Source organism: Myotis nattereri (assembly GCF_964212035.1).
Source record: "Myotis nattereri genome assembly, chromosome: 18".
In the NCBI taxonomy this organism is placed as follows: domain Eukaryota; kingdom Metazoa; phylum Chordata; class Mammalia; order Chiroptera; family Vespertilionidae; genus Myotis; species Myotis nattereri.
Genome location: NC_138093.1, coordinates 36,451,502 through 36,556,782, shown reverse-complemented (window position 1 = coordinate 36,556,782; position 105,281 = coordinate 36,451,502). Strand labels below are relative to the sequence as shown.

At 46.6% G+C, this 105,281-nt stretch overlaps 4 protein-coding genes across 5 annotated transcripts; 2 read left to right on the top strand and 2 right to left on the bottom strand.

Annotated features, from left to right (window-relative positions):
- Positions 1–15,357: 15,357 nt before the first annotated feature.
- On the bottom strand, positions 15,358–22,005 carry PEX19 (peroxisomal biogenesis factor 19). The gene is made up of 8 exons (XM_081111880.1): positions 21,894–22,005; positions 20,568–20,677; positions 19,997–20,162; positions 19,476–19,561; positions 19,110–19,271; positions 16,877–17,053; positions 16,599–16,643; positions 15,358–16,437 (listed from the first exon to the last, which is right to left on the bottom strand). The coding sequence occupies exons 1-8, from the start codon at positions 21,961–21,963 to the stop codon at positions 16,354–16,356; spliced, it is 900 nt and encodes a 299-aa protein (XP_080968006.1). The 5' UTR covers positions 21,964–22,005; the 3' UTR covers positions 15,358–16,353.
- A 4,647-nt stretch (positions 22,006–26,652) lies between these two features.
- On the bottom strand, positions 26,653–67,566 carry COPA (COPI coat complex subunit alpha). 2 transcript variants are annotated; one of them, XM_081112416.1, is made up of 33 exons: positions 67,413–67,566; positions 63,647–63,760; positions 63,378–63,451; positions 58,663–58,743; positions 58,251–58,327; positions 57,410–57,519; positions 51,661–51,770; positions 49,581–49,680; positions 48,220–48,355; positions 47,135–47,217; positions 45,392–45,542; positions 44,421–44,487; positions 43,173–43,248; positions 41,244–41,326; positions 40,441–40,580; positions 39,785–39,870; positions 39,536–39,701; positions 35,496–35,658; positions 35,249–35,395; positions 34,293–34,482; positions 34,079–34,174; positions 32,847–32,935; positions 32,095–32,218; positions 31,163–31,252; positions 30,881–30,990; positions 30,404–30,478; positions 30,187–30,255; positions 29,499–29,635; positions 29,072–29,258; positions 28,873–28,983; positions 28,404–28,565; positions 27,564–27,758; positions 26,653–27,296 (listed from the first exon to the last, which is right to left on the bottom strand). In XM_081112416.1, exons 1-33 carry the CDS (start codon positions 67,450–67,452, stop codon positions 27,237–27,239), a joined length of 3,699 nt encoding a protein of 1,232 aa, XP_080968542.1. In that variant the 5' UTR covers positions 67,453–67,566; the 3' UTR covers positions 26,653–27,236. The 2 variants fall into 2 exon arrangements, with proteins under 2 accessions (XP_080968542.1, XP_080968543.1); XM_081112417.1 differs by having other exon boundaries at positions 39,536–39,674.
- Positions 67,567–67,680: 114 nt separating this feature from the next.
- On the top strand, positions 67,681–80,630 carry NCSTN (nicastrin). The gene is made up of 17 exons (XM_081113029.1): positions 67,681–67,769; positions 68,931–69,035; positions 71,590–71,713; positions 72,138–72,259; positions 72,684–72,829; positions 73,539–73,689; positions 73,882–73,991; positions 74,232–74,384; positions 75,077–75,181; positions 75,355–75,432; positions 76,284–76,456; positions 77,775–77,877; positions 77,990–78,085; positions 78,360–78,447; positions 78,697–78,854; positions 79,088–79,300; positions 79,855–80,630. The coding sequence occupies exons 1-17, from the start codon at positions 67,685–67,687 to the stop codon at positions 79,975–79,977; spliced, it is 2,133 nt and encodes a 710-aa protein (XP_080969155.1). The 5' UTR covers positions 67,681–67,684; the 3' UTR covers positions 79,978–80,630.
- An 11,213-nt stretch (positions 80,631–91,843) lies between these two features.
- NHLH1 (nescient helix-loop-helix 1) lies at positions 91,844–92,245 on the top strand (the record flags this gene model as incomplete). The annotated part of the gene is made up of 1 exon (XM_081112965.1): positions 91,844–92,245. The coding sequence occupies one exon, from the start codon at positions 91,844–91,846 to the stop codon at positions 92,243–92,245; it is 402 nt and encodes a 133-aa protein (XP_080969091.1).
- Between the last annotated feature and the right edge of the window lie 13,036 nt (positions 92,246–105,281).

Below are 105,281 nucleotides of genomic sequence, written 5' to 3'. Positions count from 1 at the left end.
AACATTTAACGTATAATTACATATTTTTTTAATCTAAATATATATTAGAATAAAATTCTGTGAGGGCAGGGTCTTTGTCATCTTTGTAACCCAAACACCTAGCAGCGTGCTAGAACACAAAGTCACTATCAGATGCCCTACCATTCCATTCGTTTATTCTATCCAACAACCATTGAATTCCCACACGTAAGGTCCTATTCTAGGTGCTGCGTATTCAAAGAACAGTCAGGAAAGCAAAAGAGCATGTAGGAAATTCGTTTAGAGAAACAAGACGGGGGTCAGATGAATTATGGACTTACAGAACCAAGGCAAGGACTTTGGATTTTACCCTAACTGTGCTAGGAAACCATGGAGGGTTTTGCATAAAAAAGGGACATGATATGATTTATCAATGAAGAAATTTACTTTGGTTGATTCTTTAAGAACTGCCTGCAGGGAGGCAAAATAGAAGCTGAAAGGCTAGTTAGGAAGGTATTGCAGGCCTACCAGGCTAGTGTTGCAGTTTAAGTGGTAGGAAGCGGTTGGATTCTGGGTATACTTTGAAGGTGGCTGAAGTGATTTGCTAATAGATTGAATTTGGGGTCCAAGATTAAAAAAAATACGTCAGACTGGAGCTACAGGATAGATAGCAATGCCATTTTCTGAGATAGAACTCCTGGGGGTGAGGGCACAGGAGCAGGTTTTTGGGGGAAATACCCAGTTACTATTTTAGATCTATTAAGCTGGAGATGCCTATTAGATTACAAATGAAACTGCTGAGTAAACAATTGAAATACAGATCAGAAGCTCCCAGGAGAAGGAACAATTGCTGGTATTATTTGGGGAGTTATTAAGGTGTAAAAGTTATAGATAACCATGGGATGGGAAGTGCTCAGTTAGCTAATGTGGAAAAAAAGAGAAACAATTATAAACTGAGCTCTCTAATCCTGAGGCACTCCAACTAGTAGTGGTCAGAGAAAAAGGAAATCCATCAAAATGTATTTAAAAGGAGCAGCCAGGAAATAGGAAGAGAGCAAGAGGTCTTATAAAATAAACTTTAAAAAATGTTTTAATCAGTTTAAGGTTGAAAATGACTGAAAATTGCAGTCAGTGTGGCTCAGTGGTTGAGCATCAACCTATAACCCAGAAAGTCACAGTTCGATTCCCAGTTAGGGCACATGCCCAGTTTGCAATCGATCCTCAATGTGGGGGCATGCAGGAGGTGGCCAATCAATGATTCTCATCATTGATGTTTCTATCTCTGTTGCCCCTCTCCCTTCCTCTCTCTGAAATCAATTTTATATATATATACTAGAGGCCTGGTGCACAAAAATTTGTGCACTGGGGGGGGGGTGGTCCCTCAGCCTGGCCTGCGCCCATTTGCAGTCCAGGACCAACTGGGGGATGTCCACCTGTCGACTTAGGCCCACTCCCTGGGGAATCAGGCCTAAGCTTGCAGTCAGACATCCTTCCGGCAGCCAGGGAGCCCTTGGGGGATGTCCGACTAAAGGCTTAGGCACCCAAGGGAGCTGTGATGAGGAAGCTGGGGTGGCAGAGGAGCCACGCTGTCCAGCCAGCCCAACCACCCTGGGTCAGGTCGAACACGGGATGCCCGGGCGGGCCGGCGGATCGCTGCTGTCCCACCCAGCCGCCCCGGGCTGGGTGGCACACAGGACACCTGGGCAGGGCGGCCAATCGCTGCTGCCCTGCCCGGCCACCCCGGGTCGGGTTGCAGACAGGACGCCCGCCACCCCAGGTCGTAGATAGCAGGCCCGGATCGCGGCAGGGCAGGTGGGATGGCACTGACCCGCCCTGCCTGCAGTATGCAAATTAGCCTCCATCTTTGTTGATGGTTAATTTGCATATCGCACTGATTAGCCAATGGGAGGCATAGCGAAGGTACGGTCAATTACCATGTTTGGCTATTATATATATATATATATATATATATATATATATATATATACACACACACACACACACACACACACACACACACACACAAATTTTTTTTAAGGAGAATGACTGAAAATTGACCACTGGATTTGGAAATATGAAGGTTAAGACCTTGACAAGAGTGGTTTTAGTGGAGCTATGGAGATAAAAACCTCCTCTTCTGTGAACTGGTTTCTGTGCTCACTGTTTTGGTGGACACCATTGCTACTACCACCAAATTAATTGCTACTACCACCGATCTTCTCTTTCTTATTTTGGGCATTTGAGGTTGTGATGACCTGCTCTAAATATTTAATTCCACTGATTTCTGTGGCACATATTCCATAGTTCTATTACATTTCTCTGTCCATTTATTTAGTGAGCTTCATTGTACATGTTCTTCTAAACTGATCTTATCCATTCCCACAGTATAGACCAGCCGTGGGCAAATTACGGCCCACGGGTCGGATCCGGCCCGTTCGGCTGTTCTATCCGGCCTGTGGAGCCGAAAGAGCGGAGTGTTCTCTTGCTCTCCCCTCCGCTCCTTCACCAGCAGCAGTGTTAACATGGCAACGTCGGGAAACACGGCCGCAGCTCCTTCTTCTGAGTCCAATTTAAGAACCCATGGTGGCCCTCAAGTCAAAAAGTTTGCCCACCCCTGGTATAGACTATTACCCATATAATGATTCCTAAGTATTCAGTTCCAACACAGGCTCCTCCTTCAAGGTGTAGACTCACATACTTGATAACCAATGGCACTTTTTAAAAACGATAGCTTTATTGAGATGAAACTCACATACCGTACAATTCACTCACTGAAGTGTACTTCAACTGAAGGGCTTTTAGTACATTCACAGAAATGTGCAATCACCACCATCAATTAATTTTCAACCATTTTTATCTCCTTGAAAAGATACTCAGTACACATTAGCTATCACCCCCTAATCTTCCCACCCTCTCTAGTCCTAAGAAACCATTAATCTACTTTGTCTCTATAGATTTCCCTATTCTAGACTTTTCTGTGAATGGAATCCTATAGAATATAGTCTTGTGTGACTGGCTTTCACTTAGCATAGTTTTCTTTCTTTTTGGTAAAGAATTATAAATTCATTGGATCGTCTAGAAATCAGATGGGCTGAGCACCAAAATGGCACCAGCAGGCCAGAACAACCGGTGGGCAGGAGGCCTGGTGTAGGCAGTCCACTGAAGAGTGGGTGAGGCAGTTTACTGGAGACTGGAAGCCGTTAATCATGTCTTGTGAAACAGGTAATGAGAATAATAGGAACACCACCGGGAGGGCAAGAGCCTCAGGGGAGTGCAGGGGAGAGGTAGAGAATGTGCCTAACACTCCAGCCTCTTATTTATTTTCCTGTAAGCTGAAGGTCTGTTTAACACTTTCCACCTCAAGGATTTTTGGCACCAAATTATTTCAGAGAAAAAGGGGCATCAGGTCCCTTCTATAGCTGCTTCCTGCTGGAAGCCAAAAATCCTTGCTCTCTGTCAGAGGGACGATGAAGCCTGAGCACAAAAGGAGGTTGTGATAGTGTCTAGGGTTGGTATTTCCTGAATACAAGAAGGGCTTGTTAACCTGATAGAAAAAAAAAATTTGTTTATAAATTTCAGTATTATTGGGGCAAAAACTAGAACAATAAGAATTATGACAAATGGTCTGGTGGAGGGAAAGAGACATCAGTTTGGAGGGTTGTAGCCAAATACTTAAGAAAACTAGGAAAAAAACTCAGGTCATAGCCAGCCCGTGGACTGAAGGGTCCCAGGTTCAATTCCAGTCTAGGGCACGTACCTCACCTCAGTTGGAGTCTCAATCCCTGGCCCCAGGTCAGGGCGTGTGTGGGAGGCAACCAATCAATGTGTCTCTCTCACATCGATGTCTCTCTCCCACTCTCTAAAAATCAATGAAAAAATATCTTTGGATGAGGATTAACAACAACAACAAAATTTAGGATTTAGTTTAGTTTACTTGATGGGTGAAAAATAAGACTTTGAAGATAATGAACTGAACTAGAGTTTAACATCCACAACTGCATTTGAGAATGCTTTTGGTGGCACCCAGAGTCCAGGCACATATTTTTCAGACATTGACATACTTAGTAAGAATTGCCAAATTCTGAAGGGATCAGGTAGGGAGAAAAATATAAAAGCTCCCATATTGCTTATGAAGGTATAATTTACCAAATTGTTCCAAAATGAGGTTAATTCTCTTAACTTCATTTGTCCTTGGGTGTGGTAACAAATGGGATAATTGGATTTCTGCTGTCTTATTGAACAGATTGATTTAAGCTATTTACCCTCTGGCTGGGGAGGAACAGTGCAAATCATTTACTTTTAAGTGTCCCTGGTTTAGGGAAAATAGGATTTACTAGATGGCTGCAGACTACTCAGCAACTAGATTTTCTAGTTGCAAAATGCTGTTTAACTATCTCAGTTTCCCTATTTTGCTTGTCCTGGCTTACAACTTTCACAAACTTTTTTCTTTATTTTTAAAAAATATATTTTTATTGATTTCAGAGAGGAAGGGAGAGCGAGAGCGAGAGAGAGAGATACAAACATAAATGATAAGACAGAATTATTGATCGGCTGCCTCTTGTACACCCCACACCAGGGATCAAGCCCACAACCCAGTATACACCCTGACCGGGAATTGAACCATGACCTCCTGGTTCACAGGTCGACACTGAACCACTGAGCCACACTTTTAGAATTCACTTTCTTTTTTCCTTCAAAATGCATCTCCATTCCTCATGCCTTCTGTTACTAAAACCATACAATTTTTCCAATTTAATTAGAATTCTTAACTCTTAGAAACCTTAATTTTCCAATGATAACCAAAGAGTAAACAATCAGCATTTCTTAGATTGACATTTATGAACACTCTAAATTTCAAAGAACACACCTTCAACAAAGCACAGACATTACATTAACAGTTCCAAATCTACTTTATAGATTTTCTGTGACAAAAGCTAAAATCAGGTGAACTTACAATTTTTTGAAATATGTAGATGTTTATTATTTAACCCAGCAATGGTCCAAAGTTTTTAAGTTGCCAAAGACGGGAAATTATGTGCAGGCATATGAGGTTGGAGAAGGTGGAAGAGAGGCGGGGAACAGCCTGTTCTAGGGCTACAGCTTCCAGGCCTCCTGGATTTAAAACAGCAACATTTTCCCTTAGAGCAGCGGTTCTCAACCTGTGGGTCGCGACCCCTTTGTAGGTCGAACGACCCTTTCACAGGGGTCGCCTAAGACCATCAGAAAACACATATATAATTACATATTGTTTTTGTGATTAATCACTATGTTTGAATTATGTTCAATTTGTAACAATGAAATTGGGGGTCACTACAACATGAGGAACTGTATTAAAGGGTCACGGCATTAGGAAGGTTGAGAACCATTGCCTTAGAGATTAACATGCTAAGGGGTTGTACTGAGTTCTGCTTCTGATAGTAGCAGGACTATTAAGCATTTGCAGTTTTGTTTACTTTTTTTAATTCTCACCTGAGGATATGTTTCCATTGGTTTTTAGGAAGAGTAGAAGAGAAAGGGAAAGACAGAGAAACATGGATGTGAAAGAAACACATTGATTGGTTGCCTCCTGCACGAGCCCCGACTAAGGCCCAGGCCGGGGAGGAGCCTGCCATCCAGGTACATGCCCTTGATCGGAATTGAACCTGGGACCTTTTGGTCTGCAGGCCTAAGCTTTATCCACTGAGCCAAACCGGTTAGGGCAACATTTGTAGTTTTGCTGTAAAGAAAGTTGTTCTTTAGGAAGAGTGTAGGGGAGAGAAGACAAAATCAGGGGTTTCTCGTGGTTTTAGGGGCCTGGAGGTAGAAAGGAAGAGGGAGGCTTTAGAGCTGGGGGTGGGTTTCAGGGAGAGTAAGGCCAAGGCTGAAAAGAACAGTCAAGGGAACTTAGGGTGATAGAGTTGCAAAATTTAGAATATCCCTCCCTAGGACGGGGGGCGGAAGGGAGCTTTGAGTGGAGAAGTAGGACTTGGTAAGTAGAGCAGGTGTGACACAGAGGATGGCTATGGAGTATGAAGAGGACCTGGACGGAGGGGTCTCTGACCGTTTCCCATTGCGGTGGAAGGAACTAAGTCCTGAGGAATATTAAAGCTGAACAACCGAATGTTCCATTCTCAGGCCACGGTGAATCACTGTCTAATTTATACTGTGGCCAGGCAGCATCACAATAGAAGAGAAGGCGCTCTGGCCCGGACCTCCGTGGAAAGGCCGAGTGTTAAAGTCCCAGAGGTGGGGTGGGGGGTGGGGAGGGGGGTGGGAATGGAAAAAGAATTATCCATGGTGTAAATTAGGAAAGGTGGTCAGAGGAAGACAGTTGGATCTGTGTGGCAGGTGTCGCGACAATGAAAACTGTGGGACCTGGTCCCGGCACCGAGGCTGGACAGGAGAAGATTTCTGACCTTTGTTTGAGACGGAAAACGGCAAATCAGAAATCCTGAAGGGTGATCTAATTGTTACTTGCAGAAAATGAAACGAGCTGGTGTTGAGTGCAGGGTCAGCAATGGGAAGGAGAGGTTCCCGATCAATCAATCGATCTAGGCATCCTCCTTGGCTGGTTCGTGAGGGCCCGTAAGGGAGAGAGGCCTAATTGGGGTCAACCTTGTCACCAGAGTAGGTAGGATTTGGAGGGAAACCCAGGTAGAGCTGCCGCTGTCTACCGCTCTCCAAGTAACAGACTCGGGGTGACTGAAGCTGGAGCAATGGCTCCCCTTCCCCTTGGAAATCTCCAGGGTTTTGGCACCAAATGTTAGGGTCACCAATGGAGGTAGGCACAAAGCTGAAAGTGGTAAAGAATTATAAATTTCTAGAACATCTGGAAACCAGATTAGGCTGAGCCCAAAAATGGCTCCAGCAGGCTTACCATAGTTTTCAAGGTTCAACCATGTTATAGTATGTATCAGTACTTAATTCCTTTTTGTTTGTTTTCATTAATTTTCAACAGAGGATATTTTTCCATTGATTTTTAGAGAGAGTGGAAGAGAGGGAGGGAAGGGAGGGAGGGAGAGAGAGAAAGCATCCATGTGAGAGAGACACATTGATTAGTTGCCTCCCACACGCGCCTGGACCCGGGGCCAGAGACAGAACCTGCAACCTAGAACTGGCAACCCTTTGGTTTGTGGGCCGACCCTGAGCACACCAGCCAGAGCTCATTTCTTTTTTAATATATTTTTATTGACTTCAGAGAGGAAGGGAGAGGAAGAGAGAGATAGAAACATCAATGATGAGAGAGAATCATTGATCAGCTACCTCCTGCACTCCCCCTACTAGGGACCAAGCTCACAACCTGTGCATGTGCCCTTGACCAGAACTGAATCTGGGACCCTTCAGTCTGCAGGTCTATGCTCTATCCACTGGCCCAAACCAGCTAGGGCTCATTCCTTTATAATAACCAAACTAGAGGCTCGGTGCACGAAATTCGAGCACGGGTAGAGTCCCTAAGCCTGGCCAGCGATCAGGGCTGATCTGTGGGGCAACCAGCAGGGCAATAGGGGGACACCCACTGGCACCCGCCTTGGCTGGCCTGGGGCCTGCGTGCAGCTCCTGTGTTGAGCATCTTCCCCCTGGTGGCCAGTGTGCATCATACCGACCAGTTGTTCTGCCGTTCAGTCGATTTGCATATTAAGCATTTATTATATAGGACTAGAGGCCCAAGGCACAAAGATTCGTGCAAGAATGGGCCTTCCTTCCCCTGGCTGCCGGCACTGCCTTTGCTCCGGCCAGAGCCACCTTTCTGCTTTCCCACACTGCCCACAGGCCCGGAGCAGCTGGGGTAGTGCAGAACGCAAGCGTCCCGCCCTGCCACCAGCTGCTTGGCACCTGCATATGCAAATTAACCCATCATCTTTGTTTGGTTAATTTGCATACTCACACCTGATTGGCATCACAAAGGTATGGTCAATTTGCATCTTTCTCTTTTATTAGTGTAGATATTCCATTGAATGGATATACCATATTTTGTCCATTTATTGATAAACATTTGGGTAGTTTCTACCTTTTGGCTCTTATGAATGCTGGTATAAACATGCATGTTCATATTTCTGTGTGGACATGTTTCATTTCATTTCTCTTGGGTATATTCCCAGGAATGGAATTGCTGGGTCATGATTAACTCTGTTTTTAGTCATCTGAGGTGTTGACAGTCTGGTTTTCAAAGCCGTCATATCATTTTACAGTTCACACCAGTAATGTATGAGGGCTCCAATTCTCCCCATCCTTGCTAATACTTGATAGCTGAGTTTTTAGTTCTAGACATCCTAGTGGGTCTGAAGTGGTTATGTCATTGTGGTTTTGATTTGCAATACCCTGATGACTAGCAATGTCAAGCTACTCTTCATGTGTTTATTGAACATTTCTATCTTCTTTGGAGAAATGCCTACCAGCTCCTTTGCTTTTTTTTGTCAGGTTATTTGTCTTTTTTTGCATACAAGATCTTTGGTTGATTGCCTCCCACGCATCCACCCTCCCCTGCCTTCTCTTTTAATGATTGAGTTTTAAGTTTTTATATATTCTGGATACAAGTTCCTATTCAGATATGATTTGCAAATGTTTTCTCCCATTCTGTGGGTTGTCCTTTCACTTTTTTTAATGGTGTCCTTTGAAGGACAAAACTTTTTAATTTTGATGAGGTCCAATTTTTTCTCTTGTTGCTCATGCTTTTGATGTAATATTTAAGAACCCTTAGTCAAATCCAAAGTTATGAAGGTTCTACCCGTTTTCTTCTAAGGGCTTTATGGTTTTATTACCTTTAGGTCTTTGATCTATTTTGAGTTAATTTGCTAGGGAAAGACTGAACTCATTCCTTTGCATGGTTCTATATCCAGTTGTCCCAGAACCATCTGTTGAAGACATTCTTTGCCTAATGGATGGTTTTGACACCCTTGTCAAAAATTACTTCATCATAGATGTATGGGGCTTTATCTGGGCACTTAATTCTATTCCATTGGTATCTATGTCTGTTCTTAGGCCAGTACCACTGTTTTGATTACCATTGCTGTGTAGTGAGGCATTTTATTTTATTGTTGATTCTATTACAGATGTCCCCCATTTCTCCCCTTGGCCCCCTCCACCCAGCCCCCACGCCTCCGAGGGAGTTTTGAAACTGGAAAGTGTGAGTCTTCCTTCTTTATTCTTCTTTTTCAGGACTGTTTTCTTGTGATTCCATATGAATTTTAGAATTAGCTATTCAATTTCCACAAAGAAGTCAGCTGGGATTCTGATAGGGATTGCATCAAATCTGGAGATTGTTTAGGGAATACTGCCATTTTAACAATGTTAAGGCTTCTGCTCCATAAACATGAGATTTTTTTTTTACATTTTAGATTTTTCCCTCTTTCAAAAAAGTTTTGTAGTTTTCACATTATCATTCTGTACATCTTTTGTTAAATTTATTTCTAAGTATTCTCTCTTTCCTTGTTTTCTTTTTGATGCTATTATGACTAGAACTAGAAGCCCAGTGTACAATAATTTGTGCACTGGCAGTGGGGGGGAGGGGGTCCCTCAGCCCAACCTGTGCCCTCTCACAGTCTGAGACCCCTCAGGAGATAACCACCTGCTGGCTTAGGCCTGCTCCCCTGGTGGCAGATGGCACGACCAATCCCGCGGTGTCTTCCCCGTCTCCCCCGGTCGCAGATGGCAGGCCCAGATCTCACGCTGGGTTGGGCGGCCAGTCAGATCGTGCTGCTGCCCGCCCCGCCCCGCCCCACACACGGCAGGCCCAGGATCGCGCTGCCGCCCGCCCTGGGCCGCACATGGCAGGCCCGGATCCTGGGCTGGGGCGGGCGGTGGCTGGGGATCTCTGTCACTCACCCTGCCCCACATATGACAGGCCTAGATCCCGTGCTGGGGCTGGCAGCGGCTCAGGATTGCGCTGCCGCCTGCCCTGCCTGCCCCACCCACGGCACTGCTGCCCACCCCACCCGCCCCACACAGGACAGGCCCGGATCCCACGCTAGGGTGGGCAGCGGCTTGGTATTGCGCTGCCGCCTGCTCCACCCGCCCCGCCCCGCACACGGCAGGCCAGGATCTCCCACTGGGGTGGCCAGCGATTGCGCTGCCACCAGCCCCAGGCGGGGCGGCTCATCGGGATCTGCCTGCATTATGCAAATTAGCCAGCATCTTTGTTGGCGGTTAATTTGCATATCACCCTGATTAGCCAATGGCAGGCGTAGCAAAGGTATGGTCAATTACCATGTTTGTCTATTATTAGATAGGATTTTCTTCTTTTTTTTTTTTATATTTTATTGATTTTTTACAGAGAGGAAGGGAGAGGGATAGAGAGTTAGAAACATCGATGAGAGAGAAACATCGATCAGCTGCCTCCTGCACATCCCCCACTGGGGATGTGCCTGCAACCCAGGTACATGCCCTTGACCGGAATCGAACCTGGGACCTTTCAGTCCGCAGGCCAACGCTCTATCCACTGAGCCAAACCGGTTTCGGCAGGATTTTTTTCTTAATTTCATTTTTGGATTATCCACTGCAAATGTATAGAAATATGATTGATTTTTGTATATTGATCTTATGTCCTGCAATTCTGCGGAGCTCATTGTTTTTGTGCCTTTCTGTAATCCTCACCCGAGGATATTTTTTCCAATAATTTTTCGAGAGAGTGGAAGGGTGGAAGGAGGGGGATAGAGAGAGAAACATCGGTGAGAGAGACCAAATGGATTGGTTGCCTCCCACACCCACCCCTATTGGGGCTAGAGAATCTGCAACCAAGGTACACTGGATGGGGCTGCTGAGAAGTAGTAGTCCACATTTGGTTTTCTGTAACATATCAAGCCAACCCATCCATGAACCAGACCTGAATGTGTTTCCTCCTCAGATGGTTGAAGAATTCTTATGATGCCCTCAGTATGAACTAAGAGAAAGGTATCAGCAATAAATGTAGGTAATATGGAGATCTGGGAATGTTTGTTCAATTTAACTTACTCGTGCCACTAAGTTTGCTTGGGCTTCTCTCTCAACTGTAATTTCCACCGTAAGATGGATTGCTATTGTATCCACCCAATCTTATGGCTTGGCAGGACTGACCAGAACCAGCTGGTTGGTTATATGGGTAACTGGTCACAGCCACTTTATATTTTGTGGTCAGGCACTGAGTCTCTATCAGAACCTAAAAGTATGCCAGGAGATACTTTAAAAATAATAGCCAAAAATGGTATTTAACTGTACCTTCGCTACGCCTCCCAGTGGCTAATCAGGGTGATATGCAAATTAACCGCCAACAAAGATGGTGGTTAATTTGCATATACTGGCTGGGAGTGTAGCAAGCCAGGTGGCCGAAAACAAGCTGGGCGGCGGGGGCGGGAGCAAAACAAGCCGGACATCCCCCGAGGGGTCCCAGACTGCGAGAGGGCACAGGCCGGGCTGAGGGATGCTCCCCCTCCCCAAGTGCACAAATTGTTGTGCACCGGGCCTCTAGTCCTATATAATAAAAGGCTAATATGCAAATAGACCAAACAGCAGAACAACCGATAGCTATGACGTGTACTGACCACCAGGGGGACGTGTGCAGAACATGGCACTCGTTGGCCACGGCAGGATGGTAGAGTGGGGGAGCCAGACCAAAGGGGAGCACCGGTCGCTGTCATCAGGGCGAGCCTCTGGTGGTTACTGAAAATTCTTTGCTCCCATGCACGTCATTGTCCTGCCTGGCGCTCGCACCTGCTGCCCGTGCCGGAGCTACCACTCGCACCCACTGCCAGCACCGGTCCTGCTCACACCCGCAGCCAGTGCCCGGCACTGGTCGCAATCACTTAGCGCCATCAGCAGCTGTGAGCAGAAGTTGCCAGCCCTGATCACCCGAGGGCTTATCCACCTCCCCCTGCTCCTGAGGGGCAATTGGAGAAGCAGCTGGTACCGCTCGCACCCGCTGTTGGTGCCAGCCCCAATCACTCCGTGGGGGGAATGAGGCTGCCGGCAGACAGGGGACACAGCACAGAGGATGGGCTGAGACCCACCCCTGTGCCTACCACAGCCTTGCGGCCCAGTTCTTTTTAAGGTGCACGAATTCCTGCACTGGGCCCCTAGTGTGTGTGTGTGTGTGTGTGTGTGTGTGTGTGTATATTTTTATTGATTTCAGAGAGGAAGGGAGAGGGAGAGATAGTAACATCAATGATGAGAGAGAATCATCGATCAGCTGCCTCCTGCACGCCCCACACTGTGCATCAAGCCCACAACCTGGGTATGTGCTCTAACTGGGAATTGTCACCTCCTGGTGAATAGGTCGATGCTCAACCACCAAGCCACAGCAGCCGGGCAGTAGATACTTTTAAATTGTTAAACTTTATTACAGATGACATCACCTTACTCCAGAACCCTAGAGGTCTGTACTGGGGCTTTCCTATTGTGGATTGCCAGAGAATCCACACACCATCTTTTTGTTCCTCTAGTACTGTGGAATTTTCCGGGTCATATGGTCCTGGAATCACAGCCTGGCCTCTTGCATTCCATGTACAGAATATGCTGCCTTCAGAACTCAAAGAGGTCTACTGAGACACTGTGCTTCTTTCCTGGGGTAAAAGACACAAGATGCAGCCCGGCCGGCGTGGCTTAGTGGTTGAGTGTCAGCCTATAAACCAGGAGGTCACGGTCTGATTCCTGATCAGGGCATATGCCTGGGTTGCAGGCTTGATCTCCAGTGGGGGGCATGCAGGAGGCAGCCGATCAATGGTTCTCTTTCATCATTGATGTTTCTCTTTCTCTCTCTCCCTTCCTCTCTGAAATAAAAAAAAAAATGTATTTTTTTAAAAAGACACATGATGCAGTAACTTATCTTTTACTTTGGAGATGTTTCAGAATGCTGGACTCAAAAACCTATTATGGCAAGGCCCTAAACTTTTTGTAGGGTTTATCTCCCACCCAGTAGAGTGTGTATCTCATCAAGGAATTCCTTATGACGAGATGCTACAAGGGACTTAACTCATGTTTGTATTAATTAGCCTACGGTAAAATTTGTTTCATTACATGGGTATTTTACTTAAAGTCACAAAACCTATCAAAGTCATTAAATGCAGCCTAGAAGCTTGGCAAGGTATTGTGACATTTCATTGAAGTTACTGACCTCTGCATTCTGTCCATCAACTTTTGGTCTCTCTTAATTATATAAAAATCAATATCCTTCCTGGCTGCCCATCTATCTGGTCTGTAAGACCACCCATGTTCCATTACCCAACTGCACTTGGACCGTGCTGCCCAATGGAACTTCACCCACCCTGCCTCTGAGAATTCAATGTTGCCATTTGGCCTCTGCTATGCCAGAGTCCTGTCATCCCCACTGCTTCGAGGGAAACCAAATCTTAAATAACACCCCTCTCCCATCAGCTTCTACCAACAGAGACAACCACTTCTAAACTTCTCAAAGATGTTGGTGACCACGTTGTTCATGCTTTCCTTTATAAAAATTACAGTCAGCTGGTATGTTTTCCAGTGTAATAGACACTCATTCCTATATCCCCACTTCCTCTAAGCCTTTGATAATTTCTCATATGGTCTGTCATCTTGACTTCATTTACTGTGGGCCATTGTTTCTCCCAAGCTCCCCAAAGCCATCTCAGCAGCTTATTATAAGTACCTCCTGGGGAACTTGCCGGGATGTTCCAGAGTCACAGGAAAGTGTCCCTATTATCATAAATTCTCTATGAATTTGATTAATTCTGAAACGATCCAAACCACCATGAATTTCTAACATACAGAAAGGGGCGTACAAAGAGCATCTCCTTTAAAGTTTGAGAGCAGCATAAACACTTTGCATTTAGCTTAAACCCAACCTCAAGAATCGAACTGTGACCTCCTGGCTCATAGGTCAACCACTGAGCCATGACGGCTATTTTTAAGTAACAGAAAAGGCAGGCTAGGAAAATACTAGCGCTGTCCTTACAGTGACACATCTTGCTGAAGGAAAAAGTTTACTGGGGGCACCTTCACCTAGGAGAGATCTCTAGAGCTACTAAGAGGCTGGGGCGGGCCCAGTGCAATGCTACTCAAAGGTGGTTCGAAGACATACTGGTCTGTGAACTTTTTTTTATACCATTCTGTGACATGATGAGTTCGATTTTGGGTATTTAGAAATTTTTAGCATTTTGACATTGTTGTGATATTCAAGTGCATGAGCAGTGGACTTATCTTGATAAATGAGGTCTGATCAGTTTTGAGTGTTGTCAAACTTTCGTGGTGGGGAACACTGAGTGTGAATTGCACACTTGTCATGGGCAACAGGAACACATACTGGTGGTATGAAGAACTGGATATTTACAAAACAAACAACCAGTTTGAGAGGACCGTTCCATCCTTTCAAAAGTCTTACAATAATTCCAGCAGTGTTTTTAGAACAGAGTCAATTTGTTCATGATCAAAGTAAAAATGAAAATAAATGGCTTGAGAACAAACTAAAGCAGATGAGGGCATACGCTCTGATTCCTGGAGTAAGCCCTGGCCGACCCGGCAAAAAGCGAGAATTTATAAAAGAAAATGGGCAGCAGAGTTGGCACACAGTTCAAGGGCCGGACTCTTTGGTCTTTCCTCTCTCCTTTTTATCCTCATCCAGTTTTTGGCTGGAGCTATAAGAGAATTTTGGTCATTAGGTCCATCATCACAAGTCTATCCACACTTTTCCGTTCTCTTGCAGAGCACAGGAGTCTCAGATTCAACCTGGGCTCTTCCACACTCTGATTAGGAACAGTAGTTAGACTTTCCCCAAAAGCCTGTGACCTCAAGAACATTTCCTTCCTTGGCAATACCATAGAACAGGGGTCCTCAAACTACGGCCCGCGGGCCACATGCGGCCCGCCGAAAACATTTATCCGGCCCGCCGGGTGTTTTTGCCGCCGCTGCCTGTCCTGCTTAGCGGCCGACTCGTCCCAGGCCCACAGTGCGCATGTGTGGAATGTCTGAGGGACAGTGAACTGGCCCCGTTTAAAAAGTTTGAGGACCTCTGCCATAGAACATGTGAGATCTTATGGGCTGAAAGGCTTACCCTGTGGGAAGTGACTGAGACGGTGAACGTGAACCTGCTTTGGTAGTTATTTTCTGAGGGCGGAGCCAGGACAGCCAGCTGGTCTCACCAGATTATCCACCAATACATGGCAGCCAAGGTCCATAGATCCACTAGCTCCCGTAGGAGGGGAAGGTCCGCTCAAAGAAAAATAATTTAGACGACACATTAACAAAAGTAATGTGAAATGTTAAAATCAATACAAATGAAAGGGCTTCCGATTGAAATACTCGGAGGAAGTGAGGAAAAGTCATTCTGTCTCCTTTGCCAAATGAGGTACAGATTGAGCTGGGGAAGGGGGGAGGGCGGGCAGAACCCAGCCCTGCAGTGTTATGTGGAACTCCTCTGCTAACATTACTCACACTCTGTGCAGAAGCTGAGGAAGACAAAGACCTGGATGAAAAACACTCCTCACTTAAAATATTTATTAGTCTGGAAAAAGGACCCAGGCTGCATCCCAACTTTTCCTGAACCACTTCCCGAATCAAGTCACAGGACTCAAAGGAGGTGTTTCAAATAAGCCAAAACCTATCTGGGGAAGAACAGTCAATCATTCCCTAGACCTGACATTACAATTACATGTGTTTGCTGGGGGGTGAGGGTGGGGGGCAGCAAGAATGGTAGGTGGACTAGATGAGGGAGGGGAAACAGGATGGGCCCTTCTTTGTCACAGTTTGGGCTCAGAGAAGGGCTGAGATAAACAGGTGTTTTTGAAAGAGGGGAGATAAAAGGAGAGGCAAAGGAAGGTCAAGGGCTGGGTCACCCTGACCACATAGCACTGCAGAAACAGGGTAGCAACTTGAGGTGCTGGAACAGGGATTTGAGGACTCAGCACCTGGAGAGAGGAGAATCCCAAGGCTTCTTTTTCACCCCCACTGTGAATAGAGGCAAAGCCTCCACCTCCTTTCCCTTCGGAGAATTCAGAAAGGTCTGCCTGAAGGCAAGAGGGCATGGTGGCAGACCTATAGCTCCAGCCCAGACTAAGTTTCTCCCCATTCATTTCCAAAGGCCCTGCTCAAGAGAACTACTGAACGGAGTACCAAGATTCTGTCCCTGCTCCCCAGGTCCAAGAAAGGGGAGTGGAGACAAGGCACAAAGACCCTGGGTACAAAGGTGAACATCAATGTGGCCAAATATAACAAGGGATGCCTTCCTTCACCTGGTAGGTAGCTGGGCCTTTGCTAGCAGCAGAAACCACCATCAAAAGGGCTCACAGAAATGGCCTGCGGAACAGGCCTTATTCCTAGAAAGTCAGGGGAAAAGCCCCAGTTGGTATGGCACCATCTTGGATGGGATGACGGAGGGCAGCGGGCAGACCACTCCCGCGACAACACTCCTGCCTCAGCTCCCAGTGGTTCTCCAGACGTTCCCCGTGGCTGGCAATCAGGGAGGAAACATGTTGTGTTTCACATGATCAGACACTGTTCGCCATTGGCACCTGGTGGGCCTGACAGATTGAGGGCATCCAGGTCAAAGTTGAGGCCAGGAGGCTGGAGAGAGATGAAGGAACTCAGATAACTGCTCATATTTCAGGTCAGAGCATCTGAAGGTCCATCCCCAGGAGCCACAATTATCACCTGAGGTGGAATCACTAAAGGCTAAAGAATTCTGGAAACCTGGGCTCAGATTAAAATCTAGAAGATATACTCACCATCTCCCCAGCCAGCTCTTTTGGAGGATGGCCCAAATCCTGTAGCTGGAAAATAAGGAAAGACGAACATCAGACAGAGAAAACCCCAGAAGCAGCTGAAAGCAAGAATCTGAGCTGTGGTCTCTCTGCTTTCTCCTGAGGACCACGCTATCTGGCCTCTCCTGTGCGCCCTCTTTCACCTGGGTTTGGCACTGTGGCCTGGGTTCCTTCCCAGACTGTCCTGCACCCAACACCCCGCCTGACAGCACCATCGGGCAGACAGCAGGACGAGGCCTCACCTGCTGCATTAGGTCCAGCACTGTCTCAAAACGAGCCTTCTGCGTGGCCTCGCTGTCGGTGGGGGTCTCTGCTTCGAACTGCTCGCAAATCTTGCCCATGACGCTGTGCTGTTCCTGATATTTTTCAAACTGTTCTGGAGGGAGAGACTCCCGGTGACCCTGCAACCATTCTGGATACTAAAAAAAGGAAAAAATGGGCGGGGAGGAATTAAGTGAATAATGGATAAGGAAGGGCAATAGAATATGAAGAGCAATAAAGTACGAAGGAGAGGGGAAGACAAGAGAAGGAAAAGTTAAACAAGCTATTTCAGCACGAGAAGTAGCAATGACCCCAACCAATCACCTGGCTCTGTGAGCATCTGTCACTGAGGACGGTAAACTTTTTCCACGAAGGGACAGACAGCAAGTATTTTAGGCTTTAAGGGCCACATACAGTCTCTGTCACGTTATTTTCCTTTTTGTTTGTTTTGATTTTATATCTTTTAAAAATGTGAGAGTTGGGTCCTAGCCTGTTTGGCTCAGTCTAAAGGGTTGCGGGTTCAATTCTGGTCAAGGGAACGTACCTCAGTTGTAGACTCGATCCCCAGCCCTGGTTAGGGGGTGTGTGGGAGGCAACCAATCGATGCGTCTCCCTCACACCGATGTTTCTTTGTCTCTCCCTCTCCCTTTCACTCTCTCTAAAAATCAAAATATCAAAGGAAAAATATTCTTTTTTTTTTTTTTGGATTTGGGAAATTAGTGAGTTTTATTTTTTTATTTTATTTTTTTTATTGCTTAAAGTATTACAAAGAGTATTACATATGTCTCCTTTTTTCCCCCCGCCCTTGACATTCCCCTGGCCTCCTCTACCCCCCCAGTGTCTTATGTCCATTGGTTATGCTTATATGCATGCATACAAGTCCTTTGGTTGATCTCTTACCCATCCCTCTCCTGCCCTCCCACCCTCCCCGGCCTTCCTGCTGTAGTTTGACAGTCTGTTCGAGGCAGCTCTGCCTCTGTATCTATTTTTGTTCATAAGTTTATAATGGTCTTTATTATCCATAAATGAGTGAGATCATGTGGTATTTTTCCTTCATTGACTGGCTTATTTCACTTAGCATAATGCTCTCCAGTTCCACCCATGCTGTTGCAAATGGTAAGAGTTCCTTCTTTTTTACAGCAGCATAGTATTTCATTGTGTAGATGTACCACAGTTTTCTAATCCATTCATCTGCTGATGGGCACTTAGGCTGTTTCCAGATCTTAGCTATGGTGAATTGTGCTGCTATGAACATAGGGGTGCATATATCCTTTCTGATTGGTGTTTCTGGTTTCCTGGGATATATTCCTAGAAGTGGGATCACAGGGTCAAATGGGAGTTCCATTTGTAGTTTTTTGAGGAAGGAAAAATATTCTTGAGTGAGGATTAACACACACACACACAAAATTAAAACAGACAAAACAAAAAGAAGAAAGCTCGCCCTAGCTTGTTTGGTTCAGTGGATAGAGTGTTGGTATGGGGACTGAAGGGTCGCCGGTTCGATTATGGTCAAGGGCACATGCCTGGGTTGCGGGCTCGATGCCCAGTGGGGGGCGTGCAGGAGGCAGCCGATCAATGATTCTCTCTCATCATGGATGTTTCTCTCTCTCTCCCTCTCTGAAATTAATAAAAATATATTTTTTGTTTTAGAGAAGAAAGCCCTTTAAGGGCTGTTAACGTTAAAAAAAAAAAAAAAAGTAAAAGTTGGATGTGGTCCACCCAGACCTTAGTTTGCACTATTCATTTCACACTTGATCATATGTTCCTCTATGCAACTGAAAAGCTTCTATTCCTGTATTTTATTTCTTTAATAAAACTATATACTTGTTCACGGCAGCAACCACCATTTACATTGCTCTTAAGTTGTTTTTAGCAAAAAGCCAGTAAATCCTCAGTGAAACACTGTTAGAGAACTGAACACAGAGATGAAACAAGGGGTTGCTCAGACAACTAAATATATTAAACCATTTTATAGTAAACTAGAGCTGAAGGGTTTCCCTTTCTCCCTTAAATATCCTCAGTGCGGTAAAGCTTTATTCTCTTAGAGACACAACTCTCCAACTCTCCCCAATCCAAATAAACAAACAGGAGAAAGAAACAGATGGGAGTTATATACCCGAGTTTCTCTATCTTTGCAGGCACTAAGCAGACAAAGTAGCCACGGGAGTGGATACAACGGGGAACAGGGAGGACACGCAGAAACAGTTCACAAACCTTTTCTGTGATCTCCTTCAGTGACGGGTACAGCACATCCTTGGACAGTAGGTTCTGCATGATACTCTGCATGATGGGGAGGATGTTTCCTTCAGCATCCCCTTCATCCATGCCCAGTCCTTCCATGGCCTTGGTCAGCTCCTCTTCTGACATGCCTGAGTTCTAGAAAGGACAGAGAGAGGTGAGCAATACACTGCCTTCTTGGGATGCTTCTTACCTTTTCAGGTGGGCAAGAACTATTTAAATTTGTAGCAAAACAGAGAGGCAGGGACAGACTGGAGATGATACCCAAGAGTCTGTCTTAGAGACCCCGCTGGTGAAGAGTCTGCGAATGAGCCCCTTGTGGTCCCCTCCCCCTCCCCTCACCTGCAGATCAGTGGCATTTTTGGCCAATCCACTTAGTGTCTCCTTTAAGCAAGAAGTGAATTCTTGTTGGGAAGTTACATCACTACCTAGGAGAGAGCAAAAGAGCCATGGTCATTTACGATTTTAACTGTTTGCTTACCTAGACTGACCTGGTTACCAGCTTGGATATGGAGCATTTAGTTGTGAGTCACTAGCACTATCAAATTCCAGGATGCTCTATGGTTATCTTCATAGTCATTTTCACAATCGACACGGCCTGTGCGTTAGTTTGTGCTCCATGATAACACTCAGGATAACACTACCCCTTTGAATCGATCCGTTTCCAATAAAACTTCCCATTCCGTTCCACCTCTCATACCCCTTTCATCAGCAGGATTCGCTCCCTCCGCCCCTCCCCCTCTCCACCCCGTGGCAGTGGTGTCATGACTGCTACCAGCTTCATTAAGAATTCTGGTGGTCTCGAGCAAGGGTGACGTAAGAGGTTTGCTCAGGTGTTTCCAGGTGTCCGGGGCCCGCCTCACCCACTCTTCCCGCAGCCTCCGAGAGCTTCTGGAACTGCTCCACCAGGTGGGGCTCTTCCTCAGCCAACTCCTTCATTGCCTTCTCGAACTCGGCTGTGGCTTGGGAAGCCAGCTCGCTGTCGAATAGTTCCTGGAAAAACTTCTCTTGGGAGGCGAAGAGGGCATCCTGCGGGGGAAGAGTGGCCAAAATGCATCTCTTGGCACTACCCTGCACCTGACCTCTGACAAAAGTCACAGGCAGAGGCTCTGGGAAACAGTGCCTCCCTCCGACCCACCCCTATTGGGCATTCTAACCACCTCTCTTAAGGCATCTGGCCTCAGCGGGAAAGGTATGGAGTGGCGTTCCCAAATCAATCATGTAAATGTCCGCTTTTCTCAAAGAATTTCCTGAGATCCACTCCACCGCAAGCCCCTGTTTCACCAGGACTGAAGCCTGCAAGGGCATTCAGCCTGTGAGGTCAAGGCACCCTCCTCCCACTCCGCTCTGGCCCACAGGGACCTGCCCCACCGCTGCTCAGAGCTGCACACTATCTCCCCCCACGCCCACCCCCCAAGCAGGTGGAGTTTATACTTTGGCAGTGTCTCCTGGCGATCTCTTCTGGGGCCCCGAAGCATCAGGGGCCGTGGTGGTAGGCGGAGGTGCCGGGGAGGGTCTGGCCTTATCGAAATCATCAAGCGCACCTTCAGAGACAAGAGACGTGGTGTGTGTGTGGGGATGGATGAGAATAGAAGGCTGGGCAAAGGACTGAGAGAACAACCTTTCAAACTGCCACCTTCCCTACATGCTTCCCTACAAGCCTCCCAATTCTCTCCCCATTATCTAATTTATTGGAAAAAAAAAAAAAAGAGGGAAACACACCTTCAAGTAGAACAGGCACCTCCCTCAGAACCGGGAGGAGGGTTACACAGAAATTCTGCAGAAACACCTCTACCTACAGCGCCTTCCCTGCAAACCCTACACATACATCCAACAGGAGCAGAGAACACGATACCCTCAGCCCCCGGCACTCACTCCGCAGCCCTAAAGGAACTCACCTTTGGCAGGAAAGCAGAAGCCACCCTCCGTCCCGCCCACCCTCCCATGGGTCCTGGTACCAGTACAAACTGAACTCCAGGGAAGGGCATCCAAGCCTCTCACCCTCCAATCCGGCCCTCCCTGGGCAGAGCTCCGGGACTCCTCTGGCCCCGTCTCTGCAGATGGCCGTGCGCCAAGTCACACAGAGTCACTTGGCACTCGCCACCGTTTGTTCATCCTTCCGCCTGTGACTGGGAAGACAAGAACATTCACCTCTGCCCTGCAAAGCCGGTGCCCTCGCTGCCAGTCTGCGCGCCAGGCCTCGGGGGCGAGCCCTGGCCCACTCCGGGCAACACCCGAGAGCATGGAGGGCACGGCGAGGGAAGGAGGGGGGTGACCTGTCTCCCTGAGACCTTCTCAACCTCAGCTTTTCAAAACAATAGGAAAGGAGTCGGCTCCAGCTCTGCCAGGAGGAGGGGACGGGACGGGGCCCGGGGAGAGAGGGGGGAGGCCTGGAGGAGGGGAGGGCCCGCCGGGAGGGGCGCGCCGGGGTGGCGAGCTGGGGAGCCACCGTGAGCGTCTGCGAGCAGCCCCCGGAGGCCCGGAGAACCGACCAATGCAAAGTAGGGGCCTGGGGCCCAGAAACGCCGTCCGCCGGACTACCGTGTCCGCTCCGGCAGGGCGATCGGCCTGGGTCCTCGGGGGGCTCCCAGCTCCCGCCGCCGGGGAAGGGGCCAGGAGAGGCTCCTCCGAGTCGCAGTCAGACCCGCCGCCCCCGTCCGGCCCCGGGACGGCCTCCCCGCTCCGCCCCAGCAGCTCGGGTTCACTCAACGCCCCGAGCGGGTCCTCACGCCGCCTCGCGTCTCTCCGTTGCGGGCTTACTTTCCAGAAGCTCCTCCAACTCCCGGTCCGCGTCGGCCGCGACCCCACAGTCCCCCTCCGCTGCGGCCATCTTGCTGCCTCCGCTGCACCGTAGGGGGCGGGACTCCGCACCTCGCGCCCCACCCCTTCCGCCTCTGCGACCAATGGTAAGGCGGGCCCGGGTAGCGTCGTCATTTTTAAAGGGACAGCAAGGTGTGGGGTTTGTTTTTCTTTTCAAAACCATTTGACTAACAGAGGGGAACTTACTGGGATCTTTGGCTAGGTTTCTTACTGGCCTGCACACTTTCTGACATACTATGTATTTTACCTATTTATATTGTTTATATTGTCCTCCCTTCCCCTTCGCTAGGCCTCTCCCTCTGGAATTTCTGCGCCGTGATAGCAAGGATTTTACTCATGTCTTCACTGCTGTATTCTCACTCGTAGGCGGGGCCTAACACCTAGTTGGCTCTCCCAGACCTTATATGAGGACCATCTTTATGCGGAATCAAATGGGCATCTCTTGTTTCCTAGTCCCCATGAGAATTGTCACACTAAGGCCTGGGACTTAGAACTCAATGTTGGTTGAATCAATTCAGACAGGAAAAATTGCTGGGATCCAGCCCCAGCAGGTCCAGGGGTTCCCAAAAGTGTGGACGGAGTCGGAGAAGAAGGAATGACATGGAGACAGTGTTCAGTTGATCACCATGGTTGGGTTCTCTCTTTATTATTCTATTACATCTTTATTTATACCATTTGATCCTATAAGCATGCCTCTATAGCAGGGGTGGGCAAACTTTTTGACTCGAGGGCCACAATGGGTTCTTAAACTGGACTGGAGGGCCGGAACAAAAGCATGGATGGAGTGTTTGTGTGAACTAATATAAATTCAAAGTAAACATCATTACATAAAAGGGTACGGTCTTTTTTTTTTTTTTTTTAGTTTTATTCATTTCAAACGGGCCGGGGGCCGTAGTTTGCCCACGACTGTTCCCACGGCTGTTATAGACTATAGAGCAGCCGTTGGCAAACTACGGCCCGGGGGCCGGATCCAGCCCGTTTGAAATGAATAAAAAAAAAAAAAAAGACCGTACCCTTTTATGTAATGATGTTTACTTTGAATTTATATTAGTTCACACAAACACTTCATCCATGCTTTTGTTCCGGAGGCCCTCCGGTCCAGTTTAAGAACCCATTGTGGCCCTCGAGTCAAAGTTTGCCCATCCCTGGTCTATAATCACATCATGGTATGTTTTGGGTAACCTTCTACAGTTCCTTGTTTCATTTCCAGTTTCTTATCTGACCTTTGCCAAAAACCCTGTCTCTGTCTAGTTCTGTTGATTTTAATCCTGTCTAGGTTAATCTCTGTGTTCCATTATAAGGGCTATTCCAAGGTCACTGCTCTACTGATAAGCTATAAGGAAGTCACTGAAGGAGATAATCCTACCCAGTAAAGGTTATGTCCTCCCCGCCTCGCTGCTTGCCTTCCCTGGGACTGCCCTGTGTAGGTGGGTCTCCAGGGGTATAGGCTTTGGTGCTTTCCCTGGTGGGCAGAACCCTGGGGATGTGGGCCCCACAAGTCCCAAAGTTATTGCCAACAGTCTTAGTCCAAGTTCTTCATAAGTAGTACATGGTATTTCTGTAACACTAGGGGGTCTTACCGATTCATTCCCTTCTTTAGTCCTGTTAATTCCTAACTCCAGGGAAACACCCTCACCTGGGAAACAACCTTTCTCGGGGAGGTGGTCCTGGTTAAAACACATAGCGCTAAGAGGGGGAGCAAACATATGCCATATACACCAGGTCCCTTGAAACATAAGCTGTGCAGATGTTTCTTCCCTGCAGCGACTGTGTCAAGCAGCAAGGGTGGACCGGCTTCCGGCAAATTCCCCCATTTTTATTTTTTAAATGACAGTGCGTGTAAATCAGCGGCCACCTCTCGGATTAGGGTGTTTAAGACTCAGAAGAAGACTTGTTTGTGACTTTGCCAACAGGTCAGTCCCAGGCTTAACCTTATATCGGCTCCCCACAAAAAGTATTACCCTGGGACCTTGAACTGAGCAAGAGAGCAATTTGGATGTAGTAGTAATAGACCTGCCTTCCCTGACCATCTCCTCTTCTCTGTACAGAATCCAACCGCCACTGGAGAGAATTTGGGGAGGCTCACACAGAGACACTCTAGACAACCCCTCCTCCTCTGGATTGTTCTATTCAGATCCATCAGAACACACAAACTGCCCGAGATACAAATCTACTTTAGCACTTAGAGGGCACCTACTGTTGAAGACCCCGCACAGTGGAAGACAGATAAATCAGGACCAGCTGTAAAGGAGCTGACTGGGGATTAGGCTGGAGGTAGTACTAGACATACACACAGTAAGAACAGCACAAGGTCTTAAAAGTGTCTTAAAAGAGGTCAGGATGAAGTGCTATAAAGTTTAAAAAAGGAAAAATCACATTAAAATGAAAAGTCATTTCATGGTTTTTATCGTTAGCTTCCCAAACACACCTGAATACTGTTTCAAAGCACCATATCTGGTACATCCTTTTTCCTTTACAAACAGGGCACAGACTTATAAAATCACACCTGTGCACAACTTACTGTATTCTTCCAAGCACAAGTGGGAGACATTCTGAACTAAATTCTAGTCCTAACTCTCACTAAATCACTTTAAAACCCTTGCCACTCTAGACCTCAGATTACAAATATGTAATAATAAAGTTGGGACAGTTAGGTTCCTTTTCAATTATAATCTTCTCTAATCAAGTCCTCTGATTAACCTAGTTCTCCCCAACACCTGCAACAATTACAGACATTCTCATTCAATTCCAAACTGCTACCTGTGTATCTCTAATATGACTATAGTCACATCAAGCACATGATTAAAAAATAATAGGCATTTCTATTGGCTTTTTTAAAAAAATATTTTTATTGATTTCAGAAAGGGAGAGGAAGAGAGAGATAGAATCAATGATGAGAGGGAATCATTGATTGGCTGCCTCCTGCAGGTTGGACCAAGCATGTGCCCACAACCTAGGCATGTGCCCTTGACTGGAATGGAACCTGGGACCCTTCGGTCCACATGCTGACGCTCTATCCACCGAGCCAAACCAGCCAGGGCTCTATTGGCTTTTCATTAATGTGGTAATATAAGCATGTTAATAAGGAAAATACTAGATGGTAATTGAGAAAATTATGATGGAGCTGAAAACAAGCATGGATCTTCTTTTGCATTCTTAAACTTGCTTCTGCTTTTCTGTTTTACTACTGATACTACTACACCTCATCTCAGTATTTACTCACCTCTTGCCTTTCTAATGTATAGTGAACAATGTTGTGAAGCAGTAATTCACAGCATTTGTTTTTATAGCACTCTAGATTAAGGACATAATAGCTCTCCACTGTTTTTGACCAATTTCAAATTCTTGCCTGGTATTCACAATTTCACATTTATCCATTTTGTTTTCCCAATTCCATAAGCTTCAAGAAACATGGAAGGGGGCGTGCAGGAGGCAGCCGATCAATGATTCTCTCTCATCAATGATGTTTCTCTCTCTCTCCCCCTCTCCCTTCCTCTCTAAAAACCAATAAAAAATAAAAATAAAAAACATGGATAACTCACTTTTTTTTATATCCCTGAGTTCAGAATAACTCATATGTTTATATGCAGTTAATTTTGTACTTTAATTTTTAAAGTTACAGAAGTCTTTTTGGCCAAAATTTATTACCAACTTGCATATATTTACAGAAAGCATAGTTGTAACTTGAGACAGTGTTTCCAAAATAAGGCAGGCTTAGTTTGGGGATACTTTAAGAAAGCAACTCCTGCCGAAACCGGTTTGGCTCAGTGGATAGAGCGTAGGCCTGCGGACTGAAGGGTCCCAGGTTCGATTCCGGTCAAGGGCATGTACCTGGGTTGTGGGCACATCCCCAGTGGGAGATGTGCAGGAGGCAGCTGATCGGAGTTTCTCTCTCTTCGATGTTTCTGACTCTCTGTCTCTCTCCCTTCCTCTCTGTAAAAAATCAATAAAATATATTTAAAAAAAAAAAAAAAAGAAAGCAACTCCTAAAGCTAAAAAAATGTAAAGGACTATGCTCTTTTTTAAAAGACAATTTTTAAAAGATATGCTTTTATTGATTTTAGAGAGGTAGGGAGAGGGAGAGATAGAAATATTGATGAGAGAGAAACATTGATCGGTTGCCTCCTGCATGCCCCCCAGTGGGGATCGAGCCCCCATCCTGGGCATGTGCCCTGACCAGGAATTGAACCAGTGACCTCCTGGTGATCCACTGAGCCACACCAGCTGGGCAAAAAGATATATATTTTAATCAAAGACACAGTATGTTATCCTACTCAGTCTTAGCACACAGCAAGCAAAATACTATATCAGCACTGTAATCATCCTAATTTAATGTATTTATCTCTAATTAATCTTACATATGTATATGACATGTAAAACATCTAGGACAGTGACAGACATGATAGGTGCTCAATAAATACTGGCTGTAATTAACAACAGATGAAAGGTCCAGTCAATAATGGAACAGGGGAGCTATTTGCTTCCCACCACTCTCACAGCAGTTTAGTATATCCTATGAAAAATGTGTGCTCAGTTTTAAACAATGGGTATTTACTATTTCTGTAATTAGCCGAGTTCCCCCCAGTTCTTTTTCCTTATATAAAGTAATTATATAAGGAATGCTACGCTTTGGTGGGCAGCTGCATGGAGTAAGTGGGAACATGAAAGTGTCCAGGAAACAAACGGCAAGCCACAAAACTCTCGCAGTAATTTACTTTATTTCGTGTGAGAAACAACAAATAAGAACAATGATTATAAAAAATCAATAAAAAGTGACATGCATTTTTGGAAAACCAGACAGTTTCTTTTCAGACTTTAAATTTCTGGGGACAGGGTACCTGCCCGGAAATTTAAAATGCAGGATGGTTTAGTTTGTGTGACGGAGTAAAAGATGCTATCTTATTTATTACATCTCACTCCTTTCTGACAAGAAGGATACAAAGGTAGTAGGGAAGAAAAGGATTAACATTGAAGGAATTTACTAAACAAATGTTCACCTTTGCATTTTCATTTGTTTCTTGAAAGAGCTAAGCTGGGAAAGCAAGTCCAATTGTGACCACAACTGTAAGATTGAGAGAATGAAAGGTCCTCAGAGGCAAAAAATAAAAAAAGTCAAGCTGAGACATTTATTAGCCCTAGAACACTTGATTTTAGGGCAGGGAAAGGTAAATGTCAATTTGAAAGGTAGCTAAGGAACATGTTAGAACATAAAGACTAATTCTTGGGGTTGGGGTGGAGGCTGAGGGGAATATGGTGACTGACCCTATACACACAAAGGGGGCCTTAGCGAAACTGCAGAGGACTGATCCTTAAACCAATCACATCTTTGCCAACCTCTGTCACCTGTGGAAGAGGAAACAGGAAAAAGTTAGGAGTTTGAGGGGTTGAGACGCCTAGAAAGCTTACTCCCTCCACTCTTCCATGAGCACAGTCAAGTGCTTCATTATTGTTAGTGTAGGACTGACAAAGAGCAGTGGGAGAAGCTCTAGCTGTATCCAGTATACTGCCTCAAGGCGGTAGGGGCAAATGCAAGAGAAAAAGGACCAATGTGCTTCTTCTCTTTCCCTTCCCCTCAATATCCTGGATGCATTTCTTGAGGACAGTACTTACTGTAGTGACTCTGCAGATTTGACCCTTGAATTCAGGGGAATAGCAGGCCCCACTGAGCGGACATTTTTCCACTGGTTTCCCACGGTAGATGGGCCGATAAGATGCAGCACAGATGTCGAAAGGGTTGTGCATGTCGTAATTAAGTTGGTAGGCATCTGTTGGGTTCTTCTCACAGGCTGCCAGGATTTTCCGGGTCTAAGAGAGGGAAGGCATATTTTATTTAAGCGTACTCAAAGCTTCACACAACTCAAATGATCTCATCTTTATGGTTTAGTAGTTTCTTTGGGGCAGGATGAAATTGCACTGAATTCAGAATACAACCTCTGTGCAGGACATGTATGAAGGGGTAATAATGACCATTCCTGTGGTATCAGGCTTTTCCTTCTCAACATCAAAGAAGTTGCCTGGATCTAGACCCATATTCCTCTACCAAGTCTGAGAATTATCAGGGTCGGGCCTGAGTTAGAACTGGCTTCCACTGCCCAAGAATGCTTTTGGAGAACACAATGGGACATATATGTGGAGGTTAGTGGTGGTGGTACTGGGAGATCTTGAGCTTAAAGTCAGGCATACGGTTATTTTCAGGTGCAGTGGAGCTATTCTAGGTTGCCAGTCACTCTCACACTGGTGCCATGTCTGAATAAGTTATTAGTTCAGTTTCCAGGAACAAAAGGGGATGCCCATGCCAGTAAGTAAAAAGAGTCAAATTTTGTGGCTGTTTTTGTTGAATATCATTCCGTTTATTCTGTTTATTTCAGCAGCAAGGGCCTTGGTCTACTACTCCCTCCATGTAAGAGCAGACCTGGTTCTTTTATGCTCATGGACGGAGTTCCTATCTACCTGTTGAGCAACCTCTGGCTTGGGCCCAAGTTCCAACAGGCGCCGAGCAAAGGTGGCAGCTGTTTTAAAGTTCTTGAGCTTGAAGAAGAGGTTGAGGGCTGTCCGCAGCACCAGGATCATGTGCACAGGCTGCAGGTTTGAGTGGGTGAAATAGGCTGCCATCTGGTGGACAAAAAGAGGAACACATGAGAGGCTGATGCTACTGTTGAGATAGGTCACACATAGCTGGTACACATGCATTTAAAAAAACCACACAAATAAAAACAGGACTGGTAAAAAGCAGGGAAGTCTTCTGCTTCCTAGGTATGGAAGACTGATGAGATGAGGAAGAAGGGTGGAGAAATGCATTCTCTTCTCAGAGAAATGGGACCAAATTTCTCTTATTCCCCAGATTGAGATCTGGGTTCAGACGTAATGGAGGGAAAAGGGAAGGAAACCTCTTTACTGCTCAGAGGGCCACAGATCCTACCTCACAGGTGCGTTTCTGCTGTTCCAGACTCTCCTTGGGCAGCTTCTTCCTTTCTATCTCCATGGATAAACCCACAATGTACTCACGGCAAATGGTGATGAGCTGTTGGGCCTGAAGCAAGGGGCAAAGGAAGATCATGGTACAGAGGCAGGAATGTGGGGGTGCCCATGACTAGGACAAGTAGGAGACCCCTCCTAACCTCTGCAATCTCCTGTTTATTGTCCACAACAAGGAGCGGCACGCTGAGTAAAATGGAACGGAATTTTTCCACTGCCTCCTCAAACTTGCCCACTGTGGTGAGCTGGTAGCACAGTTGCAACCGTTGGATGAGGTCATTAAGTTTCAGGCCCACAGCTGGTACACCATTCTTCAGTCCTGCATCCTTCCTAAAAACGGAAAAGCAGGAAGAAGATAGACAATGATTAGGAGCCCACTGGGACTCAACTACTTTTTCTGGCAACATAATCACTGTGAAAGCATAACCAAACCTCACAGAGTGCCAAGCCAAAAATCTTTCCCTATCAGGAAACCCCAACTTTGGAGAAATTGTGACTGTCCCTGAGGCTACCACCTGAAATATCTAAACCATGTTGGAACAGCTAAAAGTCAGGAACAAGAGGCCTTACCAATTACGATTAGGGTAGCCATACATGGAGGGCAGGCAGGGCAGAGCCTGATAGGTGGTACGGCCTCGGGCGTAGGTCTGCATGAAGAGTTGCTTGTAGGGGCCAAACTGAGTTACCCCCACCTGGTCGTGAAGGAGCTGAAATACAGGAAGCAAGAAACATAAGGATGTTCCTCCTACCTACCACTTAAAAACCAATTACCTTGGGCAAGGTACTTAACTTCTCTGTACTCGTTTCCCCACCTGTAAATTACACTACTTATAGGACCTACCTCACTTAACAATACCTATGAAAGCATTTAGGATAGAGCCTGGCACACAGTGAGTAAGTGTTAGGTGTTACAGTTGTGGTGGCTGTTATCATTGCTATTGAACACATGCTTAGTGTTCAAAACATGTACCTGCTCATGAAGGGATGCTTACTTCACTGACGTGAGCCAGAAAGCAGGCTATAAAATGAGTGGAAGATGCTGGAAGGACTCACCTAGGAGATTACTAAGCCAAATGGAAAGCGGGTAAGAGGAAGGCCTTATGAGATAAGTTTCCTCAGTTAAGACCAAGGGTTTCCATGGTAAATACATGCCTGTGCCCTTGTGGGTGGGATAATTTCCATTTGGGTGAGTCAACCATCTCCCTGGGACTCTGGTTGAGACACACTCAACAAAAGCCCAAGTTACTTTAAGACTTACCCTCATGGCGGTTTCAAAAGATCCTGCCAGGATGTGATCAACTGGAAGCTGAGAGTTATTGCACCAGGTCTAACAAAAAAACAGAAAACCCAAGCCCAGTGAAAGCTTGTTCTTACTCTTCCCAAACTATCCTACTCTGCATCAATACTCCTGACACATCAATCAATGATCGCCTGCTCAGAAACACTCATCCCCACAGGGCTGCCTCCCTGCTTACCTGAGTTGGGCTGGTTCCCTTGGTGGGGGGCACAAAGAACCCATCCTCAGCCCCACCAGCTGCAGGGGGTATATCCTATGGGAAAAACAGTGAGTGAGTCACTACTTTTTTCAAGCATTCTGTCCTGATAAATCTGAACAGAGCATGATACCTGGTTCCCAGTCTCTACTGGAGAGGAGGGGTAGTGGCTGTGGGAAAAGACACTCAAAATGGGAGCAGCTTTACAAGTAACAAAATGATACACCAAAGCGTGCTGACAAAAAGCCTGCTGCCTTCCCATAAGCTGCTGTGGGCACAACCCTGGTTATCTCATTCTTTCTTCTTTCAAATGGGAGACAAAGCATCAGATTAGGAGGGTCTAGACCCCCTTCCTTTTGGGGACCTCAGGACGGGGTGGTGATGGTGGGTGGGCAATAAGGCCACTGGCTTCCACAGGGAGAAGAGTGAGAACTTTGCAAGGGTAAGAATTCCACATACCAGCTCAGGCGGGAGCTCCAGATCTTCTTCTACCTCCCAGCCACCTCCTTCTTCCTGTCCCTTCCCAAGAGCGTCATCCCCCAAACTGTCTGAAGCCTCCACAAACCCATCTGTAAGAAAAGCCCAAGCTCAGAATAGATCCTGGTAGTGACAAAATCTTAGCCAAAGAAAAGCAAAATGTTGAGATCCTTATTAGTCCCATGGTTTGGAACCCTGCAGAACTGCCCAAGCCCACTCCAGGGGACACATCTGCTCAGACCAGTCCTAGAATAGTATTCTTACCTTCATCCAGCTGCAGCTCTGCATCCTCTCCCCAGCCCTCGGTACCAACAGTGTCAATGTCAATGTCAGCAGCCAGTGCTCCTCCCTTCCCTGCAGAGGAAAGGACAAACAGAAGCTGGTTACAGTCAGGCAAGTGTGAGATGTGGCCTCCTCTGCAGGCAGCTGAATCCTTACAAAAGCAGGTGATAAGGATCTGTCTCCTTATTGTTTTTGTTCATTATTTATAATATATAAATTATGCTTTCAGTAGGTTTCACAGGGAGAGGGAACAGAAAAGAGGGAAAAAACTGGCCTTCCAGCTGCCCAAAACTGCCTCTTAATCATTTAACTTACCAACCTTTGGCTACAAACTTTAGAATTTCTTACTGAGATCTTTGCTAAGTTATCACTATAGTGTGCACAGGGCATGAGGACATAGGGTTGGTTAGAGGAGCAGAGCTGGGAGCAAAATGCCTAAGGGTCTACTTAAGCTGTAAGTCAGGAGAAATGACTTAGTAGACATATCCAAGAAGAAAGGAGGAGAGTTAAGGGTGGGTGTGGTGGCACACATCTGCATATACCCACATGACAGAATTTGAGGTAACTGAATTTATACTTTTAACATTGTACGTCATGAGTGATAAAATACTCAATGGAGAGTATTACTATATATATGGTAAAACCTAAGGAAATACACCAAAATGCTAGTAGTGGTTGTTAGAAGCATGAACTAAGACATCTCTCTTTTTCCCCACCTATTTTCCAAATGTTAAGGATCTCATAACGTTTTTTAGATTTTAAAACACTGTATACCATAACTCTGGCATCTCAGTGCTCCATGAGGTTTCATACAGAAAAAAAAAGGACAGATGAAAAGGAGAGGAGAGCCGATGGTACTCCCCAGGACAGTTCTCCACAAAACAAACAACAATATGGGAGCAGTGAGCACTTACCCTTGCTGGCAATGGAGCCTTCAAAGAACCCTTTGGACACAGTCAATAAGGGCCAATTGGTATCCAATGGCATGATAGGTGCAGGTGGCTGGAGCAACTTGGCATTAGGGTCAATATCTGGAATCTGAAAGGTAGAAGAAGATTAAAAGCAAACAACTCTCAGGAATCATGCAGGGGATAGTTACAGACCCTCAGTTAGGACAGGGACATTTGTAGGTTTAAAATGCCCCAAGATTGCCAGGCTGGTGTGGCTTTGTGTTGACCCATGAACCAAGAGATCACGGGTTCGATTCTTGGCCAGGGCACATGCCTGGCTTATAGGCTCAATCCCCAGTAGGGGGAGTGCAGGAGGCAGCCAATGTTTCTATCTCTTTATCCCTCTTCCTCTAAAAAAAAAAAAGAAAAAAAGAAAAAAAAATCAATAAAAACATATTTTAAATGACCCAACCCCTGCCTATGTTTCTCAGTGGTTAGAGCGTAGGTGTACACATTGGAGGGTCGTGGGTTTGATTTCCAGTCAAGGACACATACCTGGGTTTCAGACTTGATCCCGGACCCTGGTTGGGGTGCGTGTGGGAGGCAACTAATCGATGTGTCTCTCACATCAGTGTTTCTCTCTTTCTTTCCCCTCCCTTCTACTCTCTCTAAAAATCAATGGAAAAAATATCCTCATTCCTTGGGTGAGGCTTAAAAAAGAACACAAACGTCCCAAGATTCCAGAGTTAATCAGAGACACTCATGTAAAGACTCACTGTCTCCTTCTCTGGGTCAAATGTCTCCTTCAGGCTCTCAGCTTCTTCATCTAAGCCATGGGTAGCAGCTGTGAGATAAGCCAGTGACTCTGTAGAGAAAACGGACTGTGGTTCAGGTACATCCAAGTGAATGCTGCTGTGGGTAGGCAGACTCAAAGATGCCTCCCCAGTAATCCCTGCCTCCAGGTACTCAAGTCCTTGCATTATCCCATCCCCTTAAGTGTGGCTGGACTTGTTGACTTGCTTCTAATGAACAGAACATCATGGCAGAAGTAATGAGACATCAATCCTGAGATTAGGAAACAAATACTGTAACTTCCACCTTGGGTGCCCTCTCTTGTTCACTTGCTCTGAGGGAAGCTAGCTGTCGTGAGTTGCACTGTGGAGAAGCAGAAAAATGCCATCTCCCAGCCAACAGCCAGCAGGGACCTGAGGACTGCCTATGCCACGTAGTGAGCGCCGGAGCGGATGCTCCCCCACATGAGCCTTGAGATGTCTGCAACCTTGGCCAACACCTGGATTGCAGCCTCATGAGAGACACTAAGCCATGCTGAATATGAAAACAGTCAATGTTTGTCATTCTAAACTACTAAGTTTGGGTGCAATTTGTTACATAGCAACAGATAACTAATACAGTGCTTATCTTTAAGATCTATCATTAATGTTGATGAGAACCTGGGAATCACTGCTGACTCCTCTGTTAAACATCCCACATCTAGTCCTTCAATAAACCATGTTGATTCTACCTTTATCATTGGTCACCCCTTCACTGCTAGCACATTGGTCCAAACCACATCTTGTACATTTCTTGTTCCCTGACGTATCTCACATGCTAGTATAATGCTTGGTATACAGTGACATTTAAAAAATATCCCTTGAATATATAAACAAAGAATAAATGAGCAAAACCTCCAGAATTGAATTAAAAGAATAAAATTCGAATGGCATCTAACGAACTGCATTAACTAGGGTGCCTGCTCTAGGACCTTTTACAACTTCTAACTCCTCCATGACTATTAAATATGATCCTAAGAGTGCTTGGACAGACTGAATATCCTGGCTGTGCCTCCATTTGGCTTTGAAGAAAGTCTCTGAGCGTGGTAGGAGCATATTGTCTCTTCTGAAAAACTGCCAATGAAGGCAAATCCCTCTCTACTACACCAGATAACTCACATGAAGAGGAAATACTTCCTAAGGCCTGAAGGAACAGGGGAGTCTGGGTGGATACTCACTCTGCCCACAGTTCTTTAGGATCCGCACCCGTTCTGACACATCACCCAGGTACAGGGCATTCTGATAATGGCCACTCATGTCCTTTCGGATCTCAGCTGTACCAAGTCAGTAACAGACACCAAGTTAGGTCTTCTCTCTTAAATTCTCTCTCCTCTCTAGCTTCCTCCTTCCCCCAAGGACCCCTCTTCCCATCCTTAGTTTCTGGGGCCTCACCAATCTTCATCATCTTGCGAAGTTTCTCTAAGTTGCCAGTGATAAGATAGAGGAAGGAAAGTTTGTCAAAGTTTTTGGTGCGCTGATAACACATTTCCACAATCTGGTGGTTCCCCTGTAGCAAGGCCACTTCTCCCAGCTTTTCCCAGCAGTTCTTGTCATCCAGTGCTTTGGCTGCTTCCAGAGCAATCTAAAGAATCCCCAGGGTCAGAGTTAACAGGATGGGCACTGTGGCTCCAAGCCAGGACTACAGTCAGGGTCTGCCTCTAAATACACCTCCCAAGGAACTTTCAGTCACACCTAACTTTCAGCCTAATTGTACTGAAAATCCTATCAACAAATATAACCCCTATGGAGCCATGGATAGAAGAATTACATCACATTGTCATCAGAAATTTAGTTTTTACAAAATTACTGCTTAGCAGTTGTTGATTCCATAGAGCCAAATCTTTCTTAGCTATGTTACTAGTATTTCCGACCTGCCAAGTCTAAAGGTCCACAGGGGCTTCAGGAAAGACAGAAGAAATAATAAAAGAAGGAAGCTCTAAACTGAAAAGTCTACATTCCTAAGCCCTCTCCCCATTTAAAAATAATGCCTACAGACTCTAGGGCCCGACAGTTAATGAGTACTCTTTCATCTAAGCAGCCAATCAGCAAGTCAAATGTCAAGAAAGTAGATTTTTCTAATCCCATGCTATCTTGCCCCTATTCTAAATTTACTGAATTCAAACTAACTGAGCATAAACAGAAGTGCTGTGGCAGAAGCAGACAGGAAAAAGTAGAAACGGACAAACAGCAACAGAAAGATGGTTATAGCTAACAACTAAAAAAACAAAAACAAATCCAAATTCTATTATACTTGCTAAAGAAGCAAGCCCAGAATAATGCCTTCCTAATGCCACTCTAACCCTTACCTTCTCACATTGTTATGGAGCTTATAACCACATTGTTCTCACCTCAATGTTTCCACACTCCAGTGCCAGACTAAAGCGAGTTTTCTCGTCCTTGACAAAATGCAGTGCCACTTCAGGATAGCCCTTCTTCTGGAGATAAGCAATAATAGACTGGCCTACTAGTTTGGCATTTCTCACCATGTGCAGTACCTAGACATTTGGGGCGGGGTAGGATAGGAAACAGATTACTTATAGGAAAAAAGGAATGCTTCCCATCTCAATACTCCTGGCATGTTTTCTTCTTTCATACCTCATCGTATTTTCTGTTGATCAGGGCCAGCTTGAACTTGAACTCGGTAGGATCAATGGTGAGCACACGAGGACGACACTCCCTATCTAGGCAATATACATTGTTGCCCTTCACCCTTGTGACATAGATGGGTAAATCCAGAGTTCGAATGATCCCATAGTCCCTAAGAGGAGTCAGAGAGCACAACTTCCAGTGAGTGAGGGGGAAAATCCAGCCTATAAAGAGATGGAACAAGCCTAGACACAGCCTTTTATCTTCTCATTACCCATTTGTCTAGTGCCATTTGCACAATGGTATAGATGGGAAGTGATTCAAAACAGAGCAGAATTAAATGTCATGCTTATTTATTTTATTCTTTATTATGAAGTGGGAAAGATAGAGCAAATAGTATGATTTTTCTTCATAAACTATTTAGGAGTTAACAAACATGGCAATAGGAATCCGACCTAAAGTTAACTGAAGTTCTGATATATAATCACTAGGCCACTATGGATAATTAATTCCTTCCTTATAAGGTATAAGAGAAAGTAGAAGAGAGATAGATGTGAAGAGTTCTGACACACACACAAAAAAAGATAAAAAGCATAAAATATTTTAAACTGAATGAAAACACAAAATTAAAACTTACAAGTATAAACAACATAATATTTGATGGATAATTTATAATATTAGATGCATATGCTGTATTAAAAGAAATACTAAATGTATATATTAGGAGAAAAACTAAAAATTAATAAGCACGCGTCTCAAAAAATTTTTCTAAAAGTTAAACCAAATAATGTACTTAGAAGAAAATAATAGCCCTAGCTGGTTTGGCTCAGTGGATAGAGCATCAGCCTGTGGACTGAAGGGTCCTGGGTTCGATTCCAGTCAAGAGCACATGCCCAGGTTACAGGCTCGATCCCAAGTAGGGGGCGTGCAGGAGGCAGCCGATCAATGATTCTCTCTCACCATTGATGTTTCTATCTCTCTCCCTCTCCCTTCCTCTCTGAAATCAATAAAAATATATATTTTTTTAAAAAAAGAAAGAAAATAATAAAGCCAAAGGTAGAAATTAAGAAACTGAAAAAATACAATAGAGAAGTTTAATAAAGGCAAAAGGTGGATAAAACTGATAAAACCTCTTTGAGACTAATTAAGAAAAAAAGAGGTCTGACACACAAAGAAATGATAAAAAGCATAAAATATTTTAAACTGAATGAAAAGAAAAAGTTTACAAAATTAAAACTTACAGGTATAACTAACATAATATTTGATGGATAATTTATAGTGTTAAAGATACTGAGTCCCCTATACCTCAAGCCATACACAAAAATAAACTTCAGGTAGATGGACCTACCTACAAAAGGCAAAACTATAAAAACTCTACAAGAGAATAAAAAGAATACCTTTATGATCTTGGCGTCAATAAAGAGTTTTTAAATAGGATAAAAAGTTCAATACCCATAAAGGATAAGATTCACAGATTCAACTACATTAGGAACTTCTGCTCATTACTAGTAATAAAAGTTATCATAATGAGAGTCAAAAGACATGCCACAGAATGGGAGGAGATACTGATATCTGTAATACATAGTCCTGACAAAAGACTGATACTCAAATACAGTTGACCTTTGAACAACACGGGTTTGAATTATGCAGGTCTAGTTACACAGATATTTTCAATAAATACTGTAAATGTATTTTCTCCTCCTTGATTTTTTTAAATAAAATTTTTTCTCTAATTTACTTGATTAAAGACTACAGTATATAATACATATAACATACAAAATATGTGTTAATCAACTTATTTACATTATCAGTAAGGCTTCTTGTTAACAGTAGGCTATTACTGGTAGTAGTTAAGTTTTTGGAAAGTCAAAAGTTAAGCAAGGAATTTCAACTTCGTGGGGGGTGGTGCCCCTAGCCACAGCTTTCAAAGGTCAAGTGTATATAAAGAACGCCTACAAATGATCAAGGATAACTCATTAAAAAGAAGAAGAAAGGACATGAATGGAATTCAAAGAAGAGGAAATCCTGATGGATGGCCAAATGAAAAGTTGCTTAATCTTATTAGGAATCAGAGAATAGCAAAGTAAAATTACACTGAGATATTGTTCCACACCCACCAGATAAACAAAAATCCGTCTGACAAAGGAAGGTGTTGGACAAGATGACAAGCAAGGAAACTTTTACAGTACAACCACTTTGGAAAGAAAATTCACATTACCTAGTAAATGTAAAGATATGCATACCCTATGACCCTGCAGTGTTTGCTCTGGGTAGATACCTAAGAAAAATATATGTGCATATGCACCAGAAACATGTAAAAGAATATTTAAAAGAACATTGTCCCATAATAGCCCAAAACTAGAAATGACTCAAATATTCCTCTAGAACTGATAAAATGTGGTATCTACACTAATAAAAGAGAAAAATGGTAATTGGCGTACGGCGATACCGTTTTCATTGGCTAATCAGGGCTATATGCAAATTAACTGCCAACTAAGATTGGCAGTTAACTGCCAACTAAGATTGACAGTTAACTGCCAACAAGATGGCGGCTAATTTGCATATGTAGGCACAATGCAGGTAGGCGAAAGGGAAAGCAGGAAGAAGCCCCCTGCCACTGACAGTGATCTGAAACCCAGGGGGGAGCTAAGAGCTGGGGGCCCTGCCCCCCCCAGCCATGATCGGAGAATCAGGCGCCTTTGCCGCCCTGGCCAGTGATAGCAGGAAGTAGGGGTGGAGCCAGCGATGGGAGCTGGGCACGGTCGAAGCTGGCGTCCCAGGAGCTAGGGGTCCCTTGCCTGGGCCTAAAGCGAAGCCCACGATCGCGGCGCCCCCCGCTGCCACTGCAGGTCCCCACTGCCCGGGCCGGACGCCTAGGCCAGAGGCGTTAGGCCTGGGCAGGGGCGGAGCCTGCAACCGCGGGGAGCTGGGGGTCCCCTGCCCAGGCCTGACACCTCTGCCGGAGGCCTCAGGCCTGGTCAAGGGGCCGATCCGGTGATTGGTGATCGGAGGGTGATGAGGGTCAACTCCTCTGGCCGAGGCATCAGGCCTGGGTGGGGGGCAGAGCCAGGGATTGGGGGGATATGATGGTCCCCTTGCCCAGGCCTGAAGCCTGGGTCAGAGGCGTCAGGCTTGGGCGGGGGGTGGAGCAAGCGATCAGAGGGAGATGGGGGTCCCCTGCCCAGGCATGATTCCTGGGCCAGAGGCCTCAGGCCTGGGCGGGGGCCAGAGCCAGTGATCGGGGGGAGATTGGGGTCCCCTGTCCAAGCCTGACACCTCTGGCGGAGGTGTCAGGCCTGGGCAAGGTGCCGATCAGGCGATCGGAGGGTGATTGGGGTCAACGCCTGAGGGCTCCCAGTATGTGAGAGGGGGCAGGCTGGGCTGAGGGACACTCCCCCCACCCCCCACACACACACCCAGTGCACGAATTTCGTGCACCGGGCCCCTAGTATTTGTATAATAGAATATTATACAACAATGAAATAAATAATATTAAAGCTACATCATGGATGAATGAATCTTAAACAAAATATTGAACAAAGCAAAATATGAAATAATATATTCAGTATGATTTTATTTACATGATGTTCAAAACCAGGAAAAATTAAGTCATATTATTTTAAGACACAAACTGAGTGATAAAATCACAAAGAAAAACAAAGAAGAAATTATCATAAAAGTCAGAATAATGTTATCTTTGGGTGGAGAATGAAGGGGGTTGTCATCAATAATGACCAAAGGGCTTCTGGAGTGTCAGAACTGTTCTATTTCTTGACTTAGGCAGCAGTTGTACAGATGTTTACATAACTATTTGCTATTCTCTCTCTATAAAATCTGTATAATTTTCTATATATGTGTCGTATTTCACAATTCTAAAAGAGTTGAACAAAGAATGTTCGGATGCCCCTAGCACATGTATGTCTAATATGTTAGACAAAGCTTTTCCATGAAGAAAGTTCAGGGAGGAGTTCAGTTACATCTCTTGAGACAGGACAGTGATTTCAAGAAGCCACCTTCTCCCAAACTGTATCTTAGATAAAGTAACTTACCCAGTGGTGACAGCATATTTGATGTGGTTGCTTGTCGTATAGATAAATACCCCACTCTCATCCCAGGCCCCACTCTTGACACGAATGTTCTCATGAATGTTACACAGAGCCTCCAGTTTGCGGTTACAGATCACAATGGCTGTAAGAGGCAAAGGGGATGAGTGCTCTGCTAGATAGGGTGAATGGATTTACAGGGATAGGGAGGGAAGGACTGGCTTCCACATCAGGGTGGATATAATGCAGACTTACCATGTTTGGCCAGTAGAGCTACATGGGACATGTCTGCTGACCAGATAACATATTTCACCTTGGAAATCTTCACAGATGCCAGAGTTCTGGGACCAAAAGAGAAGGGCAAACATGAGTACACCTGATTTCTTTGTCCCAGGTTAAGACCTACCTTCTTCCCATCTCCAAATTAAGTAAACTTCAATTTCTTAAAGAGTACCAAAGAGACATTCTCTGTATTGTAACTTAGTGACTTAAACATTTTAGCTCACACTGTACACTTCCTCCTTCTTCAACTCCCTCATTAATGGGCCTTATTTCCATTATTAGGGATTTGTATATGATTGGGGTCCCCTGTCCAAGCCTGACACCTCTGGCGGACCACTTGACTATAAGCCCCTTCAAGTACAGAAACTGCATTTTTCATCCCTAAGTCCCTAGCATTCTACATCCCAAGAGCATTCTTTGTTCAGGTTCTAAAAATAAATAAGCCCCTTATTATAATGTTATGCATATGTACAGGATGGAGAGTCACACAGGAGAAACACAGCTTGGAACCGTAGCCCAAGAAGCGATCAAGCCAAGAGGCAAACTCACTTGGGGGAAAAAGCTCCCACTAAAGACGTCTACTCTCCCCCACTACACGCCTGTCTGCTTAGGGGCACCCGACACGTTACCGCTTCTGCTGCACGTCAAAGAGTGTGATGGACTCTGCGTCTCGAAGCAGGAGGTTGCCTGTGCCGGCGTAAAAGATCTCATCACAGTTGGGCACCTGAACTTTTTTGGTGATTTCATTCTTTAGATTCTTGATCAGAAGCTGAAATGACAGTTAGAGGGGGCTTAAGAGAAGAGTGTGTATATAAAATGACAACAGCTGACAATGTCCCTCGCCCATTGTTTCTTAGCTTCAATAAACGAGGCTTGGTGTGTTTTTTCCTGTCCAGGTTAATCAGCAGTCTTGGTAAACTCTCCAACCAAGATTCTCTCCAAGGGCCCTGATAGCTTTTTTTATTTTCTGTTTTGTGTGTTTTTTTAATTGAAATATCCTGAGAAGTCCAATAAAGTCTTAATTCCTCAATCAACCAAAGAAAGAGAACAGTGCTTCTGGGCTTAAATTTGTTTAATATTTTGAGAGAGCTTTGTTTATATTGTTTAGGGCCTATGACATTTTAAGTACCAATGGAGGCAGTAGGATAAGGTCAACTCCTCATCTAGACCACCTTTTTCAAATCTGATGTTGTCAAGGGTGACTTCAGCTTGGTTCTTAAGCCCAGGGCCACAGTAACCCAATCGAATCAATTTTAAGTCCATTTTTCCAAAGGGGGATTGAGATAGGGCTAAGGATAGCGGTAGAGCTGATACACAAGGATTACAGTTGCTTAGGGGAGAGTAAGAAGGGAAAAATGCTCTTTATCCTGCAATACAAAAGCCACTGCTATCATACTCCCCAAATTAGGTTCCCCTTTTAGTCTTGACTCACTGAGTGCATCCGATCTAGGACAGCAAACCGATTTCGAGCAACCCAAACAGCTGTCAGGCCCGAGGATCGTTTCCCTTCAGGAGCTGAGAAGAACAAAACCAAAGGGCGGGAGCATGTGGTGAGCCACTGGCAGGTGACAGAGTCAGGTGCCATGGAGCTGCCAGTCTGGCTGCCATGTTGGCTTTGCCAGTTCAGCTGCTTCATAACTAATTCAGCCATAACCGGGGGCTGTTGTCAGTGACTTTCTCCCATCAGTCCCCTCCAAACTCCAACCTCTACCCCTGCCAAGCCTCTTTTCTCTAGGCCAAGTGACTGCATTTCAGCCAACACCATGTACTGGCAGAAGGACTGCCCATCTTGGGAGGCAGCACACTCCATCAAGCTAATGAGCAGGGCCGCGCCGGCCAAGCTGTTGGCACACTGCAAGCAGCCTGCCAGTGTCATAGGACCTCCTATCTCCACAAGCTGCAGTGGAGACAGAGCCTCCTCCCCAGGATGCAGCTGCTCTGCTGCTTTTAACATGCAAATGCAGACCTCCTCCTAGAGCAGGGCGGGGCAGAGCACTCCAACAACATCTATGCTGGGCAGTACTTAGCACCAAGTTGTTGCTCCGAAGACTTCCCATTACTCTGAAGAAAGTTACCAAATGTTCCCCAGTTCCCAAACATTTCACTGGCTGATTAGAATTCTGCAGGGCACTCCACTCTCTGGAAAACTTCAAGAAAGATATGCCAAGGAGTGTGCAGCAATATTCTCTGATCTATTAGCATCAGCAGAAAACTGGACAGAATGTGCTGGCCAGCCTTGCTTTGTACATCTCTGGCGCCTGGGGGGAGGGAGTCGGAGGGAGGCTCTTTACAAAACTAATTCTTAGGACAGCCTACGCTCTCACTTTCTAGGAGCCAGGGAACCTCACTATCCAGGCTTTCGGTCTTCTTCCTCTCAGCTGCCTACCACTGGAAGGCACCTTTACTTCTTTACTAATTATCATCTCCCTCAAAAGATGGAGAAGAGAAAATAAAAGTGGCAAGATGAAACTAAGGTATCTTAAACTCAATTCACTGTAAACACTTGGGGGGGGGGGGAAGCAAGGGGTGAATAGGGAGGGACCAAATCACAAAACTCAGTCAAAAATGGCTTAACTGATTAATTTATAGAAGAGACTTTGCTTTATTAATACCAAAGACATATAGGCTTTTTCTTTTCTTGCCATAACCACAATAAGAACAGAGCTAGAAAAATATTTCTCAGAATTTGCTGATGGGGTCTAAACTATCATGAAAGTATGCTAGTACAAGTGGGGACCTGAGGAATAAACCTGACCTATAAAACAACTGGAGGAAGTGCACTGACAGGAGCATTAGAAAGACTCAAATCTATTCTGACAATGTTTTGTCAGCAAGTTCTAATAGTAAGGACACCAACAAGATATGGTGGTGATGGAAGAGGTAGGCAGGGGTCTCAGCTGGATCCTGGAATCCCTGGTGGAATGTGGGGCTGTTAGCAGGCTCATCTTTTTGACAAGCAAAAGGAAGCAAAGCGGATCTGGATGTGGATGGGAGCATAAATCCCTAGTCCCAGGATGAGACATTGCAAGATTGGAACCACATTTTAAATAAATGAAATTTCCAGGGTGAAAGTCATATCAGCTGGCAATAAACTAGGATGACATGCTGTGCTGAAAGAGAATATGGAGAGTTTCTAATAACCAAATTATAAAATATATATATCTAGCTGGAGTAATAAAATGGAAGAGGAACATGAATATTTCACACCATGGTCGCCTGTGATGCAATTGTCAGTGCCACCTGCCACAGCCCTGAGTGATGTGGCCACAGCCTGAGGATGGAATGTGAAAAATTCAAAGAGGAGGGATGATGTGGGAGGGGAGAGCTGGAAGTAGAGTTGGGGAATAAAGAGAACACATACCATCAGGATTCTGAGAGTCAGCATCCTTGGGGATGGTGTATAGGTCATAGGTACTATTCTCTAAATTGCTGGCTCTCTGTAGAAGGAGAAAATTAAACTATTAGTAAGCGGCACCCAAGATATTAGTTTATTCTGACAGAGAAAACAGTATGAATACACAGACAACAACATGAAACTATACTTTTCTCATCCTTCACCCCAATGGCATTTGAATATTTCCATAGCTAAAACTTATAGGGCTTGTTGCCAAATAACTCAGCATTCCTGTCACTTCATTTTTCTTTTATCCTCCAAAGATGCAGATATTACTTGAATGAAAACAAGGACTGCTCTCTATTCCACAAATTAATAGACTAAGACCCCAATATTCCAGTGCCCCAGCTAAGTATACTCAGCAACTTAAAAGTGTATTTGAAGGGAAAAAAAGACATAAAAGAAAAGACTTTAAAGAAAATTGCCAGGAGGAAGATATGGGACTGTTAGATACTGAAAAATAACTGCAGCCTGGCAGGCGCGGCTCAGGTGGTGGAGTGCTGACCTATGAGCCAAGAGGTCACGGTTTGATTCCCGGTCAGGGCACATGCCCGGGTTACGGGCTTGGGCTCGATCCCCAGTGGGGGACATGCAGGAGGCAGCCACGCAATGATTCTCTCTCATCACTGATGTTTCTATCTCTCTCTCCCCATCTCCCTTCCTCTCTGAAATCAATAAAAATATATTTTTTTTTAAAAAGAAGGAAAAGGACTGGATTTGACACTAGAAGTCATATTGGGAAAGACAGGTCTCATTTTTTTAACTTGGCAACCAGGGCTCTAAAATTAGAATGTCATTTCTTTTTTGAATTGTATGGCAAGAAATGAGGATGATTCTACTTGATGACCCTGAAGACGACCGCACTGAGAGGAACTCCTCTCAAAGTCAGCTCTATTATTTTCACGCAAATGGAGGGATCAAAATAAGCATCTCTCTTTCCTAAGGTATAACCTTAAACATTCTCTCAAATTATTTTTAAGGGTTTGGGTCATTCATTTTGATGCTCCATACAGTTTAGAAGGCATCAGTTAGCCTTATGAAAGATAGAAGTTCACAAACCCTTAACATGTTTATGACAACTGAAGCCTACTTGGTTTGAGCCTGTTTTGTGAGAGTCCTCTCAAAACTTCTAAGAATACATTAGAGATTCCTATGGCACAAGAAAGAGACCTATGGGAAACGGGGAGGCCCTAGGAGCATTCGATGGTTACTTACTGTACACAGTAGGACAGCATTTTCTGCTGGATTGTATGACATATTGAACACTGGAAACTTGGAACCACTAGAAATATATAGAGAAAATAGGAAAGAGGCATAAGGATAGAAGGAAGAAAGAATTATTCCCACACCTCTTACTTATCTAATCTTTACACATATACTTGTCACTTTTATAATCAGGACTAAAAGTAAATAAGAAGTGCATCTATTCCCTTCCTTCCCTTAAGGTTTGGGTACTTCCCTATCTCAGCTTTGAGCAAACAGTATTTAAAAAAAGCAAACCCTACTACAAGTCAAATTATTCAACAGAAGGCAGGGTTAGCACTACTGTAATAAATAGGATTGGTTTTCCTTGAATACAAATTCCAACACATAATTGCAGTGGACACCACAGAGTAACATGTGATTTGTCTCTGGTTAATTTCTCCTGTTCCTATAAACCCATCTTTTTATTGTAGTCATGCTAGAGGGTCGTTATCAAGCCCTCATGCCAAGGTTTGCCACCATGAATGTTTCAGCGTGATGATGCAGCTGGCTCTTAAAGAGGACTGTTCCTTTTGCCAGGCATCCCAGAAGTTATTGTATCCTCAGAGTTAAAGAGTTTCCAGAGACATATATCTAGTTTAGAGTTGCATGTATTTTGCTAGAAAGCAAAGAAGAGTTATAGATATGCCAAATAAAGGCAACAAGGCCTGTCATCAAATTGGGCTACTCTCTACCAGGAAGCTTTCTCCTGTTTGCAAGAGACCTGGCAAAGTGTGGCAGTATGATTTCCTGCCCACAGAGTCACTGGCATTCTCAACAGGGGAACTCCCATTCCCCAAATGGCTATCTCCTTGTCCATCATGCTCTTGGGGTTTAAACTGAACAGTCTCAGCCAATGGGGGTTCAACCTGTGACAGGAGAGGAGATCCAAAACGTTAAAAGGACTGAGTTCGGTGTGAAGTGAAGAAACCAGTCTGATTTACCTCCGCAACTGCATCACAGCTACATCTTTAGAGCTGTTGAAATCCAACTGACGTAAGAACCGGTCCTTGACATAATGCAGCATATTGCCGTGAACAGCATAGGCTGGCCTTTCCCGTTCTAGTTTAAACACAATCATGCCACCGTCATGGCCTGGGGCACAGAGAGAAGAGAGGAAATAATCAGCTGAAGGCAAGAAGGAAAGCTGGAAACAGGAGATACACGAAGATAAGGATTATATATGTATGCTAAAAACAAAGTTAAGACATCTAAATGCATCAGTTATTTGCCTAAATTATCATGATTCTTGGACTTTTTATTCAAACAAATTTCTGTGAATCCTTTCCTGAAACATAAGTCCTTACCTAACATGGTTGATAGGTTTTGCAACTTTATGCAAAACGATGTATAATGAAACCAACTTTATCATAAGGTAATTGCTATAAAGAAAAGTTAAGTTCCTACAGCATCTTAACATTATAATAAAATGCTGAACAAAATGATATTATTTTTATTTGAGGACCTGCAGTACTTTCTCACACTGTTACGTTTAGACATGCCTTCTTGTGTTCTCTTAACACTTTGTGCAAACCTCCATATAGCACTCACCCTACACGGTAATGTGTATGTCTACCATCCCCATGATGCTATGAGCTTCCTGAGGGAAGAAATTACAATAACTTCCATCCTCCCCCAGTCTTAGCTTATAATCCTATATAATAAAAGCCTAATATGCAAATCGACTGAATGAGGGACCAACCGGTCACTATACGCACACTGACCACCAGGGGGCAGACGCTCAATGCAGGAGCTGCCCACAGGCCCCAAGCTAGCCAAGGTGGGTGCCAACGGGCCTCCCACCCCCCATCACCCTGCCAGTCGCCCCACAGATCGGCCCTGATCTCTGGCTAGGCCTAGGGACCCTACCCACGCATGAATTTCGTGCATCGGGCCTCTAGTAAGAACATAAACATATTTGCTGAACAAATAGATGCTAGTTTTGAAAGGCTTTGTGGTTTTGTTCTAGACAAATGTTTTGCTTTTTTCCCACTGGCATCATCCATCTCTTAGAGAAACCTTCAACTTTTGCCCTACAGTCTACTCTCCACGAATAAGCCAGATTGTGTCACTTCCAATGGCTTTCCCTTCAGAGTAACATGCACAGTCTGGCCTGGTCTTACTTCCTGTACTTAGCCCCTTACTCACTGTGCCCCCATTGGCATGTTCTTCAAACATGCTCAGCATCCCTTACATCACGGTCTTTGGTAATCCCCACACTCATTCCTCTCTTTCTTCCTTGCTTTTGCTTAACTTTCCTCAAAGCTTTTTCACTATATATTGTTATGGTCTAGCTCTCTTCACTGCAAATAAAAGTTCCATCAAGTAAGGGACATTGGTTTATGCTATACCACCAGCACCCACACTAGGGCCTGACACTAGTATGCTTTTGCTAAATGAATAAAACTCAGCTTCTAGCTCCTCAATCTAAGAAATCCATGTGTCCAGTATTACACTCCTAAGCCTCCTGGAACTAATGGGCTTTACTGTTAAATGGCTCTCGGTAAAGAAAGAACACTGCAAGAATACTACTCCAAGAAGGTATGAAGGAAAAAAGCCTCAACAACATGGCTCTGACAATTCTATTTCTCCTTGTCACCCTCCTATGCATTTACTGGAGACAAAGCTAATGGAGAATCACACTTTGAACTAAAACAAGGAAGTAAAAGAAAAGATGCGGCCCTTACCTGCTGCAAAGAGGTTAAGGTTGGGGTGGGCAGCTAGGACCCAGAAACGATCATGGTCCCTACGGAAGGTCTGAACCCCAGTTCTAGGAAAATAAAAGATGCACAAAGAAAAATATTAATTTCGGAGGAATCTTCAGCCCATCCTATGTAATAAAGAGCTAATATGCTAATTAGACCAGAGGGCAGAATGACCTTCCGGAACGACCAGTGGGCGGGATGCGGGGCTGCAAGGCAGCTGGGATTGCTGCAAGGGCCAAAGCGGCAGCCGGGGCTGCTGTGAGGGCCGAGACAGCCAGGGCTGCGAGGGCCGAGCCCCTTGCACGAATTTTGTGCATCGGGCCTCTAGTCATATATAAGAGTATTGAGTGGTAAGCCAAAATGTTAATTTAAATCAGTAACAGTATACTAAATATCCTAAGTAAAGGTAGTCATGATAAAGTCTACCAACCCCTCCACCCCCCCAAAAAAACAGGAGGAAACTCCAAACAGACTGTATTATTTTGATATTTCAATTTCTGTTTGTCACAATTTTCTACTATACTGCTTTCATTTCATATTTCTTATTTTTCTAGCTACAGAAGAACATGCTTGAATTTAAGAGAAAAAGAATACACATGGAGATTTCTATTTGATAGAAAACTTGTAAATGTTGGTTGATCTTTAGGTCCCTTCAAGATTTCATAATACAGGAATACCTAGTTTTATCAAGCTTCACTGTATTGTACTTTGCAAATACTGTTTTTAACAAACTGAAGGTTTGTAGCAACCTGGCACCCAGTAAGTCTATTGATGCCATTTTACCAACAGGCTCAGTTGATGGTTAATGTAACTTTTATATGCACTGGGAAACAAAAAAAAAATATTTGTGTTTCTCGTTGTATTGCCATATTTACTTGACTACTGCAGTCTGGAACTGAACCCACATCTCCAAGGTGTGACTGTGTATGATCTGACTTCTTTATATGCTATATGCTGAAGACAATGAGAAACAAACATCAGTATTCTAATTTAATTTTTAGAAAGAAAGAGGGTAAGAGAAAGGGGCTTCCCCTGGGTTTGGTACCACTACATCATAATCCCCTTACCGTTTAGACATGTCCCAGACTCGGATACTCTTGTCCTCGGAATTACTAAGGATCAATTCTTGACGAGGGTGGAAGACAGCACAAGACACGTTGTTGTAATGGCCCCGGCAGGTATCAACCTCCCATGCCTTTGATTCTGAAGGACCAAAATAAATAGGTCATTTGGGATTTGGAATTATGACATCCTCTAAGCAAATGCTAAGGTAGACTACAAAGTGTAAAATCAGCAACTTCTTTTTAATAGGGCAATTCTCTTCATTTAAGCCTCTGAATCTTTATATATTTATTTGTTCTTATATTTTGACCCTCCTATCAGTTATAGCACATTTTCTCCATTATTATTTATTCCCTTACCCTGTTTCACTTGTCACTAGCTGTCATTAGAAAATAAATATAAGCTCCGTGTGGCAGGAGTTTTATCTGTTTTAGTCACCATTGTATCTCTAGAGCCTTAAAAAATGTGGGATATAAAACTGGAACACATAGACACAGGCAGACACAGGCAACAGTATGGTGGTTACCAGATGAAAGGGGTGTGGGGTAGTAAAGGGTAAAGGGAGCCAAATATAAGGTGATGGAAGATGATGTGACTTTGGGTGGTAGGCACACAATGCAATATACAAATCATGTACCATAGAAATCTACACTTGAAACCTATATAATCTTATTAACCAATGCCAGACCTATAAATTTAACTTGAAAATAAACATTTGTTGAATGAATGAATTCCTACTCTTCACTGTGTTCATACACTTCAAAATCAGGATGCCATCATAAGGAAACAGGGAATGAGGAAATTTTTATGCTCCTGGGATTAACATAACCATCTAAGGCAGCGGTTTCTCAACTTGTGGGTCGCGACCCTTTTGGGGGTCGAACCACCCTTTTACAGAGGTCGCCTAAGACCATCGGAAAACACATATATAATTACATATTGTTTTTGTGATTAATCACTATGCTTTCATTATGTTCAATTTGTAACAATGAAATTGGGGGTCACCACAACATTTAGAACTGTATTAAAGGGTCGCGGCATTAGGAAGGTTGAGAACCATTGGTCTAAGGTAAGAAAATAGGTCTCTAAGTCCAGAAGACCTGGCTACATCACCTTGCTGGCCAGCAATCAATTTTAAAAAATGTATTTTTATTGATTTCAGAGAGAGGAAGATAGAGGGATTGAGAGATAGATACATCAATGAGAGAGCAACATCAATCAGCTGCCTACTGCTCGCTCCCTAACTGGGGATCAAGTGCCCTGACCATGACCTTCTGGTTCATGGGTCGAACTCAAACACTGAGCCACACTAGCCTGGCCAGCAAGCAATTTTTTAATCATGGTAATACCATCACTGTTCACTAACCATTCATGCGCCAGATCTTCACCTGACGGTCATCTGCCCCAGACACAATAAGGGGCATAGTGGGATGGAAGGCAGCCCAGTTTACTCCACGATCATGACCCTGTGGAAAAAACGAGGAAAGAAGTGGTTCTTCTAAAACAGCTTTATGTCCGTTACTCAAAGCAAACTAATGAACCATGCTTATGGTTATAAAATGTTTCTCTGATTTTTATTCTTTGTGTGAAAAGACTAAAGGGACTATTACTATATCAATCTATCCAATATTATCCCCAAATTCTAATGGGAGTTCTTCTATTCCCATATTCAGCTTCATTTGCCATATACTGCCTTGTTTTATTAGCTGTCTATTTATAAATTTCAACTAACTATAGCATCTCAAGAATAAAGACCAATTTTATAACTAAACTAGAGGCCCGGTGCACGGATTCGTGCACTGATGGGGTCCCTCGGTCTGGCCTGCAGGGATAAGGCCGAAACCAGCTCTCTGACATCCCCTGAGGGGTCCCAGATTGTGAGAGGGCGGTTATTGGGTGACGCACCCCAGAATCGGGCTCCCTCCTCTCTGGTTCTGGGTGCATTACCCGAGAACCGCAGTTGCCAAGTGACCGCAGCTTAGCAGCTCCTGCTTTGAGCGTCTGCCCCCTGGTGGTCAGTGCGCGTCATAGCTACTTACCGGTTGGCCAGTTGCTTAGGCTTTTATATGTATGTAGATGAAAAAATTCTCAAAGTATAGTTGGAAAATTGGATAATAATCAAGATCCTTTTAGGAAATCTGCAAGATCAAAACTATTCTCATAATAACACTAAGATATTATTTGCCTTTTCATTCCTATTCTATCTTAAATGTAATTTTCCAGAGTTACATGCATATGATGCCATTGCTTTGATGGCTAATGGAATGTGTACTTACATATTTTATATTTTATAAGTTCCTGGTTTAATTTCAAATATGGTAAAAATTGACATCCATAACTTACATTAACAAAGACTATCTGGGGTCAATAAGTTTTCAGAGTATAAGGAAGTTTTCAGCCCAGCCGATGAGGCTCATGGTTGAACGTCAACCCATGAACCAAGAGTTCACTGGTTCGATTCCTGGTCAGGGTACATGCCTGGGTTACAGGGTTGATTCCCAGTAAGTGGCTTGCAGGAGGCAGCCGAATGATGATGTTTCTATCTCTCTATCCCTCACCCTTCCTCTCCCTCTAAAAAAATCAATAAAAACATTTTAAAAATATCTTTAGATCACAAAGTTTAAGTACTACTTATTTTTTAAAAAATGTATTTTATTAATTTCAGTGAGGAAGGGAGAGGGAGAGAGAGATAGAAACATCAATGATGAGAGAGAATCATTGATCAGCTGCCTCCTGCATGCCCCCTACTGGGGATTGAGCTCGCAACCTGAGCATATGCCCTGACAGGGAATCAAACCATGACCTCTTGGTTCATAGGCTGATGCTCAACCACTGAGCCACGCTGGCCAGGCAAGTGCTGCTGATTTTAAGATATATTATATCCTATTTATATAGTTGTACTCTGAATTGTGACATAATCATAAATAAGGCAGTTTCAAAATAGCAGCATTTTTGAGAGATACAGTGTGGTGGAAAGTATGTGTGTTTTGGAATCAGACAGATCCAAGTTCAAATCTATTTACTAAATACACATGGACTTTGGAAAACTGCTTAGTTTTTCTAAATTTCCATTTTTAAATCTTATTTCAGCAAAATTCTTGGATCTCAATAACTCTGATTAAATCCACCACCACCACCACCAACACCACCAACCCGTCCTCCCTTACGAGAGAATGGGCTCTGCTTTGGGATGGTGAAGGAGCCTATGACAGCTCTCTCCCTCTATGCACTGTTTTTATACGGTAACATAATTCTCCCTTACGTGGCATGTAAGCTTCATTTCTGATGGCTCACCTACTATTCTATTTCCAGTGCCTCAAAACAGTGCTCAGTAGTTAATAAGCACTGCATAAACCTTTGTTGAAGGAATGAACACATGAATGACACACTGTCACTGTTTCCCTGGAAAACAGCCCATACCCAGTGATGGTTGTAAAGAGAAGTACCTCCAGTACATGCTTCACCACTGCATCCGTAGTTCCAAACAGATCAACCCCAGTAATTCCTCTCACATCCGACTCCACTGCGCCAGGGGACAAGTTTTTTTTCCTTAGACCTTTGAAGGGATAAGGAGTGGGATGAAAGATGTAAACATAATGTTACCCAAAAAAGCACAGTAACAGAAGCACAGAAGGCAGTGATAGGCTAATTAACATTAACAAAAAGGAAGGGAGAAAGAAATTTAGAGAGACTGAAGAAGAGATACTCAAGAGCTCCCATCTCTTTCTAAAAATGTTCAAAATATTGAAGTACATTCACTGTCTTCTCTTTTGCTCCCTTAACACTGAACAGACCCACTACTGGGATTTCTCCTCAGAGGACAATCCAAACTTCAACCACAGCTAACTTCTTCAGCAAACCTCACCTCAAGAATTGTCTACTTGAGATAATGCTCATTTCTGTTCTTGAAATGTGGCCTCAAGAGGTAAACATTCAATTTCTACTTTTTCATTTTCAACTCTATGAAAACTATAGTAACTTTTCTTCTTTCATCTCAAAGAATTTTCAAAGAAAAGCCACTGGGGGAGGCTACAGATCAGTGTTTCCCAAACTGGGAGCTTTTAGGCAACTCATAGGGAAGTTCCACAGGAGTTAAGGAAACTAGACCTATTAAATATAAAACAGCTATTTGGTGGAAGATACTGTAAAACTATAAACTATACAAAAAGCGTACTCATATCTTCTACCTGCCTCTTGGGCAAGGGACAAAATAATTCAAACTGTCATGTCCCATTAAGCTCCTGCTTAAAAGACTGGTAATAGATCTGAATATATGTACTTTGCCATTAAAACATTTGGAGGCTAGTTTCATTGGGAGGAATTAGCCCATAATTTGAAACAATGGAAAAAAGACACCATGATAAAAAGAATCCTATTTGCAGTCATAAAAAAGAATGAAACTATGCCACCTGCAACATGATGGATCAAAAGGGTATTGTGTTAAATGAAATAAGTCAGAGAGAAAAGGGGGAAATGCCATGTGATTTCACTTCAATGTGAACTCTAAAAGACAAAAGAAACTAATATCAGAACAGAAACATACTCATAGATACAGAGACCATTTTCAGGATTTCCACATGGGAGGGAGCTTGTGGGGATGGGTGAAAAAGTAAAGGGATTAAGAAGTACAAATTGGTAGCTACAGAATAGTCATGGGTATATAACGCACAGCACAGGGAATATAGTCAATAATGTTGTAATAACTATGTATAGTGTCAGATGGGTACTAGATTTATTGGGATAATCACTTAGCTTTATAAATGTCTAATGACTGAAACGAATATAATATGGTACATCACTATAATTGAAAAATAAAATATTAAAAAGAAAAAGAGTCCTATTTGTATAGGATCCACATTTATGGCAAAACTATACTTATCTTAAAAAGCTAACTATTTGCATTATAGTCAAAATCAAAATTATAACAATATTACCACCTTACATTTGAAAAGAACTTTGTGGTTTTCAAAGCACTCTAACATGTTATGTGATTAATAGTTTATAAATGAAATAATAGAATTGAAACGCAAATCATATCTTTTAAAGTATTTTTAGGAGGCAAAGACAAAAATGGAACTACCTGGCATTTGTAGAATAAAAACCAAATCTCTAACATAAAGGGAAAAATAAAAGCTATCACTGAAAATAAAATCTAAATAGTTTTAAGCCTAAATTTTGACACCTGTAGGAAAATATAAACATTTAAGTCCAATGATACTTATCTTCATTGTATCAGAATCATAATCTCTCTTCTATTATAGTGGCATGTAAACATCAGCACTGGAGAAACAAGTGCTTAAAAGGACGCGGCAGTTTTAATTATCTTGTCTCCTGTCCAAGATGAACATTCAGTCAATAGGAAAGGAGAAAGGAAGCCAATACTTTTAAAAAAAAAAAAAGAAGCACTTTCCCAAAGCTTCATAAATACCTCATCACAGAGGTGCCTCCTTTCACTTATTTCACTTGTCCCTTTAATGGGATCTGTCAACTTTTTCTGAGTATGGAGTATGAAACAGATTGAAAGAAAGATATAAAAACAGATAGCTGTGAAGATCTTCGCCTCCAATAAGCTTCAACAAACACATGAAAAGGAAAAGCTGTATTACAGAATGAAAGCCTTTGTTGCACTTGCTTGTGATGGTTCAGGGAAAGGGAAGGGTATATACAGACAGATGAATATTTACAGGCAGTGAAAAGATACTTAGAAAGGAAATATTTGAGCCTTCGACAAGTCACTCACTAGGACTGGACAGATGGAAAATTTCTACAGCAGCTACTCAAATCCAGAGGGAGGAGAGGATATTCTCAGAATGGACCAGTTTGATGCATACCTCCCAGTCGGGACCAGAGGAAGTAGTAAGAAGAGTCGGATGAGGACAGAATAATTTACTAGGACGCTGAAGGTAAGAAAGCAACCTCTCTTCTAAATCTATCTTTAAATTATAAACACTTATTTTGCCAGGCTAACACAAAAGATTCAGGTTAAGCTAAGCACCATGGGGCACAATTCTCATGGGAGAGGTATCAAGAAGACAGGTTTTCCTTTAAAGATCTGTTTACTTATTGCTTACCTGGCTCAGAGCATCCCCTTTCAGACACTCAGAAAAATTAGAATTCTAAACAGTTCTCTAAATGTGAGGGCATTCATTTCCTGACTCAGAACTAATGTTTCCTCTCCTGGAAATATTAGCTCCAGTCCCTAACAGACCTGAAAGCTAATTCCTCTTCCCATGTTCAGACTTACTGGAACTCAGGCTAAAATAACTGCTAAAACAGGTAGGCTGCACAGCCAGTGTGGCTCAGTGGTTGAGTGATGCATTAAGAGGTCACAGGTTCGATTCCTGGTCAGGGCATATGTGGGCTCAACCCCCAGTTGGGGGGATGCAGGGGCAGCCAATTGATATTGATGTTCCCCTCTCATCAATGTTTTTTTCCCCTCTCTTCCTCTCCCTCTTTCTTACTCTCTCTCTAAAATCAATAAAAACATATATGTTTTTTAATAGAGTATGCTTATTTCTGGAAAAGATGCAAAAGTCTAACCCAAAAGCTTCTTCCATTTGGTAAATACCAAAGCATCACTCTGGTTAAGGGGTTTTGGAAATCAGACAGTTTTGTGTAGAGAAAAACAGTTAGGAATGGTTAAGAGAGCTTTAACATTAGTACAGCCGTCAGCACAAACTTTTCAATATCACAGATACTAAAAAGAGCAATTGCAGTGTTATTAAATAGTAACCCATGCACTTAAAACATTCAAGAGCAAGTATAAACCCCAATTGAGGTCATACTTTCTTCTCTGATTTAAGGGCCTTAATTCTGATGCAAAGATGTTCTCTGGCCTACAAAAGGGAAAAAGACTTCTTGCCTTGAGCATTTCATGATCATTAGTGAGAATCCATCCACCTAACAACCCAATTGCCTTAGCTAGGCCACAGGGAAACCGCTGTGCTAGTAACAGGTGCATAAACTCTTTGAACACCATAAGGCCCTTCTCAACCTGGTGCTCTAGGAAAGGATTAAGTCCTAGTGGTCAAAGCATCACTTTATGCACATAACAAATGAACTTTTTATGATCTAGAATGGCATTAGTTATATACCATTCTTGGAAGAACTGAGAAAACAGTCACTCAAAGTATTGGAGTAGCCTTAATTCTCTCAGAACCCCATCTGGGAAAGACTATTCTAAATAACCATCCCTGATCAGCTGGAACAGCATGAGCTAGGATCCTACCCCGTCGAGCTCCTATGTTCTGAGACAGAGAAAGCGCTTTGAATGTGCACATAGTGAAAACCCACAGCTAGGTTACTGGGACAGTGAATAATAAGCTCCCTGGCACTAGCAGTGAGGAAAGGGCACAGGTTCACAGAGCCTGTGCCTAACTCCTCTTGTTGGCATGGCTGGTCACATCCGAGTATACCTCACAATGCCTAGCCAGTCTGACAAAAACTGCAATGGCAAAAGCCCTAGCTGAAGAGGGTCCTACTGTTTTACCTCCAGTACAATCTTGTACACCACTCCCTTCTAATTCAGAACCTTTGAAAACTGCAAACACCACATGTTGTAGAGGTTCTACTCTCCAACTGTCCTCATCTTCCCATGGGCTTGTTTCTGGGCCACATGAATCTTAACAGCTATTACAACATTCCAAATGCTGTACCCAGGAATCCAAATTTTTAACTTGCTGTTTCAAATGGCTTTTTGGGACAGCAACTACCATACTGTCTCAGCCTACCAAGCCACAAGAGTTGGGACATTATCATCTTGAGCATACAATGCAGAAGGGTGACTCCCTTATGACCAAAAAGAACCAGCAGGACCTATGTGAGGACCTTCCTTTTACAGAATAAAAACAGTGTTTGTTGTCTAGCCATTAACCTTTCAGAGAACCCAATTTCCAAGAATTTCTTTTTTTAAAAAAAAATATATTTTTATTGATTTCAGAGAGGCAGGGAGAGAGAGAGATAGAAATATCAATGATGAAAATCTTTGATCGGCTGAGTCCTGCATGCCCCCCACTGGGGATTAAGCCTGCAACCCGGGCATGTGCCCTCGACCAGAATCGAACCTGGGACCCTTCAGTCTACAGGCCAACGCTCTATCCACTTAGCCAAACCAGTTGGGCTCCAAGAACTTCTAAGGCAACAAACAGAGACGATTCAGCAAGTGGTAAGTAAATTTAAGTGGGCCGAAAATCACAGCATTTAGAGTCTTATTTCCCTATTCCAACTCTCAGCAAAGCACTTTCATTTGCCCAGCATGCCAATCTCATCGCTACAGTCTTTTCTCTGCATTTAAATTTTCTGGTTAGCCAAGGTACTACCATCACTCCCCACAGTAAAGCAACTGCACTTCACTCAGTGCTTCTTGAGCCCTTCCTTCTTCCCCCTACCCAATTTGGGCATGAGGATAAAGGGCCACAGTTGCTGGGTGTTTATATAGAGAGTAGGTTGATTTTATTTTACATGCTTTTGAGTTAATGTTAGAAAACTAATCACAAGCCGTTTCTAAATCCAAAAGGACATGTTGTAAAGGATAATAAATGTTGGATCAAAATGGAAAAAAATTTTTTTTTCTGGTTAGCAACTTATTGGATCCCCTCCACAAAGTACTAAACATTTATATACTATACAAAATTAAGATATATAAACTGTGAAAGGAGGGACTATTCCAATTACCCAAAATCTATAAGTTAATTTCTGGTCTTAGAAGTCTGTTATAACATTAAAAGGTATTCTGGACATACCACCTCCTGCCCCACCTCCCCATGATCCTTACACTAGAAGAAATATAAAAGATTTTCCTATTTCTAAATGAGGCCACAAGATTCGAGAGTTCTGTTTCCCTGTAATAATTTATTCCCCAACTTTGTTTTTGTCAAATATTTTTTTTATTTGTGTAAAGCTTGATTTTTAATCAAATATTGCCAATGAGATATAGATTTTAACTAAAACTGATCTAACAAAAAAGTGCAACTTCCTTCAAATTAAATAAATTTTCTAGAGCAACAACTTTTCTTAGGAAATACCTCTAACATGAAGAACCATGAAAACAGATTTAATATACTCAGAAACAGAGATACTATTATATGAGAAGAGAATATTCTAAATTTTGCTGTTCCAAGCCAACTACCCTATTTTAATAAATTGCAGTTTTGCACGAGACATAATTAGGTTTTCCTCTGAATTTGGGCAGCTCACCAGAAATATCCCAAACGCGCACAGTCTGGTCGAGGCTGGCTGATACAACCAGGTCTTCTGAGGGGTGGAACTGAGCACACATTACATAATGGTTGTGCCCTGTTAAAACACTGTAAGAAGAAGAAGAAGAAAGACAATGCCAAATTAGAGGCAGGAATCACCAGACTCCTACATGTTAAACACCATTCTCCAAATTAAACCGATGCAAATCCAATTATACTTTTTTTGAGGCAAAGATAAGTCAACCTAACAATTCTAAACCGGTAACAAGAAGGCCAGCTGTTTTAACAATAGCTCTCTTCTTACCTCTAATGCATTAGTATTTAATATTAATAATTTCAGGAGAACTGAGATGGCACAGCTCTCCTCTAAAAACCATATTAAAATATCAAAATAAATGAAATCTTAGTAACTCATAGTGGAAATCATCTGTTAATTTTAGTGGAATATCCCTCTTAAGAGGCATCATTTAAAATGGCCCTTACATCTTCCTTACATCCTGGAAAGTTCAAGGCAAAACAAAGCAAGACAGATGTCTAGACTCTGACTCAGGTTTCATAAGAACAGAAATGAAAACCAGCTAAAAGTTTTGTTCTAAAAACCTAGTTATATGACCTCCTTCCTCTGGTAAGAAATGATCGGAAAATCCAGATCCATATATTACTTACAAGATTGCCTCTATATTTATCATTTTGTACATAAAAGCACCTTACAGATACAATCAGCAGTTAATCAGTAGACACTGTGCATTAGTGGAGGGGGATGATTATTCTGAAGAGAATTTGATTATAAAACACTAGGAAGAATGAAGACACGTTCTGAGGCCTGTTTCCTGCCTTACCAGACACAGGTTCTAGACTGCCAGTTCCACACTCGGATGGTCTGATCGTCTGAGGCGCTCAGAATCCAAGGATATTCCTGAAAGATATTCCGGAGAAAGGGTTTGAACATTAAACGAATATGTTCTTTCAGGCTCTGGCAACCACTTTGCTCTTTGGAGGGAACATTCCACTGTCTAAATTCTCAGCTATATTAGCAAAGGGAGTGCTGATTCTGATTTAATTCAATACAACCCTGAGTGCTTTCTTTTCCAGAATGAAACAAAGGAGGAAGGTCAACACCACAGAGATCCTAGAAGAGTCACTCCAATAACATAATTGTTTTATCAATGTTTGGATTCTTGAGGGGAAAAAAAATGATTCCTACAGGGAAACTGAAGAATGCTCTAAAACTAGAGGCACATGGATACTTACATGATGAAAAAATGTGGTACGTATGTAGTCTAAGTGCCCCAGCAATGTGAAGAGACAGCGCCGAAGCTTGTAATTCCAAACCTGCAAAGAGAGAAATACAGCAGAGGAATGGGACCTGAGGTTCTTGAGTACCTAAAAGGCTCCGGTTTCTCAAGAAGTTTGGATTTACATTAGGGCACTTCTAAATAGGTGGGAACCTTGATAGGTCTTGTTTAAAGTTGGAGGGAAAAGATCAAATAACATGTGAGGAAGGAAAAGAAGGAAGGCTAGGGAAAACCTAAAGCTAAAACTATGAAAAAGGTTCTTCCTTTTTTGAGGGAGAAACCATCTCTATTTAACAACATGAGACAAGATGCTTATCTAAGCTTAACTGGAAGCTCTTCTTTCTACTGCAGAATTGTTCTCAGCTTTTATACATACAGATCCCTTAGTACTTAGCTGATTATTTTATATCAGGGTAAAAAAATTAAAAAAAGAAGGCAGAACAAATACCATGAGTCCAAAGGAAACAATAACATAACATGTGGCATCATCTTCTTTTAGACTCTGAACTTGGCGGCAAATGATGCCAATACACTCACGATCTACACTCATCATGCAAGGAGACTTTAACTCATTACTATGGACAATACCACACTGCTCAGATTCAGATATAAAGTTGATTTAAATACTGAAGTACCAGGCACCAATGAGTACAACTGAAGAAGACACTAAAATCAGGACCATATATGTAAGGCAGCTCATTCTCCCATCTAAAAAAGTACACAAATGAGAGGTCAGATGCTTTTTGTTTTCTTTTTTAACATTTAATACTTATTTACAGTCTCTCTGGGCCACCTTGTTACTATTCTTCCTTTCAACTTAAAATTTAAAAAAATTTTTTTGGTAAATAACAAAATTCAAACAACCCAAAAACATGATTGTTCAAACAAGAATATAGCCGGAACCGGTTTGGCTCAGTGGATAGAGCGTCGGCCTGCGGACTGAAAGGTCCCAGGTTCGATTCCGGTCAAGGGCATGTACCTTGGTTGCGGGCACATCCCCAGTGGGAGATGTGCAGGAGGCGGCTGATCGATGTTTCTCTTTCATCGATGTTTCTAACTCTCTATCTCTCTCCCCTCCTCTCTGTATAAAATCAATAAAGTATATATATATATATATATATATATATATATATATATATGAAAGAAAACATTTTCTCTAAAAAAAAACAAAACAAAACAAAAAAAAACAAATAAGAATATAAGCTCTGGCCCTGGCCAGTGTGGCTCAATTGGTTGAGAGTCGTCCCTCGCGGTGAAAGGTCACGGATTTGATTCCACATCAGGGCACATGCCCAGGTTGCAGGTTTGGTCCCCAGTCAGGATATGTACAGGAAGCAACCGATCAATGTTTCTTGCTCATTGATGTTTCTCTTTCTCTCTCTCTTTCCCCCTCCTTTCCTCTCTCTCTAAAAATAAATGAAAACATACAAAAAAGAATGTAAATTCCCTAAAGGCAGAATCCTTGTCATTACGCAAAATACTATCCCTCTAGCACATAATATAGTGACCAGCACTTAGTAGGTGCTCAACAGGTGTGTACAGAACTGAGAAAAGGTAAAGAACACAAAAGTGAAAGTATCCCAATACCTTCACCTTCATCTCATGAATCATCTGTATCAGTGCTTCTCAACCTTCCTAATGCCGCGACCCTTTCATACAGTTCCTCATGTTGTGGTGACTCCCAATTTCATTGTTACAAATTGAACATAATGAAAGCATAGTGATTAATCACAAAAACAATATGTAATTATATATGTGTTTTCTGATGGTCTTAGGTGACCCCTGTGAAAGGGTCGTTCGACCCCCAAAGGGGTTGCGACCCACAGGTTGAGAACTGCTGATCTATATATAAATATACATGTATACAATAGAGTTGGAGTTTCACACAAAAATTAGGTCATACTGCAAATACTACTCTGTAATTGGACTTTTTTTTCTCTTATAAAGTTCAGTGCTGTTTTTGGTTTTTTGTTTTTTTTAAGTTCAGTGTTTTAAACTTCCATATATCTAGCTTCAAACTGTCTTGACTCCTTGATAGTCTATCAAACCCCAGAACTCTAGATCCTTAAGTACCTATAGGATTTGTAGACTTTGATCATTTGCTGGGCTTCCTATCTTACTCTTTGAAAATATGGATACAGCAAACAATGAAATGATCCATAAACATGACTTCTAGATAATCTCCCTTTCATCAGAGAAATATAAATTAAAACCACAGCATGCAGCTAGCTAAGACAATTTCTTTATTCTATTACAGCTCTGAGATATAATTCAAATCTCATACAATCCATCCATTTAAAGTATAGAATTCAATGGTTTTAAATACATTCATAGTTAGGCAACCATCACCACGATCAATATTAGAACAAAGTATCACTCCCAAAAGAAGCTATACTCATTAGCAGTCACTCCCCATTTCTTCCCAACTACTGCCCCCACCAACCCTAGAAAACCACTAATCTACTTTCTGCTTTATAATTTGGCCTGTTCTGGACATTGCATGTAAGTGGACAATAACTCCTTTTTAAAAATATTGTTTTGGGCCCTAGCCATTTTGGCTTAGTGGATAGAGTGTCAGCCTGCAGACAGAGGGGGCCCCGGTTCGATTCTGGTCCGGGGCACATGCCCTGGTTGTGGGCTCGATCTCCAGTAGGGGGCTGCAGGAGGCAGCTGATCAATGATTCTCTCTCAACATTGATGTTTCTATCTCTCTCTCTCCCTTCCTTTCTAAAATAAATAAAAATATATTTAAAAAATTAAAAAATATTGTTTTGGGAAAACTTTTTTATGAAAGTAAAGAGTGCAAACTTCGATATTTTAAAAAATACGTTTTTATTGAGTTTTAGCGATAGAAACATTGATGAAAGAGAAACATTATCGATCGACTGCTTCCTGCATGCCCCATACTGGGGATCAAACCTGGGCTTGTGCCCTGACTAGAATCGAACCACTGACCTCTTGGTTCATGGGCTGATGCTCAACCACTGAGCCACACCTGGCTTGATTTTTTTTTATACAGGTTCAAAGTCTCTAGCTGCAGCTTTGGCCTTTATCACAGTCAAGCTTCTTCAAATTATCTATATTCTGTCTCTGCTTCCTCACTTCACAGTAAAATCTAAGATCCCTAATGCCCTGCTAAATACTAATAAGCACTCCAAAGGTTACTTCGTCTTTATCTTATTCTGACCACCTTCTCCTTCCTAAAATTCTATCCTTCCTCGGTATCTAAGAAGCCTTTGCTTCTTCCTTTTGGTTCATCTCTAACCTCTCAAATCATTCTTTCCTGTACTAACTCTAATTCCTCCATCTTTTAAATGAGTTTGTTTTCTCATTCAGTGATTCCTGAGTGATATGTTCTAACTACTTCTGTTTTGGCTCCCTCCTTCATGATGACAACTCCCAAATATATCTCCAGTGCAGACACGCCTTTAGGTACCTCAAACACATCAGAGCCAAGATAGTATTCATTACCCATCTGTGTCCTCCCCAAAATTCATATGTTGAAATCCAAATGCCTAAGGTAATGGTATTAAAGAGGTGAGGTCTTTCAGAGGTACTTAGGTTATAAGCGTGGGGCCCTCATGAATAGGATTAGTGTCCTTATAAGAGAGACCCCAGAGATCCCATGTGAGTACACAATGAGAAGTCAGCAGTCTGCTTCCTGGAGAGGACCGTCATCAGATCTCAACCATGCTGGCACCCTGACCTTGGACCTCCAGCCTCCAGAACTTTGAGAAATAAATTTCTGTTGTCTATAAGCCACCTAGTCCGAGGTATTTTGTGACAGGAACTCAAACAGACTGAGACACCACTCTTTTCCACCTTAGAAAAGCGTACCTCTTATTTTTCCTTTCCTGGTTAATAGTACATCTTCTACCCAGTGACCTAAACTAGAAACCTGATATAAATAATCTCATTTATTTTCCCTTACCATCCCGCCAATATCCATGCAAAAGACCAATTCATTTCTTGAGCATTCACATCAATCTTCCTCTCCATTTCGAATGCTACTGCCTAAGCTCAGACACTGTTCTTCTCTCACATGGAATTATACATAAAACAGTCTCAATGGTATCTCTGCCTCCCATCTTGCCCAATTCATCCAATCTCTTCTTTACATTGCCACCCAAGTAATCTTTTTTTTTAAAAAAAGTGTTAATCGGATATCATTCCTCTATACAAACCCCTTTAATGGTTCCTTGTTATCTGTATGACAACCAAACTCCTGAGCATGCAAACTCCATGATCACTTCAATTAAAGTGCTAAGACCACTCCTTTCTCTCGTTTTCTCCAGATTTTATCCAAACAAAACTAATTATAGTTTCTCAAATGTATCCAGCTATGTCATGCCTTTATGTCTTTGTACCTGAATTGCTCTCCCCTATTTCACTTTGGTTATCTCACTATTTTATTGCTCACTAACCCAGCTATTATTTGGATATATATTTATCTCTTCTAATAGAATAAAATCTCATGACCAGAGACCATTTCTTATTTCTGAATTCTCCAAAAATAAGTGTCTGGTACACAGTAAGCATTCAGTAAATGTTGCTGAATAAAGTCAAAATCATGAGCTCTCTATGAGTAAGATGTACTACTGCTTTTTAATGCACAATTCCCAAACCTCACATCCTCTGACCTTTACTCCAGTAATGACAGACCCTCTGTACCTTAATTTTATAGTCGTCTCCTCCAGAGACAAACAGTGGCTGCTGCTTATGGAAGTCAATGCCTCGGACTGGACCTGGAGAAGAAGGCAGGCAATATATGTTAAAGAGAGCTATGCTTCCTAATCTCCAAGGTGGTTCTTATTCATGATTTTTCAGTTCTATTCCCTCCACATTATTTAATCCTAAGACATTAATGTCAAACAAGGCTTAAACTACTCCAGAAGACAATACTTCTATCTTTAACTTCCCCCTAAAAACAATTATCTTACCATCATGTTCATCAAACTTGTCAATGAGGGTGCACATCCGATAGTCCCATAACTGGATGACCCCATTGTGTAAACTGGTCAGGATCCAGGGTCTTTTGGGGTGAAAACTGAGTCCTGGGGGAAAAAAGAAAATGGTCCAATGAGCTAAGCCCCAAATGTCACTTCCTGTCAATTCTGATAGAAAAAGGAACAGCTTAGGTTAATTCTACGTTCATTTATTCATTCACTGCTAGACATTGTGCATTTATGCTATTAGGTCCTGGATTATTTTTTTTTTAAATATATTTTATTGATTTTTTACAGAGAGGAAGGGAGAGAGATAGAGAGCTAGAAACATCGATGAGAGAGAAACATCGATCAGCTGCCTCCTGGACATCTCCTACTGGAGATGTGCCCACAACCCAGGTACATGCCCTTGACCGGAATCGAACCTGGGACCCCTCAGTCCGCAGGCCGACGCTCTATCCACTGAGCCAAACCGGTTTCGGCTAGGTCCTGGATTTTTGTTACATGCCTTTAAATATTGTTGGGCTTTGTTTTATGATGCAGTTAAGTTATTTGGAATCAGTTAACCCTTTTGAGACTTGCTTTTAAGTTTTGTAAAAAATTTTAATTTTTTTTTATTGATTTCAGAGAGGAAGAGAAAGGGAGAGATAGAAACATCAATGATGAGAGAGAATCACTGATTAGCAGTCTCCTGCACACCCCACACTGAGGATCGAACCCACAACCTGGGCATGTGCCCCGACCGGGAATTGAACCGTGACCTCCTGGTTCACAGGTCGATGCTCAACCACTAAGCCGCACCGACCAGGCTGCTTTATTAGTGTGGGTCCACAGTAGCCTTTAGTGTACGTCTAATCTGACACTACGATTAAGGCAATGCCCTGCTGAGGTCTTGTGCGATGCCTTGTAGTTCTCGGAGGTCTCTCCATCTTGGCTAGTAGGAACACAAACTATTCCCAGCCCTCCGTGAGCTCCAGGGAGCTCTGCCTTCCTTTCTCCAGTGGTTCTTTTCCAGGCCTCGGGTCCTTTCCTCACACGCGTTAGTACTCAAAGGCCGAGCGGGATGCCCTGCAGAACTCAGGTGTTCTCTGAGCACCTCCCTCTTTTCTGGTATTTTGCCCAGCAAATTCTAGCTGTCTTGTCTTCCCTGAACTCTAAACTCTGCCCTCCTCAGTGAGGCCACAGGCTCTGCCCCCTCCCTCCACTGCAGCCTGGGAACTCTCCCCAGGTAGTAAGCTAAAAGCCATCAGAGGACTCATCTTGTTTATTTCCCTTCTATCAAGAATCACTTTCCTGCAGTGGCTGTCATCCAATGTCTGAAATTGTTTTATACATTTTGTTCAGGTGTGCGGTTGTTTAAGGTGGGAAGCTAAACCTGGTCCCTATTACTCCATCATGACTGGAAATGGAAGTTTAAGGAAGTAACAACTGCTAACTGTTTAGAGTGTATCCTTTCCAATTTTTAATGCAGACCATACACTTTATGAAAATGAAGGTAACAGTTTCCCTGCAAACTTCTTTTTTAAAATATATTTTATTGATTTTTTTTACAGAGAGGAAGGGAGAGGGATAGAGAGTTAGAAACATCTATGAGAGAGAAACATTGATCAGCTGCCTCCCGCACACTCCCCACTGGGGATGTGTCCGCAACCAAGGTATATGCCCTTGACCGGAATCGAACCTGGGACCCTTGAGTCCGCAGGCTGACGCTCTATCCACTGAGCCAAACTGGTTAGGGCCAAACTTCTTTTATTAGTTAACTATTTATCATGCATCTCATTATATTTAAGTACATATAAACAAAACCTCATTTTTTTTAACAACTGCAAGGTACAAATGTGCCATCTTAACATGACTCTAATGATGGGCAGTAAAGCTTTTCCCCTTCACTTTTGTTCTATTAGAAAACAGGGCCAAATTGAGACACTTCCAAATATAGCCTATTTGCATTATTACTGCTTTATAAAGACCTGGAAATGGGATTGATAGATACTATTTGACTACAAAAAGACTATATGTGTGTGTGTGTGTGTGTGTGTGTGTATATATATATATGGTCATTTTCTAAAAGTACCCATTTTACACACATTAACCAACATGGGATGTTATCAGTTACTTGTTTTGTTTATTTTACTAATCTAAGACCCAAAAATAAAGGTATTTTCACTTTCTTTTTTACACTTCTTTAATTACTAGTGAGGTGTATAATATTTTTGTTTTATTTTTAAATTTTTTATCAAGATTTAATTCTCTCTTTTTAAAATTAGTTTACATTCAATACTGTTTTGTATTAGTTTTAGGTGTACAGTGAGGTGCATAATATTTTCATTTGTTTATTGAACATTTCTTCTCTAAATTGACATTTTTTTCATTAGTTTGTTCACTTTTTTCCTGTATGATACATAGGAATACTCATGAATGGATATTCACTCTCAAATATTATGACACCTTTCCTCCCCCCCCCCCCCCACTTTCCTTCTCTACTGCCCAATAAAAAATTAGGAGCAAAACAGAAAATACAATGATTATAAAGATCCATTTCAACCACCCAGGAATTTTTAATGGTACTCATCGTTATCACGTTCTCACAAGATTTAGAAACTGCTCAGCATCTATTCTCACCTCAAAAGTGCCCTCTGGGTTTTGAGCCCGAGTCTATGCCAGGCACTGGAATAAGCACTTTTCACATACTTTCTCATTATTAATTCTGTCTGTACGAGAATGTTAATTACTCACACCTTACAGATGAGGAAAGAGAGACTTAGAAACGTTAAGTAAGGCGCGTACTGGATCTTTCCACACCCGAAGCAAGCCCATCCGACTCCACAGGCTAAGTTCCTACCCACCTTGCCGTGTGGCATCTTACTGAACAGTCAAGATACGTATTTCTCCCAAATTGCAGAAGCCCTTACTTCTCTGCCTTCCCCATCCTAACGTTCTGAGAGACCACCCTACAGTTTCAGCCACCTGCCCTCCAGCCCATCCACTGACACTCAGGCCCTAGGCTTGCCATGTTTAGGGAATAAAGATGCCCAGTTATATCTGCATTTCAGAGAAACCGCGAACAATACCAGAAAGGTGTTCACTGTTCATCCGGCAACCCCAGCAAGCTCAGCCTTTGCTGGGGTTACAGGCCTCTATGTCCTGCTTCCAGGTGAGAAATGACAGCCAAAGGAGGCGCTCGGGGTTGAGCGGGTGCGGCCCCGGCCTCCTTAGGAGAGGCGGCCACTGCTCATCTCCGGGGAGGCTACCGACTCGGATACGAACAGACTTGGATACGAAGAGCAGAGGTCGAGACTCGATCGCCCGGGACACTCCCTCCAACACGGTCCTCAAAAAGCCGGCGGGGTTTGCAGGTTCAATTCCCGGTCAGGGCACATACAGGAATCAATCAATGAATGCATACATAAGTGTAATAACACATTATGGCACTCTCTCACTCTCCTTCTCCCACTTCCTCTCTCTCTAAACTCAATCAATCAATAAAAAATTTTAAAAAAAAGCCGGCAGGTTGCTGGGCCTTGGGAGCTGGACACGGCCCGGGGTGAGGAGGGGAAGGGAGAGAACGGGGAAGGGGCCTACAGGTGATCAAACTGCAAGGAGATCGCACAAGCAGAACCGGCTGGAGGGCCGCCGCCGACCTAACCGCCCTCCCGTCCCCCTTCCCCTGGGTCCGCACCAAGGCCACTCGGGCCCACACGTCGGCCCGCTCTCCCCCGTGACAGCGCCGCCCCGACACCCAGCCCCCCGGCTCCACTACCTTTGACCCGCGCGCTCTTGGTCTCGAATTTGGTTAGCATCCTGCAGGCCCGCGGCTCCCAGGTCCGACCCGCGCCCCGCCACTCCCCGCCGCCCCGCAACAGCCTCCACGTCAGCTGCCCGCTGCAGCGTCCGCGGCTCCCGGAAGCTCCCGCGGACACGAACTTCCGGTCCCTGCCGCTCCTGGCCACCGAGACGGCGCCGCCAGGGTGGCCTAGAGAGGCCACTGCCGGGCGGAAGGGAGCCGAGGCTTCCGGTCCGCCGAGGCGCAAGATGGCCACGGCTGGGGGCGGCTCCGCGGCTGAGCTGGGAAGTCGGGGTCTTCTGCGCCTGCTGTCTTTCTGCGTCCTCCTGGCAGGTGAGGCCTCCCCGACCCGTGAGGTCCACTCTGCGAGGAGAACCTTCCGGTCGGCCTCCTGGTTCCCGCCGCCCCGCCGTCCTCCCGCCCTGGAAATCCTCTTTCTCTTTCGTTCCCACGACAGAAGTTCCCCTTTCCCGGGACCTGAAGGTCCCCTCTGCCCCGTGCCTCGTCGGGTCGCCCCAGGTCCTCCTGCAGGCCACCGCCTGGACTCTCACTTGATCCGGATGCCTCCTTTCCCCAGGTCCCCGGCCACCCCACCCACAATCGAGAAGGACAGGTGTCAGCTTAGCTTCCTCCCCAAGGCGTTTAGACGTTTCAAGGTGAAAGCAGCCAGCCGTGTTTCGTGGGGACAGGGCAGCGCTTTTAGGAAACTAGATCCCTCGTTTGTTTCTCTGTTGATTCCACCATCAACCCGCGACCCTGTGCTTTGCCTCAGTTCGTCAAGCCTTAAAAATGCAAACGTGCCTGTGTATAACCATGACCACGCCTTCCCCCAAATCCATATTGGTTCCCAAGATCCCCAGAGGAGAAACTATAGCCACCCCACACTATGCGCACATAAATCAGCCACTGGCGCTGGATGAACTGACAGGTGTGTGGCAGAGGTTTTCTCCCCATTCTTCTTGTGCGTGCCCTTGCGGTTTGATGCACCTGTAGTAGGTCTCCCCTCAGGAGGCCCCTGAGGCCAGTTCCCTGTTCTTTCCCTTTCCTTTCCCTCCTCACCGGGGACTGTGACCAGCTCCCAAGGCCCTGTAACTTGTGGACTTTTGGATGACCGTGTTGTAGGGAGTGTCCCCCGGGAGAAATGAGTCTCCACGTTTGCTCTTCGTGTCCGTATCCAAGGCCGTAGCTTCTCCGGAGATGAGCCGAAAAGTAGAAATGTGGTCACCCATGCAACCAGAAGCTGGTACATCTGAGGTTAAAGGCCTTTCCTTTGACAAATGAAGTTTTCTCTCTTTTAGCTTCACTGTCCGTTGCTCTATGTAATAAGCACATAGCTGGGTGTCCCAATAATGAGCCCAAGAAGTGAGAAGAGTAGACATTAGTCCTGTTTCAGACAGTATGATATATCCAGGCCATACAGTGAGCTAATGACAAGATGGAGGCTAGTGCTCTCATCTCTCAATTTTTTTCTAACACTTTTTATCTTCTGATCAGGTTTGTGTGGGGGAAACTCCGTGGAGAGGAAGATCTACATCCCTTTAAATAAAACAGCTCCCTGCGTCCGTCTCCTCAATGCCACTCATCAGATTGGCTGCCACTGTGAGTTGAGGTTGGGACTTGTGTTTGTGGCTGTGGATATTTCAGACTGTGGCCTACATGTAAAGATCTAAGTCCTGCTTAGAAGTCTCAGCACACAAATTAAGCTATGTGGGTGGGAAGTGGTAGAGAACCACTTGTCAAACCAGGCAAGATAATTAGGAAGAGTTAACATCTAGTAAGTTCTGCATACTAAACTTCTTAAACATGCATCTCATTTAATCTTCATGACGTAGCTACTGTTATTATCTCATTTTACAAGTGATGAAACTGAGACTTACAGAAGTTGAATAACTTTTCCAAGGTCGTCCTGCTATTAAGTGATGAAGCCAGGATTTGAGTCCTGGTGGTCCAGGGTCTAAGCCAGGACTCTTAACCACCCAGTAGGTTAAGTAGACAACTATGCTTCTTTCTAAGGAGAAAGACATTTCATATTCAATGGAGCAGTCAGCACCTGCCCTCTGAATGATCTTTTGGGAACCAAAATGGCCTTTTACAGGCAGTAAACTATTTGAAGGGAAGGCATTGAGAAAGCCATATAATTGCAAGACGAATTAGTAAAGCATTTGAATTTGTCTTCAGGCTTTGTAAATGTGTTCCAAAACAGGGTACTGTGACAACATGGTTACAAAACTATGAAAGGGGAAAAAAATTGTGGTCTAAAGGTTGAATCCCAGTTCCCCTTCTGCTTAACCTGCTGTCTTCAGATTTTGTGCTGGGGGTAGTAAGTAGCTCTGTCAGATTGCTTTTCAGGTAAGCAGGAAACAGAATCAGATCTTGACTCCTTCATCATCAAATTGGTCACCTTTGAATTTCACTTCTATAAAAACAGTTAGCATATACCTGCACAGAGCTTTAATAGATGTTTATTGATGATGCTGAGTAAGTAGTGTGCCCTCAGCAGTACTGTGATTTCCTGAAACCTTTCAATTTGGTAGGAGATAAGTGAAACAGTTGCTCAAGGCGACAGTTACTACTTTTCTACCCAATCCTTCCCTGAGCTATACTCCATGTCTCGGCTGCAGGAGGTGCTGGGAGTAGCTTAACTAGTTCCAAAAAAAAATTTTGTTGGACTTAGTTCTTCAACGGGTCTGTGGGTAGAAGACAGCCAGCTCCGTTGTGGGCTGAGCTTAGACTATCCTGGAGCTGGCTTCCAAGATATCACCTTTGGGAATGAGTCATTCTGCTGCAGGCTCTTAGAGCAGCCCTGTGGGAAGCAGAGCAGTAGCCAAGTGCCAGTGCAGAGAAACGAGCGGGGAGGAGCTGGACTCTGGCCACTTCCTCATTAAGATCTTGTGTCCTTTTCAACCTACTCATTTGTAAGCCTTCCTTCATCATATCTGTATGTCTTTAATTAGGGTTGCTAGCAGGATAAAATTAAGGAGAAATGGCCAAAACCGGTTTGGCTCAGTGGATAGAGCATCGGCCTGTGGACTGAAGGGTCCCGGGTTCGATTCCGGTCAAGGGCGTGTACCTCGGTTGCGGGCACGTCCCCAGTGGGAGATGCGCAGGAGGCAGCTGATCGATGTTTCTCTCTCATCGATGTTTCAGACTCTCTAGCTCTCTCCCTTCCTCTCTGTAAAAAATCAATGAAATATATTTTTAAAAAAATTAAGGAGAAATGGACCCAGATTTGATTTTCTGATTATAATGCTCTGTTTCTGTTGGACCATTTTTAAGTACTCAAAGGGCGTATGTAGGTGTTTTGTTGGTTTTTTTTTTAGTTCCTTCTTTTCTTTCCTTTTCTTCATGTGTCCCCACAGTATGAGATAAATAGGAGTTGAAAAACTTCTCACTGAAGGCCCAGAGAAAATAAGCAAGTTACTTAAGACTACATAGTCACTCACTGGAACCCAGGTTAGAATCCAGTTGTTTGAAGTTCAGTGTCATAGCTTATCTTCTTCCTATAATGGGTGGGTCTGCTCCTGGCTGAGGGTGACCAGCCGAGGGTCTTTGGAAACCCTAGGTCCCCAGAAATGAGGGGAATCAGTACCAGCACATCCCTAACCCACTTAAGGCCCATCAGTGAGGAGACTGTTCAGGAGACCTCAGAGTTCTTGATGAACTCTACCTAAAACTGGCCAAAAGCAAGTAAAGCTACTCTCAAATGGAGCAAAGGAATGAAGGTCTAGGGAAGCTACTGAGGCCAATGGATTCTGCACATGTTTTCACAAAGGAAGATTCGGTGGCAGAACAATGAACTAGAGATTTAGAGCCTGCCATTTTCTGGAGAAAATACGGGCTTGAACACTTTATGTCTGCTGTCCTAGAATCTTGTATATTTGGCTAAATGAGGTTGAAGGAAGAAAGCAAGAAAATGAAAATGAATGAACAAGGCCTCCTGAGTAGACTTCTTGGGCTCTTTTGTTCTCCATTCCCTCCTGATAGTCCTCAGGTGGAACGAGGCCTTTCAGCTCTTTAGTTCAAGTCTAGACATGGTTGTATTAACCCAAATGTCTTGTAACATGTTTGGGGATAGATGATCTGCAGAGTCAGTGAGGCAAAGTCAGAATTGTCAACTGTGGGAGCTTTAATTTGAGCCATTCTGTCCTGGCAGCTTCCATTAGCGGGGACACAGGGGTCATCCACGTAGTGGAGAAAGAAGAGGACCTGCAGTGGGTGCTGACTGATGGCCCCAACCCCCCTTACATGGTTCTGCTGGAGGGCACGCTCTTTACCAGGTAAAAACTGATGTGTCTGCTGGAGACTGCATGCAGAGGGGGTGATTCAGGGGCAGTCCCACACTGTGAGTGACAGCCTCCCTTGGCTTCCCTGGTCTGGTCAGGACAGGGGGTGGGGTGCTCCTCACAAGGAAAGGTCACTGTCAACAGGAATTACCTCGGTGACCTTGTAAGTAGAACTCTAGTGAGTAAGGACCCCAGGGAGGAAGGAGGGGTGCTCAGGGTCACACAAACACAGGGTAGATGAGATTGAGTCCTGAGCTCAGATTGGATCATGGTCCTCTCAGAAGTTAGAGGCTGAAAAGGCAAGAAGTGAGTCAACAGTTTGATTCCCCTGATTCCCATTTGTTTCCTTCCTGGGGGGCAGGATGTTGGGCTGCCTGATGAGCTTCCTGTCTTCCTTCCTGTCATTCCCTCCTGTTAGGAAGGTGATGGAGAAGCTGAAGGGGAGCACCAGTCGAATTGCTGGTCTCGCAGTGTCCTTGGCCAAGCCCAGTCCCGCCGCAGGCTTTTCTCCTAGTGTGCAGTGTCCCAACGATGGGTTTGGTAAGAGCCTGAAGGATCTTCGGAGCCTGCTGTCACCCAGAGCTCATTGTTGCATCAGTCTTGTGTCTTTGTGTGTGTGTTTGGGGGTGAGGGTGGGGAGGTAATCTGTGTGTAGCGTGAGCAACTGACACCCAAACAGAGGTAGTGTTTCTTGGTCTTTGCCATTCATCCCTTCCCCCTCTTGGCTCCCCTTCTTCCACTGACCTTCCATTCTTGCTTCTTGTCACATGCTCAGACCCCTACTTGGCCAGCCTAGGGCTCCCTGATACCGGTGCCTGTTTTATTGTGGGTGGTGACAGGTTGATGCTTGCTTCTTTGGGTTCCCCTCTTTTGGAACTCTTAGTCCGGACCCTGTAATATCTGAGCCTTCGCTGGTCCTTAAGCGCTTGTGTCCCAACATCCTATGCCCCCTCCTCCTCTTCAGGCCTTTACTCCAACTCCTATGGGCCAGAGTTTGCGCACTGCAGGGACATACAGTGGAACTACCTGGGTGACGGCTTGGCTTATGAAGACTTTAGTTTCCCCATCTTTCTTCTTGAAGATGAAAATGAAACCAACGTCATCAAGCAGGTAACGGCTCTGCCAGCTCCTAGCAATTCCAGGTAGGAAGAAGGCTTTCTTAGGCTCTCCTCTTGTTTGGAGGGACTCTCATTCCACTAGTGCACCCTCTGGAAGACATTTGCTTCAAGAAATTTATTTTTCTTACATTCCCCTCCCATTTCTCCCGCCTTTCCTGCATTAAGGGGTTTAGACTGGAAGAAAATGTAAAGGATATTTAATATGAAACAAGGTATAAAGCCCTGGTTAAGAACCCTTAGTATGATCAAAAGAGCATTGGACTAGGAATTGAGAGATTCTGTTCAGTAATGTCTGAAGTTCTTTTCAGCTCTAATATTCTCTAATTCTAGTCTAGCTTCTTCATTTTAACGTTAGATTCATCCAAAGTTACATGGTCAGATGATGTCCAAACTGTCTTGAATTTGATGTTAGATTTCCAGTCCAGGGTTCCTTACATCAAATCACATTAAAACTGTGGCTGATGCAGGTCATTTGATGCAGGTTAATTTCATCTGCTCCCAACTAAGCCATTGAGACTGTGCCCCTTCACAACTCTCTGTGAGTTTTTCTTTGACCTTATAGATCCTGTGGTTGCACCAGACAACTGTAACTCCGGGAAGGCGTGGGAGTGGCTTCAGGATAGAGCTGGGCCTTGCCCCCTCCGGGAAGTATGGGCGGGACTCCCAGCCAGCTGCCTCAGTGGGTCCCTCTCCCCTTCTAGTGCTATCGAGATCACAACCTGAGCCAGAACGGCTCCGCACCGGTCTTCCCGCTCTGTGCCATGCAGCTCTTCTCACACATGCACGCAGTCCTCAGCACTGTCACCTGCATGCGGCGCAGCTCTATCCAGAGCACCTTCAGCATCAACCCAGGTAGGACAGGACCGAGGCATGCTGGGTGTACTGGGTGCAGGTGAGGGACCAGAAGTTGGGAGGCCTGGAGGGGAGGAGTGGGCACAGGCAGCGAGCACTGGTGGGAGGAGTAGAAACCATTCTCAACAGTCATACCTTGTCCCTATAAGTCCCTGACACCAGCTGATGTCTCGCTGTCTGTGTCCTGCTCAGAAATCGTTTGTGACCCCCTGTCCGACTACAACGTCTGGAGCATGCTTAAGCCTATAAATACATCCGGGACACTAGAGCCTGATGACAAGGTTGTGGTTGTGGCCACCCAGGTGAGCGCTGGCCCCTGAGCGAGGTGGGCGGGGCTGGCACAGGAAGGGCAGGCAGGCCTCGGTTGCCGTGGCAGGTTTCAGAGTTCTATGGTGGGAGCCTCCAATGGAGAGGGACCTGGGCTGGGGGACTCGCTTCGGCACATGAGTGTTCACTTGACTGAAAGCGGGGGGGCGGGCGCTGGGCCTGGTCCTCATTTCCATGTTCAAAGTGTACCTCCCTGCCTTCTCCGCTGGACCCAGCTGGACAGTCGTTCCTTTTTCTGGAATGTGGCCCCAGGGGCTGAGAGTGCTGTCGCCTCCTTCGTCACCCAGCTGGCTGCAGCTGAAGCTCTGTACAAGGCGCCCGACGTCACCACCCTGCCCCGCAACGTCATGTTTGTCTTCTTCCAGGGGGTAAGGGCTCTGGCCTGAGTGAGATGGCCAGGAATGGGGTGGGGGAGGAAGGTGGGAGTGGCCACCATTTGGGGAAGATCTCAATACCTAAGTTGTTATTCAGCAGAGAGCTTCTGGATGTGCCTACAAGTATCTCCCCTTCAGAGACCCCTATGTAAGGAGGGCTCTGCATGCTGACCTGGAAGTGGTGTACTGCCCACCCGCCCTCCCCCACTGATTCCATCTACTAGAAGCATTCTCCTACTTTTATTCCCTGTGCCCCTTTACTGTCACCTCCACTCAGGAGCCCTAAGGCTCCTGACTCACTCCCCGCCCCCCGCCCCACCCCACCCCGCCCCATCCTGGCCCTGGACTAAGGAACAGCAGCTGTGGATGAGTTGGTGGAGATATGGAAGGGGCAAGAAGCAGCACATAGCAGCTGATGCTTGCCTCAGGCCTTACTGAGGCTGCTCTACCCTTTTTTAGGCTCAAAAAATCATGTGATACATACATGTGGGGGAGAGTCATAGCTGGGAAGGGGGGTAGGGAGGAGGAAAGCCACATGATTGCAAAAGCTAGCCTGCGGCTGAGATGCCATGAGACAGTGGCCTGATCTAGCCTCATGAGAGCTCTGATCTAGTCTCGAGGAGCCCAGGCTGCCCTAACCCTTGGGAATCCCTCTGTTCCCTTCCCCGCCCATCTCTGCCCCCCAGGAAACGTTTGACTACATTGGCAGCTCGAGAATGGTCTATGACATGGAGAGGGGCAAGTTCCCTGTGCAGTTAGAAAACATCGACTCGTTCGTGGAGCTGAGACAGGTGTGCGGCATGTGTCCTCGCCCCTCCCTTTCTCCTTAAAGGTCCCTCCTCGTTTGTTCTGTTGTCCTCACTGCAGGTGTCACCTCCTCTTCTCTTGACTTCTCTTTTGATCCCACTCCTTTCTCCCACACGGCAGACTGATGATAAGTGTTGCTTCTTCATCCTTCCCCCAGGTGGCCTTACGAGAGTCACTAGAGCTTTGGATGCACACAGATCCCGTGTCTCAGAAAAATAAGTCCGTCCAGAGCCAGGTAACCTGAGCATCTCTCCCCTCACTTCCGTTTTCAACAGCTCAGAATATGGGCACCTCCTTGCCCTGGCCCTCTCCCCAACAGCCCCCCGGGCCTGGGAGACAGGGCCTGAAGCTGGGTGTTGGTTGAAGGGTGAACACCACGGCTGCTACAGCTCCCCGGCAGGAACCATGAGCTCAGCTCCTGTCACTGGTTCCATGGGGTGGTCGTTCTCTGATCATTTGGCGCCTCGCAGCTATTGCTGCCCATTGAGGACAGAGTAGTGACTGGCTCCCTTCTCTCATTGCTGCCCCCGCGCCCCCCCCGTCCAGTTGTCCAGGCCATGCTGCCCCATTCCGGTCATGTCAGACTTCCAACCCAGAATGTCCTCCACTTTCCTCACTAGTTCAAGCTCCTACTTCCTCTCAACGCCCAGCCATAGGCCTCTTTTTTCCATGAGGCCTCTTCCTGCCGTTGCAGCTTTAGCGTTATCCCTGCTCCGAGCTTCTACAGCCCTTACCACCTGGATTCCCTGTTTTGTATTATTTGTCCCTGCAATTCTGCACAACAAATAAGCGAAGCTTTTACTGAGGATAAGACGGAGTTCTGAAGACAGTAGGGTTTACCTGTAAATATGAAAAACACAGGCCTCTCCCTCATTAGGCCATAATTTTAAAAGGATGGTAGGAGTTGCAGGAGATTCAGGAGGCCTTAATCCCAAAATGCTTGAGGAATTTAGATCTAGGAGGGCTTAAGGCAACTCCCCAAGCTGGGGGCTTGAAGTAGGGTGCATTTCAGGTCTAAAAGGCCTCCCGCTTGCCTTTCCCAAGCTTCCCCTGAGTTAACCCCCCCCGCCCCTACCCCACCCCCAGGTGGAGCACCTCCTGACCACACTGGAGGAGAGTGGTGCCGGCGTCCCTACCGTCGTCCTCCGGAGGCTGAACCAGTCCCAGCCTCTCCCACCGTCTTCTCTGCAGCGATTTCTTCGAGCTCGAAACATCTCCGGTGTTGTGCTCACTGACCATGCTACTGTCTTCCATAACCGGTAAGAGGGAGCTAGCGTGCCTCCTCTTCCTTCCCAGAGAGTCTGTGCTGCAGTCAGGGTCCACAGACAGAGGTGTCTTCTGTGTCAGAAAGATCACTGCTCGCCCCTCTCCCCGCCCCACCTCTCCAAAGCCTCCCTTTGTGTTCTTTGTTCAGTGGCTGCCTTCTGTGTAACCTGGGCCCCTCATTTGACTTGATGTTCATCTTGAAAACAGTTTTCCCCTTAGCCCTTTCCTGCTCAGTCGTCCTTGCTTATGATTCCACTTCCTCCAGGCTCTCTGGGGGCCTGACTTCCCCAGGGCTGCCGGCAGAAGGCGTCATCTCAAGAGCGCTGGTATGATGAGGGGGTTCTCGAGGTGTGGGACGGAGAGCTGTCCCTGTCTGGGGCCCACCCAGGGCTGCCGCAGACCATACTCTGAAATGCCACATGTTCTTGCCATGTGGCTCAGTGTGAGGGTATAGTGTCCCCTACAGGTGAGGGAGCTCCAGAAATAAGGGGTGAGGCTCTTAGTCACCTCTCTCCTGGTCCTAGACACCTCCAAACTGCCTCTAACTTGAGCCCTGGGCAGGCGGAGAACTTCTAACTCAGGCTGGACGGCTAACCCCTCAGGTTCTCCCACCACAGCCAAGTAGCAGCTTGTCCTTTAGTTTGGACAGCGGCCGTTCTGGTGCATTCGGTCACTTCTCCCAGCGTGTCATCCATACCGCTTTGGGGTGAGGGCTGATTCATCATTTGAACACATTTTGGGCTTATGTGGCTGCCTTGATTCTGTGTGGGACGGGCATTTATGGATGGTAAAGGCTGAGAGCTCTCTTAGCCTTGCTTCTAAGGTCTGTCTCCTGGGGGCTCCCCAAGGAGCGTCGGAGTGGTTTGACCCAGCGTTGTGTTCATATCTGTGAACAGATGTGCTGCTCCCCTCTGCTCAGCCCCCCTCGGTGTACATGTTCGCTGGAACAGTCCCACAGTTGCTCTGATGATGTGCGGCAGGCTTCACCGGAAGTCATTTTAGCCATCCTCCTCTACCTCCCCCACATGCCGTGGAAGTGTCTCTGTGTTTAAAGATCTCTTGGGGAGGAGATTCCTGCATTCTGATTTCATTCACCTTTTCTGCCTCATCTGTCAGAAAACTCTTTGTATTTAACGAACCGCTGCCACCCCCACTCCTACCTCCCCTTTCTCCACACCTTCTTCAGTATGGGATCCTAAGCTCTCTGCCCTTCCTGGATGGTGAAACATGAAATACCACGTTGCTGCATCAGGGGCATTTGAGGGAGGAAGGGGCTGAGTGTAGCCAAGGCTCGTGTTGGCTTTCCCGCAGCTACTACCATAGCGTTTACGACACTGCTGAGAACATTAACGTGAGCTACCCTGGACAGCAGAGCCCTGAAGAGGACCTGGACTTTGTGACAGACACTGCCAAGGTAGCACTGGCCCGGGCTGGGCGGGAGCAGGGCACACAGTGCAGTGGTTAGAACGGTACTGTTTGGGGTTGGAAGAGGTGGGCCGTTCAGCCTCCCTCCTCGCCTACCACAGGCCCTTGCAGATGTGGCCACGGTGCTGGGACGTGCGCTGTACCAGCTTGCAGGAGGAACCAACTTCCGGGACACTATTCAGGCCGATCCCCACACAGTAAGAACACGTGGGCCCTGGCTCCTTTCTGTCCATCTGTGCAGCAGGCTGCCCCAGCCTTGTGTCCCTTGCCTGGTCTCCCACACCTGGGAATTCTGCAGGCCTGTCCGTGCCTGTCCGAGTCCCAATTGGGCCTCATGAGCCAGCCACTGTCCTCCCCAACCCAGAGTCTATCTGGCCAGCCTGGTTTCTGTCTCATGACTTGACTTCCACTGCTCACTCTGTCCCTGGGCTCCATGTCACCGAGCTCTCTCTTCTCCCTGCCCCCTGCTAGGTTACCCGCCTGCTCTATGGCTTCCTGGTCAGAGCCAACAACTCGTGGTTCCAGTCGATCCTTCGGCAGGACCTGCGCTCCTACTTGGGTGAGCACCTGGTGTGGGAATGGCAACCAGCCTGGGAAAGGGAGAGAGAAAAAGCCACCATTTTGCTTTAATCTTGACTTTTTTTCTTCTTTTTCCTCTCTTCTCTCCCCTCCGCCTTCCCTTGTCTCCCTTTCTTTCTGTTTCTCTTCTCTTCTCTGGCTCTGGCCAATCCTGGGCTCTTCCTGTCTCTGCCCATCTGCCCTGCACCTTCTGTCCACCAAATCCCCCTTCCCTGTGGCGTCCGACCAGGTGACCAGGGGCCTCTTCAGCATTACATCGCTGTCTCCAGCCCCACCAACACCACCTACGTTGTGCAGTATGCCTTGGCAAATTTGACTGGCAAGGTCGTCGACCTTACCCGAGAGCAGTGCCAGGATCCAAGTAAAGTTCCCAATGAAAACAAGGATGTGAGTGGTAGTGGTGTCGGAGGTGCCCCGAGGGTCCCTTTCCCTTGGGAAGTTGGAGGATCTCCGAGGCCCAATTGGACCCACAGGCTTGGGATGGAGAGGTGGAGGGATGCAGCCCTTTGAACGCGGGTGCTGAACGGGCAGTAGCCTAAGTGGAAAGCGCCATCTAAAGGGTGAAGGGAGGGCGTGAGAAAGGATCGCCTCAGCCCCTTCTCTGGCTTGTCTTCCTGCAGCTGTATGAGTACATGTGGGTTCAGGGCCCCCTGAACTCCAACGGGACAGAGCGGCTCCCCTATTGTGTGCGTTCCACGGCCCGACTGGTCAGGGCCGTGTCTCCTGCCTTCGAACTTGGGCAGTGGGGCTCCACTGAGTACTCTACCTGGACCGAGAGCCGCTGGAAAGACATCCGCGCTCGGATATTTCTCATAGCCAGCAAAGAGCTCGAGGTGAGATGGGAAGGGGTGGTGGCAGAGACCTGTGTGACCCCTTCATCTCCCGTTCGCCCAGATTTGCCACAAAACCTACTACGAATCTGTCCTTTGGCTGCTAGGATGCCCCATTAGGAAGCTTGTCTTCACTGAGAGGGTGATTCTGTGTTCTTGCTGGAGCTGTGCTCTCAGAGAGGCCCAAGGCGACACTCCTAGCCCTGTGTCCCCAGGTAGTCCTTCCCAGGAGGAGGCAGTCGGTATTAACGAGTGCCTGAAACGAGTCAGTCAGGTATGTCATTGCCACAAGAGAATCAAAGTCATGGGCCCTGCCTTCAAGGTGTTTAAAGTCTACATAACACAAGACAGAAGCAAGAACAGAGGGACCTCACTGCTCTTTTAAAAAGGGGAGACTACGTCTCCAGCCTGCAGAGATGTTGCTCTGATTGTTCAGTACTTGGTGCATAGAGCCAGCTCCAAGAATCCAATGTCCTGGCTCCCAGCCCCAAGCAATTACCCCAAACAATTACCCCAAACTGCACTGAGATCATCTGAGTGCATTGTCTCCCCTGCAGCTCATCACCCTGGCCGTGGGCTTTGGCGTCCTTGTCTGCTCTCTCGTCATCACCTACTGCATCAATGCCAAAGCTGATGTCCTCTTCATTGCTCCCCGGGAGCCGGGTTCTGTGTCTTTCTGAGGAGAACCCCAGCTTCTGCCAGCTCTGTGGTTCATTTCCTAGATCAGTTGTCCTGCTGGGACAGAAACCACTAGTGTGTCACTGGACCCTCCCTGAGCCTGGCTCAGGCTGGGATGAACATAAAGAAGTGGAACTGCGAGAAAGAGACAGACAGAAACACATCCTCCCTCCCCCCACCCTACCCCCAGCTCCCCTTCCAGTCTTCCCTTTCCCGTTTCTTCTTTCTCCCGCCAGATTCCGGGATGACAGACAGCAGCTTCTTGCTCCTGTTTAAGTCCTCGCCATCCACCCTAACTTACCCTTCTTCAGCATCCCTCCTCTACTCTGTCCACCCTGCCCTGGACCTCCCTCTACTCCCCACCCCATCTGTACCTCTCCACCTTCCTGGCCAGGAAGAATGGCAAGGGTTGAATGCCAGGAACAATACCAGGACGCCCTGAGGAGGAGGACGGGATCTGTGGGGCGGGTGTGCTGCGGGGTGGGCATCCCACCTCCAGCCCACAGTGCTCAGTTGTCATTTTTTTAAGCTGTAATGTCTGTTTTTGTTTTCTTTTCCTGTGTGTGTGTGTGTGTGTGTGTGTGTGTGTGTGTGTGTGTGTGGTGTATGTAAATATATAAATAATGGATTTCATTAAAATAGATTATCCACACGACCTGTTATGTGTCCCAGGCTGCCTTGTTCTGGGAATGGGAATGGGAATGGGCCCTGGGTGTCACGCAGTTGCTACCATGTGCTCTCCCTGGGTCTGGGGCGCGAGGAGGGAGGCCCTGTCACCACCAGCTGGAGTCCTGGGGGCAGGGCTCCTTCCGGAGCCTGGTTCCGTCTCACGCGGACAATGTTAGCAGAGTTTCTCCCCACCTTTGTATTTGACAACCATTTCTTTTTTAAAGATATTTTTATTGATTTCAGAGAGGAAGGAAGAGGGAGAGAGAGAAACATCAGTGATGAGAGAGAATCATTGATCAGCTGCCTCCTGCACGCCCCCTACTGGGGATCAAGCCTGCAACTGGGCATGTGCCCTGACCAGGGATCAAACCATAACCTCCTGGTTCATAGGTTGATGCTCAACCACTGAACCACACTGGTTAGGCTGACAGCCATTTCTCTATTCACTTTGGGATCCTGGAGGGCCCAGAGATGAAGGGAATACAGCCCTGGAGTAGCTCCCAGGTGGGTGAGGGGAGAGACAGACGCTCCCGACAAGGTGTGACCCAGAGTGCGGGGTGGACACAGTGGGGCCTGGGGCAGTGTGGCATTTAGGAGGGCTGCACAGAGGAGGAGCCCGTGTGTGAGTTAGATTCGCCGCTGTGGAAGCAGAGCCAAGAGAAAACACCGGCCATACTCGGGAATGGTGAGCTACTCCGTGCCCAAGCCCCAAGGGTCAGCAGGAGCAGCTGGGCCAGGCAGAGAAGGCCCTTGGGTGGCCTGCCAGGGAGCAAGGCTTTCTGTTGACGGTGGGCATTTTGCAGATGAAAGCGAGTGGTTTGGGACTCTGGAGACACTAGTTCCCTGGATCTTCGTGGAGGCGGAATGCTGTGTGTGGCAGCTCAGCCAAGTGATGGGCAGTGGCTGAGGCAGCCGGGGGGAGGAGCTGGCAGGAGGGGCTGGAGCCAGCCTCCTCCCCTCACCAGGTCAAGAGGCTGTCTCCCACAGTGGGGGTGGGCGGGGTGGGGGGGCCTGCAGAGATGGAAAAGAGCTGGCCGTTTTCAGAATCCCAAACCCTCCTCCTAGTTTCCTGACTGGGATGTTTACCTTTTCCAATCCCGCTGAGGGGAGGTGGTTTTTCTCCAAGTTCCCTCGGGTGTGTGGGGGGTTCTGGGCAGTGGAAATGCACGCTATTCCCCCCCACACATACACACACACACACTCCTCCCAGGCTGAGCTGGAGAAGCCGGGCTGCGCTGGCGGGGAGCTGAGCGCAGCTGCCGCTGCTTCTGGGCTGGCTCCGAACCTCCCTCAGCCAACAGGTTCCCAGCGGACAGCGCGGCTTCCTCTCCCCGCTGTGGCCTCAGGGAGCAGGGAAGTAATTGGGTACCGGTGAGGGGGCTGAGCAGAGGGCGGGCAGGAACGAAGGTACACGCTGCAGGGCCTTCAGTATTCAGTCTCTGCCTCGGGAAGAATCCTCAACAAAGCTTCTGCCTGTCATGCTGTCCCACCTCCTCCCTCTCCCCTCCCCAAAAATACAGAACCAAAGGCTGGGTCGCTCTGTGGCTCTTGGGGAGCCCAGCTCCTTGGAAGGGGCACAGGCCCTCTGACCCACTGGGGCTGCCTTTCTGAGACTGGTCTGGCTCCTCACCAGGCACTTGTGACCTGGAGACCCCTTGGGACTGGCTGGCAGCATCTTCGGGCCACGGAGTTTCCTTCCCTTCCTGCTCCTTCCCACCGGTCGCTCACACTGCGCCTTCTCTTGCACCCACCCTCTTCTGAAAGCCAGGACCCAGCCTCTCTCTTGTGACTCCTCGTCCCTCAGCCCTGATGGCTTTCCTTCTGTTTCCCACGCCTTGCCCACTGCTCCTAAGGGCCCGTCCTGGGGGAGATTTTTCATCCAGAGTCTGGTGTTCTGCCCCGAGATCCTGCCTTATTCAATAGGACTTGGTTTCTTCCAGGGACAGTAGAATAAGACCTTAGAAGTTATGTGCAGGGTCTAGCTTATTTGACCGCTGGGGGAACAGTGGCCCTGAGGAATGATGTGGCTGCTATCTGCACTGGCAGCCGTGGCAGTGATAAACTCAGAGCATGGCTGTGGGTGAGGCACTGCCCCAGCCTTGGAAAAGGGCATGGGAGAGGCCGCCTTCCCTCAGAGACCAGAGCCCCGAAGTCTAGATGGCAGGAAGGGACACGACGCACGGAACCGCCAGTGGCAGCCGCACATGCTCCTGGCAAAGCGAAGCCAGTGCTGTAAACAGTCCATGTGGCGTCCGGAGGATGGAGGCTTTGCTTTGGGTGGGGCCGGTCAGGGGGGGCTTTCGCGGTGGGCAGAGGCCAGGAGCAGCTTTTCCAGTTGCCCCATGCCCTGTGACCCTGTTACGGGCCCTCCCCCTCTCCGGGCCCCAGGGCTCCCATCTATGCCGCGGGAGTCGGAGCTCTCTGAGGCCCGTCCCTCTGCTGGCGCTGATGTCTGCGTCTGTGTGGGCCCCCTTCCTCCCTTTCATCTTAAACTCCTCAGGGCAGGGCTGATTTGAAAGGCGGATAATTCATGCACTTGCGAAGGCATTGGGGTCCATCTAGAGAGGGAGGCCTGCGGCACTTACTGGCCTCCCACCCAGACACAGCGGAAATGTGGGGCGACGGTGGCACGACGCACAGAGAACAGGCCTGTCACTCGCAGCCCGTCTGCACAAGAAGCTTGGCCGGAGTTGCTGACAGTTGAGCTTGGGAAGCGGAGACCTTTGTAAGGTCCGGGTCTGAAAGGGCCTGGGGTCGGATGGGAGGGAGCGCCCACCGCCTGCGTGGAGTGGAGAAGAGAAGCCGCAGCCCATTCCCAGGCAGGGAAGCGAGCGGGAGTGCAGGGGGCGTCTCAGGAGGCCCGAGAGGGTGATGCAACTGTGAGTAAATGTTGCCAGCCTCTGGCCCAGGCTGGCTGGCTGCTCCGGGGCTGGGGGCTAGGACCCTAGAGTCCTCACTCTCCCTGCTCTCCCATCCACTGAGGGGAAATTAGAGAAACTAGAGGAAAGGAAGGCAAAACAGAGGCGGGAAGGGGGGGCGGGCGGGGGAGAGACAAAGAAGTAATGGGGTACAGGAGGTGGGGACACCTAGTAGGGCTGAAGGAGGAGAGGGAGCCTGGGAGAGCTGGAGGGAACGGAGCCTGAGGGGAGAGAGGCCAGGTGGGTGTGGCTGGGAGGGGAGTGGGCCCTGAGCTGGTGGTGACAGATGGGTGGACACAAAGAAGAGAGCTTCAGGGAAGACAGATGGATGGGGGAGGGAAGCGTCTGGGGGCGGGGGGGGGGCAGTGGTCGGAGGTCATAATAAGAGGGGAGATGGGCTCTGAGCTGAGGAGAGGTGAGTGGAGAGGAAAGAAGAAAGGGGAGGCTGCCTTAAGAGACAAAGGCTTCGAGGCCAGGGGCCGGGGCGAGAGAGGGCTCAGGCTCGGGGCTGAGGTGGGGGCTTCCAGCCAGGCTGGCGGCGGAGACTGACAGATTGTGCAGTTAGCCAGAGTGGAGACCCGCTGTCACCTTCTAGAGGCCCAGGGAGGTGGAAGCAGAGGAAGACAGACGAGACCGAGTGGAAGCAGGCAAGGAGAGACCCTCAAAGATGCAAGAAGATTCAAGACTCGCAGCCGTTCCCAGGAACTCAAGTGCTTCTTCCTGCTCTCCTGTCCCCGTGACCCCGAGCACAGCACCCCAGCCACTGGCCCCTGCCTGAGGGTCAGGCAGTGTGGCACAGCAAGGGTTAACGCTGTCTGTTCTCCTTGCCAGCGCTCGCCTGCTTGGGTCCCCAGGGCTCCCCACATATGTCACTGTCTCTCCTGCCAAACCCACTGCTTCCAAGCTCCTCAGCCCCCCACCCACCCTCAAGGACCAGGCCTGGGCCCCAGGGTCTTCCCTACACACCAACCTTTCTTCCCAACAGCCTACCTTGAAGCCTGTGTGGAGATAAAAGGAGATTGTACTGCCCTGCACAATGGTTAGAGCATCAGCCGCGCACCAAAGGGTCGCGGGTTCAATTCCCCATCAAGGGCACGTACCTGAGTTGCATGTTCTATCCCCAGCCCCAGTTGGGGTGCATGCAGGAGGCAACCAATCAATACGTCTCTCTCACATCCATGTTTCACTCCCTCTCTCACCCCCTTGCCCCCTTCCACTCTCTCTAAAATCAAGGAAAAGTATCCTTGGGTGATTTTAACAACAACAACAAAAGGTTGTGCTAAGCTAAAAAAAGAACACCTACAAAATGCAAAATACCAATAACCATAGAGCCATCAGCACCCCCATCTGCAGGCCCTGCTCCTGCCCTTACAGCAATGACCCCCACAGCGCCAGGGGGGGGTGTCTTTCCCACTCAGCCATGGCTGCCGGCAACCTGAGCTGATCCCAGAGCCTCCCAGCCTCCATGCAATCATGCCCCATACACATGTGTAGGAAACCTCTTGCCACCTTCAGATCACTGTGCACAGGTGGAAAGGTTGGGCGAGCACGTCGCAATTTACCTGGCACTGCACATTACAACTTTCCCATGCGTTGTCTGAAAAGAGCCCTATGTGGAAAGCAACATCATCCCCACTTCACAGATGACAAAAGTAGACTCAGTCAAGGTTAAATGACTTCCTCAAGGTCACCAGGACTTGGACCCAGGTTTACTGACCCCGAGTTTAATACAATTAGTGGTTCTTCCCACCACTCCATGCTTTATCACACACTTATGCTCTTCAGCTACTCCCTGAGGAGCAAACACTGAATCCCTGAGTGATGACTGTTGGGGGCCCCAGAGTCCAGGATCCTGAGATGACAGGCAACCGTGCTCCCATCCCCTATTTTTTTTTTATCTCTGTTGCCCCCATGTTTCCATCTCCCGTGACAAGTCTTCTCCATGTCTGCTACCAAAGACTATTTGCCTCTCTCTCTCTCTCTCTCTCTCTCTCTTTCCCTCTCTCTCTCTCTCTCTCTCTCTCTCTCTCTCTCTCTCTCTCTCTCTCCCTCCGTCTCTTATGTCTCTCCCCTCATTTCATCTGCTTCCTTTCATCCTCCATTTGTCTGTATCCCTCCTCTCCCTCATGGCACACTCGCCTGAGACTCTCGGTCTCCCAGTTTCTTGGATGGGCTGGAGGGCAGGAGGGTGGGGGAGGTAGAATTGTTGTTGCTGGGGGCTCATTAGGTGGAGATTGGTTTTTAATCAGCACCATGGCAATGATGATGCAAGAACCGAGATGCCACCTGATCCCCTGCCCCCTCAACCCCCCTCCTCAAGCCTCCTTTCCCCTCCAGCTCAGCCCATCTGCCGGTGCCTGGGCACCTGTCTGGGCCTGCCCAGGTGGGAGTTGGCACCTCCCAGACCTGGGGGTGGGAAGCAGTGGGGGAGCTGGGGGAGGAATTGTGGGACTCCCCGTAGGGAATGCCTCACCCTGGAGAAAGCCCAGAAAAGGTTGATCAGCAAGGGAAATGGCAAATGCCTCCAATAGCCTAAACGTGGGTGTGGCCCTACTAAGGTCCAGGCTGGTCACTTGCATTATCTCGCTTAATCTCCATGGCAACCTAAGAAGCGGCTAGAATTCACCCCATTCTACAGGAAAGGACAGTTGATGTTGCGCGGTGGAGGCCACACAGCTGGCAGGGGTCTCTTCACTGTAGCACCCGGTTTCTGCAGTCCCCCAGCCAGGGTTCCCTCGGGACCCTGGCAAAGCTTCAGCGGACATTCAACAGCTGAGCGGGCAGAGAGCTTCAGACACGGACACCTAGCCCGCTGCCTCCTGTGCTCCCCTAGGTCCCAGCTCCTGCCACTCCACAACACACACACGCACATACACACACACACACACACCACACCACACCACACACACACACACACACACAGACACACACTACACACCACACACACACACACACCACACACACACAGACACATACCACACACACACACGCAGACACACAGACACACAGACACACACACACGCACACGCAGACACACCACACCACACACACACAGACACACACTACACACCACACACACACAGACACACACTACACACCACACACACACAGACACACACCACACACACAGACACACACCACACACCACACACACACACACAGACACACACCACACACCACACACACAGACACACACCACACACACACGCAGACACACATACACAGACACACACCACACCACACACACACACACACCACACCACACACACATGCATACACACACACGCACACGCACACCACACCACACCACACACACACACGCACACGCACACACGCACACAGACACACACCACACACCACACCACACGCACACACACACACACACACAGACACACACCACACACCACACACACACACACACAGACACACACCACACACACAGAGACACACACCACACACACGCACACACACACCACACACACACACACCACACCACACACACATGCATACACACACACGCACACCACACCACACCACACACACACGCAGACACACAGACACAGACACACGCACAGACACACCACACACCACACACACACAAACACTACACACCACACACACACAGACACACACACACTACACACCACACACACGTAGACACACACCACACACACACACAGAGACACACACCACACACACGCAGGCTGGAGGCAGCTCAGCTATTGACAGGAACGTAATCAGTGCCCATTTGCATATAATTTTGTATCTAGTTTTCTTACTGCTCATCAGATACTCCAGCAAACGTGAAGTCTGCCCGGGCTGCCCTGCCCTCCTGCCCCAGAGTCGTTCACATGCTGCGCTTTCCTCTCTCCTCCACGTTGTCTGTTTAGCCCTGACTTTCCTCCGAAGAGCGCCTTATTCCCAGGGGGTCAGGTTGGGATGGGCAGCCTAGAAAAACGCCTACGGGGATCTGTGTCAGGAATCTGATCCTGCGCCCCAGGTGATGGGGTAGGTGGAAGAACGGGGGCTGGGATAAGAAGGTGGGGTGATTGAGTTCCACAGGGATGAGGGCAGGGCCTGGAAAGCAGCCACAGGCAGCGTGGCAAGGGCGCGGTGGTCCCAGCTTTGGAGAACGAGAGCTTGGTGAGGGCAAGGACTCTCGTGCTGTCTGTGCGCTGCATCTTAGTGCTGTGCTGTCCACTGTGCTTTTCGAGACTTCCCTGTGAGTGCCAGCAGGGCAGCGGAGACACGGGGAGGAGCTGTCAAAGTCGTGCGGGGACTTATCCTGGGACCATGGCACTAACATTGAGCTTGCTGAGGGACTCTGTCCCTGCTGCCTCTTCTGAGAGGCTCAGGGGCTCTCTGGGCTCCTGCCCTGGCTCTCGCCCCAGCCCCACCCCTTCCCCAGCTCTCCATTTCTTGCTTATGAAATATGCATGGAGAACAGATGTCCCTGCTCCCCTACTGCCTGCCCCCCCACCCCACCCCCAGGGCCAGCCCCCAATCCCCAGCTCCCAGGGTTAGGGGGGTTCCCAGGTCCTTCTGCCAATGGCTGCCTGGTCTGTCTGTTTAATATTGATGAGGGGGGAGCCTGGGCCAGCCAATGGAGAGCTGGGGGTGTGTGGGTGTATCTCCATATATACACACATAGGGCTGGGTCAGCTCAGGTGTGTATGTGTCTGTGAGTGTGTGTGCGTGTGTGTGTGAGTACTGGTGGCCCCAGTACCTGGTCGAGCCCACCCCTTCCTTCTGGTCCTATATCCCCACTATGTGTGCCCCTCTCGTCTGCCCTGGAGCCCGCGCAGCCATGCCACGCTGCCCCCGAGAGCTCTAGAAAGCTGGTCACTAACTTTGCAGACGGATGAGCTCTGAGCAGCCAGAGGAGACTGGGGCTGTCAACGCTGCCCCTGTCCTGCCAGCTTGGATCCCCTCACAGGGTCCTCCTAGGTAAAGGGGGGGCTGTGGGCTGGGGAGGGGTGGGCGTGTCCCTCCCCCTCTGGCTCCAGTCCCCTCCCAGAGCCTCCCTCTAGTTCTCTCTCTAGTGTGTTGTGTCTTCCCACCCTGCACCTCCCTCTTCCCACTCCTCCCCTCTGATTCGGTGCCCACCTGTTCTCCGTCGGGTTGGGGATGGCCGGAGTGGGGCAGGAAGCCTTGTCCTGGATGCTTGGCAACGCTGCTGTCCTTGATCCTCGGAGCCTGGAAATGTGAGACCAGAAGTGGATTTGGGGGTGAGGACTCGATGGGGAAATAGAAGCTGCTGCTGGGACTGGAGCTGGGGAGGACATGGGGCAGGGGGCAGGCTGGGAGCAGACAGAGGGGGAGGGAGGGCATGGCAAGGCGATCAGGGTGCAGGAACATGGGGACAGAGGGAGGATGGGGCTGTGATAGATGTGTTGCGATCCCACAGCTGGACTCCTGAAGCACGGGGGTGGGCAGTTGGGCAACTGAACATGTGCCGGAAGATGGTGATTGTGGGGCCTCCCCCACTATTGCCACCGCCTCTTGTTCCTTTGGACCCCAGAAGATGGGGTGTGTTCTACATTTCAGGACTAACCACCTTCTGTCTTGTGTTATTGTTGGGTGTGTGTGTGCCAGTCAGATGATGACCTTGCATCCCTCCCCCTCCAAACAGTTCAGTAACTATTTGTCAACTACAATTGAGCCTGTCTTCTGTGCAGTGGGGTGGGCAAGCTCGGGGGTGCCTGACCCCTGGAGAGTGTCTGTCAGGCAGGAGAACCAAAGCTGATGAGGAAGGACGGTGAGGGAGCTGAGCTCACAGTGAGTGGTCCACTGTGCCCGCTTAACACCCCTTAAAGGAGAGCCCTTTGCCCAGCCTTCCCAGGCCGTATTCCTGCTGCCCTGCCTTCCTCTGACCCCAGGTCAGCAAACCTTAGCTAAGCTTCATCATGGTGGCCCCGCGAAGCTGTCCTCATCCTCTTCTGTGGGCCACGTCTGAACTGATCTGGGGCTGTGGGAGCTGATTATGTTCCCTTTCTCCTATCTTCCTTGCAGGGGAAGGTCTGAGGCTGTTGAGGTCAGAGCTAGAGCAAAGAGCTGGTTCTGAGCAGGGGGAGCACGGCCAGAGGAGATGCCTTCCCCGGATTCTAGTGGACGGGGTGCAGGGCCTGCTGTCCGCGGTGGTGCGTTTGGGAGTGGGGTGTGGGCTGGGAGCCACTGAGCTGGGGCAGCTGTGCCGAGCTCCATATGTCCCAGTCCACTCTACAATGGGCAATCTGCGTGTTTATTCCAGCCTGCTCTCCGCCCCCACCCCTCCTACACACACACACACACACACACACACACACACACACACACACACACGGATGGAGAGGGGCCCCGGGAGGGAGGGGATCACAGGGCTTGCAGTTCTTCTCTCGCTGGTAAAAGTTTAGAGTCACAGCCAACCTCTCTTGGACCTATAGCTTCAGTGTTGCTCAGTTTTTTTTCTTTTTCCTTTTTTGTCTTTATTATTTTTTAAAATTACTGTGGTAAAAAACACTCCATGCAAGTTACCATGTTCAGTGTGCAGTTCAGTCGTGTTAAGTACTGTCACATGGCTGTGACACAGAGCTCCAGAAATTTTCATTTCGCAAATCGGAAGCTCTGTGCCCATGGAACAGCACCTCCCTTCCTGCCTCCCCCCAGCCCCCGGTTACCACCGTTGTACTTTATATTTTTGTGAAAATGACTACTTAGATACCTTATTTAAGTGGAATCATGCAGTGTTTTCCTTTTTTAATCCTCACACCCGAGGACATGCTTAGAGAGAGAGAGAGAGAAAGGGAGAGAGGGGAGAGAGAGGAGAGAGAGAGAAACATCAATCTGTTGTCTCCCCACACGCACCCCAACTGGGGATCGAACCCGCAAGCCAGGTATGTGTCCTGACCGGGAATTGAACCGGCAACCTTTCTGTGCACTGGTTGACAACTTTCAACCAACCGAGCCACTCTGGCCAGGCTACAATAAGTCTTTTAGTGACTGGCTTCTTTCACTTAGCATCATGTCCTCAAGGTTCATCTATGTGGTATCTGTGACAGGCCTTGCTTCCTTTTTAAGGCTGAATGCTCTTTCATTGTATGTAAATGCCACTCTTTCCTAGTCATCTGTAGATGGACGTTCGGTTGCTCCCATATCTTGGCAGCTGTAAATAATGCTGCAAGGAACATTGGAAGGCAGATACCCACCTCTTCACGATCCTGGTTTGTTATTTTCTCCTGATTTCAATTCATTTGGATATAGATCTCTATACTGTTGTCAATCATGGTGGCAGCATTGTACAATCCCACTAACAGGGTGCAAGGGCCCCAACTTCTCCACATCCTCACACTTGTTCTTTTCTGTGTTTTTCAGAGCATCCATCCTAATGGGTGTGAGGCGATATCTCATTGTGGTTTTGATTTGCATTTCTCTAATGACTAATCATGTTGGCTTTTGCATATATTTGTTGGTCATTTGTATATCACCTTCGAAGAAATGTTTATTCAAGTCCTTTGCCTATGTATTAACCAAGTTCTTTGATCTTTTGTTGTTAGAGGGGCAGTTCTTTATAATATTCTGGATTTTCACCCCTTATCCAATAGATGATTTTTAGAAATGGTCTCCGGTTCTGTGGGTTGCCTTTTCACCCTGTTGACTGCGTCCTCTGCTGCACAAAAGTTTTTAATTTTAAGTCCTACTTGTCTAGTTTTGCTTTTGTTGCCTGTGCTTTAGGCGTCACATCTAAGAAATCATTGCCAAGTTTGATGTCATGAAACATTTTCCCTTTCTTCTAGGAGCTCTGCAGTTTTAGGTCTCACACTGAGATCTTTAATCCCTTTCTCAGATTTATCTTGCCCTACGTCCTCCTCATCCCTTCTCTTCCTTTCCGATGGCTCCCTTTCCGGATTCTCGTCCTTCTTACCATCTTTCCTCCTGTTTCTGTAACAATGCGGCCACCTGCCTATCTCTCCTGCTGTCCCCCTACCCTACACCTCCCCTTTGCTTCTGCCTTCCTCCCCCACCCTTAGGTACTTCCCCCCTCCCAGCCCATCTCAAACCTTCCCGATACCCTCCTCACCCCTGAGCTGTCCCTCCTTCCTCCCTCCCCACCGATGTCCTCTTCTCTCTTCCAGGCTCCCAACTGGAACCCTGGCCATGGACTCCTGAAGCGGTTCTGCCTTCTCTAGCTCAGTGGCAGACCCCACCACCCAAGGCCCTTCCTGCCTCTCCCACAACCAGCTCTCAGGCTCCCAGCGGGAGGGGCGGGAGGGGATCCTGATCTCACGGGGCGGGGGCATCCATCATGATGCTCAACTCAGACGCCATGGAGCTGGACCTGCCTCCCGCCCACTCGGAGCCGGAGTCAGGCTTCAGTGACTATGGGGGCGGGGCGGGCCCTGACGCGGCTGGGCCCAGGGGGCCGGGAGGGGGCCAGGCCCGGGGCCTGGAGCCAGGAGAGCCTGGCAGGAAAGACCTGCAGCATTTGAGCCGGGAGGAACGGCGGCGCAGGCGCAGGGCCACAGCCAAGTACCGCACGGCCCACGCCACGCGGGAGAGGATCCGCGTGGAGGCCTTCAACCTGGCCTTCGCTGAGCTGCGCAAGCTGCTGCCCACGCTGCCCCCGGACAAGAAGCTCTCCAAGATTGAGATCCTGCGCCTGGCCATCTGCTACATTTCCTACCTGAACCACGTGCTGGATGTCTGAAGGCGCCGGGGCGCACCCTTCCCCGGGCCCCCCCAGGTCCCTTCTCCTGGCCCACTGACTAGAACAGACACCTCTCTCCTGAGCCCTGTGCCCTGGCATGGCGCCCCCCAGGCCTGGGGTAGGGGATGATGTCCCCACGGGTCGTGACCGACCCAGCATCCCAGGGCTGCTCTCCGGGCACCTTCTCAGTGTGTGGTTGGGCCCCAGCTGTTAGAAGTGTCAGCGGGGAGGCGAGGTCGGTGTCCAGTCCTTGTTGGATTTACTAAGCTCACCACACATTGGGTCCCCCTCACTCTCTCAAGGGCTGCTCCCTCTTCTATCCCAGGTACAGATTTCCAGAGACCCAGACACCCCCTCCCCCCATCCTCTTTCCGCCCTGTTCCAGGGCCTCCTGCCCATGGTAGGGAGGGAACATCAGAACAGGAAGGGGTGGGCTTCTTCCTCCGAGATCTCAGTCTAGATTGGCAGAGGGGCCTGCGGAGATGACATCATCTCGGTGGCGGGGAGTCCCAGTAGCTGACATTGGGGGGAAGGCCTTCCTGTTCTCTATCTTGTTCCTGGAGGTGCTGGCCTTGATCTTACTCAGTAGAGAGTGCCTTGCCCTCTCTGAGCTATTTGCTCCCCCTCCTCGGCCCCTCCCATTCCCTCCTTCCCAGGTTTCTCCCTCCCTGGGTGCAGAGCTAGAGAAAGGCCAGCCTGGATCCTGGGGCAGGGGATGATGTCCCCAAATCATCCCAGGGAATGGGTGGGCCAGAGCTCACCTCTGCTTCCTGCATCCCAGCCCACCACGAAAATGTGCAAACCACATCAGGTCCTCCCTGGGACGCGGAGGGTGCCTCAAGCATGGCCCTCTGGCAATGCTCAGCTCTCCTGGTCCTAGGGCCTGTTTATCACCCCCCGCCCCCCTTCCTTAAACTGCCTTCAGCAAGGGGAGTGACCCTCACCCACCCCACCTCCAGCGCTCTGCCCCCACTGCCCCTGTCACTGAGCCCCACGTGCTCACCGGAGCCTGGGGTCAGCAGTAGAACAAGGGCCCTAGGACCTGTGCAAAAGCAAGGAGCGCACTGCACTCAGCATGCTCCTCCCTCGCACCAAACTGCTAGCTCTACAAGGATATTTATTTATGTATTTATTTATTCATCTATTTATTTACTTATTTATTTATAAATATTACTATTTATTGCCAAGTTGTGCACTTTGGGGTGGGTGAGGAGGTTCCTGGAAGCCCTGGCCAGGCCTCTCTTGCTTCTTCCCTGATTATTCCTTTCCCTTTCGTGCTCCTTCTGCAACTGCAGGTGTGTGTGGGGATCCCTTTTGCTCATAATACCCCATATCCCTCCTCAGAGCCATCTGTCTGTCACCCTAGTCCTCTGGGATGGTGCCCCTCTCCCAGATCCAGGGCTCCCAGTTCCTTCCTCAGCTCCCTCCATTCCCAGACAACCTCACCCTGTTCCCACCCGCCTCTTTTCTCTCTCCAGCCTTCCCCCAATCCCTCCCTGTTCTCTAGTACCCCCAAGAGTGGGCCCTAGGGGTCTGTGTCCTATGTCCTGTTGCATTTCCGATTTCATACAAAAGGAAAAATTAAAGTGACCTCGTTCTACCACCAGGTATGGCTTGGATCATTTGAATGGGCTGGGAAGTTGGCCCGCAGGTTATGGTAGGGTGGGCACAGTGGGTTCCAGGCCGTGACGGCTCTTCTGATGGGGCCTTGAGAGTGCAGTCTGGTGGGTAAATGAGGAGAGGAAGAAGAAGGGGTCACAGAGTAAGGAGGTGCAGAGGAAGGTGTAACACACAGGTCCCAGACCTCCCCCCTAAAGCCTCATGGACCCCCATGTTGGGCACTCATCAAGTGACGCTTTCCGATCTCTCTGATGTGCTTCTGCTCCTGCTCCCAATGGGTCTGAGAAGGAGCTGAGTGTCCCCATGGAACCCAAGTTCAACATGTATCTGTGGGTCCACGCTCCTGGGAAAAGTCATGGCATGAAACACTGCCTTTCCTGGTATTGTCTCTAAATTGGGTCAAAATTCCTTGCAATCTCAGTTCTTGGCTCTTGTTGTATCCCCCCACCTTAGGATACTGGGGAGAAGACAATGGACCTAGGACTAAGAGAGTGATACGGAGGATACCAGAGGAATCCTGGGAGGCGCCTGAAATCAACTTCCAGCTGAGGAAACTAAAGCCCAGAGAGGAGGAGGGCTTTGCCCAAGGTCACACAGCTACTTGTGGGCAGAGATAAAGTTCAAACCCAGGTTCTCTATGTTCTATACCAGGGGTCCTCAAACTTTTTAAACAGGTGGCCAGTTCACTGTCCCTCAGACCGTTGGAGGGCCGGACTATAGTTTAAAAAAAAAATATGAACAAATTCCTATGCACACTGCACATATCTTATTTTGAAGTAAAAAAACAAAACGGGAACAAATACAATATTTGTATTTGCATGTGGCCCGCTGGCCGTAGTTTGAGGACCCCTGTTCTAAACCAAGGCCCCTCTGCCTCCCTGAAATGACAGGGGGCACTTTATGGACCCCATATATTAATGGAACATGGATAAACTAGAGAGTATTCATAGTCATGTGGTCAAGAAGGCTAAAGGCCTGGAGTCTAACTCAGATGGGGAAGGGAAGGAATATTCCTCCACAGGAGGAATCGTTAAAAACCTGAGGATATGTGTCTTTACAAGGGGCAACATGCTACCCATCTTCAAATATTGAACACAAACAAGCAAACAAACAAAAAAAGAAACAAAATCAGACATTCAGTGTGGTCCCAGGAGTCAGAACCGGAACCAGAAGGTGACAGTTACAGGAGACAGACTTTACTGCAAGAAAGACTACCGCACTGGAAGAAACACTGCCCCACCATGGAACGACCAGTCTCAAGGAGGAGGGGTCCAGGGGGCAGGCAGTGACACCACCGAGCACATTCCTGCCTACATGGTCGTCAAGATCCTTTTCAAACGTGAGATCACCTGAGAAGGCTGAAGGCAGTCCCTGGGAGGGGAATTCTAAGGTGTCCTCCGTTTCTGAAGGGCGCCATTTTCATCTGTGATGAGCTCAGGATGAATGGCATCAGCAGCAAGAAGGGTCTGAGTTAGACTTCGAGAGGAGAGTTGATATCTTCCCTTCCCCATCTGAGTTAGACTGACATGTGCTCTGCCCAGAACATGACCAGAGGGAGGCCAGAGCTACTCAGAGGACTACAGGGGCAAGAGTGGGAAGGGAGCACAGAAAGCATTGCATCCGACATCTTTGTCTTTTTTTTTTTTTAATATATTTTATTGATTTTTCACAGAGAGGAAGGGAGAGGGATAGAGAGCTGGAAACATCGATGAGAGAGAAACATCGATCAGCTGCCTCCTGCACACCCCGTACTGGGAATGTGCCCGCAACCAAGGTACATGCCCTTGACTGGAATCGAACCTGGGACCCTTGAGTCTGCAGGCCGACGCTCTATCCACTGAGCCAAACCAGCTAGGGCCCAACACCTTTGTCTTAAAGGCAGGTTACTACTATCCACAAGGCTCATGGGACTCACACACGATGGCGGGCTGGGACTAGAACCTGGTTCTTCCGTTACTGGCCCTGAGTGCTTTGTGCCTCCCCCTGCACAGCAACCATAGTCCCCCGAGTTCCCTTCCCCCCTCACTCTTCACTCTGCCAGGCTGGAAAGCAGACGGGGTTACAGGCCCCCTCCTTAGGGATCTCTGAGGGCCTGGGGGTGGTAAGAGGTGGCAGCTGCAGCTGTTCTACTGCTAGCTCCGAATTTCTTCAGATAATCAATTGGCCTCGCTGTTGTTGGGCTCTGAAGGACGGGGCGAGGAAGGAGGTGGGAAGTGAGAGGGGGAAGAGAGAGGGGGAAGGGAGAGGGACCAGGCGCTGGGAGAGGCTGTCAGGGAGATGAAGTCCCAGGCTGAGGGAGAAGGGGAAAGAGAGCTCCGGGGCCAGCAGACCAGGAGAAGGGAGGCAGGGAAGGCCAGAATAGCAGGCCCTCTTGGGGCCCTCGTTTCACATCCTCCAAAACCCAGCAAGGGTGAGGGCCAGTGGGGTGAGGCAGGGGCAGTTTGGGGCACCAGGCAAGGAGGGCTCTGGCCCCTCCCCCTCCCTTCCTCCTCCAGTCCCTTCTCATCAGGTCATACCCCTTGCAGCTGTCCGCGCCCTCTTCCATCCCTGGCTACTGCAGGCCCTGGCCCCCCAGTCCTGTCTGTCATAATTGCTCCTCTCTGCCCTCCTTCTCAGCAACCCCCACCCCCAGTGCCAGAGCAGACAGCAGAGCCCCTGGGGTTTGAGAATGGGGTGGAGGGGACTCTTAGCCACTCCTTCCCCTCTCCCCTTACACACACACACACACACACACACACACACACACACACACACACGTTGCGTAGGCTGCCAGGCAGATGGCCCCTTTGTGCCCGCACAATGGAGGCCCTGCCTGTGCCCTCTTCCTCGGTTCACCCAGCTTCCTTCCTTCTCTGTCCCCATCCAGTGTCCACCTTCTGAGCCTTCTCTCCCTCTCTCAGGGGTGGGGAACGCCCAGCCTCAGGGCTAGATAAGTCCTGTGAAATCATTGGGTCTGGCTCTACCAAGGCATTAGAGGTGAGTTCATTAAACGTTTGACCAAACAGGCTAATTTTGAAGTCGATGACTTTGTATGGCCCATGAATGATGGTATAAATACCCAAATGGCCCTGGGCAGGAAAAAGGTTCCCCACCCTTGCCTGCGGAAGGCTCCTTTTATTGCCCCCTTCCTTCATCTTTCTGCCTTTTCCTTGCGTCCTCAGATCTGCCTGTGCGAGGATAGTGAGCAGGAGAAAGACGCTAACCGGAGGGCCACAGCCCTCGAGCGCTAGTTTGGGGAGAGAAGGCCACCAGCCTAGAGGGAGTGGGGAGGAGGGAGGCAGAGTGGCGGGTGGCCAGCAGCAGCTACAGCAACCTCACACTAGAGCAGTGGTTCTCAACCTTCTGGCCCTTTAAATACAGTTCCTCATGTTGTGACCCAACCATAAAATTATTTTCGTTGCTACTTCATCACTGTAATGTTGCTACTGTTATGAATCGTCATGTAAATATGCAGGATGGTCTTAGGTGACCCCTGTGAAAGGGTCGTTCGACCGCCAAAGGGGTCGCGACCCACAGGTTGAGAACCGCTGCCCTAGAGGGTGAGGACGCGCACACCTGCAGACAGAGCACCTGCGTGGGACTGGGCTCCATACTCGCCCTTCCTCTTGGTGCCACAGTGAGCAAACCTCATGCCTCCCTGGGACTCAAACCCCTCGTCTGTGAACCGAGGAAGATGATAGGACCTGCCTCCCGGGTGTCAGGAGGATTGAGTGATTTCATCCTGGCGGTGCTCAGCGCAATGAGTGTTCACCAAGTGGTACCTCGGGGGCCGCAAGCCGCAGGGCCAGCCTGTCCTGCTGCCCAGCTGGTGAGCTGCACAAGGTGCTGGGCCAGGGCGGTGAAGGGGCCTGACATCCAGCCCTTCTCCACCAGACCAGTCGTGCACTAGCGAGGATGCATGTCCCCCCGAGAGGTGGCCCTCGCCTCGAGCCCCTCATGCGGGGTCCTGAGCATCAGTCCCAAGTCCAACGGAAAGTTCACGAGTCCTGAACACCGTGGGAACCTAGGAAGTGGGAGGGGACAAGAAGCTATGGGAACACCAGAGGGAAGGTCCCGCAGTTCAGTGTTCGCTGGAAAGTTGGGGAGAACCAAACGATGAAATCTGCTAAACTGAGGATGGACAAACTGCAGCTGAGGAGACTCATGAGTGCTGGAAAAACAGGAAAGGAGGGAGAGCTGGGTGGGAGATGTGATCAGAAAGTCCTATTGATCCCAGGACTCTGGTCCTTGCTCCGCCTCCAGGTTCTGTGAGCCTGGTCTGATTATTGCTTGTTGGACACTGCCCCCTGCTGGCCGCACGCAGAGACGTTCTCACTCTTACCCCTTTCTGGCTGGGAGCTGCTAAGAAACCTAAAGAGAAGACCCTCTGGGGACGGAGGGTGAAGGAGATGTAGGAGAACCTGTCATCAGAGTTTTTGTGGGAGGTTTCTTGAAGGTGAATGAGGGCTGATCTCTGACTCGGGGTAACTAGAGACTAGAATTCATGGGTGTTCATTTACATATGTTAACGGCCTATAATTTTCAGATTGATTTTCCCCCTGCCTTTGTCCATTTCATTTGGGGTGTGTGTGTGTGTGTGTGTGTGTGTGTGTGTGTTATATTTCTGGAGATGCTTGCCTCCTTCTGTGGTTGCTGTGTGTGCCTACATCAGTGTGTTGTTTTTGTGTCCTTTTTTACGTAGGAATCTGAGTGACACCTGTCACGCTGGGAACTTTCATTTTCTCTCCCACTAGAAGCCCTTTCCTTCCCTTTAGGTTGTACTTCTGCCTCCCAGGGCTATTTACAAGGTACAGCCCTGGGCTGGCTTCTGCCCCATTCTGGCCACTCTAAGCTCAGACCCTTGCTTCGCTCTGACCTGGGACTCTTGGACCTCCCACCGCCGCTGTCCCCCAGAAGGGCCTCCAGCTTGGTTCCCAAGTGAAGCAAGAGGAGACGGAGGGCCCTCAGATAAGAGCCTCTTTGTTACTGTCCTCCCTTTTATCCTTCCTGGCACTTAAACCCCAGCTCTCTCCTTTCAGAGCCTTGTAGCTGCCTCCTTCATTACTCAGCCCCATTTCAGTCAATGCACTATACATTCATTGAGTAGCCAGTGTGTGTCAGGCACTGTTCTAGGTTCTGAAGTGCAGACCCAGGCTCTCCTCAGACATGTAAACACATTACTTTTTTTGACAGTGAATAGCACACAAGGAATAGAAGTCATGCACCGAAGGAAAGATAAACTCCAAGGGAGTGCTGATGAGGAAGGGAGCAGGCAAAACCCGAGTTGGGCTGTGAAGAACAATAGCGCTTTGCCCTGGCTGGGGAGCTCCATTGTCCTGATATACCAAGGTTGCGGGTTTGATCCCTGGTCAGGGCACAAAAAGAATCAACCAATGAATGAATAAATAAGTGGAACAACAAATCGATGTCTATCTCTCTCTCACTAAAATCAATAAATTAACAAACAAAAAAAGAAGGTTGATAGGAGTTTGCCAGGTCTGCCAAGGTGCTTGCAGAGAATTCTGTGGAGTGCTATCAAGACCCTCCTTCCCAAATTCCCTCCTTCACTGGACAGGGGCACTCCCGTCCTCAGCTGCAGGAGAGTCGACTCACAGCGAACCATCTCAGTTTGAGATTCCCTGTGGGATTGCCAGAGGCCTCTGCTGCCATTGCATTGCATTTCAGCGTTTCTCTCTGTTTAATCCAGCTTTTGCACCTTTAGCAGATGTCCCCAGGAGCCTGCCCAAGACCACTCTCCTGGATACAATCTCAGAGTGCAAAAATCCCAAGGAACCTTACCTAAGCCTGTGATATTCCAGGTAGAAGGCACTGTAGGGATGAAAGCCTGGAGGCCGGAGGAGGCTTGGTGAGCGCGAGAGCACTGTAAGCAGTTTGATACTGTTAGGACATAAATGCAGGAGGCTGATGGGGTAGGAAAGCGATGGAGAATGGCCCAAGAGGTAAGCACGTGGAGAATGGCCGGGAGAGGCACTGTATGCTATGCTAGGAGCTTGCACTTTGCCACATAGTGATGTGAAGCCAGCGGTTGTTCTTCAGTAGAGTAGCTGAACACCAACAGATTTACAAGTGAGAACTGTCACTTTAAGGGCAGTTCCAAAGATAGACAAGTGAAGGTAAGATCTGCACAGGGGATAGTTTTAGGAAGCCATTGCAAGGTCACCCGAGAGAAAGAAAGACTCTGTCCAGGCAGTGGCAGTGGGAATGGAGAAAAGAGGACAGATTTAGAAAAGCTATTTATTTATTATTTTTTTAAAAATATATTTTTATTGATTTCAGCGAGGACAGGAGAGAGAGAGATAGAAACATCAGTGATGAGAATCATTGATTGCCTGCCTCCTGCACGCCTCCTTCTGGGGATTGAGCCCGCAACCCAGGCATGTGCCCTTGACCGGAATCGAACTGGGAACCTTCAGTCTACAGGCCAACACTCTATCCACTGAGCCAAACCAGTTAGGGCAGGAAAGCTATTTAAATGGTAGATTCAACTGGGGTTGGCAATTGATTAAATATAGTAGGCTAGAAGAGAACTCCCAGGTTTCTGACCTGAGAGCCTGAATAAACAGGGGGGCCACATTCCAAAATAGGCAATATAGGAGGAGAAAGGGTGTGGGGAATTGTAGGGGTGATGGCAGCAGTGGTGACGTCATAAGAGCTGAGTGAGAACGGTTGTTCTTTCCTGTGGGGCTGTCCAGAAGGAAGCTGGTGCTCCAGGTTGGAGATGAAGAGTTGGGCCTCTTTACTAAGAATTTCCACATTTCCCCAAACTGGACTCCTCATTCCCTCCTCCCCCAACCCCACTTTTCCCTTGGTGTCCCTCACCTGAGTACACAGCATCATCAGCATCCAACTGCCCTGCCTATCGCACTTTTCTTTCCCTCGCTCTCACCTCCAATCCATCATCAACACCTATTTATTTTGCTTCTAAATGCGACTTGGAACTATTTCTGTATTTCCATCTGTAGACTCCTGATTTCCTTCGCTGGCACTGTTGCAGTTGCTGAGCTGGTCTCCCTGATTCCTGATTAAGTGCCCTTAAATCGGCCCTCCAGACAGCCATCAGAATAACCCTCCCAAAAGGCAAATTCGATCGGGACAGTTCCTTACTGAAGTTCTTTTATTGGCTCCCCATTCTTTCTAGAATAAAATCCAAATTCCTCAACATGGGTAAAAGTTCCTTCATGGTGCAGCTCCAGCCCATCTTTCCAGCCCCACCTTTCGTCAAGATGCAGATCTCCTCCTCCAGGACACCTCCTTCTTGGTGTACCCTTCTATACCCCCTTGCTTGGCTACTCCTGGCCCCCTTAGCTTTCTTTGAATTGTACTGAAATCATCGAGTTTCAGTGTGACCGGGGACGAGTTACTTAAAAATCTCTGAGCATTTGTTTCTTCATCAGAGACAAAATATGCACAGGGGCATGCATTTAAAATTGCACTGTGGCCCTGGCCTGTGTGGCTCAGTGGGTTGGGCATCATCCCTTGCACCAGAAGGTTGCCGGCTGGATTCCAAGTCAAGGGCATATGCCAGGGCTGAAGGCTTGATGCCAGGTAGGGGCGTGCAGGAGGCAGCCAATCAATGTTGTGCTCTCACATTGATGTTTCTTTCTCTCCTCCTTTCCTCTCTCTCTCAAAATCAATAAATGATTCTTTAAAAAAAGTAAAAATAATAAAATAAAATTGTATTATATATTTACTGTTAGACTTTGTTTACCTTAATATGTACTGCTCCTTACTTTCCTTTAACAATACATTATAAACACCTTTTTATATCTGCATAAGTGGACTAACTTCACTTTTTAAACTTTTGCATAGGACATATGTATTGTAACTTCCACCCTCCTGCTGATGAACATTTAAATTAATTCCAATCTTTTGTTACTAGCAATGCTGCAGGGCACATTATTCTATGCATATACAGTTTTTGTACACTTATGTGAGCATTTTTGGAGGATATATACTTAGAAAAAGAATTGTTGGATTAAAGAGAATGTGCATTATGCCAGCACCGGTTTGGCTCAGTGGATAGAGCGTCGGCCTGTGGACTCAGGGGTCCCGGGTTCGATTCCAGTCGGGGGCGTGTGCCTTGGTTGCGGGCACATCCCCAGTGAGACATGTGCAGGAGGCAGCTGATCGATGTTTCTCGCTCATCGATGTTTCTAACTCTCTATCCCTCTCCCTTCCTCTCTGTAAAAAATCAATAAAATATATTATTAAAAAAAAAAGAGAATGTGCATTTAAAATTTTGATGGGCACTTCCAAAATGCGCTCTAAATGGTCTTTATCAAAATACACTATTTCCAGCCACACATTTCTACACACACCCTTTGTAGGAATGGATATCAGCATTAGTTTTAAATTTTTCTCCAATTTGATGGGCAAAAAAAAAAAAAAAAAAAACAACCAAAATTTTTAATAAGAATTTTTCTTATTATTTGAGGTTGACTATAATAATAGTATATGCTTATTATATGTTTATATTTCTTCTGTGAATTGTACATTCATATCTCTGGCCTATTGAAAAAATTGTTTCATTTATTCTATTTTTACTTTACGCAGTACCTCTTCTTTTAAAATTGTGGTTTATTTTAAGTAAAACAAAAGTGTTTCTCATCTTCACAAAATTGAGCTACTATGATTAATACTATGTGGTGCATTAAATAATTGGACCATGCTTCCCTTTTAAAAAAATATTTTTATTGATTTCAGAGAGGAAGGGAGAGGGAGAGAGAGATAGAAACATCAATGATGAGAGAGAATCATTGATCAGCTGCCTCCTGCACACCCGACACTGGGGATCGAGCCCGCAAGCCAAGCATGTGCCCTGACCAGGTATCAAACCATGACTTCCTGGTTCATAGGTCAATGCTCAACCACTGAGCCACACAGGCCAGGATTTATTTATTTTTTAAATCTTTATTTTTGAAAGTATTACATATACCCCCCCCCCTTTTAAGCCACCCCCTGCTCCAGGCCTTCACCACCCTATTATCTGTGTCCGTGGGTTATGCATATATGCATACAAGTTCTTTGGGTGATCTCTTCCCACCCACCTACCCATCCCCACCTTTCCTCTGGGATTCTGCAGTCTGTTGCATGCTTCTGTCTCTGGATCTATTTTGTTCATCAGTTTATTTTATTCATTAAATTCTACACATGAGTGAGATCATGTGATACTTGTCTTTCTCTGGCTGGCTTATTTCACTTAGCATAATACTCTCCAGGTCCCTCCATGCTGTCTCAAAGGGTAACAGATCCTTCTTCTTCTTCTTTTTTTTTTTACTGCTGCATAGTATTCCCTGGTGTAAATGTACCACAGCTTTTTTATCCACTCATCTACTGATGGGCACTTGGGCTGTTTCCAGATCTTAGCTATTGTAAATTGTGCTGCTATGAACATAGGAGTGTATACTTTCTGATCGGGGTTTTGGGTTTCTTACAATATATTCCTAGAAGTGGGATTGCTGGGTCCAATGGCAGTTCCATATTTAATTTTTTGCGGGAACTCCATACTGTTTTCCATAATGGCTGCACCAGTCTGCATTCCCACCAGCAGTGTACTAGGGTTCCCTTTTCTCCACATCCTCACCAGCACGTGTCATTTGTAGATTTGTTGATGGTAGTCATTCTGACAGGTGTGAGGTGATGTCTGAGATTTTACTGCCTATGTTTTTTTTGGGGATGTTTTTGGTTTCACGACTTACATTTAAGTCTTTTATCCACTTTGAGTTTATTCTTGTGTATGGCATAAGTTGGTGGTCTAGTCATGCTTCCCTTTTGTTGCTTCATCTTTTCTCACCCCTGATCCTGATTTCCTTGCCACCCCTCCCAGAGCCATCTACTCTTTTATTTAGTGCACATCTTTGAATCCCTTTTTAATTTGTTTATTTACACACACACACACATCCATGAGCAATACATTATACCATTTTGCATATTTTACATTTCAGGACAATATTGGGATGTACATCTCATTTTGTTTCTTTTCCTTTTTACTAAATATTGTGTTTTAAGATTATGTTATGCTTTAATACATGAGATTGAATTTAAAGCATAGTATGTGGATTAGTTCAGTTTTATCTATATATGCCATATGTTCATTTCACTATGTATTTATCATATAAGATTTCCCCCAATTCTTTGCTGCAATGAGGACCCTTGAATATGTCATTTTGTATATCCTTTGCAGGGTTATTTTGTTGTCTGCTTTCACCACTCCTATTCAACATAGTACTGGAAGTCCTAGCCACAATAGTCAGACAAGAATAATAATAAAAGGCATCCAAATTAGAAAGGAAGAAGTAACACTGTCATTATTTGCAGATGGCATGATATTGTACCCAGAAAACCCTAAAGACCCCACCTAGATCTAATAAATGAATTTGGCAAAGTAGCAGAATACAAAATTAACATCCACAAGTCAATGGCATTATTATACACCAATAATAAACTCTCAGAAAGAGAAACTAAAATAAAATATCCCATTTATCATTGTAACAAATAAAAACACAAGATACCTGGGAATAAACATAACCAAGGAAGTAAACAACTTATATTAAGAAAACTATAGGACATTGAAAAATGAAACAGAGGAAGATAAAACAAGTGGAAGCGTATACCATGTTCATGGGTTGGAAGAGTTAACATCATTAACATGTCCATAAAACCCTAAGCAATCTATAGATTCAATGCAATCCCTACTAAAATACCATCGGCATATTTTATAGATATAGAACAAATATTCCAAAAATTTACATGGAACCAAAAAAGACCCCGAATAGCTGCAGCAGTCTTGAGAAAGAAGAACAAAGTTGGAGGAATCACAATACCAGATATCAAACTATACTACAAAGCCACTATAATAAAAATAGGCTGGTACTGGCAGTAGAACAGAACAGAAATTGACCCATGACATTATGGCCAATTAATATTTGACAAAGGAGGCAAGAGAACATAATGTATTAAGGACAGTCTTGTCAATAAATGGTGGTGGAAAAATTTGACAGATTCATGCAGGAAAAAAAAAAAGAGAAAAGAAACTAGACTACCAACTTACACAGTACACAAGAATAAACTCAAAAAAGATAAAGTACTTAAATGTAAGTCATGAAACCATAAAAATCCTAGAAGAAAACATAGGCAGTAAAATATCAGAAATCTCACGAAGCAGAATTTTTGCTGATACATCTCCTAGGGCAAGAGAAACAAAGGAAAAAATAAACAAATGGGACTACATCAAACTAAATAGCTTTTGCAAGGCAAAATAAACCATCCTCAAAATGTAAAGGGGACCCACTGTATGGTAGAACTTTTTCGCCAATGATACATGTAATAAAGGGGTAATTTCCAAACTATAGGGTGTCCCCCAAAATGTATAAACACAATGACTGTAGATTCTATTATATTTTAAAAATGAAACATA

Coding starts and splice junctions, on each gene's coding strand:
- PEX19 (XM_081111880.1), bottom strand. CDS start 21,963: ATGGCCGCAGCGGAGGGGGACTGTGGGGTCGCGGCCGACGCGGACCGG. Junction 16,644..16,876: donor TGCTGGACCTAATGCAGCAG/GTGAGGCCTCGT, acceptor CTTATTTTCCAG/CTACAGGATTTGGGCCATCC. Junction 16,438..16,598: donor AAGAGCTGGCTGGGGAGATG/GTGAGTATATCT, acceptor ATCTCTCTCCAG/CCTCCTGGCCTCAACTTTGA.
- NCSTN (XM_081113029.1), top strand. CDS start 67,685: ATGGCCACGGCTGGGGGCGGCTCCGCGGCTGAGCTGGGAAGTCGGGGT. Junction 71,714..72,137: donor GAGGGCACGCTCTTTACCAG/GTAAAAACTGAT, acceptor CCCTCCTGTTAG/GAAGGTGATGGAGAAGCTGA. Junction 79,301..79,854: donor TAGCCAGCAAAGAGCTCGAG/GTGAGATGGGAA, acceptor TCTCCCCTGCAG/CTCATCACCCTGGCCGTGGG.
- COPA (XM_081112416.1), bottom strand. CDS start 67,452: ATGCTAACCAAATTCGAGACCAAGAGCGCGCGGGTCAAAG. Junction 35,396..35,495: donor TCAACAGAAAATACGATGAG/GTATGAAAGAAG, acceptor CCAAATGTCTAG/GTACTGCACATGGTGAGAAA. Junction 29,259..29,498: donor GGCTACCCTAATCGTAATTG/GTAAGGCCTCTT, acceptor TTCCGTTTTTAG/GAAGGATGCAGGACTGAAGA.